This window comes from Sus scrofa, chromosome 1 (assembly GCF_000003025.6).
Source record: "Sus scrofa isolate TJ Tabasco breed Duroc chromosome 1, Sscrofa11.1, whole genome shotgun sequence".
NCBI lineage: Eukaryota > Metazoa > Chordata > Mammalia > Artiodactyla > Suidae > Sus > Sus scrofa.
Window position 1 is genome coordinate 136,115,298 of NC_010443.5, and position 144,179 is coordinate 136,259,476.

The 144,179-nt window shown below is 37.7% G+C and overlaps 2 protein-coding genes across 7 annotated transcripts; both read left to right on the forward strand.

Moving 5' to 3' along the window:
• ZNF770 (zinc finger protein 770) lies at nt 5,808–14,541 on the forward strand. Of its 5 annotated transcripts, none has more exons than XM_021098156.1 (4): nt 5,818–5,913; nt 7,482–7,658; nt 8,420–8,645; nt 10,300–14,541. In XM_021098156.1, the coding sequence occupies exon 4, from the start codon at nt 10,356–10,358 to the stop codon at nt 12,435–12,437; it is 2,082 nt and encodes a 693-aa protein (XP_020953815.1). In that variant the 5' UTR covers nt 5,818–5,913; nt 7,482–7,658; nt 8,420–8,645; nt 10,300–10,355; the 3' UTR covers nt 12,438–14,541. The 5 variants fall into 5 exon arrangements, with proteins under 5 accessions (XP_013848660.1, XP_020953815.1, XP_003121680.3 ...); XM_003121632.5 differs by having other exon boundaries at nt 8,420–8,532; XM_021098147.1 differs by lacking the exon at nt 7,482–7,658.
• On the forward strand, nt 20,557–120,241 carry AQR (aquarius intron-binding spliceosomal factor). Of its 2 annotated transcripts, XM_021098271.1 has the most exons (35): nt 20,557–20,864; nt 23,438–23,494; nt 25,944–25,984; nt 28,785–28,820; nt 33,712–33,832; nt 35,555–35,695; nt 36,496–36,564; nt 37,895–37,995; nt 41,815–41,891; nt 43,551–43,615; nt 44,701–44,817; nt 46,214–46,327; nt 48,928–49,031; nt 54,065–54,167; nt 56,912–57,032; nt 60,305–60,446; nt 64,186–64,364; nt 68,066–68,233; nt 69,588–69,757; nt 72,619–72,860; nt 75,169–75,315; nt 76,079–76,148; nt 80,193–80,303; nt 83,931–84,040; nt 88,527–88,662; nt 90,507–90,716; nt 92,448–92,585; nt 96,914–96,985; nt 98,403–98,590; nt 99,508–99,679; nt 101,651–101,821; nt 105,621–105,706; nt 110,874–111,048; nt 114,241–114,354; nt 117,906–120,241. In XM_021098271.1, the coding sequence occupies exons 1-35, from the start codon at nt 20,790–20,792 to the stop codon at nt 118,239–118,241; spliced, it is 4,479 nt and encodes a 1,492-aa protein (XP_020953930.1). In that variant the 5' UTR covers nt 20,557–20,789; the 3' UTR covers nt 118,242–120,241. The 2 variants fall into 2 exon arrangements, with proteins under 2 accessions (XP_020953930.1, XP_020953932.1); XM_021098273.1 differs by lacking the exons at nt 20,557–20,864; nt 23,438–23,494; nt 25,944–25,984; ... (2 more) ...; nt 35,555–35,695; nt 41,815–41,891 and having other exon boundaries at nt 36,492–36,564; nt 117,906–118,538.

Below are 144,179 nucleotides of genomic sequence, written 5' to 3' on the forward strand. Positions count from 1 at the left end.
ACTTCAAGAAATACTACAAAGCCACAGTCATCAAAACAGTGTGGTACTGGTATCAAAACAGACAGACAGACCAATGGAACAGAATAGAGAATCTGGAAATTAACCCTGACACCTATGGTCAATTAATCTTTGACAAGGGAGGCAAGAACATCAAATGGGAAAAGGAAAGTCTATTCAGCAAGTATTGCTGGGAAACCTGGACAGCTGTATGCAAAGCAATGAAACTAGAACACACCCTCACACCATGCACAAAAATAAACTCCAAATGGCTGAAAGACTTAAATATACGACAGGACACCATCAAACTCCTAGAAGAAAACATAGGCAAAACACTCTCTGACATCAACATCATGAATATTTTCTCAGGTCAGTCTCCCAAAGCAATAGAAATTAGAGCAAAAATAAACCCATGGGACCTCATCAAACTGAAAAGCTTTTGCACAGCAAAGGAAACCCAAAAGAAAACAAAAAGACAACTTACAGAATGGGAGAAAATAGTTTCAAATGATGCAACTGACAAGGGCTTAATCTCTAGAATATACAAGCAACTTATACAACTCAACAGCAAAAAAACCAATCAATCAATGGAAAAATGGGCAAAAGACCTGAATAGACATTTCTCCAAGGAAGATATACAGATGGCCAACAAACACATGAAAAAATGCTCAACATCGCTGATTATAAGAGAAATGCAAATCAAAACTACCATGAGATACCACCTCACACCAGTCAGAATGGCCATCATTAATAAATCCACAAATAACAAGTGCTGGAGGGGCTGTGGAGAAAAGGGAACCCTCCTGCACTGCTGGTGGGAATGTAAACTGGTACAGCCACTATGGAGAACAGTTTGGAGATACCTTAGAAATCTATACATAGAACTTCCATATGACCCTGCAATCCCACTCTTGGGCATCTATCCGGACAAAGCTCTACTTAAAAGAGACACATGCACCCGCATGTTCATTGCAGCACTATTCACAATAGCCAGGACATGGAAACAATCCAAATGTCCATCGACAGAGGATTGGATTCGGAAGATGTGGTATATATACACGATGGAATACTACTCAGCCATAAAAAAGGATGACATCATGCCATTTGCAGCAACATGGATGGAACTAGAGAATCTCATACTGAGTGAAATGAGCCAGAAAGACAAAGACAAATACCATATGACATCACTTATAACTGGAATCTAATATCCAGCACAAATGAACATCTCCTCAGAAAAGAAAATCAATCATGGACTTGGAGAAGAGACTTGTGGTTGCCTGATGGGAGGGGAGGGAGTGGGAGGGATCGGGAGCTTGGGCTTATCAGACACAACTTAGAATAGATTTACAAGGAGATCCCGCTGAATAGCATTGAGAACTATGTCTAGATACTCATGTTGCAACAGAAGAAATGGTGGGGAAAAACTGTAATTGTAATGTATACATGTAAGGATAACCTGACCCCCTTGCTGTACAGTGGGAAAATAAAATTAAAAAAAAAAAAAAAAAAAAAAAAAAAAAAAAAAAAAAAAAAAAAAAAAAAAAAAACTTCTGAGCGAGCTTTCTAAGACACAGACAGATCTAAGGATGCCATACCTGTGATCAAGATTCTTCAATAATTTCCCATTGCTTACTAGATTAAAAAGGAGAGGGAAAGAAAATCTTTGCAAGTCATTTAAGGCCTTTCCCAGCTTCCCAAAGTACCTGGTAAGCAATGAGTGCTTTAAACATGGGGCATGAATGAACAGGATGGGCTCCCTCTTTTCTATCAGGCCTCCACGCAAAAATCACAGAACTTCTCAGAAAAGTCACCCCTGGCCATCTACTAGAACTCCAACAAGGTCTTTCCCCCAAATTTTCATAGCCTCCTTTATGCTTATCTTCCCTCCTCAGTTCTTATCAATATCTAACATATTATATATTTTACTTATTTAACTTACTGTCTTTCTCCCTCAGTAGGCATACATATTTATATATAATATCAACTATAATCTCTACATATTTATATATAATGTCAATTAGAATCTTTAAGTACGTGGAGATTTTTGATTTTTTAATGTGTCCACTACTTTGTCTCTAGTATTTAGAACAAGGCTTGGCACATAGCAAGCACTTAATAAAATACATATAGGGTGGATGGGTGGGTGAATCATTAAAACCTCAGCACAGAGACCATTTCCACCTGAAGCCTTCAGGAAGATTTAGATAATCCTACCTCCCACTCTTTCCCTGTGCATGTCTTCTCTTACCATATTGTACTTCTTTGTATGTTGAGTTGGAAGTCAAGGACCTCACTGTTTCATTTCCATATACTTAGAAGTGAGTCCTTTGTGCTTGGTACATGACGCGTCATTGAATAAATGAATGATTGATTATATCCCTATTTTACTTTATTTATTTATCTATCACTTGTTAGGGCTGCACCCACAGCATATGGAAATTCCCAGGCTAGGGGTCAAATTGGAGCTGCCAGCCTATGCCACAGCCAGAGCAACTCAGGATCCGAGCCCTGTTTCCAACATACACCACAGCTCATGGCAATGCCAGATCCTTAACCCACTGAATAAGACCAGGGAAGGAACCCGCATCCTCATGGATACTAGTAGGATTCATTTCCACTGCACCACAACAAGAACTCCTATACTCTTATTTTATTTTTTAATTTTTTACTTTTTTTTTTTTTTTTTTTTGCTTTTTAGGGCCAGACCCACAGCATATGGAGGTTCCCAGGCTAGGGGTTGAATCGGAGCTACAGCTGCCAGACTGTGCCACTGCCACAGCAACGTGGGATCTGAGCTGTGTTTGTGACCTACATCACAGCTCACAGCAACACGGGATCCTTAACCCACTGAGCGAGGCCAGGGATCGAACCTGCAACCTCATGGTTCCTACTCATTTCATTTCCATTGAGCCACGACAGGAACTCCGTATTTTCTTATTTTATTTTATTTATTTTTTATTACTCAATGAATTTATTACTTTTGTAGTTGTACAATGATCATCACAATCCAATTTTATAGTATTTCCATCCCACAACCCCAGTGCATCCCCCCACCCCCAAACCGTATTTTCTTATTCTAAAGATGAGGAAACTAGGACTTAGAATGGTTAAATAACTTTTAAGGACACTGGTAAACTGCAGAGCTAAGATACTAACTCAAACATGTCAAGCCATTCCTTTCTTTTTTCTTGTCACCACTACCATCTCTCCCTATAGTGGTCTATCTTGTCCCACACTTTTCTTTTTTGTTTTTATTTTCCTTTTTTGTCTTTTTAGGGCTGCACCCGTGGCATATGGAGGTTCCCAGGTTGGGGATCGAATTGGAGCTGTAGCCGCTGGCCTACACAAAAGCAACACCAGATTCAAGCCAAGTCTTCGACGTACAACACAACTCATGGCAATGCCGGATCCTTAACCACTGAGGGAGGCCAGGGATCAAACTTGCATCCTCATGGATGCTAGTCAGGTTCGTTTCCACTGAGCCACAGTGGGAACCCCCCTGTTCCATGTTTTTCTATTATTCTTATTGAACCCATTACTAAGTCCCTGTTCAAATCCCACTTATTTAGTGAAATCTTCCAGACGATTCACAGTAATTTCTACCCCACCTCCCCCTCACTTTTTTTAATGGAACATTCCTGAGATAGCCCTCAGGGTAAACGGGGGAGGTTATGAGATTGGGTATGTGGCCTTGAAGAAAGGCTTATCCATATCCCATTTCCACACTTCATAGTCAGGCCCTTGGTGGAAAGGGCTATTCATTTTGCAGGTAATGCACCTCAACCTCGGGTAATAGTCTATCATGATCTACAAATCTCTCCTAAGATTTATGTAGCTGGTAAGGGATGCAATTGTTTGCATGGTTTGACTGAGCTAAGCTTCCAAGAGGAGCCACAGAATGAAGCAAATCTAAGCAAACAGCATCCCCATCCTGGGATTAACACTCAGGATCCCCAAAGCTTTCCCCCTCCCCCTCTGTCTCTGCTTCATTGGAAGTAGGGGCTTCAGAAACCTTCCCCAAATGTGCCTCCTCCCTCATTGCTTCATGAGAAGCAAAATCTTGTTTCCTATTAGCCATTTCTTCATGTTACCGCATCAAAAATAGAGACTTTTCATTGGCCCAACTTCTCCCTTTTTAAATAGAGGTGCTTATACCAATTAGAAATAACAATTTTTGTTGTCAACAGTCCTTGAAAAGTAATGTAAAAAGATACTTACAGGTGTAAAAAATGTGCTTGTTACTTGTTCTCAGGTCCTCATCTCTTAAGCTGAAACAGCTACAATCAGAACCTGCAAAAATCCACAATAAATTCTTCTCTGATAACTTGGGGGTATACTTAAAACCTTCAGTACCCAAACATCTTATTCAGTAATAACGTGCCATCCTAGTTTGTAACTGTATTACAACATTTAACCCTTAATTGTGTTTACATACAATGTTGAGATAACTACAACTGAGGAAGTAGTAAGAATTAAAAGAGCAGGACTACCTGTGGTCATACCCCACCTCCATCAGCTGGATGACATTAAGCTTCTTACCATCTCAATCTCGTTTTTCCTCATTTTAAAATGTGGGCTTATCACTTCATAAGGTTGTTATATTTACTATAAAACAGTAATTAATAAATGATAATAGCTCTTTGTGGGCTTAATACGCACAGGGCATTATGCTGAGCACTTTACATCTATTTCATCTGTTAGAGCTAACTGAAGCAACCAGGAAGCACAGGGCTTTGTGTTTTGTAGGTGAGAAATAAAATATTGCCTCCTATATCAGTAAACAAAAAATTGCCCAAACATCCCTGTAGGTAGCCACCTCCAAGGCTGAGCTGGTGATCCCCAAGGGAACTCAGGAAGGAAACAAAGGAACCTGCCATCTAGCAGCCATCAAAATGCAACTACTCCTAAGAGTGAGCCCTGAGGAAACTCAGGATGTGAAAACATAGGATCCTGGCCCCAAGGAGCTGAGCCACATATCAAAAAAATGATTTCAGCAAGCCCAGACCTTGCATCTTCCCAAAGAAAAGCGCTAAATTTCTTAACTTGAGATATTTGGCTTTCTGTTACTAGCACCAATCTTTTGTTCTTACAACCTGCCCTTTGTTGCAAAACTTCTATATGCCCTGGCTCCCCCCTCGCATCCTTGGAAAGGTTTTTTTCAGGGTTGCTTCTGATGCTGCCTCCCTGGCTTAACTTCTTAGTTTTGTCCACCGTTTAAAACTTAATTCTCAGCTTTTAGGTTATGCATATTTTTTTTAGTTAACATAGACAACCAAGATAACCAAGATAAATCAAATGAACGCAACTCAGAAAAGAAGCTAAGAAAGTCTGCTGCTTTCTTAGGATATTGATAGAGCAGGGAGTGGAGCTCAGGTACATGACGGAAAAGCCCAGATCCCTGACCCCTGTCCTGTGTTCAGGAGAGTGTTGACACTGAAAGGCCCTGATACATGACTGATACATGATATTCTGTTTATCACAGGTCCTCTGAGTTAGAAATGAACAGAAGAGTGGACTTTAAACAGCGGCTCACCAATTTTCAGCAGAGCTTTGAGGCCCACTGGTCAAGGCAAGGTGGTTTCCCTAGCTGAGGTTTAAGGTTAAATGGAAAATGCAACCTTCTTCACCCCTCCACTCTCTTCCTCCCTCAAGTGCTGAGAGGGGTAACCGACGCTGGACTATGGGACGCACCTCTGGAACCTCTTTTCTCCCTGAATTTCACAGGCCAAGCAGAAGCGACTGCGGCCCTAGGAGGCGGAGGAGGCTGTTTCCAGCCGGACCGCATCCCCGAGCGGCTCCCGGACGCTGCGCCTGCGCACTCAGCCCGTCGCCGCGCCGGCCTGAGGACGTGCGCACGTTTCCTTCGCGGCTCCCGGGCACTGAGATGCGCGGCACCAGGGCCCGTGCCAGCTCCAGGTGCGTGAGGAGGAGTTCAGGAACCCGGGTGTGAGAAGGAGCGACCCCTGGAAAGGGTCGGCCCTGCCTCGGTCCTTCCCAGGTGCCCGGGGCCCCAGAAAGGGGGCCCCACGACCTCAGCTCCTTTGCCTTTCCCTCTTCTCGGCCTCCAGACTGGGGAGCAGGAATCTCTGAGAAGAAGGCACAGAAATTATACTTTCCCTGCAGTGGATCGTATCACATGTGGCATTTTCCCTCTCGCTGTAGCCAAAGCAGTTTTCACCCTTGCCTTTCCTTTCCTGGTGTGGAATTTTCCAGTCTCTGGATTCTGGCTCGATTCCTAGGTGCTTACCAGTTGTGGAAGATTGGGGCGACGACCAGTTGTCAGGGTCCCGTGTCTTTTGCAGACGCCCATGGGAACAAAAGGTCAGGGTTCAGGGCCAAGAGAGTGGGCCGACTGGGGAAAGTGGGGCAGAAGAAGCTACGGAGAGGGAAAGGCTGTGATAAATGTCGCCAGAGATCATTCTCTATCTGAAAGTTACCTAAGTTTCTCTCAGTTCTTGCGTTTCTTGCTCATTTATTTTTGTGCCATCCTCACTTCATTTTAATGATGTTCGTTAGGAGCGGTAAACCAACAGGCTTTCAGACCTGACGGATCCTTGGAATTTTTTGAGCTCAGTTTTTACAGTCTTACAACAGTGTATCTTGCTGTTAGGGTAATCTTGGGATTGAACCGTTGAGATTTACTATTTTTCGTTTTCACTTTAACATAGGAAAAAATGACAATTTTTTTAATACTACCGACAAAAAAAAAAAGTCATTTGAGAACACAGAATCAGTTGAAGTGGCATTTGGTGCTCTATCAAATTAACATGCATGTGTTTAAGTACATGTGGGACCACACTTGGAGCTTGGGAATCCCTGAGCTGTCACTTATAAATAGCTGGTGAGATCACTGCTTATCACCAATTGTTCTAACAATATAGGGCTTCTAGTAGGTGCTTTCCCACATGGTGTGGACCCAAGTGACAATAGTAGCCAGTCTTAGTGCTGGTATTAGGTGATAAGCCCTAGTCTCATTTTGGCACAGTAACTGTAGGTAGTAGTTACCTGTTAAAATCAGAGACGGTTGTCATGTGTGCTGTTCTAGTGCAGGATTTTTTTTTTTTTTTCAAGAGTGTTCCGTAGAAACTTTAAAGAGAAGAAGAAATACACAATAGGACTTGAGAAGCTTTGCTCCAGGCCAAAATCCTGTGTGTGATCTTTCAGGCCTGACCATAGACAATTACATGGCTTTGCCTGGCTGGCCTCATAGGGGGAAGCTGTTCTGCCCACACCAGACTGGTACATGGCCAGTGCATGGCAGTTTTCTGGAGGGAGTCAAAGTCAAGGACTCACCCCTTCCCTCCCACTAGCTGTGCTCATACTGTATTGCATTTCTGGCTCAGACACTTGTCTTGCAAGGGCCTTGGCCAAGGTACTTCCCAGGTGCCTCTACCAATACCTCCTATTGCAAGGAGAGGCAAGGGGGAGGGGGCATCCTTGACTATACTTTTCTCCATGTTGACTCACATTCTTTCCACTCACAGCCCTTCCTTCCTGCTCCCCTGGCCCACAGATCCATAAAGCAGCAGAAGCCTTTTGTTCCAGCCTCCTCTGCAGGGAGATGATTGTGTGCATTGAATCCACCTAACTCTCACCTAGTGTTCTGATTAATGGACCACTGGGGAACCAATACTTTTTTGCCTCTTACTTGCACTGTGGCAGTAAGTGAATAGAGCCTTAATTATTACTTTCAGTTTGACTCATTGTCCTAATTGATCACCTCAGCACCTGACCTCCTGACAGGAATTAACTAAATTGCCAAGTTCTTAGTAATTCACTTAATTTTAATCCTCATAGCTATGTTAGCATTTTCAGGATCTGGAGACTCTTCACCTGTAACTTCTCTAACTCAGTGTTGTGAAAATGCGTATTAATAGCATCAATAGCTGATTGTTGCTAACATGGACATCTGGACTTACAGTATATTTTATAAATTAATATAGTGGCTTGTAGTCAGATTATTTCTGAGGCATATTACCTTTGGCCTGTAATTAGATCGTTTTGATAAATATTTTGGGCTTATATAGGCCAATTGAGAAAAATTAGTAATCCTTAGTAATCCGGTTTCATCCTGTGGGCCCCAATCTTACCTAATAGATTACTTGGCCACTTTGAATAAAGTGATTGATTTGTTGTGGGTTCCTGTCTTAGTGTTGTGTGAAGAGATATGTGAAGAACAGGTTTCACAAATTTTTTAGTTCTTCCTACAGAAGTTTCCCAAAACAGTATTTATCCTTATTGTATAGGTTATGCAATCTGATATGTTATACTCTGTTAAACAAAAATGCTGATCATGACCGCTAAATTGATGCTACAATCCATTAGTAGGTAGTGGCATACAGTTTGAAAAACACTGTGATAAAACAACTAGTAGAAGATAATGTGCTCAATAAATGATTTTTTTTTTCTGTTTTTCAATCAGATTGCTGAAGAGAACCACAATGGGTGTATTTGTGATTTTTGTGTTTATAGTGTCTTCTAGGAGAAAACAGTAAATAACAAACAGCGCATATTGGATATTCATCAAATCAGCTGGTAAAAGAACACTGTTTCTGGTAGAGTTATCAACTTTGATCTCAATTAGGAGATACAGCATTAGAATGAGAGAGCTAAACAGCTCTGTTAAATCTCTGCCTCCATTATTTAAGGTAATGCAGTGATAGAAGGATGAGAAAAAAATTGGCTTCTCTGCTAGGAGAATATGTGGTATAAAATGGGTGTGAAATTTCCTGGTAAATTTTGCTTGTGTCCTACAGAAGTGTATGAGGGAAAGTATCCTTATATTAACTCTGAGACCAAAATGACCTTTTTTTTATATTGCCTAAAAAGTAAACCACACTCAACTTTCAATTACTTAGCCATAGATAAGTATATAAGTAGCCAACCTGTCAACCTCATTGCCTCTGTACTTGGCTTTTGGAATTTTACAACAAATTGGAAAAGAGAACTAGAACTGTAAATTTAGTTAGTTTGTTTATCTCTTAGTTAGAAACCCTAAAATGATATTAAGTAGATAAGGATAAAGTTTTAAATTTTAATTAGTATTTAGCTAAGCATTATCTTACATTTATATAACACTTCCAACTTCCAACACGTTCAGATGGTTTATCTCCATTGATCTCACCCCTTGATATAGTTGGTGGGCCAGGAAGCACTTTCCCCAATTTAGAAATGAGGGATCTGTAGTTCCTTCTTGCCACCAAGATCACTTTGTGGCAAATCCAGGACTAGAATTTCTGAGACATTTTCTCCCACTTGTCCATATTATCTTTGTTGGTCCAAAGAAACAGTAAACTGAGAGTAAACAGTGTAAATGATGTGACTAAGAACTTTGATAACCTAAACATTCCATTCTCAAATCATGTCCATGGTATGCTTTAATTGAACACAAATATATCTTATTTTTAGTATTATATTTTATTTCTTATTCTCTTAACCTTTCTGGCCCAATTTTTGAAAAATGACAAAAATAAATAGGAGTTCCCGTCATGGCGCAGTGGTTAACGAATCCGACTAGGAACCATGAGGTTGTGGGTTCGGTCCCTGCCCTTGCTCAGTGAGTTAACAATCCAGCGTTGCTGTGAGCTGTGGTGTATGTTGCAGACACGGCTCGGATCCCTCGTTTCTGTGGCTCTGGCGTAGGCCGGTGGCTACAGCTCCTATTAGACCCCTAGCCTGGGAACCTCCATATGCCGCGGGAGCGGCCCAAAGAAATAGCAAAAAAAAAAGACAAATAAATAAATAAATAAATACGACAAATCTACTTAAGAGCAAACTAGGAAAGTTGGAATTAAAAAGTCTACTTAATTTTAAGAAATTCAACTCAGTCCTCCCGCTTTTGTTTGTTTGGTTTTTTTTTTTTTTTTTTTTTTTTTTTGATTGTACACGCAGTATATTGAAGTCCCCAGGTCAGGGATCAAATCCAAGCTGCAAATTATATAGATTTTTAAGTATTTCTTTTAAAGATTCATCATTTCTCTGTATTTATGAAATTAGTTTAATGATTCTATGGTGTTTAAAACAGTCATTAACTTACTTTACTTTTTTTGGCTCTATCCATGGCATGTGAAAATTCCCAGGCCAGGAATTGAAACTGCATCACAGCAGTGACCCAAGCTACAGCAGTGACAACACCAGGTCCTTAACCCTCTAGTCCACCAGGGAACTCCTTAACTTTTTAAAAAGGAAAAGTCCAGGTTTCCTATTACCCTTGCTATCTTTGGCCAAAAGACAATTTATATTATTTCTTTTTATACGAATAAGTAATTTTTAAATTAATACATTTTTATCTTTAATTTTTAGACATCTGTGGAGTTTAAGAACACTATGGAGCTCATCAGAGTATATCACTGAAGAATATGATGGCTGAAAACAATTTTAAAATGCTAAAAATTCAACAGTGTGTAGTAGCCAACAAACTACCTAGAAACAGGCCTTATATTTGCAATATTTGCTTCAAGCATTTTGAAACACCATCAAAATTAGCCAGGCATTATCTCATTCACACTGGCCAGAAGCCATTTGAATGTGATGTGTGTCATAAAACCTTTAGGCAACTAGTTCATCTGGAGAGACATCAACTAACTCATAATCTGCCTTTTAAATGTAGTATTTGTCAACACCACTTTAAGAATCTGAAGACATTTGTGAAGCACCAACAGCTTCACAATGAAACTTACCAGAATGATGTTAAACAGGTCAGAAGATTGTTGGATGCCAAGCAAGAAAAACCAGTATATGGAATGTATCATAGTTTTACCACAGAAGAGAGATGGGCATTGCACCCACACTCCAAGTCCGATCCCACATACAGCCCTACAAAGAAAAAAAAGAATATTCACGCATGTACAATCTGTGGCAAGATGTTTCCGTCACAGTCAAAACTTGATAGGCATGCACTTATTCATACTGGTCAGAGGCCTTTTAAATGTGTCCTGTGCAATAAATCTTTTCGACAGTCAACTCACTTAAAAATCCACCAACTCACACATTCAGAAGACAGACCTTTCCAATGTTGTTTTTGTCAAAAAGGATTTAAGATTCAGAGTAAACTTCTGAAGCATAAACAAATCCATACCAGGAATAAAAGTTTTCCAACTCTGTCATTAAACGTGAAGAGTGCAGAATCATGCCCCCTACCTAATAAATTAAATGCAAAGCAGGATGGTTCTGAAAATGGTGATATAGGTGAAACTGAGGAGAATAACCAACTCGATGTCCACTCTATTTATATTGTCCCTTTTCAATGTCCAGAGTGTGAAGAGTGTTTTGAATCAGAGCAAATTCTCAAGGGACACAAGTGTTTTCCTGCCAGAAGTGGCAAAATTCCAAGCAGGCTCAAAAGGAGCTACAACTATAAAACCATTGTTAAAAAAATCTTGGCTAAATTTAAACATGCTGGAGGTAAGAAATTTGATAATTTTCGATCTGAGAAAAAAATATTTAAGAATAGTTTCTTGAAAAAGTGTGATCTTATTTCTGATGAGCAGAGCTCTGAACAAACCCAGAAAACATTTATGGGTTCTCTTGGCAAACGTGGGACATACAAGACAGCTGTCAATAAAAGGAAGAAAACCTTGGCTTTGCCATTTTCTTGGCAAAAGCACTTCCAGAGCCAAAATATGGGGAAAAATTTTAAAGGTATCCTTACACCAGAAAATGTGTTAACTATGGATAATTCTGTGATTAATAAAGACATATCTACCTATGGGTCATCAGGTGAGGAATTCTTTGATAACTGTGAAGTGCTTCAGTGTGGTTTTTCGGTTCCAAGTGAAAACATACATACTGGACATAAGATATGTCCTTGTGACAAATGTGAGAAAGTGTTTCCTTCTGTATCTAAACTACAAAGACACTATCTAATTCATACTGGACAGAGGCCTTTTGACTGTAATGTGTGTGGGAAATCTTTTAGACAGTCAGCTCACTTGAAAAGGCATAAATTAACTCATATTGATAAGATTCCATATAGAAAATCTCTTTGCCAAGTAGAATTTGTTCAAGAAAACTTGAACAAACTTTTTGTTCATCAGGGTGATAATGTTAACTATAATGCTTCCCAGCAATGTCAGACTCTTGGTTTTCAAAAATATGAGGTCTCAGAGTCAGATCAAATATCAGAAGTTAAGGCAGAATCAGAGGATTTCATTGTTGGTCCCCCCTATAGGAACAGGCAACCCTATCTCTCCAGTGTGCTTCTGGAATCAGAGCAGAGTTGTCATAATCATTGTTGTAGTTATTCAGGGCGTACTGAGAGGAATGATGGCCTTCTTTACCAATGCAGTGTTTGTTCTAAAAGTTTTAGGTCCCCATCTAAACTGGAAAGACACTATCTAATTCATGCAGGGCAGAAGCCATTTGAATGTTCAGTTTGTGGCAAAACTTTCAGACAGGCTCCTCACTGGAAGAGACATCAACTTACTCACTTTAAGGAATGATCACAGGAGAAAATGGTTGACCTTGTTCTTTAGCCTGTTAATCGTTTAAAATACATATTTTTATCAGCAGGCCTGCATTAGATTGAACGATTTCATAGGCAGTTGTTTGTCCTGCATGGTAAGAGGTAAGATACAGAAATTTAATGCAATGTTTTAGAAACAACCAGATTAATTATTAGAGGGAAGAGCATGATTTGATGCCATAAAGCAAGCATTTATTTTATTTTAATATATACTTTGGCTCTATTAAAAATGTTGAAGTCCATGATATGGTACAAACAATTCAGCCTCATTTTTAAAGGAATTATTACTTAAGATCTGCCATCTCCTTTTATATTATACTCAGAAGACTGAGAGGCAAAAATTGGTTTTGGGCCACAGCCCCACTGTATTTCGTGTATTTTATACCTATGGCTCAAATTCCATTGCAAGATTTTTTTTTATAAGTTTAAAAAACAAAGACAATAAAAATGAAAATGGATGAGAAAACTGTAGCATTATTTTCATTGGTCTTTTCTAAGCTATTTATTCTTAGGACTCTAGTAGCTTCACCTCCTGTTCTACAAGTGATTCAAATTGGTTTTTTTTTTTTTTGCCCAGCTTGCTGTTGTATTTCCCCCAAAGGTTAAAAGTAGGAGAGAGGGTAGGCGTTTACCATGTTTACTTATCAAGAATATTGTCCAAGTGCCATCATCTTTTTGATGATATGTGTGCAGTGTTATCTTTTCCAAGGAATAAATGCAATTCATCTACTTGCTTATCAGTGACTGATAGCAGTAACTGAAGATTTAAGACTCACCTGTTCCTCTGAATCTCCGTAAAGACTTTTACATTGACCTTAGTAAAACTTTCTTTTAATAAACCTTTAACTGAGTTGTCCTATGACTTAACTAAATCTAAGTTTGATCAAATAGCAGTGACTAGATCCACTTCTAGTTTTTATTCCTCTGTTTTTTGCGAGACTCTGATGCTGCAGTGAGTTACTTGGACTGTTAGTAAATTGTTATTTTAATTCATAAAGTAATCCTATATAGGAATAAGATACTTATAGAATTGGGGGAGTCATTCTAAACAATATTGTCATGATTTGGGAGATATTTAATCTTAAACTGCAAAAGATTTATAATCACAAATTGTCCTTCATACTTGCCTTTTTAAATAAAATTCTTAAGAATGATAGTTCCTAATGATAAGGGAAAATGTTATCTTTCTAAGGTAAAAAGAACAGCGGATAGTTGTACTAGCACACTTAGATATACATAGTGACAAGCCCCCTATTGAGAATGAATAAATAAACAATTTTAAGTTTTACGTCATACGTTAAAAACTGTCTTTCTGTGGAGAAAGAGGGAAGGAGAAGTTGGTCTGCTTATTTTACAAGTGAATTTTGAAAAACTTGGGTTGAATTTCTAGAGATTAAACATAAAAGTACAGATAAAATCCCAATGAAGTACAATGTGCAGGAGAGTCATGTTTTAAAGAATAATTTCTCTTAGGTTTCCTTGAGGTATGTTCCTCCAGGGCAAACAAGGTGACGGTTTACAGAATTTTCTTTACACAAAACATTTCAAGAACATACCCATTACATAAAAGCAAGGAATAACTAGTTCATGTTTTCCAAGAGTAAAGGTTCAAGGTTTTTTCCTTTAATAGCTCTGTAATTATGTATTTGGGGATTTTCCTAAGCTATTTATGTAATTTTATTTGAAGTAAATGTCTCAAATACTCCTTTCCCAACCCAAACAGGGAGAATTCTGTTGATGTTGTGCTTGTATGATTATTAAACTTTATTTGCCTGATACTACTGCATTTTTTTGGCCCATGCCTTTTTAAGCTGTTTCATATTGAAAGTTGGAATATTGTAAAAATTTTGTCAAAGATGTACCATAGTGCTATTTGAAGTACCCGTAACAAAGTACTTATTTACTTTTACTATCACTGCAAGCTTCTTGTGGACACTTTATAGGAATGAAAATAAACTATACATACATCCATGATAAGATTAAACATTAGATGTTAAATGATGATTTGCTGCATGCTAGAACTGTTGTTATTGTTGAATCAATTACTTTGGTTTTCTCAAGAAAATAAACTTTTAAATATCTTTCAAGAGAATTAGAAGAATTTTTCATCTGGGGAATTCCAGGCTATAGCATGATTATTTAGTAACAGAGTTTAATTAAGTTAGTGGGATTATTGTTTCTGTTTTGTACAGCAATAGGGCCTATAATTTTAGTACAAAATAATGTGTTGAAGGAAAGTAGATGGTAGTAAAGATTCTTGAAAAATTCAAATTTCAGAATATTTTTAAAATAAAGTTTCAAATTACACAGTTTGGACTTGTTTTAAAGGGAAAATCACATAATACTGGAACGAGGTACTGATTGCCAAATGCTTTCCTGAGCCTACTCCAATCTACCATCTACAATGAATTTTCTAACATGGATCATTTATTTCCTTGTTCATACTGTTTGTTCCATAGCTCCTTATCACCTACAAAAGGATATGTCAACTTCCTTGCATGTCACATGATCTATCTGCTTATCCACTTATCATCCTCTTGGTTTTCCTCTCTAGAATTGTATTAAACATACAGTCAGTACCTCTAGTGCATAGTCCTATTATAGTTTCCTCCATCCTGTCCACCTAGTATTTAAATTAGATACAGACTCATACCCTATTCGAAGAAGAGATTTGGTCGAAACAGGTTTTATTTGTTTTTCTTCCAGGACTTTTGGTCGAAACAGGTTTTATTTGTTTTTCTTCCAGGACTATGAAAGAAAACTGAAGTGTTTTAACTTGTGGAAAACAAATTTAAACTTATATTATGTAAGATGAGCAATCAGAAGTATAGACATTTTTCAAGGATAGCAAGTCTTTGAAGTCTGTTTATAAGAATCCTTTGTTAGAAGTAACAGTGGCAGGACTGTTTCATGATGCAAAATATCTGCTCCTTAGAAAGAGTGAAAGGAAGCATTGGTTTCCTTTCTTGTTGAGAATTTTCCTATTGCCAGGTAGAAGGGCTTGGAATTTCAGAGTTAATTGTTGGAATTCTATTAGCACTGTTCTTTTAGAGAATAGAGTTCTATTAGAGAAAAGAGAGGGAACAGAACGGTAGGACAATAGTATTATTAATCAGAATATGGAACATGTCATATTTTGCATCTATATCAGCTAACTTCTGTTCATTCTCTGAAGTTTGAACTTAAACAGTACTTCCTCTGGAAGCCTTTTTTATTTATCCAAGCACTCCAGCCCCTGTGTTCCCAGTGCTTTTTGTTCATAACCTCTGTTACTCATTAGTGTTGGTTAGTGGTTTTCAAACTTTAGTGTGCAGTGGAATCATCTAGAGGTCTTATTAAAAGCATAGATTGCTGAGCTGCACCCTCAAGTTTCTGATTCAGTATCTGGGGCTGGGCTTGAAAATTGCATTTATACAAATTAGCTGTTGCTCAATTGACACTACACTTTGAGAACCATTGAGCTAAACCACATACTTCTGGAAAGCAAGGAATGCATCTTTTTATATTTCATAGTACAGTATAAAATAATGTTTTTACATCCTCGAAATATTCTGAATATATGAAGGAAGAAGTGAATGGAGTCATTATTACAAATGTAACATTCCCTGTTAATCTGTCACTTCACTTAGAGCCTTTCATTTACTCTTGAAATGAGTTTGCCTTCTAATGTGAGATCAAAGCCAATCCAGTAGTCTCTAAACTTCCCTCCTCCTTCCTCAAAAACATCTATCTTTACTTCTGTTTCTCATCATAGATCTCTTAACGATGTTCCTCCACCTTTCTGATGTTAGTTTTCCTTGTTCTCTTGCCTCTTCTGGAAATTTCATCAATAGTCCCTCATTCTTTTTCTGACATTTTTAGTTTTTCCCTCTCATTAGTTCCTTCCCCTCTGCCTAAAAAAGTAAAATTTCATGTGTTCCCTATTCAGTTATGGTTTTGGCTGAAAGTGGAAGAATGCCTGACTCAAACTGCTTTTTGCATTAGTGACCTTTATTGGCTCACATGACTTGAAGTCCAGCAACTAAACTCCAGGGTTTTTTTGTTTGTTTGTTATTTGTCTTTTAGGGCTGCACCTGTGGCATATGGAGGTTCCCAGGCTAGAGATCTAATCGGAACTGTTGCTGCCGGCCTACACCAGAGCCATAGCAATGCTGGATCTGAGCCGCATCTGTGACCTACACCACAGCTCACAGCAACACCAGATCCTTACCCCACTGAGCAAGGCCAGGGATCGAACCTTCGACCTCATGGTTCCTAGTCAGATTCATTTCCGCTGCGACACGTCAGGGACTCCTCCAGGGTTTTTAAATCATAGTTGAACTGACTTGTTCCTTCCATCTGCTCTGCCTTTCACAGTGACAAGGCTATTTCCCTTGTGGGTTTAGGATGCTTTGCAATTGGGGCTGTATGATTCCTTCATGGGGGGCGGAGGTGGGGCAGGGAGTGAGTGAGAGATCCAGAAACTCCCCCAAAAGCAAGGAATGACTTTCCTAGAAGTCGAAGTGAAACATACCTCTTCTCACCTGTCAGAATTACTTCACAGGGATATTCTTGAACCAACAACTGACAAGGGAGATCTGGAGCTGAACCTGGGGCTTAGCCTCCTTCTTTGAAGCACAAGTTTGCCTGAGGATAGTACAGAAAATTGTCAAATTTGAAGCCATGTTTGGAAAGAAGGGAGGAGTGGATAGGCAACAATTTCCACTGCACTTGGCTTAAAAAGAGAGGACAGTTGAGAGAAACAATTTTAGTTTTGCCTATCATTTTTATTTCACCTATTATCATTTCAGTTTGTGCCTTTTATGTTCAGAATTGAAAACCCATTTTACACCTACTTCCTCCACTGCCTCTTCGTTCACTAGCTCTTAGCCCTTTGTACCTAGTGTTTCCTCACCACCTCTTGGGAGTTGTTCTACACATGACCATTGTAGAGGGCATTATTAGTTTCAACCACAACATCCCCTCTCACGTATATCAGTCAGGTGGTCTGGGTAAGATTGACTTTAACTGCAGCTCCAGCTATGGTTATGATTGTCCTATCAGAATATTCATATCTCTCTTTCCACCATGACTGTAAAGGGGTGAATAACCCAAGTCTAAGCCAGTGAATGCATTAACAAGCACTACCTTGGCCAGAGTAATTGGTTTGGAAGCAAGTACTGACCTAAGTTGATCTGATCAGATTGAAGCCTTATTTCAGAGATGGAGGAAGGAGGAGTGTGGAGAAGCTTTCTACATTTTGGTACCTTGAAGAATGACTGTTTAGTGATGAAGTCAGAACACAGAGCAGGGCAGGGTGAGAGGGGTAGGTGGAGCAGTGCCAAAAGAACGGAACTAGAAGCCTGATCAAACTGTCTGAAGCCTAATTTATTTCTAGTCTTAATTTTTTATACCTATAGATTTCCTTTACTTTAAAATAAATTTGAGTTAAATTTTTCTTCTTCATATAATAACAAAAAAATCCCAACTATAATGGTCACCAGTGGTCTCCTAATTGCCAAACCCATGGACTTGTTGAAGTTCCATTCCTTTTAGATTTCTTTGAAACACTTGACACTATTGACAATCTTAGCTTTTGAAAGTCCTTCTTAATTGCCTGGTTTGTTTTCTTCCTTCCTTATTTACAAAGTATTATAGAAAGCTTTTGAAAGAAAAGGAAAATTATAAAATGAATACATTATAACTTTAGAAGGTCTAATACCATCATTCAAAAACTTGGCTAAGAGAAGTGATATGAAAAGAGAGAGAGGGAATAAGAGAGGGAGAGTTAGAGGAAAAGATTATGAGATTGCATTTTGTCATAAACCTACTTGGCATTACAAATCAGAATTTTCACATAGATCACTAGAAAGCTACATATGAGCTGGAGCTTATTAGCTTAATATCCTCTTGGCCACAAAATCATAAGTTATAAATTTAAATATATAAATTGGCAGAAGTTCCTGTTATAGCTCAGTGGGTTAAGGACACAAAATTGTCTCTGTGAGCATGTGGGTTTGATCCCTGCCCTCACTCAGTGGGTTAAGGATCTGGCATTGCCACAATCGCAGTGTAGGTAACAGGTGAGGCTCAGATTTGGGGTTGCTGAAGCTATGGCACAGGCCAGCAGTTGTGGCTCCAGTACAACCCTTAGCCCAGGAACTTTCATATGCTACAGATATATATTTTCTTAAAAAGGCAAATAAATTGCTCATCACCACCTGGAACTTCTTCTCCTGCCACTTCAGGCTGTCTATCTAATGGAATCCTCTTTTAAAACCTACTCCATCTCCTGTCTGCTCTATTGTTGCAGAGTCCCACTATCCTTTTATTTACTTAGGATGAATTTCTCTTTACTTTTTCAGTGTCCTCCATGTCTATTCCTTCCTCTTCGATTTTACTGCCAGATCCCAAATTTAGGCATTGCTTTTGCCTTAGATTTGCAATAGTCCTCCAAGTGGCCTTCCCATCCCTGTGTTACCTACTCCAATCCATCTAATAAACTACTGAAAAGTCATCTCCCAAAAGTAGACTTCCAATCAGTGGTTTCCCATTGCCTTCTACAATAAACAGTCTCCTTTCCCTAGCTTGTAAGGTTTTGACATGTTAAGCTTTATAACTAACTCCCAACATTCTCCCAACATGACCTGCTTTCATGGCTTTCTCTGTGCTGACTATATTAGAAATATTGTCCTTGGTTTTGCTTGTCAAAAATTTATATACTAGTCAAGATTTGACATAAAACTATTCGGAAAATCTTATTTTAACCTCTTGTTTTATAGACCATATAACCCAGATATTCCACTCCTAGGTTTTTACTTAAGAGAAAGAGAGCAAGTTCCTACTAGGGCTCAGTGGGTAAAGAACCCAACATAGTGTCTGTGAGGATGGAGGTTCTATCCCTGGCCTCGCTCAGTGGGTTAAGGATCCATCATTGCCACAAGCTGCAGCATAGGTCACAGATGTGGCTCAGATCTCGTGTTGCTGTGGCCGTGGCATAGACTGGCAGCTGCAGCTCTGATTCGGAACTTCCATACGCCACAGGTGCAGCTGTAAAAAGAAAAAAAGGGGGATTACATATCTGCATTAAGACACATATACATGAAAGCTCATAGCAGCATTATTTATAATAGTCAAAAACTGAAACAATTCAAATGTTCATCTATAGATGAGTAGATGAACAAACTTGGGTATGGCCATAAGATGGAATACTACTCAGCAAAAAAGGAATGAACTACAAGTACGTGCATCAACATGAATGGATCTCAAAATCATTATGTTGAGTGCAAAATGAAAGAAAAAGTGTTCATACTGTATGTATTATTTCATTTTTATAAAATTCTGTAAAAGTATACTAGGCTGTACATATATAGCGAAAGAAAACAGATCAATGATTGCATGAGAATGAGGGTAGAAGTGGGATAGGGATGGATTGCAAAAGGGAACAAGGAAACTTTTAGTGGCATTGAATATACTTATGACTTTGGTGATGTTTTCACAGGTGTATGACTATGAAAAAAATCAAATTTTACAATAGAAATATGTGCAGTTCATTGTATGTCAATCTGTGTCTCCATGATTCTGCTAAAAACAGTTAAAACCAAACCTCAAATTCCCTGTTTGTTTTTCTTCACTACTGCTTTTTTTAATGTATTTTAAATTTTTTAAAAATTTTTTATTATTTTTTTTTTTTGCTTTTTAGGGTCGCTCCCGCAGCATATGGAGGTTCCCAGGCTAGGGGTCTAATCAAAGCTACAGCTGCTGGCCTACACCACAGTCACAGCAACGTAGGATCCAAGACCCGTGGGCGACCCACACCACGGCCCAAGGCAACACAGAATCCCTAAGCCCTACTGAGCAAGGCCAGGGATTGAACCTGCAACCTCATGGTTCCTAGTCATATTCGTTTCTGCCGCACCGCGACTGGAACTTCTGCTGCTTTTTAAAATTTATTTTATTTTATTTTTTAGACTGGAAAGGAACTTCACGTCTCCGCTTTGCCGCCAACCCTACCATCTGGTCGCTGAGACATCAATTCTGTCTCGCAGGGTGTTTTCTCTCAGCTTCCCGTTAGAGGGCAGAAGCGGAGGAGGTCAAAGCCCTTACCTCTCTAGCTCAGAGCCAACGCCTGCACGCATTTCCGGCCCTGTGCTGTTCCGCTTCCCGAAGTCTGTACGACCTGCTGTGTGCATTCTTTGTGGAACTGTAAGGTTTGAGGATAGTCTGGTCTGCGGGTTGTTACATCTCAGAGTTAGCAGCCACAGCCGCCTTTTAGGGGAAGTGCGTCGGGTTCACCGCTGCTCGGGGCGGTCTTTTTTTTACCCCACTGGAGCGGAGGGACAGTGCTGCCATGACGGCCCCTGCCCAGCCCAAGAAAATCGTGGCCCCCACGGTTTCCCAGATAAACGCGGAGTTCGTGACGCAGGTGAGCCCTGGTGGATCTGGTGGGGGATGAGGATGTTGAGGCTTCAAGACCAGGGGGATGAGATTTTCCTTGGGAACGGGAGCATCCAGGAGGCATTCGTTCAAGTCATTCACTCAAGTCTTTTTATTAAAGACTGTCAACTGTGCCCCGGCCACTGTGCTGGGTGGTAGGGACACCTTGGTGGAAGAGGCTTTACCCTGAGGAGTTCACGTACCAAGGAGAACAGACACATAAAAAGAAAGCTATTTTAAGAGCTTTGCTGTATTAGTTTGTCACAGGAGCGATGGGTTCACAGAAGGAACACCCCTTCTACCCCGGTCTACCTGAGGCTGGCAAGATTTCGTAGCGGAAGTCATGTTGAACTAGGGTTGAGGGAGGGAAAGGCTTATTCTTAGCTTTAGGGTAACTTAGGTCTTTGAGCAGAGTGACAAGAATCTGACAGAACATTTTCTCCAAATAAATGCATCTGCGAAGAAAGCAATCCTGTTGTCGGAGAGGATTCCTTTAGCACCCGTTAACTGTGTTGGATTGTGAACCTTGGTTGAATACGGAAACCCGACCCTGTAGCTCTCAGCAACGTTCCTGATCCTTGTTTTTTTGTTGCTTTGGATGTTGGATAAGAGTGCAGAACTTGTTATTCACCTGTGTTTTCTCTCAGCAGATTTGGCAAGGCAGAAGCCTAGGAGTCATTTTGAGTCCTTCTTTTTCTAACTTCCACATTTCTGCATTCTAAGTAGCTCTTAAATCTGCCTGCTTCTCTGTGCCCTAAGCCAGGTTGCCCTTGTTTTCTTCCTGGACCTAGACATCCTAACCTGTGTTCTTGTCTTTCCTTTTTGCTCTCCTCAAACTCATTCTTCACATTGTTGTCAGAGGGATTTTACATAAGCGCAAATCTGATCATGTCACTTATCTTTTAAAAGTCTTCTAATAGTTCTAATTGCCGTTAGGATAATGACCAGAATCCTTCAAAGTGTCTTGTGATCTGGTCTGTGCTTATATCGAGTTTCCTCTTTTTTCTCTACTTTTCTAACTGTGCTTTAGCCATACTGAACTGAAGTATTTGTGCCTTGCTGTCTTTCATCTCCCGGCCCTTCAGCATTGTTCCCACTACTTAGAATACTCATCCCCCCCCCCACCTGTCTTTATAAACTCCAATTCCTTGTCATCCGTCTATATTAATTTAAAGAGGTTTTTCCAGACAACTTAAACTGGATTAGAATTTCCTTTTCCCATACACTTAAATTTGTTGATAAAAGTCATGTGTTAGTTTCCCCTCCCCTCAGGGAGCTTGCGTTTTTAGAGGGGTTAGTCAGGCAATGACCAGTATAGTTTCAGACAGTGATTATTGTTGTCAGGAAAATGAAACAAGGCGTTGTGGTAGACTAGGTGAGGTGTATGAAAAGCAGTCAGGAAAGCCCTCTCTAAGGTGATATTTAAGCTAAGACCTGAATGCAAAAAAGGAGACAGTTTGGGGAAGAGCGGAGAAACAGTCCAGGGATTAGCAGGTGCACATAGCTTACAGTGTAAATGTACAGAAGCCAGGATAGTGACCTTAAGAAGTGAGAGGTGGTGGAATCAAAGGAGATGAGGATAAAGTATGTGGGGCGCCTACCATTTCCCTGCCCCTCCTCCTTCCCTTCCTTCATTATTTCTGAACACCTGGCACACCTGACCAGAGAAAGTGCTTTTTAATTATTATTGAATGAATGAGATTAAAATTTACTTTTAAGACGATCAGATATCTGAACTTTGTGGTCTCACTTTTTTTATGATGATTAACATTTTTTACCAATCATGTGTTCATTTAAGTGTGTACATTGGTTTTTTTTTAGATGTAATGTTATTGCACACTTAATAGACTGCAGTATAATGTATATATATATGTTATGTGCACTGGGAAACCAAAAAATTCATGTGGCTTGCTTTATTGAGATAGTTACTTTATTGTGGTGGTCTGGTACCAAACCTGCAATGTCTATGTATTTAAAATTCACAGTTTTCAGGTTAAAACCTGATGCTGAAATATGACAAACTATTTTATTCTCTGTAATAATCCACTGGGAAACTACTTTTTTTTTTTAGGATTTATTTAGGTGTGCCTGAATGTGTAGTAATCGCTTAAATATCTTTTGTTTCACAAATCAACATTCCTGAAGATTTTGAATCTGATTTTTAGCACTGGCTTACCTGTTAACTAATGGTAGTCTTGAATAGCTCACTTAATCTTTCTGGATTTAGGTTTCCTTATCTCTGCTGAAAATATTTGACTGTAAATGTTAACTTCACTCTATTGTTTCCCTAGGGATAGTTAGAAAAGTGTGTTTTGTTTTTTTAAAATAGCAGTGGCAAGGTGCCATGCAGGGCATTACTGGCATTCAGGTGGTCAGGGACAAGGATGCTCACTAGTCTGCAAGCCTGTATAGTCCCCTTAATTGAATGAATTACTCTTATCTCCCCACCCCCCTACCAGTAGTGCCTTGTTAAGAAACAACTTGTCACTGAATGATCTTAGTCTTTTAGCTCTGCAATGGTACGAATGTGTGACTTACTATTGATACTATTTACTTTTGCAGTTAGCTTGTAAATACTGGGCTCCGCATATCAAGAAAAAATCACCTTTTGATATAAAGGTAAGTATCTTTGGTTTGCAGAATACTTTTTGAATAGGTATGCTCTTGTTATCTCTTTTTCAAGAGCTAATTTAACAAAAGTTTTCAGTATTTTTTCAAATTCAAAATCGTTTTCTAATTATCAAAATAATTACTCATAATAGAAAATTTGAGAACTCCAGAAGCTGAATAGGAGAAAATAAAAATCCCTAGCCAGAGAAAACCTTTATTATCATTTGCTCTATTTCCTTTAAGTGTTTTAAAAAATGTGTGTGGATTTTCCTGTTTCTTAGATTGTTTATTAGATTCTTAGATTGTTTTTGATTTATCATTATTATGGATGACCATGTAATTACTATCTTTGTAAATATAGAGAAAATTTCCTACAGTTTTTTGACAGTTCATTTAGGATAGAATCTGTTATTTTCTCTTCTATTTTTAGGTTGATGAACTGAGATAAAAATCCATAATAATGGTGGAAGAGGCAGAAGTTGTTGAGTGTAGAGGATTAGATGATTAAGGACCAGTCATATTCAGTTAGGGAATGGGCTTATGATTCAGGTGACACAGTTTAGAATAAATGAAAGGAAAATTCTTAAATGTTGGATTAATTCTCATTAAAATAGATTCTTAAAAAGAGGTCTTTAAAGGAATAGAGCTGACATATTGCATGCCATTTAACAAGTATTGAAGACTCATTTTCAACCCTGCCATTATAAATTGAATTGTGATACTTTAGGCACTCTTAGTAAACCTGAACTTAATCCCAAATTTCTTAAATTATTTGAGCTTAAATGTTTTATTTAAAGTATATTTTTGTTTTGCTGAAAGTTCCATTTTGTTTATCGGTAGGTTATTCACAGACTTGGTATACATTAGTTATTCCTAATTATTAACAGGATTGCTTTATCTTACTATATGCTGTTTGTATATATTTATGCTTGTGTATGTTGAGTCTGGGGGTTCCTTGGGTCATTTTTCATTAATAGCAAAAATACCATGATGACACTACTATATTGAGTCGAACCTAATTAATTAGAGTAATGGGTCTTTTAAGAGATAAAATTTATATCCACATCATTCTGGTTAACACTAGCAATAATTCCACACGAAGTTTAGAAAAATTTTATTTTAGGTTGGTATTTAAAGATGGTTATGCCCTTCATTTTATTATTTAATTTGGATTTTGATAAAAATAAATACAATAACAATTTTACTTAATTCTCAGCAAGACTTGCTTGCCTCATTGTCTTCCTCCCTTTTCCACCCACGAATATTTATTTGACAAATATATTTTTAATGTTAAAAAAGATTATAGTTGCCTTAAAATAAAATTATATTATACCAGCAAGAAATGTTTGTCAAATGAAAAAAAAAAATAATGTTATACCATGTTAAAGCACTTTATAGTTTTACAGTAATTTTTTTTTTTTTTTTTTTTAAGGCCGAACCTGTGGCATATGGAAGTTCCCAGGCTAGGGGTTGAATCAGAGCTGCATCTGCTGGCCTGTGCCACAACCACAGCAATGCAGAATCCAAGATGCATCTGGGACCTACTCCACAGCTCACGGCAACACCAGATCCTTAACCCACTGAGCGAAGCCAGGGATACCCACATCCTCATGGATACTAGTTGAGTTCATTACCACTGAGCTACAATGGGAACTCCTACAGTAATTTTTTTAACTGCTCTAATTACTAATGCTGCTATTACTTCTGCTACTGATAACTCCTGTTAAAGGCTTACCATGTGCCAGGAATTGTTCTGAATTCTTTATGTATTGTCTTAAAGCAACCCCTGGGGTACTTTTATTATTAGATCCTTTTTGTTGATTGGGAAACTGAACCTTAAAACAGTCAGGCACTTGTAAGAGTTGAAGCCATCAGCAGTGAAGGTGGATGGTGCGAACCTGGATTCCAACTCCAGAACCTGAATTAGTACATATTTATACTATCTTACCCACCCTAATCCAGATAAATAGGAATTCTGAGGCTTTGTCATATGCATTTGGAAAACAGGATGTAGTGATTAGCATTTGCTTCTATTATGTCTTTGCACTTCTAGTTTACTTTCTGGCTTTTGAAAGTATATTGTTAAAACTCTTAGATGGTGTCTGATAACATTGTATACCTTATTAAAATTAAGCTTTAAAAAAATGCTGATATTGTGAATTTTTATTTTCCCTAAAAATAAAATGAATATATCATTTTAACAATTCTTTCTAGATTATTTTACGTAGGTATATCTTATTACTTATTTTTTCCTACTACTTTGCTTTCTGTTATTTCACATTTTGAGGAATGTAATGGGATTATAAAAAAATCTCAAGTATTATTTCAGTAGCAGTAGTATGGGATGGCTTTCCTAAACCAGATTATTTTGTTTAATCACAGTAAGTGAAAACTCTCACTTTAGAGTCTGAAAAAAAGCTGTTTAATATACTAAATATTTTTATATTTTTAATAACAGGTGATTGAAGATATATATGAGAAAGAGATTGTCAAATCAAGGTAGGAATTAATTTTCATACATAGGAATTAGATGGGACTGACTTGGATCTCATCTGAACTTATAAACTAAATGTAATCATAGACTTAGAATTTTCTTTTCTTTTTTTGATTTGATCATTGAGGCCAGGTGGCTAGAAAAACTATTATCTAACTTTATACTAAAGAGTCATAAGATATTTCTTTGCCTTCTGATTTCTTTCGCAGATTAGAGGGATTAAATTCCTTAGGGTTTATTTTGTTTTTGAAGGAATGTGAGGAAGAGTCAATACAGAGATTTCAAAATTTCAATTCAACAATTACTACTTCTCATTATTTTCTGATAAATCTTTTTTTGTATGATTTTTATTTTTTCCATTATAGCTGGTTTACAGTGTTCTGTCAATTTTCTACTATACAGCAAGGTAACCCAGTCACACATACACATACACATTCTTTATTTTCTTTCTTTTCTTTTTTTTTTTTTTTGTATTTTTGCTATTTTCTTGGGTCGCTCCAGTGGCATATGGGGGTCAAATCGGAGCTGTAGCCGCCAGCCTATGTCAGAGCCACAGCAACTCGGGATCCGAGCCGCATCTGCATCCTACACCACAGCTCACAGCAACACCAGATCGTTAACCCTCTGAGCAAGGCCAGGGATTGAACCCGCAACCTCATGGTTCCTAGTCGGATTCGTTAACCACTGAGTCACGACAGGAACTCCACATTCTTTATTTTGATAAATCTTTTAAAAAATATTTTAAAATTATAAAAGTAAAACATGTAGTAATAATGAAATACAAAATAATAAAAGGGGAGTTCCCATCATGGCGCAGCGGAAATGAATCCCACTAGGAACCTTGAGCTTGTGGATTCAAACCCTGGCCTCGCTCAGTGGGTTAAGGATCTGGCGTTGCCATGAGCTGTGGTGTAAGTTGCAGATGCAGCTTGGATCTGGCATTGCTGTGGCTGTGGCGTAGGTCAGCAACTATAGCCTTGATTAGACCCCTAGCCTGGGAACTTCCATATGCTACAGGTGCAGCCCTAAAAAGACAAAAAAAATTAAAAAAAAAAATTACTGGCTCTCTCTGTATGGTTGCAGAAGAGCTGCTATAGCTCTAGACCTCATGTTTCACACAAACGCATTCCAAGACAGGAAGCAAAAGGCAATTATAGCAGCAAAGAAACTCCCTTTTGCATACTTCTCCCCACTTTTTTCAAAAAATCAAATTTAATGACCTAGTTAACAATACAATTAATAAACCCAATTTATTGTGCATAAATTATCCAGCTTTGGGAAGATTTAATGAAAAGCCTGATAAACCCTTTATACAGGGTCAGGCTTTACAAAGCCCACTCTCAGTAAATACTGGTAACTTAATAAAATAACCATTTCCAAATCCTTGGTTTATATTTGTTATTTTTACTTGCAACTTTTCATCCTTATCTTTAAAGGTTTTCTGCATGATGTCTAGTCCCTAGACTCATTTGTATATCTTATATATATACTTTGTTAAGCTCTTCATAGTTTCTCTGCTTTATGTTGACCTATCAAAACTGATTTTTCACTTATCTAGTTATCCCAAAAAGGGGTGGGGGGGATACTCCACCTCTTTTCTGCCTGAGGAAACTGAGTCCCAAAATGTTTTAAGATGTTGCCAAGGTAACGATGAATCATGGCTACAGTACTGATCTATCTTGTGAGTCCAGATTTTCTTTCTTTTCATCAATGAAGTCCTATTTGTGGCTGGAGAAATTGAGTGTGAAAGTATTTGCATAGTGGGCTCTGAGTTCTGTTGTCCAACATGCATTTAAAGTGAAATGCCAAAAAAAAGTAATTAAAAAAATAAAATTTAAAAAAAATGCAAAAAAATAAAAATAAACTGAAATGCCCGCAGCTGGAGATCTGGGGTCTGCCACACCAGCTGTTGTGTCCTCTCAGTGGCCTGGTTGGCTGTAGAAGCCAGTACCTTGGCAATGTTCTGTCTCTGTGGTATTGCACAGTTAAAACTTTCATTTCTTTCTCATCAAAGTTCTATGACATTGCTTGCTCAGTAAAACTATTTAAGAAATCAGAAATCAGTGAAATTGAATTTTCACAGGATAATGGTCTCTTCAGCATTATAAATTCATAATGCATATGCATTTAATTTTCAAGGCTGAAGGCTAATATCCGGTGGCATGGTTCTGGTCTGGCTACTTTATTTCCAATATACAAAATGACAAAACTAAATCAGTGGACACTTGAACCTACCTTTTAAAAGTAGATATAAAGGGATATCTGATATTCCTTCCACAATTTTCTCATATTTTAGACTTAATGACAAGACCACAAAATGTGAAAAGTCTGATTTCCATGTTTGCAGTATAGATACATGTGTCCCTGGTGCTTTTGGGAGGTCATGACTTCAGCAGACTGTTTCCATTTGATTGCTAAATGAAAAAATGTTAGGGCTTAAGAAATTGAGACGGGCTAGTTTTTGGCAGTTATGTTCCAATGTTATGAATATCTTGAACATTTGTCTCTTGATTAAAACTATTGGGCTTATTGATCTGTTTTTTTATATCCTTGTATATCATAGTACTGATTGCGTTTGTTATATGGGTAAGGTATAACTAACTGTTCATAGACAATTTTAAAAAATAAACTATCCTAGAACAAAATACAAACAAAAATATAAAAGCAATATTCACTTCCTTTAATGCATAAATACAGTTACTCTGACATATCAATATTAAAACATGATTCCAAAATGTATCTGCATTAGTATCTCGGAAATGTTTATATTCTCTATTTAAATATTTTTACTATTTATTTTTTTAGGTTTGCCATCAGAAAGATAATGCTCTTGGAATTTAGGTGAGTTAAAAGACTACTTTGATGAAATTCAGGACGACAAGGTGGCTTGACTTTTAGCTAAGTTTTCTGTACATTTCTGTGAGTGGATAAGGAAATCATTATAAATTTTTGAAGATTGATATTTTGACAATTACCTTATTTTGGAATACATGTATGATACCCTTTGTTTTCAGAGATTGTCAGTGTAACTTCTATTTTGAGTCATTTCTCACTAATTAAGATAGTGTGTGCTGAGGAGTTCCTATCGTGGCTTAGCAGAAACGAATCTGAATAGCATCCATAAGGACACAGGTTCAATCCCTGGCCTCACTCAGTGGGTTAAGGATCCAGTGTTGCTGTGAGCTGTGGTGGAGGCTACAGACTCGGCTCGGATCTGTCGTTGCTGTGGCTGTAGTGTAGACTGGCAGCTACAGCTCCAATTTAACCCCTATCCTGGGAACTTCCATATACTATAGGTATGGCCCTAAAAAGACCCCCCAAAAAAAAAAAAAAAAGATAGTGTGTGCCAAGCAATTTTTTAACTCTCATATGGTTTCCTCTAGTGATCAGTGACAGTAAATTGCAGTTCATTCTGTAGCCATTTTTTTGCCTTCCGGTTAACGTTTTATTACCAAGACAGCTTTGTTCTAACCTAAGCCATTTATAAATATTTCTGATAGAAGAGAATTATAATTTTTAGATTTTAGGACAAACAGGTGTGGCCAGTAGGCTGGAACTAAAAGCCAAGGTTGTTGTTGATAATAGTAATATGCGCCATGTATTGAACCTTGTGCTGGGCACATTGTTAAGCATTTTACATACAGATCACTTAAAGCAACCCTACAAGTCAATATTATATTCTCTTTTTAGCAAAGAAAGAAACTGAGATCAGGGCAGTTAAGTAATTTGTTCATGTAATGCATTTAAGTAATTGGCAGAGCTGGGATGCCAATGTTTGATGCCAAAGCTCGTGGTTTTTTTGCTTCTCCACAATCTCTAGTGGTCTCGTCTGCATCAGAAGTCATTCTCTGTATTAACAGCTGTTTACTCCCTACATACACTGATTTGATCCTCACCAAAAAAAATAGCATAAAGTAGGTGTTCTTATTTTTATTTATTTATTTGCTTTTTTTAAGGGCCACACCTGCGGCATACGGCATACGGAGGTCCCCAGGCTAGGGGTTGAATCGGAGCTGCAGCCGCTAGCATGCACCACAGCCACAGCAATGCGGGATCCGAGCCGAATCTGACCTACACCACAACACAGCAATGTTGGATTCTTTAACCCATGAGCAAGGCTAGGTGTCGAACCCACAACCTCATGGTTACTAGTTGGATTTGTTTCTGCTGCGCCACATGGGGAATTCCTTTATCATTTTTAAAGGAAGAAACTGAAATTTATAGTTATAAATTAATTTGTAAGTGGAGTGCCTACTTTATCCTAAGAACTGTATTATTATTGAATACTTAATCGAATTTAACCCTTACAATAATCCAAGTAAGATCATCTTTTTTTTTTTTTTTTTTTTTGTCTTTTGTCTTTTTGTTGTTGTTGTTGTTGCTATTTCTTGGGCCGCTCCCGCGGCATATGGAGGTTCCCAGGCCAGGGGTTGAATCAGAGCTGTAGCCACCGGCCTACACCAGAGCCACAGCAACGCGGGATCCAAGCTGCGTCTGCAACCTACACCACAGCTCACGGCAACGCCGGATCGTTAACCCACTGAGCAAGGGCAGGGACCGAACCCGCAACCTCATGGTTCCTAGTCGGATTCGTTAACCACTGCACCACGACGGGAACTCCCATCTTTATTTTATAAAGAACACTGAGGCTTGAAATTGGATCTGTCTGGCCCTTAGATTAATATGCTGTTTTCATCATATCATGCCATCCTTCAAGAAGATAAATAAAAATCAAGAGGATGCTGGTATACAATTAGGATAAAACCAGAATTCCACGATCCTGGCAAATATCAGATACCAAGAAAATTATAGGAATTGAAGGAGAAATCAACAGAACAGACCGAAGGCACAAGTGACAGTGAAAGAGTTTTAGTAACTAAAAAAGTGGGTTGTTACCTTCCAGGAACTCTTAGGTCATTTCTGTTTGGAAATGCCATTTTCTCTTTGCCAGCCTCCAGACATAAATGAGTCTAAAGTTGTAGTAGAGGTATGCCTGCTGTGGTACAGTGGATTAATGATCTAGCTTGTCTCTGTGGAGGCACCAGTTTGATCTGCAGCCAAGAACAGTTGGTTAAGGCACCAGCGTTGCTGCAGCTGTGGCGTAGATGACTGCAGCTTAGGCTTCTTGGCCTGGGAACTTCCATATGCCATGGGTGGCCAGCAAAGAAAATAAATAAGTGAATAAAGTTTGTGGTAGAGATAATTGATGGTCTTGCTGGAATGGAAAGTAAGGTGACATGGAGGAAGGGGCTAGATGCAGGAGAGTGAACTGAGTCTTTGATGAAACTCATCAGAGGGACATATTATCATACAGATTATATTTGCTGCAACTACCAGGATAGGATCAGAGAATTATTGATCAAACCTAAAGTTTGGATTAAGAGAGGTAGTTTAGAATGAGTTCTGTATCATCTGTGTGTCATGTTGATAACTGCATCATCCTGGGCAAGTCATTGACTCTCATAGTCTCAGATTCCTCTTCTGAAAAATGTAAAGATAGGTTTGGAATTTGCTGCATTGTCAGGTAATGGCCAAGACATTACTGGTAAAGACTGTTACAAGCCAGTGATATCCCTGGAGTATCTTGGTGAAACAAATTATGAAGATACTCTGAAAGGATAATGTATTCTAACCATACCAAAAAAAATTTCTATAGATAAAACTCTGATAAAGGTGAATTCAAACTTCCAAATTGCAAAGCACATTAAAGTAAGATTCAGTTGAAACAACATAGAATTAGAACCCCCCTCCCAGAAAACCCCAGGTAATTAAATAATTGATATGCACTGTCAAATCATTTTGTTTAAAGTTATTATGGATAGATAAGATCAAATATCATATGTGAACAAGGAACAAGACAACAAAAATGGGAAGGTTTGGAGGAAAGTGGAAATAAAGGTCACTGAAGTTAAAAAAACTCAATGGATGAATTATATAGCAGATTAGACACAACTAAAGAGGGAGTGGGGATTTAGAGCTGAGGAAATTAACAAATAATAGCAAGACAAAATAGAGGTGGAAAATATACAGGACATTTAAGAGATATGGAGGCTAAAATGAGGTCCATTAGGAGCTTCAGAAGAGATTTAGAGAAAATGAGGGAAGAGCAGTTTTGAAGAGATGATAAAGAATTTTCTGCAGTTGAAACGTATAACTCTTAGATTCAGGAAGTGTATATAGCAAGTGGTGAATAGAGCAACAGAGAGAGTGAAGATCTTAAAATCTGTTAGAGAAAAGAAGATTACTCAGAGGAGAGAGAACAAATAGAATGATTGTAGACTTGTCAAGTGTAATAAGACGATAGTACAATGAGACTAATACATAGGAAAATATAACTATCAACCTAGGAAGAAATCTATCACCAGCTAAACTGTCATGAAATAAAGAGATTTCAGATAGATTCATACCAACAAACTTGCTAACAGAAGTTCTAAAGGGCATGATTCAGGGAAAAGGAATTTAAACTTGTAAGAAATGAATGCTATAAAGTTTACTGCATCTTATTTATGAAAGTATAGTTTCTAACTTGGAGCCTGTGGGCCATTATTTTGGATAAAATACTCTTTACTAATTTTCAGGTTCTTGCTAATTAAGCAGGATGGAGTGCTAAAGATAGACCTGTGGAAATACCAACATGATCTGACCTTTGAAGCATAAGAGGAAGTAGAAAAATTATATGCTAGAGCAGAATCTAAAATGCCTAACTGTGTGTGTGCACGTGTGTGCATGCATGCATATATAAGTGATCGAAAGGTTATGCATGTGGAGTGATGTAAGATAGGTACAAAAAGTCTTTTTTTTTTTTTTTTTTTTTTGCATTAGTGCTTGAGAGTATTTTACAGCCCAGTACAATAACTGGTTTATAACTACCCTGAATAAGGAATAGTTAAGCTTTGTTTTAGAAATCAGAAATATTTTGTTTAGGAGTATTCAAGAATTTTGGTATTTTGACAGGAAAATGTTAGTTACCCTGAAAACTGACTTATGTTAAATACCTTGTAAATTAAGAAACAAAGCCTCTTTTTAAGTCTTTGTCTTAGTTTCTGGAAATCATTTGGTCCAGATACAAGTGTGTGAATTTCTCAGATAAATTTATCTGTGAAGCTGCCCATCATATTATTTTGTTTTAGAGCTGATATTTATCAGATATTTTTGCTTTTTACTCTACAAAGAGCCTTAGATAAGGGAATATCCAGTGTCTTAGTGGTGATAATTATGTATATCAGTAACATTTTGTGTCTTCCTACTTGAAAGTATGAGCCTCTCACTCTTTTTTTTTTTTTTTTTTTTTTGTCTTTTTGCTATTTCTTTGGGCCGCTCCCGCAGCATATGGAGGTTCCCAGGCTAGGGGTCGAATCGGAGCTGTAGCCACTGGCCTACGCCAGAGCCACAGCAACTCGGGATCCGAGCAGCGTCTGCAACCTACACCACAGCTCATGGCAATGCCGGACCTTAACCCACTGAGCCAGGCCAGGGACCGAACCCGCAACCTCATGGTTCCTAGTCAGATTCCACGATGGGAACTCTGAGCCTCTCACTCTTAAAGCTACATTTGCTATGTATGTTTGTGGTAGGTAGCACTAATCTACATTATAGGTAAATTTGTGAAGAATTCTCTAACTATAAATATAGATTTTCAAAATGTTTTCAGAAAGTTGTAAATGATTAGCCATTTTCAGAGGAATGAAATATTCATGAAATATTCTGTGTTTTTTTTTTTCACTTTTCTCAGCCAGTATCTTGAAAATTACCTGTGGATGAATTATTCTCCAGAAGTGTCCAGCAAAGCTTATTTAATGTCAATCTGCTGTATGGTGAATGAGAAGTTCAGAGAAAATGTCCCTGCATGGGAGGTAACAGATTTAAATTACTTCAAGCTTTCTTACTGTGCTCACTTAAGCCATTACAAAGTAGCAAATTTTTTACTGATAATAAATAATGTTTTTAGAACAGAACTTTATTCAGTAATAAAGTAAATGTTGAGGAAAAAAGTGAATGTATGAAAAGCACTATTAGATTTCTTTCAGTATCAGTGCTTTCTTTATTAGGAATTGGAAAATTATGAACATGGAGTTACGGAGTTATTTTTCTGCTTCATGCTTGAAACAAAGAACGACATAGTTTTGTGGATTATAAAGACTTTTACATCAGATAGAGTAAAATTTATATTAAGAGGCACATATAGATAATGCCCAAATGAGGTAGTATTTTTCAGTGCCTTGTTTCACAACAGGAGTATATATTTGTAAGTTTCACATGCATAAAGTAGTATTTCCAAAATTAAGAGCGAAGTTCATATTGTAATTTCAGTTTTCTCTTTGATCTGAAATCTGTTTTCCCTTTTTGAAATTTCTAATTGACTGACATTTTCTCTTTGTGCTAGTGTAATAGAGGCTTGATCAGCTAATAGAGGTCCAAAATCTAGGTTTTCTTTAGCCACCACAAAATGTTCAGCTCATCAAGAGTTTCTTTCCCTCCCTTTTTTAAGTGAAGGAAATGCATGGATACATGTCATCTCTTTTGAGGGGATGGTCTCCAAAATGAAAAAGTGTTAAACACTCTTTAAGGTAAAACCGTGGACACTTGGCTCAGATAATCATTAAGTAACTACCATCTTATGGCAGATTAGAGCCCAAAGAAAACTAAGGTTCTTCTGTTTCATTGAGAGATCTTAGGGATTTCTTAAAGTTGATTTAAACTACCATAGGAAGCACGAGGGAAGCTAGAGAATGACTTGATCAGTTTGCATGTTTTAAGGACCACTTTAGTGATTAGAGCTTGAAAGAGAGACATGACAGATCAGATTAAAACAAGAGGTTACACAGATTTGGAAAGTAGAATTGATTGGATTTGTTAATTGAAGTAGCTTTAGGGAAGGGTATTATTTTCAAGAAGGAAGCTAGAACCTTTGAACATTGTGGGGTAAAATAACAAAGGAAGAGGAGCCTTCAGCACACTGTAAAGGAGTTGAGGGTTAGTAATGGTCCTTTTGACTTGACAACTGTAACAGCTTCCAGGTAGTGCTATGGGTAGAAGCTTGTTTTAGAGAAGTGAAAACAACTAGTGCAGACCATACATTTGGACCACTTGCCTATGAAAGAAGAGAATGGTAACAGAAACTAGGTGGGGAGGTAGATATTTACTTTTTTTTTTTTTTTTTTTACATTATTTACATGTTAAGAGTAAAAGGATAATATAAAGAAAAGGCTGTTCTTGAGATTAATTAGACTGGGAAGACTAGTTTTTGAAGATGTTTCTTTTAAGTTGGAAGAGTTTAAACACTTCGGATCTTTAGTAAGAAAACAAAGCCTGGGCTAATTACTGGCATAATCCTTGAAGAAATAATAAAGGAATTGAAGCCATTATTTTATTAGCTGATGGTTTCTGCAACTCTCACATAGTCCTGCAGAAACCTATATTTGCCTTGCTACCGTTAATTATAAGTAAGCAGATAATCTTTTGGTGATTATTAGGTTTTGTTAATAGACTCCTAAAAAGTCTTCATTGTTTGCTTAAAGAAGAAAAAGAGGTGAGCAAGCCATTTCAAAATGAATTTTTATTCTTTCTGTTTTCAGACTTTTAAGAAGAAGCCAGATCACTTCCCATTCTTCTTCAAGTGTATCTTGAAAGCGGCATTAGCTGAAACCGATGGTGAATTTTCACTCCATGAACAGACAGTCTTACTGCTCTTTCTTGATCATTGCTTCAATAGTTTGGTAATTCCACTTCATCTTTCAGGGGAATGTTCAAGTCCTCTTGTTCTTTTAAGTTGAATGTAGATGAGATTACCTCTGTAGCCAACTTCTTCATCCACAGTAGTTGGGAATGAAGGATAATGCACACAGCTTGATTTTAGCCCCTTCTCGGTGAAATCATTTTATAAGATCTGTTTACTTTTTAATAGATTTGTTCTTGATCTCTCCTTTTTTCTATCTAGCCTCTAAGTGAACTGATAATAAGAACTGAAATTCTCCAAATGTAGAGCAGCAAAGAGTCTATTAGTATGTACATTGAGTAATGAGATCTGTGTTGTAAACTCTACACAAAGACATAGTTTTATTACTTTTCAGTCATACTTCATGCATAAGCTGGCAGGTCAGCTGGAGAGTTATGTTTTGAGTTGACTGTTTTGGGGTGGTTGTGAATGATCTTTGAAAATCTCTTGGCTATGTATGATAAATTTTTCATTCTTCATAAGATTATCTCCAAGAAATAAATATTTAAATATTTGTAGTAATTAACATTTCATTTGTGCTTCTCTACTGTGGTTATCTGAAAGGAGAGTGGAGTTTGGGGTTACGAAAACATTTCTGCAAGTGGATGGAGTCTGTAAATCGTGAGGCTTGACTATATCTTTTTTAAAAAGTATTGAACATCTTAATAATAAAATATTAATTTAAAAGTATTGATAGCATGTTTTCCCCCCAGGACTTAAAAAGGCAGATGCTCCTTATATAAAGATTTAGGTTAAAATGATGGTGTGTTTATAAACTTTGTTTCTTCATGCTTTAAACAGGAAGTAGACTTGATACGGAGTCAAGTACAGCAGCTTATCTCGCTCCCAATGTGGATGGGCTTACAGCCTGTAAGTATCTAATCTCAGAAACTTATGTCTATTTATAAGGGAAATGTGGTTTTAGACTGTAGCTTTCATATGGATATAAAATGGTAACTAAAAATCCCCACTTTTGCTCACAAAATTTATCTAATTTACTATGCATTAACTTATCAGAGATGTAGTTTTTTTCAGTTTTAAGGTTTTTATGTGTAAGCTAATATGTGTTTCACCTAACTTCATTATTGTAAAATAAAATAAGGTAATGTCTGTTGAACTTATAGAGAAGAGGACTTAATGTAGTAAAATATTATTCATATGTATGTCATTGGGTGAAACTAAATACAGACTTGAATTTTTAATTTCCCTTGATTAGAATGTACATACAGCTATAGGAGAAGATCTGAATGATGTTTAATATTAACAGCTTCATTTTTTTATCAAATTCTTATTGAATAATATGTGCCAATATCAAAGTCAGATTAACAGATCTTAGTAAAGTTAAAACTGTCAAATTTCAGTATAATAGTATATTTAGAATTCCATTTCCTGCATATGGGTGGTTTTACAGACATTTAGATATGCAAGCTCATTCATAGTTACCAGTTGTTAGGGATAAAAACAGGAACATATAAAAATAATTAATACTAAGTTAAAAATGGATAAGTGCCTTAAGAAAGAATGGTGGTGGTATGGACATTTCCTTGTTCACTTGTGATAGCTGTTTTACGTTGTTTCAGACTGATTTTTTGAATTTTTGGGAGGGAGGGGTCTTTTTAGGGCTGCACCCACAGCATGTGGAAGTTACCAGGCTAGGTGTTGAATTGGAGTTATAGCTGCTGGCCTATGACACAGCTACAGCAATGCGGAATCTGAGCCACGTCTGTGACCTATACCACAGCTCATGGCAACAACTCTGGCTCCATAACCCACTGAGCAAGGCCAGGGATTGAATCTGCATCCTCATGGATATTAGTAGGGTTCGTTACTGCTGAGCCACAATGGGAACTCCCTAATTTCTTGAACTTTAACGATTATGTTCACAAATGTTAATACTTATGTTTTTCAAACTGAAGTGCTTAGTTTTAGAAATAAGAAACTTATTATTAAGCTTAAAATCTTGACTAGAAAAGGCAGTTTCTTTTGTCTTTTTTTTTTCTAGTAAGTGTCAGAATTGAATAGTTTTTAAAAATACATCTCTTTGTTTCTTAATTTTCAGTTTTAGTTATGCTGCTTTCTGGTTTTATCCCATTGCTCTCTATTATATCCATACATTAGAAAACTAGCTAATAGTTGATCTAGTTTTTATCCTTGTAAGCTTTAGAGTTACTGGTGATTTAATGTCACATCACTTTTTCAGGCACGTTTGGAGTTAGAATTAAAAAAGACACCTAAACTAAGAAAATTCTGGAACTTGATTAAAAAGAATGATGAAAAGATGGATCCAGAAGCAAGAGAACAGTATGTTGCAAAAGTTTTGTTCCATGCTGATTCATTATGCTGGGTTGTGGGTCTTAGATGATGTTGACTGATTTGTTATTTCCTTTACATAGGGCTGAACCAAATAAAAGATTAAGTGCTTTTACTTGAACTGTCATAGGAATATTTTTCACAAAGGCCTAAAGGGGAAGCCAGAATATCACCATGTTTTTCTCCTTTCCTTTATCTCTGCTTCAGTAATAAGTGTATCACTGCTCTTCTCCCTGCCTATTGTCCATCATAGTCTGTCTGTCCTAGATGGTTCTCAATTTTCTCTAGTCTTGAAGCTATCAATCCAACTTTCCTTTCTTTTTTAACTCTCTCTCTTAACAGTGACTTTTTTTTAATTACTTAATGAATTTTATTATATTTATAGATGTACAACAATTATCACAACCAAATTTTTACAGTATTTCCATTCCAAACCCTCAGTGCCTCCCCCTCCCCGCCCCCCCGCCAAACCTGTCTCCTTTGGACACTGTAAGTTTTTCAAAGTCTGTGTCAGTTTCTGTTCTGCAAAGAAGTTCATTGTGTCCTTTTATTAGATTCCACATGTAAGTGATAGCATTTGATGCTGGTGTCTCATTGACTGACTTCACTTAGCATAATAATTTCTAGGTCCATCCATGTTACTGCAAATGCCATATTTCTTTCAATAGCTGAGTAATATTCCATTGTGTATATGTACCACATCTTCTTTATCCACTCCTCTGTTGATGGACATTTAGGTTGTTTCCATGTCTTGGCTATTGCAAATAGTGCTGCAATGAACATTGGAGTACATGTGTCTTGTTGAGTCATGGTTTTCTCTGGATAGATGCCCAGGAGTGGGATTGCTGGATCAAATGATAATTCTATTTTTAGTTTTCTGAGGAATCTCCATCCTGTTTTCCACAGTGGTTGCACTAATTTACATTCCCACCAATAGTGTAACGGGGTTCCTTTTTCTCCGCAACTTCTCCAGCACTTATTGTTTGTACTTTTTGATGAAAGCCATTCTGGCCGGGGTAAGGTGGCGCCTCATAGTGATTTCGATTTGCATTTCTCTAGTGATGAGTGATGTTGAACATCTTTTCATGTGTTTTTTGGCCATCTGTATGTCTTTGGAGAATTGCCTGTTTAGATCTTCTGCCCATTTTTTGATGGGGTTGTTTGTTTTTTTGGTATTGAGCTGTAGGAAGTGTTTATAAATTTTGGAGCTTAATCCCTTGTCGGTCGGTTCATTTGCAAATATTTTCTCCCATTCTTTGGGTTGTCTTTTTGTTTTTTAATGGTGACTTTTATACAGTCCTTTCATTCAACAAGTATTCAGTGTTTATTATTTTGCTGGGTACTGTTGTAGGTACAGGGGATATATCATAGAACAACACAGAAAATAAGTCCTGTTCTGTGGAGCTTACATTCTAGTTGAGGAAGACAGCAATAAAGAGATGAATTATATGGTATCTTAAATGGTGGTCCATGCTAAGGAGAAAAATAAATCAAGTATAAGGATTAAAGAAGCAGATGAGGGTTTTGGATTATTATCATTTGGATAAATGTCTGGTAGCAAGCATTTATTTCATCAAAGTGCTGTTGGTGGAACGCAGGACAGGAGTCTGTATGCCCTAAGAGGTTCCTTCTCTGTCTGAGGCTGACTGGACTTCCTGTGTCCTCTTGCTTTGTTTACTCCATGACTATTTTAGCAGTGATCCTTTTTCCTGCTCCATCTTTTAAGTGTTCTTTTCTACTCACTTTTTTTTCCCTCTGCTTACATATATGTGCCTCAGACTCACTTCCCTTGGGCCTATGATAACTTCTTTTGACTATCTTATTTTTTCATCCACTTAGGAGAGTTCTCTATACTCATCTACAGATAGTAATTGAAGACATGAGTATTAGTGAGATTATTTAGTAAGGTATGTAAACCATGAAAAGAGGGTGGAGGACAAAAATAAGTGAACCTTGGAGTTAGTCTGGTGGTTACTGAAAATGAGAAGAACTGAAAAAAGCTGGATGTTAGAGGAATGAGTTTGGGAATAAGTGTGAGCCCTAAGGACAGGATATTAGGGTCAGAGTAGGACTATCCTTTCTTTGAACTCCAGTTTGTCTCTTTCATGATATCTTTCTATCTAGTAGCCTCTTGATTGGACTAATTACTAGTTATCTTTTCATTATTTGGCTATGTTTTAAAATTTTTTTTTGTTTGTTTTAAAATTTTAAACACTGTCTTCCCATTACCTCGATATGACTTAATTCCATATCAATCAAGTATTCCTTGTTTCTTTAACATTTCTCTCCTAACTACCCTTTTCACTCCACTCCACTTAATGAAGGTTAACCTTCTAAACATTCTTCTAGACCAATTACTTTAGGCCACAGTGCTTTCTTCTCCTGAACTCCTTAAACACATTGTGTGTTTTTATTGAAACACTGACTCTTTTTGTAATTATTAGACTGCTTATAATTGCTTAGAGTACAGGTTCTACAATTAGAGTTAACTAGGCTTCACACTCATCCATCGTGCAACTTGGGGCAAGTTAACTCACCTCTTCGAGCCCCAGTGTGAAATCAGGACAGTAGCACCTGTTTCATAGAACAACAGTCAATATTCAGTGAGATTACTTTTTTTTCTTTTGTCTTTTGTCTTTTTTTTTTTTTTTTTTTTAGGGCCACACGTACGGCATATGGAGGCTCCCGGGCTAGGGGTCTAACTGGAGCTAAAGCTGCCGGCCTGCAGCACAGCCACAGCAACGCCAGATCCGAGCCGTGTCTGCGTCCTACACCACAGCTCACGGCAACACCGGATTCTTAACCCACTAAGCAAGGCCAGGGATCCAACCTGCAACCTCATGGTTCCTAGTCAGATTCGTTGCTGCTGCGCCACAACGGGGAACTCCTTGCTGATTTTCAAAGCCAGGTTCCCAGGCTAGAGGTCTAATCGGAGCTGTAGCTGCCAGCCTAAGCCAGAGCCACAGTAACGCGGGATCTGAGCCTTGTCTGCGACCTACACCACAGATCATGGCAATGTCGGATCGTTAATCCTCTGAGCAAGGGCAGGGATCGAACCCGCAACCTCATGGTTCCTAGTTGGTTTCATTAACCACTGCGCCACGACAGGAACTCCTCAGTGAGATTACTTATATGAAGTACTCAACAACTCAGATCCTGAGTAAGTGCTCAATTAATGTCAGCCAGTTTTATTAATGAATACTGGTTTGAGTTACTAATTATATGATTTGGCATTTCAAGTGTATTTTAGTCCCTCCCCTCCCCATCGTTTGTATTTCCAGTGGGACGAAATAATTAATTTGTAGCTGTTTAATAACTAATGATTCTTTTTTGATTAGTGGTAACTAATGCACCTTAAATTAGTAATGGGTAAAAAAAATTGTTTTTTAACTAACATTTAATTTTTAGACATTGTAATACTCTATTATAGGTAATAGTTTAAACATATTACAGTACGAAATTGCTTATCTCGTTCTAAGTAACATTAGACTTTTAATGTTAAGGGAAGACTATAAGTGAAATTTTGAAAACTCATTTCTAGTCCTGACTTTGAAAACACAAGTAAGAACTTCTAAGTAAGAAGAGGTGCTTTCTTAGCAGGTTTATTAGGCCAGTAATGCAGCTCTTCATGTAGCACTGTACTTATAGACAAAGAAGAATCTATTTGTTCAAATTGTAATACTGATTTCAGAAAGAAATGAAACATTTTGAAAAATGTAAGACAGGCTGTTTCTTTACACATTTAAATTTTACATTTCAAATAATTATTTCTCAAAAATAATTTGCCTACTGTTATCTTTATGTTTTTAGAGCCTATCAAGAAAGAAAATTTCTTTCACAACTAATCCAGAAGTTTATCTCTGTGCTGAAATCAGTCCCACTTTCTGGTAACTATCTTCCCTTTTCCAGCTTATTTGTGAAATTACCATTTAGATGCCTGTATAGTATTTACTAATCCTTAGTCTAAAAACTGCTCTTAGAAGGATTTTAAATTATATTGACAAAAGGTATATATCCTTCCCTTTTCAGATGTGTTACCAGTCTGAGTATTGTGACTACCTTAGAAATTCACACAATTTAAAGGCACCAGTATGGTTATTAAAAAATTCCTTTATTTAGCAAATATTTTTTGAGCTTGCTTGTAAGACACAGGTCCTGAACAAGGGTCTGGGACATGGTGAACAAAACAGTTACAGACGCTGTCCACATGCAGCACCATTCTTTCTCAAGATTGCCTTGGCTATTTGGAAGTCTTTTGTGTTTCCATACAAATTAAAAAACTTTTGTTCTAGTTCTGTGAAAAATGCCAATGGTAATTTGAAAGAGGTTGCATTGAATCTATAGATTTGCCTTGGGTAGTACGGTCATTTTAACCACACTGGTTCTTCCAGTCCTTTCTCCACATAAAGCCTTCTATTTTCCTGTAAACTACAAATAAATAAGTGGATTTATTTAAGCATTTGTAGGGTGCGTTCTCTAGGTCTGGCACTGAGTTACTCACTGCTGGGAGTCCTTAGACTAGGAACCCTGAAATTATCTCCTTTTCAATTGCAGCAGCCTTGGCAGGGTGGTTTCAGCTGAGAAAATAGTAGAACATCTTCTGGCATGAAAAAAAAGAGATTTGTACTCTAAAAGTATGTTATGTCACAAGGTTGTAATTATTTTAAAAACAAAAGTAAATGTTTTTAAAAATAGTATATTACTCATGAATAATATAAGATAGTGATATAAAGAATATTTTATTGCTTTATTTGTCATTGGCATTTTAATGTCAGAGTTAATACAAAGTGAGGAGTTCCTACTGTGGCGCAGTGGGTTAAGAATCCAACTGCAGCAACTTGGGTCCCTGCAGAGGCACAGGTTTGATTCCTGGCCCAGCGCAGTGGATTAAAGGATCTGGCATTACTGCAGCTGCGGCATAGGTCACAGCTGTGATTTGGACTCAATCCCTGGCCCAGGAACTTTCAAATGCTGTGGTGAGGCCATTTAAAAAAAAAGTTAATACAAAGTGAAAAAAAGTCACAAAATTGTCCCTTTAATTAATTTGTTGTATGTCTTTCCCACACATTTTTTGTGCATTCTAAAGATACATATGTATCTTTGTATGAGTGTAGGTACGCGTACGTGTATATATTTTTGCACATGAAAGAAGTTCTAGATGTTTAGTCTGAAGAAAATAAGTAAGAACTGAGATACAATTGCCTTTCTGATTTTTCTGTCTCCAAGTTTTTTTTTGAAATCTAACCATTCAGTACAGATTTTTTAAAATTAACATGTTAAAAATATTTTTGGAGATAATGATTTTTAAAATATGTTTCTGATCCAAGCTAGGTTTTTCATTTCCTAATATTTAAAGAGCTTAATATGAGGTTAAGGCCTGCCTTTTTCAAAATATATGTGAGTTCTGTACTCTGAATCACAGTCCAGTCCTGATGAATAAGACAAATAACCTTGTTTAAGTAACTAAATAACTGCTAATTTTAAGATATAGTACCATAGAATGACTTAGTGAGAAAATTCTAACATATATTCTCTGTTATGTGTAGATCCTGTCACTATGGACAAAGTTCATTACTGTGAAAGATTCATTGAACTTATGATTGATCTAGAGGTAAGAGGTATACAGTGACTTTTCAGTTGTATAATCATTAAGGAGGCTAAGATAAGCATATGACGTTACATGAAATGTTTATTGCCTCAAGGTTACTCACAGAGAAGAAAGTCAAAAGCAGTTGACCCTTGAAGTTTCAGATGACTGTCAAATAGCTGCTGTTTATATACAAAAAATTATTTAGTGAAGTTACTAAACAAGAGTCCGCCAATGACAATTTATTTTCTGTCACATTTTATTGTCCCTTTAGAGTTTTAAGTAGGGGCTGAAGTTGCAGGTTTATGGCCATTACTTTAATAATCTAGTGTTTCTAAGTGTACCTGATATTGTTGATGAGGAAAGATATAGCCGCTTGCTTTAAAATTAAGATTCTTAAAAACGATTTCATACTATTAGATGCAAAATTTTGATGCAGAAGTTCAGATGCAGAGTTGGAGCAGTTCAGACTGAATTCATTTCCTTTGCTGTCCTCTCCCTCTTATAATGCAGGAAATTGAAAGAAAATGCAGTCTATTGGTCCCTTATCAGGAGAGTGGGGTTTGTTTCCAGACATGAGGGTTAGAAACTGGAACTAGCAGTCCTTCATGAGCTCTTCACTCAGATTCCAACTCTGCCAATAACTAACCTCTGAGGACCTCAGTAGCCTCCTCTTTAAAATGAGGTTATTTGACTAGATTACTGGTTTCCAAGCTGTGATTGTCACAGTTTCTCAGCATCATCTTACTGGCTATCACAGGGTGGGTGTGGGAAGAGGAAACAGAAAAAGGAATCTCCACTTAGGGGTTTCCTCTCCCCTTTCTCCATTTTAAACCTCCACACAGTACATACCGGGATTTCATACAGGATTTTGTTTGAAAACTACTGGCCAAGATATCTGAGATTTCTTCCACTTCCAATGCTGGAGTTTATTTAGAAGCATACTGGAGTTCTTTATAACATAGACCAGACCCCTTGCTTTATGCCCAGAGTCTCTGCAGGGCTGAGGGTACTTTGTAGGTGACTAACTTCTGAGCTAAGTATCAGTAGACTTCCCCTCTAGCTGGAAGAACAGGCAGACTTATTTCTATGGTGTTTATTTTCTCTAGGCCCTACTCCCTACAAGACGCTGGTTTAATACCATCCTGGATGACTCCCACCTTTTGGTTCACTGTTACCTTTCCAATCTTGTTCACAGAGAAGAGGATGGCCACCTTTTTTCCCAGGTGAGCACTGATATATCTGAACATACTTAATTGTTTTCATTTCTAAATTGATCTCGTCTTTCTTTGCCATGCAACTGGGAATATGGGGCATGGCATAAAGTAAATTTTGCTTAATATTTAATTAAATGATGTAAATTAGTCATTTTAAAGTTAAACCAAGTCTTAATATACAAAAAGAATGCATTCTTGTGTAAATGGCCTCTAGTAATTTTAACCTTTATTATATTATATATAATATAATAATTATATATAATTATATAATAAATAATTATAACTAGTATTATAACCTTTTGTTAATCATATGTTATTTTGTTATTGGACTAAATTATGTGCAGTGTAGTCTCACATACTCATATTTTGATTTTATGTCAGTAACTACTGTGCAGTATAATGGATGATGAACATTAATTGTGAGCAAACTGTGCCCTAATACCATGGCTGTATTTCCATAATTTGATGGTGACAGAGGCAGTTGATAGTGTGGAAGTACGTGTATGCACTTGGTCTGCTGCCTTCAGTCAGAACGCAAATGCACTTTGTTTATTGCCTTGGGTAGGAAGACAAAGTATTAGGATTTCCCATAACCTGTAGTGCCATCCAGAGGAAAAGTCTTTAACAGACTTCTTACACTTGCCTTTCAATGAGGGCGTAGTTGGAGATACAATTTGTGTGTGGGTTTGCATACTCTTAAGTTCTTTTATCTTGTACCTTTGAGCATTCATTTTTCCCCCATTCTCTTATTAAATCTCTATCCAGTGATTTTTCACATGTATTCAGATCCTAGTATCTGATCTGCCATAGATTAGAATGAAGAGTAATAAAAATATGGGGTGAATGTAGTTCCAAGTTCTGTTGATGCTGCCACCACAGTAGGAAGGCAGGTCTTCATTAGCAGCAGGAACTAAGCCAAAGAAAGGACTTGATGGCCATGGAGACTGAAGAGAGGAATGAATAACCTATCCTTTCCCACCTTGCTGTTTTTCCTAATAGAAACACAGAGCGAACTGTGAAACCCTCATTCAGAAAATCTAACTGGCCTAAGTAAAACACCTTAGGAGTTCCCTCTAGTGGTATCATTCTGTAAATTGCAGTGATACAATTTTTTTTCCCATTAAAATGATGGACTTCCTTTGATTAGATCCATAATACCTCTTTAGTATTGAAATATGTAGTTTTCTATAAATAGACTTAATTTATTCACAAGGCACATATTTTATTATCACACAAATAAAACGTGTTTGTGTATGTTCTGAAATGTTTGTCAATTTTTACATTCCAAAGCTTTTCAGTGCCTCTGAGAAGGTATATGAACTTGCTTATTATTTTTAATAGTGTTTGTTCATGCTTTCTTGCTCTTGTGTTTACACAGTTTATTAATTTAAATGTATCCTTTCAGCTTTTGGACATGCTTAAGTTCTATACTGGTTTTGAGATTAATGACCAGACTGGAAATGCTCTGACAGAGAATGAGATGACTACAATTCACTATGATAGAATTACTTCTCTACAGGTAATTGAAATGTTATTATAGCTTTTGCTTCTGCTTCATGAAGATGGATTGTAAATAATTTAGGGTTTGTGTAATACAAGTAGGAAAAGATACTAATTTAATGGTGTGTTCTTCTTGAATTTTTAAAATATTGCTAATTCTGATGAATTCATGAAAAAGAAGGCTTTCTGTTATAGTCCTCCATCTTGAGAATCAATATACTGATACTCAGAAGTATTAGTTACTGGGCCAGTTTGCTTCGTTTAACCATGGGCATTTGTTTGTTTTAATGGCTGTGCCTGAAGCATATGGAAGTTCCTGGGCCACAGATTGAATCCAAGCTGCAGCAGTGGCAGTGCTGGATCCTCCAACCTACTGTGCTAGACCAAGGATCAAACAGCTGTCTCCCTCAGGGACCTGAGCCAGTGCAGTCAGATTCTTAACCCTCTGTGGGAATTCTTAAATATGTTTTATTTTATGAAAGAATATTTCAGCTTGACAAAGTACGGTTCAGTATTTTGTACATTTTATAGATAAACATGTACAATAGGACTGAAATTTACCAGTCTGGCTTAGGTTACCCCCAAAGTACCTTTATTTGTTTTTATCACTCATCTTATTTTGTTCTTAACCTCAGTTTTGTCTGGTGGCAGAAAGAAGCTGTGTTTTTGTTTTTGTTTTTGTTTTTGTCTTTTGTCTTTTTAGGGCCGCACCTGTGCATATAGAGGTTCTAATCTAATCTGGCTAGGGGGTCTAATCTGAGCTGTAGCCGCCGGCCTGCACCACAGCCACAGCAACAGCAACGCCAGATCCGAGCTGCATCTGTGACCTACACCACAGCTCACGGCAACGCTGGATCTTCAACCCACTGAGTGAGGCCAGGGATCGAACCTGCAATATCATGGTTCCTAGTCGGATTTGTTTCCGCTGTGCCACAACAGGAACTCTGAAGTTTTTATTAAACCTTAATTTTAAATGATTTTAAAGAGTCTTTTTTTGACTAATGACCCAGTTAAACTTAAGTTCAAATTGTCTTTCATAATCAGTTCCACTATCTCTCAAGGGGTCTCTGCTTTACCTCTTCTTTCTCAAAATGGCATCTGGGGAGGTGGAGACACTGAGATAGCCTCCTTGTTTGGAAGAGGAGTGATTTACATACTGTCCCAGCTCAGACATCTTCCTGCTTTTTGCAGGGTATCAGCATTTTTGTGCTTCCGCCTCTGCCGTTGAAGTGACCATGGCTGGTGTAGTGTGTCATTCTCTTGGCACCAGTAAGACATGATGACCTACTGATGAGGCCCAGCCTTGTTCTTTTTTTTTTTTTTTTTTTTGTCTTTTTTGTTGTTGTTGTTGTTGCTATTTCTTGGGCCGCTCCCGCGGCATATGGAGGTTCCCAGGCTAGGGGTCCAATCGGAGCTGTAGCCACCAGCCTACGCCAGAGCCACAGCAACGCGGGATCCGAGCCGCGTCTGCAACCTACACCACAGCTCACGGCAACGCCGGATCGTTAACCCACTGAGCAAGATCAGGGACCGAACCCGCAACCTCATGGTTCCTAGTCGGATTCGTTAACCACTGTGCCATGACGGGAACTCCCAGCCTTGTTCTTGATGGTGCTGGAGTCCTCTTGAGAGCTGACTTGGCTTCATTTCCAAACTTAGGTCACTTTCAGGCTTGGACTGCAGTGTTGCTTTGCCATTGCCTGTACTAATTTCATGGCAGACTCATCCATCACCTTGGCAACCTTTTGTGTCATCCACTATGGAGCACTTGAAAATTTTGGTTCATCTTTTGTACCACATTGGCATTAAGGAAGTCTAGGATGTTATCTCACACACACTTAACCAAATCAGCACCATGCTTCTTTTCGTGTTTTATAGCAGCTCACCCCATGTTGGTTGGAGGTGTTACTTACCCTTTGAGGTTCTCTCTTCCCAGAGTTCCACAGTAAAGCACACTATGTTGTTGGCCTCTCCCTCAAGATACCTCTTGGGTAAGAATTGCCCTTGGGACTTTCTTTTAGTTTTGTTAGGCCAATTGTTTTTTTTTTAGGGCTACAGGTACAGCAAATGGAAGTTCCTAGGTTAGGGGTCAAGTCACATCTACAGCTGCTGGCCTATGCCACAGCCGCAGCAACGTAGGATCCGAGCTACATCTGCGACCTGCACCACAGCTCACAGCAACACCAGATCCTTAACCCACTGGGTGGGGCCAGGTTCAAACCCACATCTTCATGGATACTTGTCCTGTTCATTTCCACTGAGCCACAATGCGAACTCCAGGCCAATTCTTGGTAATAAAGTGCTTTGTTTGGTTTTTCTCTTCTACTGTCAGTGAAGCTGGCCTTTATGGCTACTTTCATGTATGTTCAAAATACAATTTTAGAAAGCAAAAACTAAATGTTGAACTCTTTGTTTTTATACTCCTACTAGAACAGTTCTGTTTTTTTTCCCATTGTATCTGTTGCTTTTGGATAAGGCATAGTTCACATATGAAAAGCATATAAGAAACAGAAGTGCCTGTGTTTTTTAAAAAATATTTTCCATTATACAGTATATAGGTTGCAATTTACTATATTAATATGTAGACATTAATTTTTTTTTTTGGCTGTTCTTTTCTAGAGAGCTGCTTTTGCGCATTTCCCTGAACTCTATGATTTCGCCCTCTCAAATGTGGCAGAAGTAGATACCCGGGAATCGTTGGTCAAATTTTTTGGACCTCTTAGGTAAGGCAATATGAAGGGACAGCCAAATTTTAATGTTCTTTTTTGCTCTTAGTTATTTTTGCAGTGCTTAAGTGATGTTACTTGTTGCATGAGTGTTATTGACAGCTAGAACTAGTGCTTCTCTCTAGCATTTGTTATCGTTGATTCATTTAAATATAATTATGCATCTCTTTTTTTGGTAAAAAGTTTTTTTTGGGGAACTTACACATTTTTCTTAGTTAAATTTTTTAGAGTAGAAAATAAAGTTGGTATCCGTCATTCATAAACAATATACAGCAGAAACTGGTAAATTTCATCATATGTGATATCAGAGGCAAGACATAGGAAAGTTTTTACATGTTTAAAATTTATTAACTTGGGAGTTCCCGTCGTGGCGCAGTGGTTAACGAATCCGACTAGGAACCATGAGGTTGCGGGTTCGATCCCTGCCCTTGCTCAGTGGGTTAACGATCCGGCATTGCTGTGAGCTGTGGTGTAGGTTGCAGACGCGGCTCGGATCCCGCGTTGCTGTGGCTCTGGCGTAGGCTGGTGGCTACAGCTCCGATTGGACCCCTAGCCTGGGAACCTCCATATGCCGCAGGAGCGGCCCAAGAAATAGCAACAACAACAACAAAAAAAGACAAAAGACAAAATTTATTAACTTGTTAATATTCTCTGACATCTCTGTCTACTAATAAACTTTTTTGAAAATAGCAGTGATAGCATATATTTATTTATTTTGTGGTAGGTACTCTACTGGTATGTAAATAATACTCTGAACATTCATGTGGGAGGAGTAGGTACCATTTTACATATGAAGTAACTGAGGTACAGAATAGTTAAGTACTTTGCCTGAGTCACACAGCAACAGCAATAAGTGGCAGAGATAGGATTTGAACCGAAGTAGTCTAATTTCTGAGCCCTAATACTTTATATATATAGTTACAAGGTATAGTTGACATAAAACATTCTATTAGTTTCAGGTGTACAGCATAATGATTTAATACTTGTATTTATTTTGTGAAATTGGTCACCACGAGTCCAGGTAACGTTCATCTCCATAAATATGGAACTTTCTTGGTCTTATGGTGAGAATTTATAAGATATACTTTCTAAGCAACTTCCAGATAGGCAATACAGTATTACTGATTACAGTCACTGTGCTGTACATTACATCATTTATTTTATTTTATAATTGGAATTTTGTGCCTTTTGATCTCCTTCATTATTTTGCCTACCCTCCACCTTGGGCAAGCACCAGTCTGTTCTCTGTTTCCGTGAACTTGGTTTTAGGGCTTTTTTTTTTGTTGTTGTTTTGTTTTGTTTTGTTTTTATTAAATTTTGGTTATAATTGAGATTATGCAATATTTCTCTTTCTCTTTCTGACTTTATTTCACTTAACATATTGGTCCCAGGATCCATCGATGTTGTTGCAAATGGCAAAATGCATTCTTTTTTATTCAGAGCCCTAACTTTTGACCACTGTGTTCTGTTATCTCCCTGTTTTCCTTAACTCTAGGGAGAATTTATGTTTAGTTAATTGGCTGTTTATTTGAACTGAACTGAAATTGGTTTGGTTGTTGATTTTCATATGAGGGTATAATAACTTATAATATAAAGGCATTGAGTTCCATTGAACAGGCCCACAATGCTATTTTTTTAGTCACTCTCTTTTGATGATCTTTAATTTTTTTTTTTTTTTTTTTTTTTTTTTTGGTCTTTTTGTCGTTGTTGTTGTTGCTATTTCTTGGGCCGCTCCCGCGGCATATGGAGGTTCCCAGGCTAGGGGTTGAATTGGAGCTGTAGCCACCGGCCTACGCCAGAGCCACAGCAACGCAGGATCCGAGCCGCGTCTGCAACCTACACCACAGCTCACGGCAACGCCGGATCGTTAACCCACTGAGCAAGAGCAGGGACCGAACCCGCAACCTCATGGTTCCTAGTCGGATTCGTTAACCACTGCGCCACGACGGGAACTCCCGATCTTTAATTCTTAATTTTTTTTTTTTTTTTTTTTTTTGTCTTTTGTCTTGTCTGTGACATGTGGAGGTTCCCAGGCTAGGGGTCTAATCAGAGTTGTAGCCACTGGCCTACGCCACAGCCACAGCAATGACAGATCCAAGCTGCATCTGCGACCTACACTACAGCTCACAACAATGGCAGATCCTTAACCCACTGAGCGAGGCCGCAACCTCATGGTTCCTAATCTGATGCGTTTCCACTGAGCCATGACAGGAACTCCTAATTCTTAGTTTTGGCTATAATCAATAATGAACATTCTTTTTACTTATATTTAAAAACTTTTAATACTGATTCTTGGAAGCAGATGACCGACTCAGAAGGGCTATGTGTTTAAAATTTGTTATATATCACACAATTATCTTTCAAAAATTGCCACTTACAGACTTAAATCAACAGTGTATGAGGATTTATTTCTCTCCCTACCAACACTAGGTAAACTAGTCTTTCATTTTTGCCAATCCAAGGATAGAAAAATTCTCATTGTTTTACTTTGCATTCTTTGATTATATGTAGTTTTTTGGTTGTTAGCCTTTTCTATTTTATATTCCATTGTTTGTCATTTTATTGTTTGTTTGTTTTTAAAATAAGGAACCTTTATGGATTCTGGATACTAATGTTTTGTTTCATTTGTGTTGCAGTTATTTTCTCTTAGTTCTCATTTAACTTTTAAACTTTGTTTATGGTATATTTTGTCATTACACATATCTTACTTTTCAGTCACATCTTGGAATCGTCTTTTCTTTCTTTCTTTTTTTTTTTTCTTTTTCTGCTGCACCCACAGCATATGGATGTTTCCAGGTCAGGGACTGAATACAGGCCCAAGCTGCAACCTATGCCTCAGCTGCAGCAATGTGAGATTCTTAACCCACTTTATAGGGCTAGGGATCAAACCAGCGCCTCCACAGAGTAAGCTGTGTTGTTAATCCACTGTGCCCCAGCAGGAACTTCTCAATCTTCTTTTTAATAACAATAACAAATACTTTATTTAGAAGACCTTCTTCACCAAAAGATTACAATAATAGTATATTTTTAAAGCATTTTTGTAGGGTTTTTTTAACATTTAATTTAGCTGTATAATCTATCTGAGGAATTCAGAGAGCTCCTTTACATGCTTACAAATTACTGGGTATCTCAACTTTTTTTAATGTGGATTATAGCCATTATATTTACTGTACTAGAAATTAAAACTGAAGAAACTTTAAATAGTTATTTAAAAAATCAATTAAAATCCATTTTATATTAGCATACCTATTGTTAATGAAAAATATATTCTCCAAAATGAAGAAAGTACATAATAAGAGTAGCAGTGTTTTACATTTTTGCAAATCTCTTTATTGTCTGCATTAATTAAAGACACTTGGATTTGCAGGTCTGCTGCTGGATTCAGTGTTGTAAGGTGTTATTTTGACTAAAATAAATGAAGAAAATCCAGTCTTACACAGAGGGAAGTGTATTTTAATAGCTTTTACAAGTCATTAGGAATATTACTCTTTGATAAATATCAAAACTTAACAGTTGTAGTTTCTTAAAAGTTAGTTTCATTGTGGTATCTGAAACCATATCAAGGAAGAGTCATTGCAATGAAAGTTAATTGATTTTAAAAATGGGGAGATATAAGATATATATTTCGTGGATGAGAAGACTCAGTGAAGGTGTGAATTCTGCCCGATTGATCTATAGATATAGTTCAGTTTTAGTCAGAATCTCAGCAGGATATTTTATAGGAACTGACAGGCTTATTCTTAAACTACTATGAAAAGTTAAAGGAATTAGAATAGTCAAAACCATTTTGGAAAAGAGCAGCGTTGGAAGTTTCCACTACCTAATTTCAAGACTTACTGTAAAGTTACAGTAATCAAGACATTGTGGTTTTTAAAACAGGGTAGACATATAGATCACTGAGACAGGGTCAAGTTCAGAAATAGACCACATATGTATGTTAGTTGGTTTTTTGACTAAGCTGCGAAGGCAACTCAATGGAAAAAGGATAATTTCAACAGTGGTGCCAGAACAATCGGACATCTATATGCAAAGTATGAAACAACCCATTCCTCACATCATATACACACATTAACTCAAAGTGAATCATGGACCTAAATATCAAAATTAAAGCTTATATTTAGAAAATGTAGGGGAAAATCTTGTGATTGCACTTTGCAGAAAGATTTCTTTAGACACCAAGGCATAGTCCATTAAAGGAAAAAAAAAACTGGTAAATTGGACTTCATTAAAATTTGAAATTTCTGTTTATAAGACATTGTTAAGAGAATGAAGAAAAATCCCAAACTCGGAGAAAATATTACGTACGTATTTGATAATGCACTGGTATCCAGAAGTCTGGGATCTCAGTAATAAGAAAACAATTTAATTAAAAAATGACTGTAGATTTGAATAGATACTTCACCAAAGATGATATATAGATTTCAGTAAGCCTATAGAAAGATACCTAGCTAGCATCATTAGGCATCATTTGTAATTAGGGAAAAGCAAGTTTAAATGATAATGACATCCCTTACATTTTGCACTATCACTGTTCATGTTAAAACAGTGAAAATAAAAAACCTAAATAATGTCTTGAGATTAGTAGGAAAAAGTGCTGTCTTTGCAGACTCCCCGAAACCATCTTGGGGACCACAAGAGGTTTACAGAAGATACTTTGAGAATGCTGTACTACGGGTTTAACTTTCACTGCTGATTTCATGTATTTGTTGTTCATGTCACAGGCTTATATTTTCTAGGCAAAACTTTTTAAACAACCTATAAAACTATGTTTCAAAAATGAAGTATGTTGAGAGTTCCCACTCTGGCACAGTGGGTTCAGAAGCTGACTGCAGCAGTTTGGGTCATGGGTTCCATCCCTGGCCCTGTGCAGTGGGTGAAGGGATCCATTGTTGCCACAGTTTTGTTTTAAGTTGGAGTTGCGGTTCAGATTCAATCCCTGGCCTGAGAATTTTCCTATGTTGCGGATGTAGCCATTAAAAAAAAAAAATCAAGAACAAAATATTCTGATCTGAATATTCTTTATTCTGCAGTTCAAATACACTGCACCAGGTGGCATCATACCTCTGCTTGTTACCAACGCTTCCTAAAGCTGAAGACACAACTTTTGATAAAGAATTTCTTCTAGAATTGTTGGTAAATATTAATGCTCTTTGCATTTTACATGTGGTGTTTCCTCCTTTATGAATCATTCTTAAGGAGGTAGGTTGTACAGATAGATTTTGGGAGATGCTGAAAATTAGTAGGTAATTCCTTCTCGTTTTGTATTTATATCATCATTTGATTTTTATCACTTTTTTTCATCTCTTAGATTTCTTTTTTCAGGTCTCTTACCTCTTAAAACTGCTTTATGGCATGGATTCATTCTATGCAAATATTTATGAGCAATGTCTGCGCCAGAAACTGGATTCAGGCACAGAGATAACTGGTACCATTCCTGCCTTTCAGAGATCGCAGTTATACCTACACACACACACACACACAAGATAATACATATGTATTTGTGTCTATTTATTTTTACAGTTATTATTTAAATATAGTACCTTGAATATTAAACCATACTTGTATCACTAAAGAACTCAGGAATGTTTAGAAATAGTAAAAGTTTTCACTAAGTGGCTTAGGAATTCTAAGGAATTTCCCAATCATTTTGAGAAATGAGTATTAGTCTGAGCATTAACTCTCAAACTAAAACATTTTTGGTTTTTGGGGGGTTTTTGTTGTTGTTTGTTTTTTAGGGCTGCAGGTGTAGTGTATGGAAGTTTTCAGGCTAGGGGTTGAATCAGAGCTACAGCTGCTGGCCTACGCCACAGCCATAGCAGCATGGGATCAGAGCCTCATCTACAGCCTACACCATAGCTCATGGCAAAGCTGGATCCCTGACCCACTGAGCGAGGCCAGGGGTCGAACCCACATCCTCATGAATACTAGTAGGATTCGTTTCCACTGTGCCACAATAGGAACTCCAAGTTTTTGTTTTTGTTTTTGTTTTTGTTTTTAGTGCAGTTTTAGGTTCACAGCAAAATTGAGGGGAAGGAATATACCTTATTTTTTTAAACTTCCATAAAATATTTTACAAAGTGAATGAGTGTTTAACCATACCCCACTGTAAATATCTAAGTTGTTTGCAATTGTCACTATTACAAATAATGATACAACCTTTATACATGCCTCTTTGAGCCCGTGTGTGGACATTTAGAAGAAGTACCTAGAAGTGAAATTATTTGATTAAAGCATTTATAAAAAGATAAAAGATACAGCCTAACTATCCTGCAAAAGCTCTATATTCCCATCAACAGTGTATTAAAGTATGTCTCCTAAGCTTTTATCAGCCTTGGATGCTATGAGTTGTCCCAATCTTGTCAGTCTCATGGGTTTAAAAAAGTAACTTGTTTTAATTTTTGGTTACCTGACTGCTATAAGGTTGACTTGTCTTTTAGGTGTTTCAAACTATTTTTATACCTATACAAGCATACACTGCATAGTTGTGTATATACATTTTTTTTTTACACATACAATAATGGACATATGGTTTTGTGATATTTCAAGCTAGTACTTCTAATATAGGGTGTAAAATACAGTTCCTTGCTGTAGAGAGGAAGATGATATGCTTGTTTTGGAGTAGTAACAGGAGCAATTTGTAGCAGGTGTTTTAAGCCTGGGGACAGATGTTTAAGTACCATTTGGAGAGAAATCTTTGGGAAGGGTTTTAAATTAACTCAAGTATGGAAAATACTTTTTTACTGATATATTTACTTGCATGAAATGTATGTCTTGCCTCTCTTCTTACAAATCACTTTTCATTGTCTCTGACTGCAAGTGCTTTCTAAAAATTCCTTGTCCTATTTTCTGACAATGTAAAATCTTCTCTGGTAGGTCAGCTTTTGGAGATTAATAATAAATCCTTACTATAGAAAGAAATGAGGGTTTTTTTTTTAGGAACCTTTCTAATGGAAAATGGGTTTGAGTATAAAGTTGATCCTACCTATGCTTTTTAGGGTCTAATAGTTAAGATTTCATCCTTAAAATTTATATAATTATGTCCAAAGAAAACAGTTTTAAAAATTTATAGCACCTACAGCATTATCTTTCCTCCCCTCTCTTAAAGGATTTTCTCAGGCTTTAGAGTCTTATAATATCCAACCAAATTTTGATTAAAGAGTTGAAATATGCATGTTGTTTAGATGATACCACACAATCTTCTTTGCTAAAACAGTGCTATCTCTACTGAAAAGAATGTGACATGTTTCTCAAATATATCATTATTTTAGCACCTCTTAATTAGGTAACAAACATTTCTGTGTCCCTATGAAATTAACAATGGAGGGGGTACATAGAGATCATCAAGTCCAACTCTCAGTGTTCAAAGAAAACTGTAACAAGTTCTTAATTAAACTTACCTGGATCTTATATAGTTTTAATAAAAACCGTAATCTAGGACCTAGGGCTCCTATTTTTCCTTTACATTGGTGAATGCTCTGTGCTGTGGTTTCTAAGGTGCCCGGCACTTTGACACCATTTTACAGTGTTCCATTTCATTTTCATAAGAAACCTAGGAAGAGGATGGCATTCTAATCTGTTCTACTGAAGGGGAAACACAGACTGGGGAGGTTGAAGTAACTTGTCCAGCTTTCACATAGCTCCTAAGTAGAGGTGCTGGGAGTTGAATTCAGATCTGTCTGATTTCCAAATCTGTCACAATCAGTACTTTCGTCTTTGATTTATGGAGAAAATAGAAAGGGAGGGGGAGAATCTCTTGTTAAGTGCAACAGTAACTGAAAGACACGAAACTTCTCATTCTATGCTTATGGTGAATGTCTCCATAAATTATTTTGATTAAGAAAAAGATGCTTCTAACTCTCTAAATCTGTTTCTTTTAGGTATCTCGTCATGAACGTCGAATTTCCCAGATTCAGCAGTTGAACCAGATGCCTTTGTATCCAACTGAGAAAATCATATGGGATGAGAATATTGTTCCGACTGAGTATTATTCTGGGGAAGGTATGATAAAGAAGTACAGTATTCAGATGTGATAGGAAACTTAGTTTAGAATTCAGCATATGTAGCAGAACATACTCCTATTTGCTATATACAATAAGGTGATTTTCTGGTACCCTCAAGTTCAGTTTTGGAAGCTAGAAACTATTCAGTATTTAAAATGCTTAGGATTAACATTTTTATTAAATTTAACCATCCCCTAATAATTGTGTGTGTGTGTATTATCCTGTATAAAATATTATACATTTTAAAAGACCTAATAATACAAAAAGTATAGCCTTCATTATGTTACTGTAATAGGTTTTGTTTGGTAGTGTTTTATTTTTCAAAGCCTTTTTAGAGGCTCTTGAATTTCTTGTAGAGTCAGCTAATGACCACCAAAATAAACACATTGTCATTACTTAATATAAACCCTTAGTTTTGATCCAAAATGATGTTACCTAGTATATTCACCTACCTCTTTCAACAGATATGTTTCAAAATGTTTTCACTAATTCTCTGATGGTGATGATTTGCCACAATTTAGTATGTGCCAAAGTGCATTCTGACACATTTTGAAGGTGTATTTCAAAAAATTTTCAGGCAGTTTTCTTAACGACAGTATTGTTATTAGAAGAGATAGGGCCGTTTTAAAAACATCACCAGTATAAGTATTGGTATATTTATTTAAAAGAAAATTGTTAACTTCAGAATCATGTGCTGGAGCAATAATTCCTATAAACCCCATGCATGAAAATTGTCCTGGATTTCAGAAGTCAATCTTCGTATCTTTTCATGTTCTGACAGTGGTGAATGTATTGTTTTCTCACTTTTTTAATTTGTTCATACTAAAAGCATTTATGACCATATATGTATGAATCTAATCCTTTGACTAATCAGTCCCTAAAAGGCGAATAACACTTAAGGATATTTTGCTTTTTAATAAAAAGTTTGTGTCCTTAAAAATATAAACAGTCTCATATCTAGCTTTTGGTACTATTCAATGATGCTGGCCTGCATTTAAAACGTATTTTGCTTAGTATAAAGTGTTCCTTTTCTTTTCTTTCATCTTTTTAGGACCACACATGCGGCACATGGAGGTTCCCAGGCTAGGGGTCTCATGGGAGCTGTTGATGCCGGCCTACGCCAGAGCCACAGCAACACCAGCTCCGAGCTACATCTGCAACCTACACCACAGCTCATGGCAATGCTGGATCCTTAACCCACTGATCGAGGCCTCATGGTTCCTAGTCAGATTCACTTCCACTGCGCCACGACAGGAACTCCTGACTTGGCTAAGTCTTGAATATTTGGCCCACAAACTCAAGTTTCCGTTGACCAGGAAACTGTATTTTTGGTCCCAGTGTTCTGTGCTATGAAACAGGCAAGATCAAAGCTAATACTGCAGACTCCCTCCAACTCCAAAGCAGAGAATGTTAGTGTAAAATTGGGATAGATTTAAAAAAAAAAAAAACAAAGCAGAAGACATGTAAAGAAAGTCTTTGCAAAGTGTTGCCTTAAAAAAAAAAACAAAAAACCTTTTATTATAAAATAAACACAAGTATGGGAAGCCCCACAAAATATAGATAGCGTAACATAACACAAATTATGTTAAGGGAAATCCCATAAAGCCTTTGTAATTACCTTGTCAGCTATTCCAGAACCCTCCCATGTGCCCCTTCCTTGTTATTGCTTCCTCCCTCCACTTGAAAGCAACTATTTATTGACTGTTACAGCAATTACTGTCTCACATTTCTTCATAGTTTCATCACCCATGTGTTCATCCCTAGACATTGTAGTCAGTCTTGTACATTTTTAAATGTCTTTTACTTACAGGTACCCCTTCTATCCCTTTCTTTTCTTTCTGTTCAAGTATCTGACTTGTTTGATCTCTGTAGTTTTCCACGGTCTGTATTTTCTCTGACTCCTCACAGTACTGTTCAGCATGTCTCCTTTTCTCCTTACTTTTCCTGCATATTGCCTTGATCAGGCTAGTCGCTGTATGGCAAGATCCCTGGTGGTGGTGTATTCTTTCATCAGGAGGCCCATAATGTCTGGTTGTCTCTCTTTTTGTGATATTAGTAGCCGTCAGTGATTAATGCCTAGATTGTTGATTCATTGAAGGTTACAAAAGAGTGATGTTTTAATTTTTTTAATGAAAGTATGTCATCAAAAGAGACCCATGAACTTTTCCTCAGCTCTGGCTTGAAAGAAATTGAATTAGATTATAAGTCGGAGTTTACTAACATTAATGATATGGAATTTTTGTGCATTCATGTTTCTTGCTTTTAGGTGCATTATTTCTTTGGTAAATATGGGTAGGTATGATGAAAATAATACAATTTGCTAATAAAATGTGTTTTGGGGTTCTTCTTTTTTCAAATTTTTGGTATTTCTGCTGAGAGCATGGTTACTTACTATCCAAGGGAAATAATGTTAGTGAAGATAATGGAAAGAATATTGTTTGTTAATGTTGTCAGAGAAGGGAAGTAACTCGAGCCAACATTTTATCCTTAAAGTCTAGCAAAAAGGCAAAGGTTCAGAGCATTGAAAATCATTAAAGATGGTGTTGTGTAATGTAATATACTAATTCAGTTTCCACAGTAAATTTGATCATGGGCTATGTTTATGGTAGCATTATTTACTTTGAGATTTGTTGGATTTAAATTAAGCGGTAAAGTAAGAATTTGAAACTGTTAGGTTGTTTTTTTTTTAATGATTTTTATTTTTTTCTGTTATAGCTGGTTTGCAGTGTTCTGTCAATTTTCTACTGTACAGCAAAGTGACCCAGTCACACATACATTTATACATTCTTTTTCTCACATTATCCTCCACCTGAAACTGTTAGTTTTAAGTATCTTTAAATACTTTTAGAAGCACTGTTTGCCTATGAATCATTAGTATGCAGGTTACATGTATTAATTAAATGCATTCTTTATTCCTAACCTTTTTTTTTTTTTTTTTTTTTTGCAACACCTGTGGCATGTGGAAGTTCATGGGCCACAGATTGAATACGCGTCACAGAAGCAACCTGAGCTGCTACAGTGGCAACACCAGATCCTTAACCCACTGTACCACTAGGGAACTCCTATTCCCAATCTTAATAGATGGCATATATTAAGTTGGTTTCAGTTTCTACGTGGAAATAAAAAGACCTTATCAAATATGCTATATTTTAGACACCATTAAATTCGATTCTTACCAATCTGTGGTGCTTTTTAATATATGCGTATATATATGAAATCAGATGTTTGATTAAACAAATAAATCAAATTTGAATTTTTTTTCCTTTTCAGGTTGTCTTGCTCTTCCCAAATTGAATTTGCAGTTTTTGACTCTTCATGATTACCTCCTAAGGAACTTTAATCTCTTCCGCTTAGAATCAACTTACGAAATTAGGCAAGACATCGAGGATAGTGTCAGCAGAATGAAGCCATGGTTAGTAAATTGGTTCCACTTGCAATGAATAGATGCAAATAGGATTGACATACTTCTGTCAGAAACTTCACGGGTGTATCTAGAAATAATATATGTGGTATAAAGAGGCCCTTTAAGAGATAAGATATTTACTCTTTGAAAAATTCTTTAATATGAGTTAGATATATGCAGAGTGTTAAAATAGAAAATATGTATCTGGGTACTAGAAAGTGGGGCTGAGGGTAAGGGAAGAGGGGTCGTTGTTCTGTGGGGTGGGGTGGGAGGGAGAAATGTAGCAGGGAGTAGGTTGGGCATTAGTAGAAGGGTAAAGAGGGAAGAGTGTGGCTGTCCAGTAGACCTGTGTGAGGGCAAGGCAGTTTCAGTCCTGGGAGCAGCTTATGATAAAGGGGTACTCTTTTACCCCAACTGCCCTTGTGGCTGTCACCACCAGTCTCAGTCAGCCTCTCTAAAGGACCTGGCAGGAGATGAGGGGCATAGTTGAACATCGCACAGAGAGGAACATTAGAAGAACTGGCCGTCCATCTGTAGATTGCCTAGATTGCCTCGAAGAGACTAAATCATGAGCATTTACTTTTAAGGCTTGTTGAGTAGGTTTTGTTATTTGGGGAACTTTTAAACTCTCTGCCTGCCAATTTATGTTTGGAACTCCTTCGGCTAAGAAAAGACTCTCACGTTGTTGTAGGCAGCTCTGCATCATAAGATTTGTGAAGGTTTGGGAGTTCCCATCGTGGCGCAGTGGTTAACAAATCTGACTAGGAACCATGAGATTGCGGGTTCGATCCCTCAGTGGGTTAAAGGATCCGGCGTTGCCGTGAGCTGCGGTGTGGGTCTCAGACGCGGCTCTGATCCCTCGTTGCTGTGGCTCTGGCGTAGGCTGGTGGCTACAGCTCCGATTAGACCCCTAGCCTGGGAACCTCCATATGCCTCAGGAGCAGCTCAAGAAAAGGCAAAAAGACAAAAAAAAAGATCTGTGAAGGTTTATGCTTTTTAGATATGACTGACTTTGGGTAAATGCCCATCATTCACTCTTTCATTCTAAGTATGAAATTAGTAGACATAAGTTATATGTGACAAGTGACTATAAATGAGTAAAATAATTCTGTAAAATTATTTTACATTATTGTCACACCATACATACATATGTACTTGTACTGCATTCTGTGTGAAAAGCTTAATGTATTTTGAGTGTGAACAGATTCAGGTGCCTTCCAGGCTTCTCTCCTTACTAATTACAGAGAGCTACATGGACATTGTGATTATGATCTGTTTTTTTCACTTCCATATTTTATTTCATACAGAGTTCTATTTTTTTAATTAATTATTATGTGAAAAGTTATTCTGGGTGAGACTGTAAAACACAACATAAAGTATTTTTGACTTAATAATCAGTTGAGTCAGTAGGCAGGCCAGCCCTGTGGAATTTGTATACCCACTGGCTGATCATCCCTGCCCACAGCTTTGCTAAAATTATTGCCCATTGTTTGGGCCCCGGGGGAGTGCTTGATCAGAAAGCTGCCTTACAATTTATGGTTACCTTGCATTTATATGCTCCGATTCTGGACCTAATTTTGGTCATTTTGCAAAGTAGGGACTTAGTAACTAGGAATTCATCAAATAGGATTCACTTATATTATAGTTAAATGCCAGATGAAGCAATAATAATTAGAGTTCTATGGTTTATTAATAAAGTAAATTTTTTTAACTTATATTATTTTCTGATAGGGGAAGAAAATACTACTTTTTGGAGATAATAAATTTTTTCTTACTTTTCAGAGTTTCCTTGGTGTCTGAGCAGGTTAAGGATTTAACGTTGTCATGGCTGTGGCTTACGTTGCAGCTGTGGCAGGGGTTCCATCCCTGGCCTGGAACTTCTTCATGTTGTGGGCGTAGCCAAAAAAAAAAAAGCCTAACTTTTCATTCCTAATTGCCTGTCATTGAAAACTATTAAAAGTAATGAGATCTAAAAGGAGTGTGGCTTTGATTCACATCTTGAAGCTGGAAAAGTAGCAGAGGCATTTTTACCCATTGCATAGTTCTAATGTTTTCAGGCTGCTGAAACTGCTGAGCAGTATAAGAGAGGATGTGCGTATGAGGGTCAGAAATCTAACGGTACAGAGTATTAGTGGGCCTATATATATACTTATAGAATTTAATATGAATAACAGATTTTTTAATCATTTGAAACACAAAACAAAAAGGAAACAGAATTATCTTATGATCTTAAGATAAAAATTATGTTATTGATGTTCAGAATGATATGCTCGCCAATTTCCTCCTCCTTTTCCTCCCCTCTGCCGACCCTTAGCAGACCTAAAATTTACATGTAAATACAAAGAGATGAGGATGGCCAAAATAATGTTGAAAATGAAGAACAAAATTGGAGGACTTATATTCCCAGATTTTAAAACTTAACTTTAAAGCTGCAGTAATCAAAGGAGTGTTTTATTAGCTTGTGAACGGAAATATAGATCAACGCAATAGAGAGAAAGTCCAGAAATAACCCCTGATATTTATGATCAGTTGGCTTTTGACAGAGGTTCCACAGCACTTCAATGGGGAAAATAATGAAAATGATGTTCTTAACACTTGGTATCAAGATAATTGGATATCCGTATGCAAATAATAAACTTTGACCTTTACCTCACACCGTACACTAAAATTAACTCAAAATGGATCATTGACCTTAAAAAAAAAAAGAAAGAAATCTAGACTTAGTAAGGCCTCATGTTGCAGATAGATTTTATAAACAGGGAAAAGAGTAGATTGGTTGCTTGAGAATAGGAACAGGGGTTGACTGCAAGTGGATGAGAGGGATCTTTTCAAACTATGATGAAAATGTTTGAAATTGGATTGTGGTGATGGATGCACAACTTAAAGTTTTTGAACGGTATATTTACAATGAATGAATTTAATGGTCTGTCAACTGTATTGTAGTAAAGTTGTAAAAATGGGAGAGGTGATAGAAAGTTATTACAAAAGCTTTTTTAGACATAGGGTAATGCCTTTTAAAAATTGTTTTAGCACTTAACCAAGTCATCTGATTGCAGAACTTTTAAATTAGTTTTACTCTTAGATGTTATAAAGTGTTACAATTTTTTGTTATTTACAAAAGCCTTTGCTTAGAATATAGTTTATCTATGTGAGCATGTCATTTTTGACAGTACTTTACAATTTTGAAGTATTGTTGTAGTTGTTATGTTACAGACTTCCCAAATATGCTATTTAATACAAAAGCTAAACCACCAATATAAGAAGGAAGAATGCCCCTAATCATGGCAGCATATTTTTGGAGATTTAAATATTATGCCCTAAAGAAAGCATTTGCATTGATACTATCATTTGCTTTTTTAAAAATTTTTTAAATTCTAGCTTATTCCAAAATATTTTTACAACAGCTTACATAAATACTTATAATACATAGGGTAAAATTAAACAGTTGAGACTGTCTTGATAAAGAGGGGGAAGTTAAGAATATAAAATAAAACTGTGCTGGATTATTTCATTCTTTGACAAAATGGCTCAGCTCTTACATACATGGAGTTATCTATTTTTCTGGGAATGTATGAGGGATATTTCTCTACTTCCCTTTCTTTTCTGGACCATGTTGTCCTGTTTCATCCTCTTATTAGGGCTTAAGTACTAGCTAAACATGTATTCTTAGTTACTACTGTAACTTGTCCAAAAGTTGGGGAAAAGTTATTTTTTTGTTTGAGTAATCATCCATTTTTTTGATTTCCAGGCAGTCTGAATATGGTGGTGTAGTATTTGGTGGTTGGGCACGAATGGCCCAGCCCATTGTGGCTTTTACTGTGGTTGAGGTTGCAAAACCCAACATAGGTGAAAACTGGCCAACCCGAGTTCGTGCAGATGTTACCATCAACCTGAATGTCAGAGATCACATCAAAGATGAATGGGAAGGTAATTTTAAATTTCAAGAAGTGGTTACCTTTTGCCTTTTTAATTTATAGACTTGCACTTAGAGCATTAGCAAAGCAGTCTTCCTAAGTACTATCCCTTTGAACTTATTAAATGTTATGTTTAAAATCTGGCTTAAAAAATGACAATTGAAGTTCCCATCGTGGCTCAGTGGTTAAAGAACCCAACTAGTAACCATGAGGTTGCAGGTTCGATCCCTGGCCTCGTTCAACGGGTTAAGGATCCGGCATTGCCGTGAGCTGTGGTATAGGTCACAGATGTGGCTCAGATCTTGCATTTCCGTGGCTCTCGCATAGGCTGGCGGCTACAGCTCCGATTCGACCCCTAGCCTGGGAACCTCCATATGCCTCTGGTGCAGCCCTCAAAAGACTAAAAATAAAAGTAAAGAATACTCTGTCTCCTAATTTAGGAAAAAAAAAAAAAAAAAAAGACATTTGATTTATAATTATTACTAGTAAAAAATACCAGGAATCATACAAGAATAATCAAATACCTTAGTACTTTTATTAAAAGCATGAAGAGTTCCCGTCATGACGCAGTGGTTAATGAATCCAACTAGGAACCACGAGGTTGCAGGTTCGATCCCTGGCCTTGCTCAGTGGCTTAAGGATCTGGCATTGCCATGAGCTGTGGTGTAGGTCACAGACGCGGCTCGGATCTGGCGTTGCTGTGGCTGTGGCGTAGGCTGACGGCTATAGCTCCAATTAGACCCCTAGCCTGGGAATCTCCATGTGCCGTGGGAAGTGGCCCTAGAAAAGGCAAAAAGACAAAAATAAAATAAAATAAAAACATGAAAAAGCATTCCTATCAAAGTGTTTTGAAAGTTGCAGTTGGAGGACATTTTAAATCTTAAAACTCAGGAAGAAAGTGTTTATGCATTTATAGGATCAATATAAAAAGAATAAAGTACTTGTGTTCACTAAAAAAGGGGACAGACCTACATATAACTTGCACACTTGCAAAGCAAGTGAGGAAAATTGGTATCTTTTAAAGATAAAAGCAACCAAAGTAGAATAGGGATGCATACAGTTTGTGGAAAATAAAGATACAAAATCAAAATTAGACAAACTCAGAAGGACATTAGAGGTAGTTAATACAGCACCCCAGAAAGAAATAATAGTTTATTTGTACCAAAAAGAGGAAGTTTATTTGTACCAAAGAGAGAAAGTCAGATGAAAATATCAGTGAAATCAAATGTAGTCAAGAATAAATAATAAATACAGGGAAATTAAATGAGCTTATTTTCTCTGTTCTTACTTAAACAAGAGTTTAGGGATGGGAGTTCAGTGTCACAATTAATTTTACTTAGAAGCGTGCATGTTCAAAGTTACTAAGCCAAATGAAGTTAAAATGTCTATAACACCTGTGCTAGAAATAGCATGTAGAACTGATTTTGAGTTGGCACAGTTATATTTTTCTCCCAGCTGTTTATGAGAATACTTGCTGCCCTGTTGTGAGAAACAGGAGCTGGTAGATTTTATCTCCTTCTGTTTTCTTGGCATGCCAGAAGGAAAAGGATAGTCCCTTAATGGATCAATTTTCAGAAATTATTGCTCTCAATATAGCTGTTATAACCATAGTAGCTATGTGATATATTTATCAAAAATTCTGAAGGAATCCAGCAACAAAGCTGGCTACATGTTTAACAAATGGCCACCATAGCGGGTATAGCTTTTGACAGATTGTTTTTGTGACTCCTGTGTCCTTCAAAATTGTTCCAATCAGGTGGAATAATATGTAACTTTATTATTGTTAAATCTTAAAAAAGACATTAAGTTGCTGAAGAAGGTCTTATATGTATTGCCCCTTGGAGTTTAAGGAGGTATTAAACTTTATTTTACATGATGGGTCATAACCTGGAGTAACTTATTGGCTGGCCCTAGAAGTAGTGATGACTAGAAATAAAACTTGAAAAAATAAAAAAAAAAAAAACTTTTATGGAAATGTATAAATGACAGATGACAAACCTCCATTATGGAAAAGAAAGTTGCATTACCCAGAGTTGCTTACCTCCATTACTTTGGAGACTGCTAATCAGAAAACCATCAAGTAGTCTTTTTTTTTTTTTTTTCCTTAAACATGGTAGATGAGAAATAGAATGGGTAAATTTTGATGGACAGGGATAGAGAACAGTAGGATATTGTGTGACAAGTAATCCATTGGGGCATGATGGGAAGAAAAGTGTGTTCTGGGAGGCCAGAGCCAAAATTCAGCCCCCCTTTTGGATCCCAGATAGAGTAACCAAATAAAAAATGAGAGGGAGGTTCTGTAAACAGTAGCAAATATTGTCCTATAAAAATAGAAGAGTTTTGAAGAGTTTAAGATGAGTACTTTCTTGTCCCTTTAAGAACGTGTGAAACTCAGGTGCTTATCTCCTCCATTACCCTATTTAAAATAAAAGAAGCAGCATTAATGAAACAAATGTTAGCTCCTGCTCTCGAGGCACAGCCAGAATGGAGTAAATATGGATGGTTGAAAGGACAATTGAGCTTAGGGTAATATAGGTATTTTTAATGTGGATCCAAGACATCCCACAGTATCCCTCTGTGATACCAAAAAGTGACATGGGTAGGGACTAAATTACTTTTCAGGGCCATTCCTTTGGCTCTAAGACTTAGAAATTTTAATGCATTATACAGATCAGAAGTCATAAAGGAAGTTCAGCTCACAAAGTAGATCATTTACCCTTAGTTTTCATTCCTCTCTTGCTTATTAGCATAGAATTTGTTGGGAAACAAACAATCAATTCATTATTTTTTATTACTTTTAGCGACTTGAACCCCATTCCATATTGAAACAAACCAGAATGGTGCTAATACCATTAGCCCCACACTCACACGGCTAATTTCATTTAGTTATGTCTCTTGTTACCAAGGTTATCAGCAAGCAAATTGTTTAAACTTGCATTTATACTATACAATTACTAACAAAAATGAGTTGGGGAAAAATGAACATTAAGTGGGATAACATTACATGCTGTATGGTCTCATTTTATGTCCCTTACCTTCCAGTGTGTCTACTTTTAAGAGAGCTGGGAATCCATTTCAACCCATTATTTGACCTAATGACTGAAAATTGTGAATTTTGGCATAAATTTCCTATCCCTTGACATTCACTTTTTAAAATGTCAGTATTTGCCAACTGCAACTATATGTATTCAGCTGTCTTCTTAAGATGCTATCTGTAAATAATGTTTTTATGCCTTGATGAATTATTCTAGAGTTGACCTCTTCTGATGAAATACAGTTAGACTGTTTTGAAATGACACTGATGGACAGTTTTTAAACTGATGTTAGAAATTTGCTAAATAGGATATAGATGGATTATATGCCAAGCATATTTTTGGTTACTTATTAAGAATGTTAAAAATAAGAGTGATGATGAGCATCCAGTTTTGGAGCTGTAGCATGATCTGGAGGATTTAGTAAGTATTCATGGCATAAAAGTTTCTAATTTTAATGTAAAGAGAAATTTTCATTGAATTATTGCTATCAAACTTTGACTAATAAAGATTATAGGAAAACCTGTAGTTGTATTATAAAGCAAGTATAATCATTGATAACATCTGATATTTTAAATGTTTTTAATATCTCATTTCCGAAGATAGGAGGATGAGAATTTGCCAACAGAAGACTGAAAGCAACCTCATTCTAAGAAGTGAAAATGTCTTTGTGTTTTACTAGGACTCCGGAAGCATGATGTATGCTTTTTAATTACTGTGCGCCCCACAAAACCTTATGGTACCAAGTTTGACCGGAGGAGACCTTTTATTGAGCAGGTTGGCCTGGTTTATGTCAGAGGCTGTGAAATCCAGGGCATGCTGGATGATAAAGGGCGTGTCATTGAAGACGGTATGGTGATCTATATTTTTGAAAGTGTGTGTACATAATGATAAATTTCCTTGCCTTTTTTCCTTTTTGTGCCCTGGGTAAATTTTTTTAGTTTTATATACTGCATTGACAGAAAGGTTTACATATAAAAGTGTGTAGGGTACCTACTACCTAGTTTCAAAAATAAATAACATGGTTTCTAAACTTCCGTATTAGATATTGGACAGGCTCTAGTGAAACTGCCTATGTTTAAAACTTTTCCATTCATACTTTACAGTACTGCTTTTAAAAATCTTGAAATATCTCTTACTGTTGTTCAAGGATATATATTCTCAACTTTTCCTTTTTAAGTTTTATTGATTTGATTCATGATATTGATTTCAGTGATTCTCAATTGAAAACAACCCTACCCTCTGTTTTAAAATACATGGTGATATTTATGCTGTCATATGACTGGGGTAGAGGAAGGGGATGGTGAGCTCTTGGTGTTTGATGGATGTGGGCCAAGGATGCTAAGCACCTAAGCAGAACTCTCTCCTAGAAGGAATTGTCCTGTCCACAGTGCCAGCATTATTCCATTTAGAAACACTTTCTAACAAAGTTGGTTAGCAGTTTGATTTCTTAGGCTTAACTGTTTTTGGAAATTCTTTTTTCGTCCTTTATTGGTAATACTTACTATTAAATTATAACTGCATCTATGTCCAGTTCTTATTTTACACTTCGTGAGAATTCTCTCAGAACTTAAATCAGCTTCTATCTGTGATTTTACAAATCAAATCATTGATAAGGTGTTAAAATTAGGCTACACTTATCACTAGAATAAAAAAAATAGGAAAAGAGAATGGAGAACAGGTAGAATAACCATAAGACCACATAATGGGACTAGAGTTGAAGGTTTGAGACCCAAAAAATGAGGGTACAGGAGCAAGAAAAAGCCTCTAAGCTTTCAGCCACTAGTATATGCAGTTTCCTGTTATCCTCACCATATTAAGTATGGAATATGGAAGGACAAAAAGAATGGCTGAGTCCTTACTCTTTGTAAAGCAGTAGTAGGAGCTATGAGTAACTGACACAAGTAAAATTCTTTGACTTCTAAGGCTCCTGTTCCAGTTGAGGGGATCCACAAATCATTGCACTTCATGGCATTGCATCATAAACATCTCGTATCTGTTCTAGGAAGAAGTGATAAGTATTTAGAGGAGAAAATATTTTCAGCTAAGAATTCACAGTGGATGACAGGAAGACATTCTAGTGGGTGGAATGGCTAGAGTTAAGTCTGGACACTCTATCATTTCTAGAAAAGGAATACTACTAACTTACTTTGATATTTAAAAATTAATGTATTTCATTTAACATACTTAAAACATATTTCTAGGACCTGAGCCCAGACCCAATCTTAGAGGAGAATCAAGGACATTTAGAGTGTTTTTGGATCCAAACCAGTATCAACAAGATATGACCAATACTATACAAAATGGAGCAGAAGATGTGTATGAAACTTTCAATATAATAATGAGGAGGAAACCAAAGGAAAATAACTTTAAGGTAATTTTGTGTTTATACTTATTAGTGGAAAAAAGGAAGACTAGAGGGTTTTACTTTTATAATAACTTTATGGAGAGTAGTTTTAGTCAAGGAAGAATTTGAAATTATTGTTTGAAACTATATTGTAAAACTTAAACATGGAGCAATTCAACCATTTGATAACACTAGCTTTTGCACAAGTGCCTTTCTCTTCTTTGTCCTCCTCTAAGCAGTGCTTCTTATATATTATCAATTTATTACCTTTTTTAACCCATTTTTGTGATTTAAAAAAAAAAGACTCACACATAAAGGCTTTTATTATTCATCTCACCCTGTTGCTAGAGACGGAACGGTAGAAGTTTTCTTCATTTCTCTGTCTCACCTTTCACATCCAATCCATCAGTCTGATTAGCTCACCACCTGTATTGATGCCATGCTCAGGACACCTTCATCTCTCACATCTCTGCTTTCACTTTCACTGTTGTCCACATAGTGCTGAATGTGAATTGTACCTTGATATCCCTGCTCACGCTCTGTAACAGTCTCCTATCACAGTAGAAAGTTGTGACCATAATCCAAAAATCCCTTTATCATCTGTCCTCTGGCTGCCTCTCCAACATCATTTGTCATCTGTCCTCTGGCTGCCTCTCCAACATCATTTCCTAACACTTTTTCCTTTTTCCTCCATACCAGTCATACTGACCTTTTTGCTTCTGTTTAATAACCCAAGCGTGTGTACATGGTGTTTCTGCTACCTACTCAGTTAGGTATCTAGATGGTTTGTTCTCACTTTACGTGGGCAACTCTGTTTAAATGTCACTTCCCATGAGAAGTCCTGTCTGACAACCTTATCTGAAGTAGCATCTCCCTTTCTCATCATTCTTTATCTAGTTACCTTTCTTTTTCCTCACAGCTTTTATTATACCTGATGATTATTTGTTATTTATCTGACTTTAAAAGGACTTTATATTTGTTATTTCTCTGGCATTAGAATTAAATTTGTGAAGGTGGGGCCTCTGTTTTGTCTGTCTCTCTTTTTTCTCAGTAATGAATAAATTTCACTTAGTTCACTAAAAAAAATAGTTCCTTTCTTAAATTCATTTCTCTTGCCTTTTTATTCAATGCCCCTTGTGTGTCTGGTATTGTGCTAAGTTAATATAGAGCTAGTAAAGGTGAGTAAGACACCGCTTACACCTTTAGGGAGCTTAGACTACTAAGAAGCAAAGTTGGAAATATAAACAAGTAACAACTGTGAAAGATTAGAAGGTACCAAAAGCCATAAGAAAGATACATGGAAGTTCAAAAGAGGCTTTGGGGTTCTGACTCGAGAAAGAGGGGGAATGATGAACTTGCCTGTGTTTGGAAAAGGAAGAACACTCTTTAAGTATCTTTGGTATTTTACTATTTAGTTGGGCAGCATCCCTCATCTGCTTCCTTTTCTTTTTCTGTTAGTGCAACTTGTCTTCATCTGGATACTTTACCTCTTGCCTAAGTAATTGCATTAAATAGCAACTGTCTCTACCCCTGTTTCCCTCATAGTTAGTCACCTATTTTATATACACTTCCACGAATCATTTCGTTCTGCTTATCAAAACATTTCTGTGACTTTACATTAATGATGAAATAAAGCTTTCTCACACATGTTTTACTCAAGCTAAACTGAAATGCCACTTTTTCCTTGAAACCCTTCCTAATGTCAAAAGCCTCCCCTACATCCATTTCTCACTCACCTTGAGCTGTTTTCCAGTTGTACTTGTAATATTCTTTACTATTTGCCATATTCTGCTCTTCGTATCTTTGTTAAGGACATGGTTTATCTCCCTACCAGAGTCGTAGTTACCTTAGGAAGTAGAGCCCTCATCTTATCCACGATTACATGAACATACTTATCTGTCCATCTATCCATTTTCCTGTCCCATTGCTAAGCTGTTGTAGATCCCTGCTCTCATTGGAAATTGTATTCTGATGGGGATTAGACAAATGCTAAGCAAGTAACCAAGTATGCAGTTAGGAGAATGATAGGTAGAAGTAAGCCCAAGAAAATAAAACAAGTCAATACAAGTGTGATTAACATACATTATCCTGTTATTTTGTTATCCTGTTAAATGTTTAGCATTTATGATATAAATATGGTTGGTTTGGTTATTTTATTCTTTAAAATTAATAGCATAGTCTTCTCATTTCCAGATGTGGGATAGATCACTTCATCAAAATAATTATTGGAAAGTCTAAAATTTGCCTTGGTTCTTAGTAATAACTTTTCACAATGTATATATTAACTACTATAATGACTTTTTGTTGTAGTCCTAATTCTTTTGTTCTGAAATTTTGACATTTCATTTTTATCATTATTCACTTTATTTTTTATTTCTTATTTCTAACAATGCTAATTATAGTATTCTAAATTTTGGTGTGTTTTACCATCGAGGCATACATTAATGTGCTTATGGTTGTGTGTGATCTTAGCATTGAGGAACTATGGATTGTAAAGAGGAGGAAACTCCAGTAGTTTATAAGAGGCAGCATTTTTTTTAAAAGGTTTGTTCTGTAATGTTTTCTTACTCTTGTGTAGACCTGATCAGATTTCCATCCTATTCAACAGAAGTTAAGTGGTAAACTCACTTATGACATTCTGTCTAAATGAACTCCTAATGGATAAACTGTTCTTGCTAAGTTTGGTCTTTTGTTTAACTCAGTGTATGGTATCAGCTGAAAATATAGCTGTTGATTCAGTCTAGCCAAGCACCTGTCAGCGGAAAATAGCTTCTTACCCTGAAACACTTGGGAATTCTGGATTAGCTCAGCCAGCTCTGCATAGCATGGAAGTGCAAATGCTTGAGATGTCTTCTTAACAAAATCTGTTTTTGTCCTCTTACTGACAGGCGGTGCTAGAGACTATTCGGAACCTGATGAATACCGATTGTGTGGTACCTGACTGGCTGCATGACATCATTTTAGGCTATGGGGATCCAAGCAGTGCACATTATTCCAAAATGCCCAATCAGATCGCCACCCTTGATTTCAATGATACATTTCTCTCCATTGAGCATTTAAAAGCCAGCTTTCCTGGTCATAATGTTAAAGTAACTGTGGATGACCCAGCTCTGCAGATACCCCCTTTCAGGTAACGTCACAACTGGATATATTCCTTTTCATGCTTTCTGTAGTCATTCTGAGGCCATCAGGATTGTAACTAATACTGTGTCATATCTGGGTATTGTTTGACAGTCTGTACCTTCACCATAAAATCATCTGGATGAATTTGACTCTATTTCCAATTCTTTGTATAGTACCTATTTTAAAATCACAGTAAAAGTAGCCTCTTCTCTTACAGTAATTGCTTTTTGTCTGAAGAGTACTATCTAAATATATTTGCAGCATTTGACTGAAGAAATAATGTCTTGGCCAATTATACACAGTCTGGTGTATTCCCTAATTAATACACATAGCCAGGTGATTTTGAACTTTCTTTGGTTTTTAGGAAAAAAATTCTCTTCTTTTAACTCTGCTAGGTTTCACAGATTTTAAGTATTTGTATTATAGTTACACTCAAAGGAGCTTTGGTTTTGAGTAGGAAAAAAACCACAAAGTACCTTAAGCACTGATTGCTTCGTGAATTCCATCCTCTGGATTGATGGCAAAGCACTAAGTGTACCTACAATGGTGGCAAAGGACTTACTTTCTCAGTTGCAAATTAGAACAGACAGCTTTTAATGGGCTATTAAATATAATTAAATATAAATATAATAATTCTACATATAAAAAACATGTATCCTTTATAACTCCCAAACCCAGTCTTCCTTCATACTTTCCTAATCTTATTAATGGTGAAAGCTTCTTGAAATCTCAGCATTATTTTTAATCTTTTTATTCTCATAACTCCTGCTGTCTTACAGATTCTGCCTTAAAGGATGCATTTTTTTCCCCTTACATCAGTCCTGACTGCTGTCTTCCTAGGCCCTCAACACCTTCAGTCTTTGTAATGACAGTGTCCTTCCTCCCTCTCTCCCTGCTTAAACCTATTACATGCCTTACTGCTAGAGTCATTCCATTGTCTAACTGAAAATTTTTATTTCTCCTGTTGCTCTTCAAAATAAGGACTGACCTCCTAGCTTTTTTGGTTCTTAGCTTTTTTTTTTTCTTTCCTTTTTTTGGTATTACCTGTTTTTCAGAGTGTGAACAAAGACTGGACAAAGTGCAGATAGAGAATTAATTTTTTAGCTTAATTTTAGGATGTTTGTTGACTTCCTCCGGTACCAATGGGAGTTGCCTTCTGAGGTATCCCTGACCCCAGACTGAGAACTTCTGCCTTAAAAGCTTGATCCCAAAGGTGTTATAACAAGGCTCCAGCCTTTATCTCTTTCCGTATTTTCTCTTTTGTATTCTGCACTCCAGCAAAATGGGCTACTTGTACTTGAGTCCCTGCTATTAATTCTTTCTTTCTGAAATGTCTTCCCTCCCATGTTTGTATGTCTAAATCCATTGAAATTTATTTTATTTGCCATCTTTTCCATAGTGTTTTCTGATTACAAGGACAATGTGTATAGCACTTTACAGTGCATGTGCCATAAGAATATAATTTTTTTTTTATAAACATTATGCTAAGGAAAGATAGGAGACAGAAGAGAATAAATGCTGTATGATTCCATTTACTTGAAATATCCAGACTAGGCCAATATAAAGACAGAAGATAGATTATTGGTTGCTAGAGGATGGATTTAGGTTGGAATAATGGAGTAATTGCTTAATTGGCATGGGGTTTCCTTGTGATAATGAAAATATTCTGGCATTAGAGAGTAGTGATGACTATATAATTTGTGAATCTACTAAACTTTAAAATGGTGAAATCTATGTTATGTGAATATTACTCTGATTAAAATAGAGTAGTTAGGAGTTCTTGTCTTGGCTCAGTGGAAATGAATCTGACTAGCATCCATGAGGACACAGGTTTGATTCCTGGCCTAGCTCAGTGGGTTAAGGATCTGGTGTTGCCGTGAGCTGTGGTGTAGGTCGCAGACACATCTTGAATCCTGCATTGCTGTGGCTATGGTGCAGGCCGGCAAATGTAACTCCAATTCAACCCCTAGCCTGGGAATCTCCATATGCCTTGAGTGTGGCCCTGAAAAGACTAAATAAATAAATAAATAAATAAATTGAAATAAAATCATTAATTATTTCCCCTAAAAAACTAATTAAATGTTTCTTCTTTGATTCACCCTTAGTCAGATGACTTTCTGGATCTCAACACCTTTAACATACATTTTAGTGCTTTTAAATTTACTTTTGTCCAAAATTTGTATACAGATATTAAGTTCCTTTAAACCTTAAATGTTTATTACTCATCTGAGTATCCTCTCTATGATGTCATGCATAGGATTGGTGCTTAGTAAATTGTTGTTTACTAAAAATGAACAAAGACTTTGGTCTTGTAGGATAACTTTTCCAGTAAGAAGTGGAAAAGGGAAGAAAAGGAAAGATGCAGATGGGGAAGATGAAGACACTGAAGAAGCAAAAACCTTAATTGTTGAACCTCATGTTATTCCTAATAGAGGTCCTTATCCTTACAACCAACCCAAACGGTACTTTCACTATCTCTGCTAATTGTAATAATGAATAATAATAGTTTGATATTTCAAATGAATTAGAAGTATTCAAAAATTTTTTCTGATTCTTTAAAAATTTTAGGAAATATATTTCTGGATCCTCTTCTATTCTGTCAGTTGACTAAATAGTTCATACATTTTTGGCCATTCTGTAATAATAATTCAAAAAGAAAGATTTCAGGTACAATGATAAATAAATATTAGAGGGCTATCTTAATATAATTACGGGGTTCTTACTTCATGACCATTTGTTACATTTAGCAGCTACCCTTGTGCATATGTGCCATGACTGAAAAGTGGTATTATATTTGATATTAGACTGGAAACTAGAACTTTGACACTTCACACGAGGTCTGGGCCTGGCTAAATATATTGAGAAATAACGGTAGTCTTTTCTTTCCACAATATCCATTCAGTCTTAATTCGTCTGTGTTGGGTCAGAGGTGAGGAGAGTCATTAGAAGACTTTGGGTCAGTCACTAGAAATCTGCCATTCAACATTGTGCTTATAGTTAACAATGTGCTGTAATGTACATTTAAAATTTGTTGAGAGGGTAGATCTTGTTTTATGTACTTTTTATTGTACACAAAGCCACAGAAAGGGCTGCATGGGAGGAAGTAGAGATTGGGAGACCAGGGGCAAATAATAGAGTAGACATTTAGCCCTCTTGTCATTGTTGTCTAAATTTTTACTAATGTCATTCATCTTTATTTTTAACCAACTTGATTTTTATTTGCAGTAATACAATTCAGTTCACTCATACACAGATAGAGGCCATCCGTGCTGGAATGCAGCCTGGGCTGACTATGGTAAGAGAATTATTGTTCTACACATTCTTAAATGGATTTAGACTAGACGTAAGCATCAGATTATCAGAGTATGTTCTATTTTAAGCACAAAACCCCCACTGAATTAAGTGTTTATAAGTATTTGTGGCATCTTATATGTGTCGACCCTACTCATACCAGTACTCATAAGTTTTATTAGAACTAGTTAGGCCATTTGTTTATATATTGCCTCTAGCCATTTTTGTGCTGCGGTAGCATAGCAGAGATTGTATGGGCCACAAAGCCTAAAATGTTTACCTGCTGGCTTTTTACAGAAAAAGTCTGTTGACACGCATATGGAAGTATCTTTAATTTCCAAGTATTTGGAGATTTTCCTGTTATCTTGCAGATCCTGATTTCTGGTCTAAGTCCATTATGGTCACAGAACATGCTTTCTATGACATCAGTTTTCTTAAATTTGTTAAGGTTCATTTTGTGGCCTAGGACACCAGTGAATATTCCATGTGCACTTGAAAAGAATGTGGTGTTCTATTGTTTTCAGGTGGAGTGTCCTATTTATGTCAGTGAGATCCATTATGTTGAAGTATTGATCAGTACTTCTCTGTCCTTGGTATTCTACCTACTATTCCTGTTGATAACGAGAGAGGAATATTAATGTCTCCAACTATAATTGTGAATGTGTTTGTCCTTCCAGTTCTTTCAATTTTTGCTTCTTGTATTTTAAAACTTTATAAAGAATGTATATATCTTATACATTCACTTTTAGCATTGCTATGTCTTCTTGGTGAACTGATGCTTTCATCATATGTAATGTCTGACATCATCACTGGTAATTTTCTTTGCTCTAAAGTCTACTTGGATATTAATATAGCCACTGCAGCTTTCTGTTATATCTTTTCCCATCATTTTACTTCTAACCTACCTATATTTGAAGTTTCTTATAGACAGCATATAGTTGGGGCATTTTTTTAAATCTATTCTGACAGTTCCTGCTTTTAATTGGTGTGTTTAGTTCATTTACATTTAATGTACTTATTAATGTGTTTGGATTTAGGCCTACCATTTTATTATTTGTTTTATGTTTGTTCCCTTTTTTTGTGTGTTCTTGTTTCCCTTTTCCTCTTGCTTTCTGAGTTATTTGAACAGTTTTTAGTGTTTCTTTTTTTTTTCCCCCGCTCTACAGCATGGGGACCAAGTTACTCTTACATGTTTACATTTTCCCCCGCTTTGTTCTGTTGCAATATAAGTATCTAGACATAGTTCTTGATGCTACACAGCAGGATCTCCATGTAAATCCATTCCAAGTTGTATCTGATAACCCCAAGCTCCCGATCCCTCCCACTCCCTCCCTCTCCCGTTGGGCAGCCACAGGTCTATTCTCCAAGTCCATGATTTTCTTTTCTGTGGAAAGGTTCATTTGTGCTATATATTAGATTCCAGTTATAAGTGATATCATATTTGTCTTTGTCCTTCTGACTCATTTCACTCAGTACGAGAGTCTCTAGTTCCATCCATGTTGCTGCAAATGGCATTATGTCATTCTTTTTTTATGGCTGAGTAGTGTTCCATTGTATATATATACCACATCTTCCGAATCCAATCATCTGTTGATGGACATTTGGATTGTTTCCATGTCTTGGCTATTGTGAATAGTGCTGCAGTGAACATGAGGGTACATGTGTCTCTTTTAAGTAGAGTTTTGTCCAGATATATGCCAAAGAGTGGGATTGCGGGGTCATATGGAAGTTCTGTGTATAGATTTCTAAGGTATCTCCAAACTGTTCTCCATAGTGGCTATACCAGTTTACATTCCCACCAGCAGTGTAGGAGAGTTCCCTCTTCTCCACACCCCCTCCAGCACTTGTTATTTGTGGACTTATTAATGATGGCCATTCTGACTGAGGTGAGGTGGTATCTCATGGTAGTTTTGATTTGCATTTCTCTAATAATCAGTGATGTTGAGCATTTTTTCATGTGTTTGTTGGCCATCTGTATATCTTCCTTGGAAAACAGTCTATACAGGTCTTTTGCCCATTTTTCCATTGATTGATTGGCTTTTTTGCTCTTGAGTTGTGTAAGTTGCTTATATATTCTAGAGATTAAGCCCTTGTCCGTTGCATCATTTGAAACTATTTTCTCCCATTCTGTAAGTTGTCTTTATGTTTTCTTTTGGGTTTTCTTTGCTGTGCAAAAAATTTTCAGTTTGATTAGGTCCCATGGGTTTATTTTTGCTCTAATTTCTATTGCTTTGGGAGACTGACCTGAGAAAATATTCATGATGTTGATGTCAGAGAGTGTTTTGCCTATGTTCTCTTCTAGGAGTTTGATGGTGTCTTGTCTTATATTTAAGTCTTTCAGCCATTTTGAGTTTATATTTGTGCATGGTGTGAGGGTGTGTTCTAATTTTTTTTTTTTTTTGCTATTTCTTGGGCCGCTCCTGTGGCACATGGAGGTTCCCAGGCTAGGGGTTGAATCGGAGCTGCAGCCACCAGCCTACACCAGAGCCACAGCAACGCTGGATCTGAGCCACGTCTGCAACCTACACCACAGCTCACGGCAACACCGGATTGTTAACCCACTGAGCCAAGGGCAGGGACCGAACCCGCAACCTCATGGTTCCTAGTCGGATTCGTCAACCACTGTGCCACGGTGGGAACTCTGGTGTGTTCTAATTTCATTACTTTGCATGCGTCTGTCCAGGTTTCCCAGCAATGCTTGCTGAATAGACTTTCTTTTCCCCATTTTATGTTCTTGCCTCCCTTGTCAAAGATTAATTGACCATAGGTGTCAGGGTTTATTTCTGGGTTCTCTATTCTGTTCCATTGGTCGGTCTGTCTGTTTTGATACCAGTACCGCACTGTTTTGATGACTGTGGCTTTGTAGTATTTCTTGAAATCTGGGAGAGTTATGCCCCTTGCTTGGTTTTTGTTTCTCAGGATTGCTTTGGCAATTCTGGGTCTTTTGTTGTTCCATATAAATTTTTGGATTGTTTGTTCTAGTTCTGTGAAAAATGTCATGGGTAATTTGATAGGGATTGCATTGAATCTATAGATTGCTTTGGGTAGTATGGCCCTTTTTACAATATTGATTTTTCCAATCCATGAACATGGAATATCTTTACATTTCTTTACGTCTTCTTTAATTTCTTTGATTAAAGTTTTATAGTTCTCGGCATATAACTCCTTGGTCAGGTGTATTCCGAGGTATTTGATTTTTTTTGAGGTGTAATTTTAAAAGGTATTATATTTTTGTATTCCTTTTCTAATATTTCATTGCTGGTATACAGAAATGCGACTGACTTCTGAATGTTAATGTTATAGCCTGCTACTTTGCTGAACATATTAATCAGTTCAAGTAGTTTTTGGGTTGAGTCCTTACAGTTTTCTATGTATAATATCATGTCATCTGCATACAGCGACAGTTTTAGCTCTTCTCTTCCTATTTGTATGCCTTTTATTTCTTAGTGTTTCATTTTTATTTATTCGTTTTGTTGTTTTACTATATCTCTTGTACAGTTTTCTTCCTAATGGCTGCTCTAGAGAATTACAATATACATACTTTTCACAGTCTACTTAGAATCAGTATTTTGTCTCTTAAGTTGAATGGAGTATCCTTGCTTTCATGTAGGTCCATTAATCTTCCCCTTTTGTGTTGTTGTTTTCTTACTATTATGTATAAATACCTTGAAAATACCATCAGGCAGTACTAGAACTTCTTGCAAACATCAAATATATTTTAAAGAATTCTAGGGAAAAATAGTCTATTATATTTAATATTTATCCTTTATTCCTGGTATCTGTCTATCCAGAACTTCAGTGATATGTTAAGTCTTTTAATATTGCCCCATGGAGTCACAAGGCTGTGTTTATTATTCTTTTAAATTTTTTTTTTTCCTATTTGTTGTTTGGATTGGGTGATGTGTATTGATTTGTCATCAAGCTCACGACTCTGTCTTGTCCATTCTGCAGTGAACTCATCCAGCAAATTTTTTAATTTATTTGATCTTTCAGTTTTAAAATTTCAGTTTTAACTTAGTACTGTGCTATGTGTTCATTGCCTTTTTAGGTTGTGGGACCACCAGGTACAGGAAAAACAGATGTGGCAGTCCAAATCATATCCAATATCTATCACAATTTCCCAGAGCAGAGGACTCTGATTGTTACTCATTCCAATCAGGTGAGAGAGAGAAAGAGAGTGAGTGTGTGGGTGTGGGTGTGGGTGTAAGAAGTAGACATGTAAGAAGTATCTGTATGTAAGGAATGGACATGCATGTATGGAGCAGGAGATGCTTAAAAGCACAATGGAGATTTCTTCTTATATGATAACCTGATTATGGGCACACAAAATACCAGGAAAGGCTAATGAGCATAGTGTTTATTATTGATTTAATCTTGGATTATCACTGGTCATGACCAGACCATATTGAGAAAAATATAAAAACAATCTTTTATTTCAAATGGAGGCAGTCCAAATGTGGAAAACCTAAGTATATTTGGATAGTTGGTAATTGCCCTTTTCCCCCTTTCCCCATCTTCCATGCTAAGCTAGACCTTTTACTTTGAGATCAAAAGCATTACCCCTTACTAGTAGTATTTCTCTACTAGTAGAATAGATATTCCTCAAAGACTAAACGTAGATCATATTAAGACTGGATTGAATTTTAAATCCTTATAAAATATACATATAAATATGTATATTACACAGAAGGACTATTGTTATGTTGCAGATCCAATACATAAGGTTTTTATAAATAGCTAAAACAAAGAAAAACAAGCTCCTTTCTTGTAAATACTGGCTGAAAAAATGATCTTTATATATGTATGTGTTCTGAGGAATTCCGAAGCTGTCACTGTCATAGAAATGAGGAAGAACAAGTAATATTTACTAACTCTCATGTGAAATGTGACAGGCAGCGCTCAGAATATTTTGAAACATGTTATGAAACTTGCACGGTAATCTAAACCTCCAAAGGTACTTAATTTCTCTGATTGCGTATTAACAATAGTGTCTGCAACCTAGAATAGATTTACAAGGAGATCCTGCTGAATAGCATTGAGAACTATGTCTAGATACTCATGTTGCAACAGAAGAAAGGGTGGGGGAAAAATGTAATTGTAATGTATACATGTAAGGATAACCTGACCCCCTTGCTGTACAGTGGGAAAATAAAAAAAAAAAAAAAAGAATAAAAAAAATTAAAAAAATAAAAAGACATATGAAGAAAATTAAAAAAAAAAAAATAGTGTCTGTGGTTAACCAGTCCTTTAAAAAAGTTAGTCTACAAAGAAACACTGGGTTTTTAGAATGCTAAATGTCATTTACTCTGTTATTCGTCAAATTTTAATCTCACGATTTTAAAAGTAATACTGGAGTTCCCGTCGTGGCGCAGTGGTTAACGAATCCGACTAGGAACCATGAGGTTGCGGGTTCGGTCCCTGCCCTTGCTCAGTGGGTTAACGATCCGGCGTTGCCGTGAGCTGTGGTGTAGGTTGCAGACGCGGCTCGGATCCCGCGTTGCTGTGGCTCTGGCGTAGGCCGGTGGCTACAGCTCTGATTAGACCCCTAGCCTGGGAACCTCCATATGCCGTGGGAGCGGCCCAAAGAAATAGCAAAAAAGCAAAAAAAAAAAAAAAAAAGTAATACTATCCAATTCATGCATTTATGTTTTTATATCTTTAAAGTTTATAACAGGGTTAGAGTTCCCGTCATGGCACAGAGGAAACAAATCCAACTGGGAGCCATGAGGTTGTGGGTTCGATCCCTGGCCTTGCTCAGTGGGTTAAGGATCTGGCGTTGCCGTGCTCTGGGGTGTAGGTTGCAGACACAGCTCGGATCTGGCGTTGCTGTGGCTGTGGCATAGGCCGGCAGCTACAACTCTGATTAGATTCCTAGCCTGGGAACCTCCATATGCTACGGGTGCAGCCCTAAAAAGACTAAATAAATAAATAAATAAAGTTTATAAGGAAAAATGGCCTGGTGTATTAAAATCGTACAGGGGAAAAAGTTGAGACTTTATTTTTTTAAGGGCTGCCATGTGGCTCAGTAGGGGTCAGTAGGGGTCAAGTAGCAGCTGCAGCTGCCAGCCTACACCACAGCCACAACAATGCCAGATCTGAGCCACGTCTGTGACCTACACCACAGCTGAACCACAACAGGAACTCTGAGATTTTATCTTGTTAAAAGGAGCAAACTATGTAAAGACTTTTTTTTCCTATTTAATAAATTTAGTCTCTAATAATTTTATCAATATATATTGAAGATTCTTAGAATGATTAAAGAGTTATTCATGTATTGTTTTAACATAATATTTTTTAGTAAAATTTGTCAAAGTTTAATAATGACTTTCTGTAGTATCCCCTGCTTATGGCTGACTTGTGTAGCACAATTGTAGAGAAGGTTATTTTGCAAAAACAGCCAAAGAGTTAATTGTTTGCTAATGGCCTTTCTTGTTCCTTTGACAATCAAATCATCCTCTTCAATGCAAACTGTTTCTTTTCCTTTTTCCTTTTTCTTTCTTTTTTTTTTTTTTTTTTTTTTTTTTTTCTTTTGGTCCACACTCAACAGTATATGGAAGTTCCCAGGCCAGGGATTGAACCCATGCCACCACAAGTGTGGCAAGACCAGATCCTTAGTCCACTGTGCCATAAGGGAACTTTCTAATGCAAATTGTTGGTTTTTCACAACTGTTTTGTTTGCCAGGTCTTGGCTCACATATATAATTTAAACAGTTCTCCAATATCACTTTAATTCAGAATGAAGTTTTGCAGTTTTTTCTGAGATTGTAATATGTGAGTATTTTTTGCCCCTTAAATCTATGTGGTTCATGAATTTGGACAGGGAAGGTTTGGATAGTGAGTAATGCCATAGAGTCTGATTTAATGGGTCTCAAGTTTGGGATGTAGATTATCAAGAATTGGGATAGTGTGAATTTTTTTTTCTGAAAATTTGTTTATCTCTTCAGTTTTTGAGATCTAATTGCTAGAATTTTGATAACAAAAGATATTTGTATACTCTATATAGCCTGGATGTTTACAAGTCTCGATATTGGCTTCATGGGCAGGTTTAGACTAATGGTAAATTAGGAGAAATGCTTGAGTGGGAGCTAATTTTTAAATGTCATCTTTTCTTGTGTATCTTTCCATGCAGTGAAACTTTTGCCTTTCTGCAAACCCTTGTAACTGCATATTCTCAGATAATAAATACTAGGATATCAGGGAGCCCTAAATAGGAACACTTTGTGGGCAAATGGCTTTCATCAGGATAGTCTGCGATGAGTACCTTGCTCATGGTTGTATACAGAACTAATTTGGATTTTTAGCTTAAGATTGGAATGATGCAGTTTACCATTCCTCTCTGTAGTCCTCTTGATGTATTCTACCCAGACACCTCCTAAGAGGCCTTACACAACTAGAGAAACTCAGTTTTTTGCAACTCATGGAAATTGTTGAATAAAATGAAACTTGATGTGGTTATTATTTAAATAATTATTACCACTTGAGGGAAGTAGAAACTGAGCCAAAGCCTTCTCTTTTCATAAATAAGCAGAAATGTAATTGCTGGTTTTTATGATTTCCAGTTATTAATTTGACAAAGTATACACATGTAGCAATATCAGAAATCAATAGAAATACTATTTTGTTTAAACGGCCTAATGTAAGATGTTTCTTCTGTGTTTTGACTTTGATTATCTGACTAGGCAATGCTCATTCTTTTCTGTCCATCTGATTTTTAGTTGTTGCAACTTTTAAAAGGAGCCTCCTGATTCTTTAAAACTTACTATCATCCTTTTTTTTATTCTTCCAGGCCCTGAACCAGTTGTTTGAGAAAATCATGGCTTTAGACATTGATGAGCGCCACCTCCTGCGTCTTGGTCATGGAGAAGAAGAGCTGGAGACAGAGAAAGATTTCAGTAGGTGAGCAAATGGGGATGAGTTTTGAAACAGTATATGAGTTTGTAAAGAGTTTTTAACCTTCTCTTATTGATTCCTTTTTTTTTTTTTTTTTTTTTTTTTTTTGTCTTTTTGCCTTTTTAGGGCCACACCTGAGGCATGTGGAGGTTCCAAGTCTAGGGGTCCAATCCGAGCTACAACTGCTGGTTGATCTACACCAGAGCCACAGCAGTGCAGGATCTGAGCCTCGTCTATGACTTGTACACAGCTTATGGCAACACTGGATCCTTAACCCACTGAGCGAGGCCAGAGATCGAACCCATGTACTTATGGATGCTAGTCAGGTTTGTTAACCACTGAGCCATGACAGGAACTTCCTCTTATTGTTTCTTGAATGAAGAAACATTAGAAGAGAGCAGTGAATAATCTAACTGAATTCTGAAGGGTTCTACCATAACCTTCATAGTCTATACTCAGTTGACCCCAAGCCTGGTCATGATCTCCTTCAGCTTCAGTTCTACGTGTTTATGCCATTTTACCTCAAATGTACAGTTACTTCGGTGAAGAGAGTTACCTTGTTCATTCTTTTTTAAATTGAAGATTTCCATTTGCTTTCTATTTATCAAAATAATTAATGTTGCCAAACCAAAACTGCACAGCCTAATGCAATTCCTTTTCATGTTTCATCCTTTTAATTTGTATATGTTTTAGATACCAATTAAGTGGTTCATTTAACAAAATGCAATTGGAGATTAATGATAGTATAAGCTTTGAAGTTATAAGTATTATTTCAGTATGCCAGTTTAGCTGGACTTTATATTTAGTATTATATAAAGTGATTAAAGTTTTTACAAATCAGATTTCTTCTGCTGTTAGTATTTTGGTGTTTTCCTTCAAAATTGCTTTATAATAGTTCATTACATTTATACTTAAATTCATTTTTCAGCACAGTTTCAAACAATAGGCATAATTAACAAGCTGTACATATTTAATATAGTTTTTGACTATTGAACATTACTTGTAACTAATGATAGACATCAAAAGACTAAAAGAGTATTAAATTATTGTGTTGCATTTATTTTGGGGTTATTGTATTAAAGAGCTCACCAAACATTTTTAAGCTTCTAAAAAAAAAGTCAGGGGGCAGGATCAACTCTGATTAAGTTATTGGGGCTCTAGGTTTTTCATTTTGGATCGGCCAGTAATGCTGTCCATGTGTACTTTTTTTTTTTTTTTTCCTTTTTAGGGCCACACCCATGGCATATGGAAGTTCCCAGGCTAGGGGTCCAATCAGAACTGCAGCTGCTGGCTTATGCCACAGCCATAGAAATGCCAGATCCGAGCTACATCTGCAACCTATACGGTTAACCTACACAGTTATCCAGCAATGCCGGATCCTTAACTCATGGAGAAGGCCAGGGATTGAACCTGCATCCTCATGGATACTAGTCAGGTTCATAACCCACTGAACCACAACAGGAACTCCCATGTGTACTTCTTATTAATCCTGACTTACACAAGTGGGCTGAACTTTAAAATCTAATAATGCAAAATTCAGTCAATGTATAGGTGCTGATGGAATGCTTTAAATTTTGTAATTATAGTCGTATTATAGTAAAGTTTATAGTTTTTAAATATAGTAGAATTTTTTAAAGTGATTTCAGGTACTACCAACTTTCTCAAGAAAAAAATACTTTTTGCTTTCAGATACAGAAGTCAAGCCCCAGGTCTTAGTAATGTGTGTTTGTGCATATTATTTCATTTCTCTCTGTTTGTTATAGTTAAAAAGAAAAATAGTGACTTTCGTTTCACAATAAAAGTACTATCACTTTTCCTAAAGGAAAATTTGTATATCTAGTAAGATAGTAAAGAGGAAGTGATCATTCATAATCCTGCCTCTCCAAAATAATTTTTTGTTAGTCTCTTCCAATAATCTGCTGTAATTACGCCATCATTTATAATTGTGTACAGGCATACCTCAGAAATACTGCAGATTCAGTTTCAGACCACCATAGTCAAATGAATATCACATTCCCATAGTTTAACTAAAAAATACTTGATTGCTAGAGTTCCTCTTGTGGCTTAGCAGGTTAAGGACCCAGCATTTGCTCCTGGCCTCACTCACTGGGTTAAGGATCCAGCATTGCTACAAGCTTCAGTGTAGGTCATGGATGCAAGCTCAAATCCAGTGGCTGTGGCACAGGCTTCAGCTGCAGCTCTGATTCAACCCTTAGCCTGGGAACTTCCATATGCTTCAGGTGCAGCCGTAAAAAGAGGGAAAAATAACTTTTTGCTAAAACATGTTAACCACATCTAAGCCTTAAGTAAGTTATAATCTTTTTGTTGGTGGAGGGCCTACCTTGATGTTGATGGCTGCTGACTGATAAGGGTAGTGGTTGCTAAAGGTTGGGTGGTTATGGCAACTTATTAAAATGAGACAACACTGATGTTTGCCAAATGAATTGAATCTTCCTTTCATGAAGGATTTCTCTATAGCAGGCAATGGTGCTTGGTAGTATTTTACCCACAGTAGAACTTCTTTCAAAATTAGAGTCACTTCTTTCAAACCCTGCCATTGCTTTATCAACTAAGTTTATGTAAGAATCTGAATACTTTGTTGTCATTTCAACAGTCTTCATAGCATCTTCACCAGGAATAGATTCCATCTGAAGAAACTACCTTCTTTGCTCCTCCATAAGAAACAACTCCTCACCTGTTAAACTTTTATCATGAGATTGCAACAATTCAGTCGCATCTTTTTTTTTTTTTTTTTCAGGAAGGCAGGGGACCCGTGTGAAGAGAACTACAAAACCACAGGCCCCTCCTTCCTTTTTTTTTTTTTTTTTTTTTTTTTTGGTCTTTTTTGTCTTTGTTGTTGTTGCTATTTCTTGGGCCGCTTCCGCGGCATATGGAGGTTCCCAGGCTAGGGGTCGAATCGGAGCTGTAGCCACCGGCCTATGCCAGAGCCACAGCAACGCGGGATCCAACCCGCATCTGCAACCTACACCACAGCTCACGGCAACGCCGGATCGTTAACCCACTGAGCCAGGGCAGGGACCGAACCCGCAACCTCATGGTTCCTAGTCGGATTCGTTAACCACTGCGCCACAACAGGAACTCCTCAGTCGCATCTTTAGGGCCTAGTTTCCTTGCTACTTCTATGACAACTACAGTTTGTTTTCCTTTACTGAAGTCTTAAAACCCCTCAAAGTCACCCAGGAAGGTTAGGATTGACTTCTTCCAAACTCCTGTTAATTTTGATACTTTGACCTTTTCTAGTGATTCACGAATGTTCTTTCTTTCCTTTTTCTTTTTTTCTCTTGATGGCTGTACTCATGGCAAATGGAAGTTCCCACGCCAGAGATTGAATCTGAGCTGCAGATATGATCTACACCACAGCTGTAGCAATGCTGCATCCTTTAACCCACTGTGCCAGGGCCAGGGATTGAACCCTCACCGCTTCAGTGACCTGAGCCACTGCAGTCTTAACCTACTGTGCCAAAGCAGTAGCTCCAAATCATGAGTGTTCTTAATGGCCTCTAAAATGGTGAATCCTTTCCAGAAGATTGTCAGTTTACTTTTGTCCAGAACCATCAGAGGAATCACTGTCTGTGGCAGCTATAGCCTTTCAAAATGTATTTCTTAAAGGATAAGACTTGAAAGTCAAAATGACTCCTTGATCCATGGGCTACAGAATGGATATTGTGTTAGCAGGCATGAAAGCAACATGAATATTGTTGTACATCCCCGTCAGAGCTCTTGGGTGTGTTGTCAGTGAGCAATGATATTTTAAAAGGAATCTTCTTTTCTGAGCAGTAGGTCCAAACTGTAGGCTTAAAATATTTAGTAAGCCATCTTGTAAATAGCCAGGCTTTGTTCCATTAACAGAGCACAAGTAGATTCAGCATAATTCTTAAAGAATTTCCTAGGATTTCTGGAATGGTGAATGAGCATTGTCTTCAACTTATAGTCACCAGCCTCATTAACCCCTATCAAGAGAGTCATCCTGTCCTTTGAGGTGAGGTATTGACTTCTCTCTAGTTATGGAAGTCCAGGATGGCATCTTCTACCAATAGAAAACAGTTGGTTTTTTTTTTTTTCTACATTGAAAGTCTATTCTTTAGTGTAGCCACCTTCATTATCTTAGTAAGATCTTTTTAGGGCCACACCCACGGTATATGGAGTTCCAAGGCTAGGGGTCAAATCCGAGCTATAACTGCCGGCCTACACCACAGCCACAGCAATGCCAGATCCGAGCTGCGTCTGCAGCCTACACTACAGCTCACGGTAACACTGGGTCCTTAAACCACTGAGTGAAGCCAAGGGAGCAAACCCCCAACCTCATGGTTCCTAGTTGGATTTGTTTCTGCTGTGCCTCAACGGGAACTCCCAGCAAGATCTTTTGTATAACTTAGTTTCTGTTAAGATTTTCTTAAATATTTTACAGACAGTTTCTTTGAAAGTCTCTTCATTATGTAATTTTGCCTTTTTACTTAATTGAAATTTTTAGATATGGAAGAGTTAATTATGTCCTAGCTCGAAGAATAGAACTTTTAGAAGAAGTCAAAAGATTACAGAAGAGTCTGGGGGTTCCAGGAGATGCTTCATATACTTGTGAAACTGCAGGCTATTTCTTCTTATATCAGGTAAGAGATTAAGGGTTTTTTTAAATAATGCTTTATTATAGTATGGTCTCATCTGGGAACTGGTATGGGCTCTTAGTTCCTTCTTGAAAGCTTATTTTTCTTTGAGTAGACTAAAATGTTTGCTATTGCCAGCGCTATATTTGTGAATGTTAAGCGTTTGTGTTTCCTGTTACCTTCAATTTTCTTTACTAAATAACTTTGCTTGATGACTCATTCAGTGAAAGGCCAGTGCTACTACTTTTAATTTTTTTCCCTCTTTTTCTAATCTCTTTTTTTTCATTACGGTAGAAATATAACTAAATAGCCTAGGTACCCAACAATAAGAAATGCAGTTCTCTAACTTACCTTTAATATGCATATTAATCAACTAATGAGGGAAAACATGTTCTTTTTAAATTTCCAGAAATACATTTTTTTTTTTAAGAATTCATTTCAAAGTAGGACTTTAAGTTAAAACATTGTTTGACTTCAGTTTATAGAGATATGTTTTTGCTTTTGTTAGGGTTAATATTTGGGATATGAAAATCAATGAGAAATAGAAAGCCAAGTAAAATGAATAAAAATAAATTTTAATAGTCGGTTTACAGATAATTTTTAAATGGATTAAACATAAATAATGAAGTTTTTTATAACTATATTCTCTTTGTACTATTTGTATATTTTAGGTATAAATTATAACATTGAAATTTTAAAATGTTTATTAAAAAAAGAGTTTATGCTTGTTATAGGCAGATAGACAAACCACTTGAGTCCATTCAAAATGAGCAGGTTTCATAGGTTCTTGTAAAAACACAGAGCATATGCTAGGTCTTACAAAGTTGTATACATTAGACCCAGACTGTTTAGAAGTTTGAATAATGGAGTAAAGATCATGCTTAAGTGCATATTTGTCACAAAATAAGTCTCTAGGCTCTTAATGAAAACTGCTTTTTAAAAGTAGTAGAAGTAATATATAAATCGCAAAGGCTTAGGTAATTTGGGAAATATGAACTTGAGGCCTTATGGTGTGGATCAACATGCAGTAATCACATTGGGGAAGTTGTTTAAAAAGGAAATTCTCAATCTCAATCCCCAGCGACTTTCTCTCCATAAGGGATGGCATCTAGGAATCTTCATTTTTATTTAGCTTCTCAGATATTCTGCCTGAGGACCACACTTTGAGAAACACTGCAGTTATAACAAATTTTGAGAGAATTACAGAAATTGAGATTAAATACGAACTGAGCAGAGGTGTAGTTAATATTTATACCAAGATGTAATTAAACTAGCTATCTTAGAGAAGTTATAAAAGGAGCTTTCAAATATATGCTTAACTTAACCAGAAGTTCTTTGTAAATGTATTAAAGTGAATTGGAAGAATTATGAAGGTCCAGAAGAAGGGTTGACAAGTGTTAAATTGACTAAAAACTGCTAGAGCTGGACCTAACCATATATGGAGAAATACCAAGATAGTGAAAAAATAAGGAATTTCTTTGACCAAAGAGGGTTTTGTTTTTTTTTTTTTTTTTTTGATCATCAATAATAAACTGTTTTAATATATGTGGAAAATCTAAGTATTTGAATCAAAGTCCTATGAGATGATCCTTAGTTTTTTCTCCATCTGTACATTTTTGATTAAAGACTTTTTTTTTTCTTAGACTCTTAAAAATTACTTTTATAAAAGAAAGGCAGTCTTTCAGTAACTTGGATAAGAAATAGTTCCTATTGAGTAAAAGATTGCTTTTCTTTTCCTTTTCCTTTACCTACCAAATCTTATTTTTACTTGATGTCTTTTTAATTTTTTTTATTTTATTATTTAGACATAATAGCTGATAAATTTAACCTAAAGTCGCTTTTTCTTACAGGTAATGTCTCGTTGGGAAGAGTATATAAGCAAAGTGAAAAATAAAGGTAACACATTGCCAAATGTTACCGAAGTTTCCACTTTCTTCCCTTTTCATGAGTACTTTGCAAATGCCCCTCAACCCATTTTTAAAGGCCGATCTTATGAGGAAGACATGGAAATTGCTGAAGGATGTTTCAGGCATATCAAGAAAATCTTTACTCAGCTCGAGGTAAGGATTCTCAAGTTCGTTTAACTTTGCTTTAAAGGTTTTAAGCTTAATTGGTTTTCTTTTATTAAATGTGGTAAATAGAATATTCACACCTAACAAACCAATGTAATACTTTTAAGTGAGATTATTGGAAACATTTATTGTTGTAGTTGAAGAAATAAGTGAAAATTAAGATACATATTGAATCCCCATTATCCTGGCTTTTCTGGTGTGAAAGTCTTAGTATTTACAAAAGAAATGCTTCCATTAGTAGATTTAATAATGGTTCTTTGATTTGGAATTTGGCCATTCTAGGTTCTTTATGCCTTAGACCAGCGGGCAAAAAATGAGATTTCTGTTTTAACCAGGATGATTGTTCCTGCTTATTAAGGTGAAATAAGAATCACCACTATACAAAGGGGACAGAGAATAATATGTTTGGAACCCAGGGGCCCACTGGGATGCTTCCCTAGTTTTCTCATTCCTTATGGGAAACATCACTGGAATACTACAGCCATCCCGGAAAAGGATCACAGTCAGGCTCAGATTCCTCAGTAAGAAGGTTTAGGATTACTTCCAGTAAGAAGGACAAAGACTGTGTCTTTGTACCTTTTAGATATGATTATATCCCTACTTCCTACAACAATGTCTAGAACATAGTAGATGTTCAGTAAACAATGATACATGGTGTGGGTAAGTGGATAGAAATGGATGGATGGCAGGTATAGAAAAATAAATACACATATACATATTAGTATATGTATAATAATGATAAATTTAAAAACCTGCAAAACAGTATTATATTTATGATTATGTAAATAGAATATAAAAGGATTAAAACATAGGATTTATAATAATAGCTGCTTGGCCTGGGAGATAGGGGGGGAGATATATACACAAGATAGCTCTGCCTGTACCTGTAGTGCTTTAATTACTTAAAAAAACAAAACAAAAAATGTTTAAAAGTCAGAAGCGAGTATGATACAATGATCAGATTTGGTAAAACTTGACATTAGATATTGTTTGGGCTGGCTCGCCCCTCATATCCATCTATTGTCTACTCTCCTACTTCACTCTGTGGAGGATCCTCTGCTGCAGCAGGGCTAAGGCTGGTCCTTGGAGGATTAATTTCCCAGCCTCTTATGCAGCTGACTTCTGGCAGGGTTTAGCCAATGAGAAATTTGGCAGAAATAGAAGAAAGGGAGAAGCCAGGATATGTCCTCACCAGCTCCCTCTACCTCCATCTCTTCCGTAGGTCCAGTTTCTGCTGGCCTGGCCATTGTGGTTCCAACTTATTCTGGTACCCCAGTTTCTGGGCTCTGATAACACTTCCTCCCCTTTTTATACTTCTTAGCCTAGGAATGGCCATAATTTCCTACTGTTGCCAGTCTCTGTGTTAACTTCGCCTTTCCCTGGTTGGCTTTTCTGCTCCTCCAGCCTGTATAACCAGTTCCCTGCAATAAATTCCCTTTGGTCAGAATGCATGTGGTAGTGTCCATTTTCCTGGATTGCCCTTGAGTAATATAGGTACCATGGTAATTAATATTCAATATTCTCATTGATATTATCTTGGATATCAGCTATTATATGAACTCAATTAGTACCTTAATAGTGGACAGAATTATGATTCTTTAGGCTTATTTTGAGATCTTTATATTAATTTCTCACATTGTCTCATGAACTGGATTGTATGAATGCATGAACTTTTTAAAATTCCTAAAATAGTTTCTCATTATTCTCTTACTCTCATAGGAATTCAGAGCCTCTGAACTACTTCGAAGTGGGCTTGACAGATCTAAATACCTTTTGGTGAAAGAAGCCAAAATCATTGCTATGACCTGTACTCATGCAGCCCTAAAACGACATGATTTAGTAAAGTTAGGTTTCAAGGTAAAGGCTTAGATTTTAATTCCTTAATTCATCATCTATGCAGCTATTTGTTCTGTTCTGTTCCCTTCTCATCTTTTCTCATACTAGGTCATTTCCTTTGGATATAGCTACTTACTAAAGTTTACATTTATACTTACTTTAAGTGTCTTTTTTTTTTTTTTTTGGTCTTTTTGCCATTTCTTGGGCCACTCCCATGGCATATGGAGGTTCCCAGGCTAGGGGTCGAATCGCAGCTGTAGCCACCGGCCTACGCCAGAGCCACAGCAATGTGGGATCCAAGCCGCGTCTGCGACCTACACCACAGCTCACGGCAACGCCGGATCGTTAACCCACTGAGCAAGGGCAGGGACCGAACCTGCAACCTCATGGTTCCTAGTCGGATTTATTAACCACTGCACCACAACGGGAACTCCTAAGTGTCTCTTTTAAAAGTGATGATAACCTCCCATGTTTATAGGATTAGTAAGCTCAAAATCTTATTTTTCTAAATTTAGTTATCAGACTTACGTCTTTTAAAGTAATATTATAATCATATAATTATCTAACCAGTTTCTCATACTTGCTTGGTAAGGTAGGATTAATTTATTTTTTCCACGTTAAAAAAAATCTCCAGAACTAACAACTTTATAAAAACAACATTTGACAGTGGTTTTTTGCCTGTTAGACATCTATAAGCTTGCATTGTTTACCTTTTAAGCACAAATCCACTTCCAGTCATCTGTTCATTCATTAAATGAAAAGCCTTCTATGTGAGGATATGGAGTCTGCTTATTTATTTAAACTGTCAAAGGAGATATTTAAATGACTTCATCCTTTGATAAGGACTAGAGAGCTAAAGGGCAAGACAACCTGTTACTTGTGACTCAGTTGAAATGGAATCTAATAATTGAGCAGTAAATTTGAATTTACAGGCTCTTTGACTTTGCTAGTGCTACTGACCTAAACTCAGATTGTAGTGCAAATCATTTAACTTACCTGCCACTGGGTTTATCTGTTATTTATAATAATGTTTGTGTACTTGTTTGAATTCAGAGTTTACCAAAGCTTTTGTTAATGAAAATAACTGACAATTTTAAATGTTATGAGCTAACTGAAAGATAAGTGCTAAATAAATTCAAGGTGATAGAATTGTTGTTATCTTGGATTAAAGTTTCCTCAGCTGCAAGGTAGGAGAAATACAACAATTTATTAAAAGATAGTGTGAACTTACCCTAGTGGTGAGAACTTACCTTTTGCAAATTATTAGTGCGAATTTTTCACCTAAATATTTTGTTCTTAGGGCTGACTTTGATATTAAATCATATATGCATAATAACAAGGGGAAATGATGCAGCCTAAATTGAGTATTTATGCTTTCATGCAGCTGTTCACTTGCATACTCTAAAAAACAGTACTTGTAAAAAAAAAAAAAACAAAACAGTACTTATAGCTTATCACATTTTCATTAATCATTTTCTTACACTGTGCTATACATCTAAAGATAGTTAATGGACTTCCCGTCATCGCACAGTGGAGACAAATCCTACTGAGAACCATGAGGTTGTGGGTTTGACCCCTGGCCTTGCTCAGTGGGTTAAGGATCCGGCATTGCCGTGAGCTATGATGTAGGTCGCAGACGCAGCTTGGATCTAGTGTTGCTGTGGCTGTGGCATAGGCCTGCGGCTACAGCTCTGATTAGACCCCTAGCCTGGGAACCTACATATGCTGTGGGTGTGGCTCTGAAAAGACAAAAGACAAAGATAAATAAATAAAGATAGTTAAGATGAGTGCTGATGGTATCCCTCATATATTTTTATATTTTTAATTTTGAAGTTTTATTTTTATCAAACTTATACATGTATCTGATTTAGAGCTTTGTCCTTCTCACTTATATCAATAAAGAATATTACATTTCCATTTTATTTTATTTTTATTGTTTTCATTTTTTTGGCCATGCTTGTGGCATGTGGAAGTTCCCAGGCCGGGGATCAAACCTGAGCCACAGCAGTAACAACACCAGATCCTTAACCCAGTGGAACTCTTAAGGGAACTCCTTAGGCATTGTCTTTTGATTCTGTGTTGTCCCGGAAGAGACATGCAAGCACATTCATGTACATTTTTTCCTTTCTTAATACTTTCTTGATATAGTTATGTCATAATTTTGCTTTGTGACTAAAATCTCATTTTTAACAATCTATAGATATATTTTTATAGGTTAAATTGCATTAGATTTTCAGTTATTTCTCAGAAAGCAGGTTCTTTAAGCTGTTTTCTTTGAGCCGCTCCGCTCTGTTTTGCACATCTATCCTGCTGTTATCTTGAGAGTCCACAGGGGAACTTCTGAGAAAATATGGCTCCTTGAACCCTCTTTCTCTTAGGTTCCCACCAAGATGACCTAATTAACCATTGTAATAGGGAAATTTAGCATCACGTAGAGCTAAAGAAGACACCCCTCCATATGCCTAAAATTTCAGGTAGTTTCAATAAGAAACAGTGCAGAATTGAACCTTAACTTTCATCATGTCTAGTGGAAATCCAGCCTGGCTACCAATCTTGGACAAATGTAGATAGAAGCAAAAACATATTTTGGTAAAAATGAGTAGCATAGAAATTATAGGATGTATGAGCAATTAGTTTAAAAGAAAAGAGTTAATTAAGCATTAAGAGTAAATATGCTCCTCCTACTTTCCACTTTCCTGGAAAATAAAATAATCAGAGAAAACTTTAAAAATAGAAAACAGAGGAACTCTAATTTATGCTTAGTGGCATTCTCAAATAAGGTATTTTACCAGTAAAACAAGGAATAGGATATCATACTAAGTACCAATCCAAAATGGAAGGGAAAGGTAAAGCATGTTGAGAATAAATCTAGAGGAAAGGCAGATAAAAGAGAAGATACTACATGAAAGAAAGAATGAAGTTTCCTTAGGTTGGAGAAATACTTAATTTTTCATTATTTTTCAAACATGCAGTCCCTACCATTCCTGGAAACTGGGCTAGCAGGAAGGTACAGGCATTAAACAAGTATGTGACTATACAGATAGAATTGTAGATTGTAATGTGCTATGAGACAGAAGAAGAGAGTACTGTGCAAGCTGTCTTAGATTGAGAGGTCAGAGAAGGCCTGGGTAAAGTGGGCTTTAAGCTGATATTTCAAGAATGAGAAAGAGCCACTCAGACAAAAAAAGTGAAGAGAGAATAGCAGGTGCTGAGGGCCTGAGGCAGAAATGGTTTTATTTACCATTTCTGAGAAAATGAAATAGGTCAACATATTTGAAGCTTTAGAAAGTAAGGAGAAAGGTGACATATAAAGCAGAAGAGGAAGGCAGGGGCCAAATTGAATATAGGTCCCAATTAATACCTCTTTTGCGGTCCACACTAAGGGTCCTTTTTTCCTAAGACTATTGGAGGCCAATGAAGGGTTAGAAACCAGGTGATGTGATGTGATGACTATCATGTGAGTGGTTTAGAGGAGGCAAGACAGGAAGGGGTGGGACGAGTAAAGAGGTTGCTGGCAGTAGTCAGATCCTGGATTAGAGTGGTGGTGGTAGTAGAAATGGAGAAAAATGAATGGATTTTGAAATTTTGATGGTAAAATTGACGTGTTTTGGTGATGCACTGAATGCTGATGGCAGGGAAACAAAAGGGGATTGTTGAGTGCCAAGTAGTATTCATAACAATTACTGCAAAATACTACCCAGGGTAAGGGTACCAATGGAAATGACCACATATATAGGTGGATTTTTACTTATATGGAACTTAAAGAATTCGATTGAAAATAGCTAAGTTGGAGTTCCCATCGTGGCTCAGCGGTTAACGAATCTGACTAGGAACCATGAGGTTGCGGGTTCCATCCCTGGCCTTGCTCATCGGGTTAAGAATCTGGCGTTGCCGTGAGCTATGATGTAGGTGAGCTATGATGTAGGTCGCAGATGCGGCTCGGATCTAGCGTTGCTGTGGCTGTGGTGCAGGCCAGCAAGCTACAGCTCCAATTTGACCCCTAGCCTGGGAACCTCCATATGCTATAGGTGAAGTTCTAAAAAGACAAAAGACAAAAAAAAGAAAGAAAGAAAATAGCTAAGTTGATATTGCATTCCAAGAAATGATAAGCAAGATCTCCTCAATGCAGAGAGTTCCATAGTTAGAGGGCTTCTCTGAAGTTAAAGACTTGAATTGGAGAAGCAGCAGAATAATGGTAAATGAGATCATGAATTTTCCGTTTGAATAATTTGTGTGTTATTTTTGCCTGAAATTATTTGGGGTTATTTTGGACGGTTGTTACCGTTGTGATAGTTGTGTGGCTCTTAAGCAGTCTTTTTGACAAGGTTTCCCTTTTCTCCCTTTCTCAGTATGACAACATTTTAATGGAAGAGGCTGCTCAAATCCTAGAGATAGAAACTTTTATACCTCTTCTTCTACAGGTAAGATATTGAGTCTGAAGCAAAGAAAATAGAGTTTTAAGAATTAGGGTGGGGGCAGCATCAGAAAATTACATAGTTTTGGGGTGCTAATTGCCATAATTATATATTCTTCTTAACTTCATTACGTTTGATATTCTATTTTAAGATTGTAAACTTCCTTTAATCTATTCACTGGTTATTTAGTGTTTTGTATTGTATCAGGGGTACTATTTAAAAATTCATACTTTATCTCAACAAAAAGAGTAATTTTAATCAAGAAAATTAAATTGTTATTAAGTTCGGAGAGAAGACGGGTTATTTTTTGCATTTCTTTTGTTAGAGCTGTTTCTAGAATTGCTTATGATCTTGGTTACATTGCTTTTCTTTATTTTATGCCTGAATTTTTGAGTTAAATGTTGATGTTTAAAAATATTTTCTTACTGTACAGTAGCCTTTACTATTTATGGAAACATAAACAAAGTATGGAATTTTCAATTGCATAGAAGCTACTCTAACTTATAGGTAAATTGGGTTGCAAAGTTGTTTTATAAGCCAAATTATTTGGACCTTGGAATGTATTTTATCAGGATGTTTTTCAAGGAACAGGGAGACATGTAGAGTAGGAAACTGAAGTAGAATATAGGAAATTGAAGAAGGTACAATTATTACTTCTTTGAGGGTTCCAGACAGGCTCTTGGAGTAATTGTGATACAAGTACTTGAACATCTTTCCAGTTCCCTGCTTGGGTATCTGGTTTTTTTTGTGCACTCTTTGGCTGATTCTTTTTTTTTTTTTTTTTTTTTAAGGGAAAAAAATTGTATTACTAGAGTTGATTTACAATATTGTGCCAATTTCTGCTGTACAGCAAAGTGACATTCTCTTTCTTATATTATCTTCCATCATGGCCTATCTTAAGAGACTGTATTTAGTTTCCTGGGCTATACAGTAGGACCTCATTGCTCATCCATTCTAAATGTAATAGTTTTCATGTACTAACCCCAAACATCCATTCCACTCCCTCCCACCCCCCTCAGCAACCACAAGTCTCTTCTCTTTGTCCACGAGTCTGTTTCTATTTTGTAGATAGGTTCGTTTGTGCCATATTTTAGAGTCCACACATCCCTTTGCCTAATTCTAACCTAAGTGTCCCAGACCTCTTTGGGTTACCCTACCTGTTAAAGTGGGATAATTCTGTGCTTGTCTTCTCAATCCCTTGATCCTTTCCCAAACACTGGCAGTCAAGAGCAATTGTACCCATACAGGTGACTATAAATTTTCCAGATTCCTCTCTGTGGAGCTGGTGAGTAACAAGAATTAGTAAACTAATATAGCTGTTTTGTGAATAGCAAGAATCTTGTGTAGTCAATTGGAAATCAACAAGCCAATTTGTTAATTGGGGTATTTTGCCATTTCCACATTTTCTTTTGTTTGTTTCTAGAACCCTCAGGATGGTTTTAGCCGACTAAAACGATGGATTATGATTGGTGATCATCACCAGTTACCTCCAGTCATTAAGAACATGGCCTTTCAGAAGTATTCAAACATGGAACAATCTCTGTTCACTCGCTTTGTCCGTGTTGGAGTTCCCACTGTGGACCTTGATGCCCAGGGGAGGGCCAGAGCAAGGTAAAGAAGACAGGGGTAGGCCGGGGCTTGGTAGTAGGGATAGAATTCCTGTTAAGGACATCAGTTCCATGATCCAAGTATTTGATAGCATTTTTTTTTTTTTTTTTTTTTTTTGGCTGCACTCACAGCATATGGAATTTCCCAGCCCAGAAACAGAATCTGAGCTGTAGCTGCAACTACACAACTGTGGCAACACCAGATCCTTAACCCATTTTGCCAGGCCAGGGATCAAACCCACACGGACTCAGAGACAGTGCTGGATCCTTAACCCCCTGTGCCACAGCAGAAACTCTGACAGCATTTTTTTCATGTAGATGTTTAGCATTCCCTGCTATCCAGGAGTTTGGCTGGTGACAAAACTACAGGTTGGAAATTATCTTTATTGTCTTCATCATGGTGTATGAATTGACCAAATTATTTCCTTCATTTTACTCGTTGAGATTAATTTAAGTGAATTACAACTAAGGGGCTTCTTTTCACTGTCACTTCCCTTCATGCCCCCCAAAGATGTATGATTAATATCATTTTGAAATCTAAAGCTAAAAATGAACAAGAGGAGGACACATCAGTTCTTACTCACTTTGTAAAATGTATCCATTTCATAGTTACCTCAAAAATTTTCTTACGTTACAGACTCCTCCCAGATTTTTTTTAATTTAGGGAGTAAAGATAGCATCTACCTCAGAGAACACTGTGGATCTGTCATTTCTGTAACATTATCAATCTTTTATGATTTGGTTACCTGTTGGGGGGCGAAGTTTGAAAAAGCATTGTTGATAAAAAATGAGCATAAAATGAGTAATATGAAAATTAAAAGGACGAGCACAGTTCTTTAGAAACCCAAACCCCCTTATGTGTAGTAAAATGGATTTTGCCTTGCTAATATTTCCTGCTTGGGGGGAATTTGTCTTTGAAAGCTTATGCAACCTCTACAACTGGCGATACAAGAATCTAGGAAACTTACCCCATGTGCAGCTTTTGCCAGAGTTTAGTACAGCAAATGCTGGCTTGCTCTATGACTTCCAGCTTATTAATGTTGAAGATTTTCAGGGAGTTGGAGAATCTGAGCCTAATCCTTACTTTTATCAGGTAAGAAAAACATGAAACTTTTATTTTGCATTTGCCTGATTGAGTTACTTCATAACTCAGTGTTACTAAACCATTTGGCAAGCCATTGAATAAAGGAAAGTTAGATCTCCACTGCACACACAACACACAGATTTCTATTTCAGATGGGTTAAAGATACATACATCAAAGAAAAGAAACTATAACCATACTAGAAAGAATAAAATATTGAGGAATATACAATGTCAGGGTGAGAAAGGTCTTTTTAAGCTTGTTATCAAAATGAAAAACGATAAAGAAAAATATCGAATGACTTGAGCAAAATTTATTTTAAGCATTTAACAAACAATGGGTTGAAATCTGACTGAATCTGAATGTACATAGAACTCTTATAAATTGCTAAAAATATGTATAACAAACATCAACAGAAAAATCTGATAAGAAGAAGAGTATGCAGTTCACCAAAAAAAGATAGATTTATAGCAAATATAAAAAACTGGATGTATTTTTACCTCTGATAATACTCCTTTGGGGTAGGTTTGGGGAAATTCTATACTCATACAGTACGAATAGGAAAGTAATTTGGTGCACAAGTAAATTGTTAGTATGTATTAAAAGCAGGGTTCTCACTTCAAGGAATTTATCCTTAAAAAGAATGGGTAAATTTGCAAAAATTTATGTGGTAAAATGTTTACCACATCTTTTTCTTTTACTGGAGATTATTTTGAAAAGAAGAAACAACCTGAATGTCTTATCAATAGGAATTAATTACATGATTATTCCCTAAAATGAAACACTGAATAGCTACTAAGAGTGCTAATCCCATCATAACTTGGTTTACTTTCAGGAAAAATGTTTATGCTATGTTAAATGGAAAAAAAAAAAATCCAGTTACAGAATATATCTATAGTGTTCCACTTTATTTTTAGAAAGGAACAGCAAAACATATATATAGAAATATGTACAAATTATAGCAAAAAATCTGACAGCACGTCCCCCAAAATTGTTCTTTTATCTGTATTAGAGTTGATGCTTAGATAAATGTAGTTTGCTTTCAGTTTAGAAAATAGATTTACACTGGCATAAGGTTCCTGTCTTCTGAAGAACTAGAAAATTTAAATGAAGAGATAACTCAAGCTGTGTGTCACTGTGTCACCAGAATATAAATGATTTTTCTGAAGGTCCTTCTGTAATTTTCCTATTGCCTTTACGTGAAATCCCACTTTTTGTCTCTTTTTTGATTTTCATATTAAGTTTACTTTCTCAATTTGCTTTCTTCTCTCATCTGTTACTTCAGTTTAATCTCTACGAACTGGACAAAACAGTCTTGTATATGCTTCCTCACTTTCAAGTTAAGCCTTGGTTTTAAACCCCTCTCCGTCAGTCTTTAACTAGAGTCTCTACATTTCCAGTAAGCCAGGATGATTTATTTGAGGCCACATCCTCTTCACACCTAAAGTGGTCTGGTAGAGATGGCAACTATCAGTAAGAGAACAAGCACAAAACATACAAAAAGTACTAAGATGTATGAGGAAGAAGGAAAGACATTGTGTAAAAGTAGAGGAGTACAGTACTGCTCGATGTATATGCTATTAGACTTGATTTTCTACTGGCTTCTAAGATAGTTACATTGCTTCTTGGTGTTAATTTTTTTTCCCGTAACTGTAGTTGCAGTATGCTGTAGCAGAGCACTCTTGATCTGCATTATAGCTGTTGTGCTCTCAGAAATATTAAGCCTTTAAGTGGGTAACTTTTATTTTATGATTGTTCCATATATAGCAGATATCAAAGGGAAGTAATTACCACATACTGTTTTTTTATTTATCAGTGTTAACCTAGGGTAAGTTACTTCTCAGTTTTATGAAAGGTGTTCACTTGTCCAAGTTATTAACTTTTTACTTCTTGAGATGTGATAAATGAACAAATTGTGCTAGTTAACTATTTTCTCTATAAATGGAAATAAATACACAATCTGGTTAATGTTTGCATTACAGAATCTTGGAGAGGCAGAATATGTAGTGGCACTTTTTATGTACATGTGTTTACTTGGTTACCCTGCTGACAAAATCAGTATTCTAACCACATATAATGGGCAAAAGCATCTTATTCGGGACATCATCAACAGACGATGTGGGAGCAATCCATTGATTGGAAGACCAAATAAGGTAATTTTATAAGTATAGTATGTTCTTTTCTTCATTTTGTTGACAAGATGGAAAGATTTATATGTCTGTTCTACTTGGTTTCTTTGCTATCTCCTTTTAAGATATGTGAGAAAATCAAATAATAGAAACTCTATAAATTACAAATTCTCTGGGAATTAAGTCTGACAGTCATTGGTTTGCCATGAATGTCTATCTCAACTATCACACTGAAGATTTTTGTTGATGGGAATCAGAATAAATGTTTCCAAAACTTTTTGTTGGTGAAGTGTCTAATGAAACTGTTTATATACTGTTATAGTAGAAACAGTATTATAGCATTTTTTATTTTCTTTTTTTTACAAAGGTATAATTTTTACTGCTTCTTATTGTATATAGGAAAGTGTTTTTTCTTGGGGATAAAGAAAAATCATAAAGGAAGGTCCCGTGTGGCACAGCCAGTTAAGGATCCAACATTGCCATGGCTGTGGCACAGGTCGCAACTGCAGCGCAGGTTCAGTGCCTGGCCAGGGAACTTCCACATGCCGCAGGTGCAGCCAAAACAAAGGGGGGGGGGGTAATAATAAAGTACATTCATACTTTAGGAACTTTTTTCATACTTTTAAAATTTTTTATGTGATAAGATAGATTAATATGAATAAAAATGAGAATGCTGGATTTATCAATAAAGGTTTGAAAAATGAGAAAGAATAACAAAATATAAGTATTAGTAATGATGAAATTAGGACTTTGGTTGTGAACATGGCTGTATAAAAGCTCTTTCAGGGAGTTCCCTTTGCGACACAGCAGAAACAAATCTGACTAGTATCCATGACGATGCAGGTTCAATCCCTGGCCTCGCGCAGTGGGTTAAGGATCAGGCGTTGCCATGAGTGTGGTGTAAGTCACAGATGTGACTCGGATCTGGAGTGGCTGTGGCTGTGGCGTAGGCTAGCAGCTGTAGTTCTGATTCAACCCCTAGCCTGGGAACCTCCATATGCTGTGGGTGTGGCCCTAAAAAGCAAAAAATAAAAATAAAAAATAAAAGCTCTTTCACCTTTTCCTTTTTTTTTGGTCTTTTCTAGGGCTGCTCCCGAGGCATGTGGAGGTTCCCAGGCTAGGGGTCCAATTGGAGCTGTAGCTGCCGGCCTACACCACAGCCACAGCAACACGGGATCCGAGCCTCATCTGTGACCTACACCACAGCTCATGGCAATGCCAGATCCTTAACCCGCTGAGCAAGGCCAGGGATCGAACCCACAACGTCATGGTTCCTAGTCAGACTCGTTAACCACTGCACCACGACGGGAACTCCTCTTTCACCTTTTCTTGGAAATCATCCACAAGTAAGAGGAAAATGAGAGGAGGAGAAAACAAATCCCATTTTTAGTGAAATGATGCAGGTCAGGTGACTAAGATCAGGAAGAAAATGTGGGAAGAAGAAAATGTAGGGGACCAGTCTTCAAAGTGCCAGCAACAAAAACATACTTCCTTAAAGTGAGGGCATACTTTGAAATATAAGAGCCACATCCCTTTTATGCAACAACAGATGCAGGAATTGGGGTGAGCAGAAGCCTTCCTGGTCCCAGATTGGTTCTGAGAAGACTACAAATGAGCTCTATTTGAAAAAAAATAGACTGTCTCTATAGTAGCAGTGGAAAGGAGAACCATCTGTTGTGAAAATCACCAAGTCTTTAAAAAATAGTCCTCTTCACCCCAGCTTAACCTTTTGCATGTTGCTAACCTAAGAAACCCAGGTATGCAGTAGTGAAATAGAGGGGAAAAGGAAATTAGCACAAACTCAATTTATAAATGAGTGACAGAGCATCAGCATATATTATTTGATGAGATAATATGCTTCAGAAAACATGTCAGCCTAGAACAGATGGAAATTTTGAAGGCACATTTGGTATGAATTTTAAAATAATGAAGTACCCATTTCTGTGAGGGAAGGCTGCAAAGCAGAGAAAGCGAAGAACCCAAGAGAGGCAAAATGTGAGCAGGAAGAAAATAAAACAAAATTAAAGAAATGAAGACAAAACTAAAAGGAATATGGGGAGGAACAGACACTGTAGAACTATCATAAAGGATAGTGAAGATGAGAAACCAATAGCCTTGAAATTTTGAAAGTTTAGGTAGAAGAACCTAAGTGTCTGAGTCCTTTTATTTATAAGTAACAGAAAAACAAAACTCAAACAATAAGAAAAGTTACTCTCTCTCATAACAAGAAGATGAAAGTACCGTTCGTGGCTCCAGGGTTGGGTTACAAAGCAACTCAATGATGTCATCAAAGACCAAGGTTCATTTCATCCTTCTGCTCTGACATTCTCAGTGTATGAGCCCAGCCCTCAGACAAGCTCTCCACCTGGTCAGGATGGTAGCAGGACTTCCAGGTTATAATATCAACACATATGAACAAAAGGACTTATACCCAGAATATATCAACTCCTATAAAAGTCATTGTAAAACATGGGTATCCCAGTACAAAATTGGCAAGTGAATTGGACAGATACTTCATACAAGAAGACATATAGACTATTTATTGCCTTTGGAATGGATTAGCAATGAGATCCTGCTGTGTAGCACTGGGAACTATGTTTGGTCACTTACAATGGAACATGATAATGTGAGAAAAAAGAATGCATACATGTATGTGTAACTGGGTCACCATGCTGTACAGTGAAAATTGACAGAACACTGTAAACCAGCTATCATGGAAAAAAATTAAAATCATTATATATAAAAACGACGTACAAATGGGCAATAAGCACATGAAAAAATGCTTACTGTCACTAGTTGTCAAGGAAATGTAAATTAAACTTACAGTGAGGTTCTGCCACATACCGATAGAATGGCTAAAATTATAAAGACTGATAGTATACCAAGTGTTGGCAAGGATGTGGAGCAGCTAGAACTCTGAAACTGGAACATTGCTGGTAAATGTGTAAAGTGGTACAGCAACTTTGGAGAACAGTTCGACAGTTTTCTTATAAAGCTAAACACTTACCACATAGTTCAGCAGTTTTATCCCCAGGTATTTATCCAAGAACAGTAAAAACATGTATTAAAAAAATTTATACATGAATGTACATTGCAGCTTTATTCACAATAGCCCCAAACTAGAGACAACCCAAATGCCATAAGCAGATGAGTGAATATATTCATTCAGTGGAATACTATTCAACAGTGAGAAGGTATGAACTTTTAATGTGTGTAACCCATGGATGACTCTCAGAAGCATTAATGTTGAGTGAAAGAAGCCAGACAAGAAAGAGCACATACTTTATGATTCCATTTTTATAGAATCCTAGAGTTGGCAAAAAAACTATCTGTTGTGACAGAAAGCACATCAGTGGTTATATGGGGCCAGAGGATACAGATTTGATGACAAAAGGGACTAAGGTGATGGAAATTTTGATTGTGATGGCAGTTATGTGGTTGTATATATTGTCATATTTTATCAAATTGTGCACTTAAAATGCTGCTGGGCATCAAATTGGGATCCTAGGTATACAATTAGCTAAACACAGTTCCTGCTTTCATGGAGCTGAGTAATCTAATAGGGAGAAGACTGTTAACTCCACGAATAGGTGTTTAGTTATCCAGAGGAGTGCTGTAAGTATGAATAACATAGGAACATAGGCTAATCTGGTTATCATGGTTTATTTCATAATGTTCATTAACTTGTTCTTTCAATTCCAAGTATATGATAGTTGTGTTCTTTTGGGAGAGTAAGATTTTTATTTCTAGAACATTATTTAAATCATCCCTCTAGAGCTTTTACTTTTAAAAATACACCGTATTTTCCCTTTTATCCCCCCAGGTGACAACTGTTGACAGATTTCAAGGTCAACAGAATGATTATATTCTTCTCTCTCTAGTACGAACCAGGGCAGTGGGCCATCTGAGGTATGTAAGGAAAAATTTTCATAGTGGTGTTGAACTTTGCTATCTGCTTCAGTTTTGAGCTTCTGTGGCTAAGTAGTTTTAAATTTTAAGTTTAAAATACGGTTAATTCTTATGGCAACTTTTGGTGCTTTTTCTTGGAATATAAATAGTATGAAGTTCTTCGTGTAGTTAGTTAATCATTGCCATTGCTTCCAAATTTTTTGAATCTTAAATGTTTTGGTAATTTTAACTTTTTTACTCTTCAGGAACATTCAGAGATAGCATTTAATCATAAAGTCTTAATATATATATAAATATATGTATTTATCGCATAGTTGTTGGAATGCCAGAAATTAATGGAGGTGAAGTTATAAAAAGTCTTGAGACTTTTAAGAGTCATCAGTTTGTCATTGCACAAGATTTCTGACTTTCCCCCATACAGTCTTTTAGCTTCAGTGTTAGAGGATAAAGGAACCATTTGTTCTCCCAGGATTAAGGATTGTCAAAACAAACAGTAATCTATTTTTATCATTTATTGTGATGTATTTATGTGCTAGAGATTTATGGAAATAATATCTTCTTATTACAGAGCAGCCATTTAGTTTTATACAAAACTTTGTCTCACATATCTTACTAGAAAACTCTTAAGAGTTCATTTTATTTTATTTGGTGGATATAAAAAGAAAATTCTGTAAGCCCTCATAATGTTGTCATTAAGTCAAGATCTATTGGGTGCTTAACCCAGAGTGATTAGGTTCCGTTAGACTGATAACTTTTATGTAAAAGTAAACAAAGTTGTAATGTTTCAAGAAATTGTTTCAAGACTACAGCATTCTGGAATATAGTATATTTTTGCTTAAGTGTCAGATGTGTTTTTGGGAGACTTTTCTAAAAAGCAGTTCCATTTCTGCATTGAAATTTATAGCTGCTGTCTGAAGAGGGCATCATTATGATTTACATAATTAAAATCTCTCAACCAGACTTGGTGTGAATATGTGAATACTGCTTCCTCTCCTCTTTTTTTCTTACTCTGTAATGCTTGTGTCTTTTTCACATTCCCATGACTTTATTCCCATGCTGTTCTTTGACTAACTTCTCTGGAAACTTAGATGACAATGATAAAATGCTTATAAATGAAGGCTTAAAAAAGAACCTGACTTCATTGTTGACTTACATATGCAAATTTTCTTTATGCAGATAAATTAATCTGCTTTGTATTGGCAAGCATTTGTTTTGGAAGTCTAGCTGCTTCTTTGAAGGATGCTGGATAGTGTAATATTCTTAAAGTATAAAGGGGAAATGTCAGTTTACCCATTATTTATGATTCAGCTATCCAGATAGCTTAGGTATCTTAGCTAGAATTTTATCAACTTCTTCATAGAATTTTTTTGCTTTGTAGATAGCATCATCTTTCGTATCTTTCTTTTTCCAAGAAGTAGTAAAATATTTTGTTTTTCAAGTTTCAAGAGACCAAGGGAATCAATTTTCTTCCGTCTCTCTCTCTTAATAACAGCTTTATTGAGATATAATTCACATACCACATAATTCCCCTATTTTAAGTGTACAGTTTAGTGATTTGTAATATTCATAGAATTATGCAGCTATTATCACAATTTTAGAACATTTTCATCACCCTAACAAGAAACTACTTATCACCTTTCCCTCAAGCCCTTGGCAAGCACTGTTCTGCTCTATGCCTATAGATCTGCCTATTCTGGACACTTCATATAAAAAAAATAAAATCACTTAGCATGATATGTTCAAGATTTATCCATGTTGTAGCATGTGTCAGTATTTCATTCCTTTTAATTTCCAGATAGTATTTCATCGTGTGAATACATTACTTTTTATTCATTCATTCATTAGTTAATGGATACTTGGGTTGGGCTTCCACGTTTCGGCTATTAGGACATGAACATTCATGAACAAGTTTTTCTGTAGAACTATGTTTTCCTTTCTCCTGGGCATGGACCTAGGAGTTGAACTGCTGGGTCACATGGTAACTCTTAAGTTTAACCCTTTAAGAAGTTGCTAAGCTGTTTTTCAAGTGCCTACCATATTTATTTTACCCAAATCTTTCTTTCAACCAGGGTAGACTAATCAGGCTATTGTTTAGGAGCCAGGCTATTCAGCCTCAGTTCCAGAGACCTGTTTTAGGATACTGTGGAGCTGTTTAGATGCTAGAACAGTGAGACATTTCTAGTCTCTTTTCCAGCATTCATTGTTCTTGTCCCTGCTGACTTGAATAGCCCAGCTACAAATAGAAAGGCTTGTGGCTGCTTCAGAGCTAAGTGGTAAAACTGTAACTTTGCTGTGTTGTCTTTTCATAGGGTTCTATCAGAGTGGTGGCTTATTGTTTAACAGTGCTGTTTCTATCCAACCACCTTCTGGGGGCTGTGAAAGAAGCTGGTAGTTCTCATTGCCCTGGTTTCAAGACAGAGCTCTAAGGAACCTTAGAGCTGTCATACTTTACTGTTTTGCCTGGTAGTTTATGATGTGTGTAGTGTTTGGACATTCATTTAAGCAATTTTCTCAGATCCATCTCTTTGGTGAAACTAGCAATGTGCAGGATTCTTTATAAATAGTAGTAAATCATTATCTCTGCCCCATGGAGCTTAGAAACCAGTGGGGGAGACATTAAACCTATCCTTGGAAAATACCTACATTTGAATCCGCAGAAGATTTTAGTCTAATTCGCCTCATGTACGGTGGAGATCAAGCTTACTAGAGCTGTTTCACTGCATTGCAGCACTGAGGACTAGAGGGAAAATTTTCCTCAGAGGAGCAGGTTCATTGTCACTGCAGCAACACTGTGTCTGTGTTCCGCCTAGGGATAGAGCCTTCTGGATGAAAAGGGGAGAACTGAATATCATTATATAGGGGTTACCATGAAAACAACAGTTTGGGTCACCTCCTTCCACCACACCCCCGCCCCTGACAACATGGTTTTAACCATGATTTCCTTTATAATTGTGTGAGAACTCATGCTAAGTATTTCTAGCATTGTACATCCAGTTACTCATTTTGGAACCACCCACCTATAGCAGGACCCCTTGGGTTTCTAAGGGATGTAGAGGAAATAAAAAATGACTTGCAGTAACCTAGAAGATAACATTTTCTTTGTGAATCCTCTGTGTGACAAATGTAGAAATTCTTCAAAGCTTCTGCAGAAGGGTATGTTTTCTCCTTTTTAACTAAGTGAACATCTCTTAGTTTGGGTTGGTGGGGGGTAGGGATATCCCCCCAACAAAGCTGCGATCACGTACTGATGTTGCACAGTCCCTCCTGATAAGGGACAATAGATCCTTATCAAGGCCATAAAACACAATAGAAAATGAGGCTGAATTAGAGATATTCCCCAGATATCTCACAATATGCAGAGACAAAGAAAAGTGATTTGATAAATATTCCAATTCCCAGTTCTCTGTCAGGTTATTTTATGATCTCTGTAACATTTGATCTAACACTCTTTAACACTTTCTTTTAGGAATTAGGAATGATTGTACCAGATTTTATTATTACTCATGAAAGTCTTCTCTTTAGTAGAATAATTACAAATTTAAATAGCCATCTAAGGAGTTCCCGTTGTGGCTTAGTGGTTGGCGAATCCAACTAGGAACCATAAGGTTGCAAGTTCGATCCCTGGCCTCACTCAGTGGGTTAAGGATCTGGCGTTGCCGTGAGCTGTAGTGTGGGTCACAGACGCGGCTTGGATCCTGCATTGCTATGGCTGCGGCGTAGGCCGGCGGCTACAGCTCTGATTAGACCCCTGGCCTGGGAACTTCCATAGCCTCAGGAGTGGCCCTAGAAGAGGCAAAAAGACCAAAAAAAACAGAACAAAGGGTGGGGGAAAAAATGTAATTGTAATGTATACATGTAAGGATAACCTGACCCCCTTGCTGTACAGTGGGAAAATAATAATAATAAAAAAAAAAAGCAATCTAAGAGCATTTAGAAAAAACAACTTGCCCTCTGTATTTGAAACCGAAACTAGCTTTTCCACAGAAACACGGTCTAAGTAATAGTGAGGTGAAATTAGACTAACATAGTCACTCTTGTATAAATCTATTTGATTCAAATACATTCAGATAAAGGGTTTTTGTGGATTTTTTGTTGTTGTTGTTTTGCCTTCCCGCGGCACATAGAGTTCCCAGGCCAGGGATTAGATCAAGCCATAGTTGCAACCTACGCCGCAGTTGTAGCAACACTGGATCCTTCAACCCACTGTGCTGGGCTAGGGATTGAACCTGTACCCTGGCATTGCAGAGATGCCACTGATCCATTGTAGGATCCCACTGATCCCATAGCAGCAACTCCAGATAAAGTTTTAAGAACATATTCTTTTTAAAAGATAAAGAAAACTGCCATCATTCATCATATAGCCAGCTACATGTATAGTTGGATCATTCATTTTGGCATTTTTATATGTGAACCTTGAATCTTATGGGCCAGACATTGGGTCTAGGTACTAGAGTAAATGCATGAATAAAACATGGTATTATTATGTTACATCATGTCATCATTACTATATTTCTGTTTGTATTTGTAATTATTACTATAAATAGTATAGTATGGTAAAAAAGCTATCTAGGAAGTAAAATTTGACCTTTTAAACTTGACATGGCCTGGGAATTTGGAAAGGACTGGTTCAGATAGCCTCAGTGGTAGTGATTTAGTAAGTTGGTAATTGACAGATGAACTATACCATAATACTTAATATAGCTACTTAAACATTTTTAATCATTGCATTGTTTTTTGTGTGTGTGATATTCTCCTCCCCTCTCCCTGTTTAAAAAAAAAAAACCAATATAGAGTTTAGCAATAAAGCAATAACTTATTGATTTACTAGAAACATTGTGTTGATTAACTTAACTGTTTATTCCGTTAAGTTTTTTGGTTTTTGTTGTTGTTCTTGTTTTGGTGTGTGTGTGTGTGTTTGGCCACACTTGGAACATGTGAAAGTTCCTAGGCCAGGGATCAAACCCATGCTATAGTTACAGCCTGCACCACAGCCATAGCAACACCAGATCCTTAACCAGCTGTGTCACAAGGGAACTCCTGTTCTGTTAAGTTTTTATCAGACTTAACTTTTTATTGCCACAGCTCAACAGGAATATTTAGTGGAATTATTTTTAAGGCTGCATAAATATTAATCTTGAAATATGTTAATTTTGTTTGTTTCTCAAAGGGATGTTCGTCGCTTAGTAGTGGCCATGTCTAGAGCCAGACTTGGACTTTATATCTTCGCCAGAGTATCCCTCTTCCAAAATTGTTTTGAACTAACTCCAGCCTTCAGCCAGCTTACAGCCCGCCCACTTCATTTGCATATCATTCCAACAGAACCTTTCCCAACCAGTAGAAAGGTAAGACTTCTTTGTTCATTGTAGAGGGCAGCATTTCTCAGAGGAGACCATGGTTAGCAAGAAACATCATCACGTAGATCATCCAGTCCCTGGTTTAGAATGCTCCTTACACTAAGGAACTAAATTAGATCGTCTATGTAGAAATAGTAACACCAGCTAACATTTGTTGAGTACCCACCACTGCATATCAGACAACTTGTCTGATCTATCCTGCTGTACATAGCACAGGGAACTATATCTAGTCACTTATGATGAAACATGATGGAGGGTAAGGTGAGAAAAAGAATGTGTACATATGTGTGACTGGGTCACTTTGCTGTACATTAGAAATTGACAGAACACTGTAAACCAACTATAATGGAAAAAATAAAAATCAATTTAAAAAAAATTCTCTGATCCTGTTTCAAACATATGGAAAATGGGGTTAATAAGAAAACCTATTGAATAAGTTACTGTGATGAAACAAGGTAGTGTATGTAAAAACTACTCAATAAATGTTGTATTACATAGGTTTTCTTTTTTCATCTCAGTAACAGCCCTTTTCAGTAGGTTTTCTTATTAACTTCACTCTCCACACGTTGTAAACTTGGATCAGAGAAGTAAAGTAGTTTGGCTATACCACTAGTAGGTGTAGAAATCAAGATTTAAAAACCTAGGCAGGGGTTTCCAATGTGGCACAGCAGGTAAAGGATGCAGTGTTGTTGCAGCTGTGGCATTAGGTCCATAGGTTGAAGCTACAGCTTGAATTTGAGCCCTAGCCAGGAAACTTCACTATGTTCCCTATGCTCGGGGTGTAGCCAAAAAAAAAAGAGCCCATGCAGTCTGACTCCAGAGTCCATGTGCTGTAATCATTGTACTATATTGCCTCTCTTCAGCTTTGTGAGAAGAACTTAATTGACTACTTGATAACAGAATATAAATTAATTAGCTTTTAGAGAACCCATAAGAAGCTTACATTGTGGGAAAGGGTGGGAGGGGGACAGCACATAAACTTAACAAAAAAACTTACTCAGAGAAGTTCCATGCTCTCCTCATTCCTGCTGCCCTTTCCTATCCCCTCCTACTCTCCCCTTTCCCACCACCACTTCCCAACTCCAGTAACTTATCTCTTGAGTTTTTGCCTCATCTTTGTTTTCCTTTTGCACAAAGGAGCAGATGCCTCTTTATTTCCTTATATTGTTTTCTTTCCTACATAAAGGTCAGCATACTATAGACTTTTGAGTTTTGTGTTTTTCATTTAATGAAATGTCTTGAAGGTCCGTTGAGTATTAAACAAAACTGTCTTAAATGTTCACAGTATACGTCTTTTCCTTACCCTTCTTTAAACAGACAAACAAAAAAAGGTAAAATTCTTTGTTTTATAATGCTATGGACTTTTAAAAATTTTTTATTATTTTTTCAAGAAATGCTGCTGCAGAGAAATTCACGTATAGCCTCACGTGTCAGGCTGGCGTTCTCAGTCTTCCATGGACTGACTGTTAAACAGGCACAGTCCTGGTGAGAGGTCTGAGGCAGAGCTTCAGGGTCTTCAGGTTTAACACACTCTCCAGGTGCTTCCTAGCCAAGGGTTGTAGATATACCTAGAGTCACCAAGGAACAGAAGGCTTGGAAACTGGTGCTCCAGACAGTACTATAGACTCAAGTCCTGTGGGACTGAGAGCTAAGAGCATCTTATGGTCCTCTGCTCCAGAGAGTGTGAGTGGGAGGAGAGCTGAGCAGCACTGCATCTCGGCAGAGTCGGCTCTCAGCAAAGCCACCAGAAAATAAGCAAACAAATAAAAACAAAAAGCCTTCCATACTTTGAAGACAGTATTTCATCATTGCAACAGTGTGGCAGTCTTTACACACAGAAGTTGTGACCATTGCAGAAAGTGACCATTATCAAGAGAACACCTGATCACATGCAGTATTGCCATCCTGCTTAATTCTGAGAAATGCTGTTTAGTGAACTAAATATTTCTGATTTTATGTACTTTAAATAACTTGTCACTTTAAGGTAAAATCTTTTTTCTTGATACAGTTTTTTACCTTTCTGGTTTTCTGAATTGTTCCTACATTAAGAAAGGGTGAGACTTTGTAAAAAATTTTATAATCGACTTTAAAAGTTCTTAATCATTATTCTAGGGTGGTTTCAGAAGTGCAAATTTTGTGTTTTCTTCATTTTCTTTACCACTTTACCTACACCAGTAGAGTGGTGTTTTTCAGATTGTTACCAGAAACTTCTCCTTCAGAATCACCTCATTTTTGTTTCAGATCTACTAAATCCTAACCTCTGGGTCTTAGAGTCCAAACCTCTGTGATTTAACATTCTCCTCACATGGTTGTGATGGATATCACAAACTTTACACCTTGAACTACTATTTGCCAACATTTTTGACTATAGACATTATTAGTAAAAAACAAACCAAAAAAACCTTGGCAAATATTCACCTTTGTTACTGATATTCTACATATTAAATAATAATAGGAGTTCCCATCGTGGCTCAGTGGAAACAAATCTGACGAGCAGCCATGAGGATGCAGGTTCGATCCCTGACCTCGTTCAGTGGGTTAAGGATCCGGCATTGCCTTGAGCTGTGGTGTAGGTCGCAGATGTGGTTCAGATCTGGCATTGCTGTGGCTGTGGCATGGGCCAGCGGCTGTAGCTCTGATTCGACCCCTCGCCTGGGAACCTCCATATGCTGCGGGTTCGGCCCTAAAAGGACAGATAAATAAATAAATAAATAACAAATGTTAGCTTCTTAATTTTTAGAAAACCATAAATGAGAAGAAGAATTTTAACATTTTATTTCTGGATAACCTTGAGAATTTCCTTTGGAGCATATATGGTATTGGACCACTACTTTAGACCATGTTGGTTTTTCTTTCTATTCAAATAATTGCCTGTTTCTTATTAATTCTTCCACATGAGTTAGTAGACCAAAACTGATGTTTTACTTACCAGCCTTAAATTATTTTAAAAGCTGGCGACTCTTAGCTCTCTCCTAATCTTTGCTAGGTTTAAGTTGAATCATTCCTCTTCATGAAATCCTTATTGGACTCTATCATTTACATCTCAATGTCCTCTGACTATTTTCTGTCCTTTGAGCCCTGATAGTGTTCATACATAAGATGGAGACATAAGCTTCTGTTGAAATGTTAGCTTTCAGCATTTTTCACTCTATACTTAACTTTCTTTTTGCCTTCTTCTAGAATGGAGAAAGACCATCTCACGAAGTACAGATAATAAAGAATATGCCTCAGATGGCAAATTTTGTATACAACATGTATATGCATTTGATACAGACCACACATCATTATCATCAGGTGAGTTTTCTCAAAATTGACTCATGTTTTTCTTGCTGAAGAATGTTCTCTGTTGCAGAATACATCTTTAAAGTATTTGATTCCTTGTGGGAAACCAACAAAACCAAAGTAAATTGTTACTGTTCATGTGACAGTCTCCTTTTTTTGGCTGTGGCATGCAATGGCTTGATGTGAAATCTCAGTTCCCAGACCAGGGATTGAACCCGGGCTGCAGTGGTAAAAGCCCGGAATCCTAACTACTAGACCACCAGGAAACTCCGCCACATCCCTATTTTAAAAACAGCTTTTTTAGATATAATTTGACATACAATAAATTCTACGAATTTAAAGTATACAATTTAATAATTCTGATTTTGTCTATATCCATGAACCCATCCCCACAATCAAGGTAATGAACATGGAGTTCCTATTGTGGCTCAGCAGGTTAAGAACCCAGTGTAGTCTCTATGAGGACACAGGTTTGATCCCTGGCCTTGCTCAATGGTTTGGAAATCTGATGTTGCTGCAAGCCGTGGCATAGGTTGCAGATTGGGCTCAGATCTGGCATGGCTGTGGCTGTGGCGTAGGCCTGCGGCTACAACTCCAATTCACTCCTAGCTCAGGAACTTCCATATGCCACAGGTGCAGCAATTAAAAAAAAAAAAAAAACCAAGAAAATGAACGTATCTGTTATCGCCAAAAGTTTTCCTCACGCACCTTGATAATCCCTCTTGTCCTCACCAATTCCTTTTCCACCTTCTCCAGGAAACCAAGGATCTACTTTCTGTCATGATAGATTAGCCTTCATTTTTAAGACATTTATATACATAGACTCATTTAGTATGAACCCTTTTTATTCCCCGCTACCTACAGTTACTCAGCATAATTATTTTGAGATTCATTTATGTTTTGGAATGTATGGGTATTCCTTTCCTTTCTATTGCTGAGTGAGTAGTCTATTATATGGATGGGCTAAGTTTACCCATTCTTCTGTTGCTGGACATTTGGGTTGCTTCCAGTTTTAGCTATTACAAATAGAGTTGCCGTGGACAATCTCGTACACGTTTTTGTACTTAGGTAAATTTCTAGGAGTGGAGTGGTTGGATAGTATGGTAAATACGTATTCAGTTCTTTAAGAAACTGCCCACTTGTCTTACAAAATGGTTGTACCATTTTGTATTCCCACCAGTAGTGTATGAGAGCCCACACACTCTAATTATGGTTGGGTTTCTTTTAATTTACATTTCTCTAATAGCTTTTGATGTTGAGCATCTTTTCATATGGTTATTTGCCGTCTGTATCTTTGAGGATGTGTCTGTTCAGGCCTCTCGCTCATTTCAGGAGGCTGTTTTATTGTTACTGAGTTTTGTGAGTTTTAAAATTTATTCTGACTACAGTTTCCTTTTCAGATGTTTGTTTTATGAATATTTTATCTTAGTCTATGACTTGTGTTTTCATTTGTTAAGTGTCTTTCAAAGAACCGGAGTTTTAAATTTTGACAGTCCCAGTATATCAAGCTGTTCTTTTGTGATTCATGCTTTTTATGTCCTAAAAGAACTTACCCTGACCCTAAGTTACAGAGGTTTTTTTTTTAATGTTTTCTTCTAGAAGTTTTATAGTTTTGACATTTAGGGATATGATATGTTGTGAGATGGATGGTATAAAGTAGGGTTGAATTTTACTCATTTCCATTTGGATATTCAGTTGTTTCAGCACTGTTTCCTTAAATAGGGTGTTTTCCCCCTCTGTTGAATTGCCTTGTCTTTTTTTTGGAGATTAAAAAGCAGTTTTAAAAACTGAGATAAAATTGACATAAAACTTTTTATTAGTTTCACATATATAAAATAATGACAATGAAGTTCCTGTCGTGGCTCAGTGGTTAACGAATCCGACTAGGAACCATGAGGTTGCGGGTTCGATCCCTGCGCTTGCTCAATGGGTTAATGATCCGGCATTGCCGTGAGCTGTGGTGTAGGTTGCAGACGCGGCTCGGATCCTGCGTTGCTGTGGCTCTGGTGTAGGCCGGTGGCTACAGCTCTGATTCGACCCCGAGCCTGGGAACCTCCATATGCCGCGGAAGCGGCCCAAGAAATAGCAAAAAGACCAAAAAAATTAAAAAAAAAATAAAATAAGATAAAATAATGACAATATCTCTATATATTGCAGAATGATCACCACCATAAATCTGATTAACATCCATCACCACACATAGTTACATTTTTTTTTTTATCTTGAGTACTTTTAAGATCTTACTTGTTGTCTTAGTTAAAAAAAGAAAAATTAATTGGCTGTGGATGTGAGAGTCTATTTCTGGACTTTCTATTCTATTCTATTGATCTCTGGTATCTCCTTTTGCCATTACCTCACTACCATTATTAGAGTTTCTTTATAGTAAATCTTCAAATTAGATAATGTGAATCCTTCAGTTTTATTCTTTTTCAAAATGTTTTTGGCTATTCTAGTTCCTTTGCTTTTCTTTATACATTTTAGAACCAACTTGCCTGTTTCAACCCCCGAGAAAAGCTTGTTGAGGTTTTGATTAGGATCTTTGAGTATTATTGTTTAGGATCAGTTTGGGAAGATTAACATCTTAACAATATTGAGGCTTGCTTTCCATGAATATGATCTCTCTCTCCACTTACTGAGGTCTTTGAATTCTCTCCTCAGTGTTTGTTAGTTTTCAGAATTTAAGGTTTATACATTTGTTACTAGTTTTTGCTTGTTTGTTTTTGCTTTTTAGGGTCCCATCCACAGCATATGGAAGTTCCCAGCCTAGGCGTTGAATCAGAGCTGCAGCTGTCGGCCTACACCACAGCAACTCAGGATCTGAGCTGCCTCTGTGACCTATACCACAGCTCACGGCAATGCTGGATCCCCAACCCACTGAGCGAGGTCGGGGATCAAACCTGCATCCTCATGGATACCAGTTGAATTCGTTTCCACTGCGCCACAACGGGAACTCCCCATTTGTTATTAGTTTTATTGCTAAGTATTTCATACTTTGTACAGTTGTTGTGAATACTGCTTTTAAAATTTTTTGTTTACAACAAGAGAAGTAATTCCTGAGGAGAAAAGCCATGCCTTGGCTGCAGACTACCATCAGTAACAGGGAAGCCAGACATGAGAGGTCTCCAGTGTTCTTGCTGAGTGTGCTCTGCTGCTCCTTCCATGCCATGGCCTTGTCTCAAGGCTTGTTTCCTCCTCACGCCTCTCAGGGCCCCTTGATTGAGCTGGGGTGGCAGTCAGTCCTAACCGGCCACTGTTTTCCCAGAACATTACAATAAATTTCTTTGCTAAAAAATTTAATAGCTTTTTCTATTTTTCTCCCTGAAGATTTAATATGTACTCTGGTCTTATTATCTGATTCCTACATGGACATATTCCATAGAGTCAGCAAAACCTAGGCCATTGTCATCAGAATTATTTCATCTGTAATATAAAATGCCCAGCAGCATCTTGGAGAATTCTAAAGTTGACAGTATCTTTTAGGAAGATAATGTTAATGAGACAGCTTAGCTTTGTAAACCATTGTTTTTGCACTGGTGTTCATTGGTGTTTTTTGTTTTCATTAGACTTTATTACAGCTACCACCTGCTATGGTAGAAGAAGGTGAGGAAGTTCAAAGTCAGGATACAGAATTGGAAACAGAAGAAGAGGCCATGCCTGCTCCAGCTGACATCATGCCTACTCTAATGGATGCCAGCTCCAGTCAAGAAGCCTCAGCCTCTCAGACTGAACCCACCTCCAATGAGACTGAGACCACCTCCAGTCAGACAGGAGCTGATTCCAATCCAGAAGCCACCCCTGCCGAATCTAAGATCACTGCTACTGCGGCAGGACCTGTAGCTACACCAGCAGAGAATAACACCCCTCCTGATGCCACATCTGCCCCTGGAGAAACCAAGTAGCCAAACTGTAGCCCTTCTTAGGGAGGACATTTCATTTATAAAGTCTAGGTAAAGTTACTTTTTGCTTTTTTGTATATGCGTCTGCCATTTTAATGGTACTAATTAATACTAAGTTGTTTTTGGTAGCTGATCTCAATGTTTATCTTCTTGGATATATTTTTTAAAATGTGTTTGTATGAACAACTCCAATTTTATTTGTTCAGCCAGAAAGTAAATAACCATCTCTTTTATATTTTGATCATTGAGTGACTATATCTGTAAGCATACCTGCATTAAAAGAGTTTTCTGGAGTTCCCATTGTGGCTCAGTGGTTAACGAATCTGACTAGGAACCATGAGTTTGCGGGTTCAATCCCTAGCCCCGCTCAGTGGGTTAAGGATCCAGCGTTGCCATGAGCTGTGGTGTAGGTTGCATACTAAGCTGTGGTGTAGGTCACAGATGTGGCTCGGATCCTGAGTTGCTGTGGCTCTGACATAGGCCGGCAACTACAGCTCCAATTAGATCCCTAGCCTGGGAACCTCCATATGCTGCAGGTGCAGCCCTAGATAAGACAAAAAAAAAAAAGAAAGAAAGAAAAAAGAGTTTTCTATAGAATAATTGTTCACATTTTTAGTAAACTTCTCTAAAGAAAAGGACAAAATATACTGGAATTAACTATAAATGACCTTAAGCAAATGTCCGTATTGGGGAGGAAATCATTTCTTCTAGCATAGTATAAGGTGCTCAAGTAATTTTTTTTTTTTTTTTAGGGCCACACCCGCAGCATATGGAGGTTCCCATGCTAGGGGTCAAATCGGACCTGTAGCTGCTGGCCTATGCCACAGCCACAGCAATGCAGGATTCGAGCTGTGTCTGCAACCTACTCCATAGCTCATGGCAATACTGGGTCCTTAACCCACTGAGCAAGGCCAGGGATCAAATCCGCAACCTCATGGTTCCTAGTCAGATTTGATTCCTCTGTGCCATGATGGAAACTCCCAGTAATTTTTTTAATTCCTCCTTTCTTTGCTGTCTTCCTTGATGGAAAGGCGTTAACACCATTGGAAATACATGTTCCAGTCCATCAAAAATGTTACATGTATTTCCCTCCCCCAAATCTCAGAATGGGTTAGAATGATCTAGAATAACTATTTATTCTTGGGGCCGGTCCAGACCTAATGAATCAGAACCCAGGAACTTGCATTTTTGCAGGTGCTACACCAGTGTTTGAGTTACTGGCCAAGTGGAATCAGATAAGGCTGCCAAGTGAGGCTGAGCCAAGATATGTCATTCAGCTACGCAAGAAGAATCTGGCAGATCCATCTAGGCAGGAACAAAGATCCAGATTTTGGGCAGTGAGAATCTGTGAGCTTAATTAACTCCAGTGTACATGATGGATCTCTCCCTGTGCAGAGGTTCTGAGTTTTCTGCCCTGTTTAGTTCTCTTCTCTCCCTGTCCTAGTTCTCAGCTGCAAGGAGACCTGAAGGTAAAATGTGTTCCAGGTTTGGGAAGGTGATGGTACTAGGACCTTGCTACTCAAGTGTGGTTTGCAAATCAGCAGCAACATCACAGCTTTGAAACTTGTTAGAAATGCAGAAGTTTGGGCTCTACCCCTGACCTGTTAAATCTGAATCTATTTCATCAAAGTCTTCAGGTGATTCATATTACTTTGTAGTTTGAGAAGCATTGTACCGAGATGACCATGCTGTCCTCATGTCAGTGAGAAGTAGAATGATGATTCTGTGATCGTAGAATTGACAGTGAGTGTGACTGATGTTTTCTGACAAGGGATCTCTGCTTATAAGTCCCAGAGCGTGGTGACCAGAGAAGAGGTAGATATGTCTATGTGGGGAGGGTGAAATTGCCCAGTAGTTGTCTCTTCACCATTCTCACATCTGCTAGAGTGGCTAAGAAGGGAGCATTTCCCCAAATTGTCTCCTCTACTGCATCTACCTCTAGGCTTGACCATGTCCAATGAAGCTTTGAAGAATTAAATGAGAATTGCACACTGCCAGTGAAACACTTCTGGTCTTGACATTTTGAAGGAATGATGAATTCATGAGGAAATTAAACCCAGGATGTCAAGTCAATGATATTTTTGAGTGACCAGTATTTGCTTAACTTTTACCAGACTGTGGTGGGTATGATTCTGACTCTTAGCTTACAGTGCATCTTGCTGCATCAGAACACTTGAGTATAGGAGTTCCCATCGCGGCACAGAGAAAACGAACCCAACTAAGAACCATGAGGTTGTGGGTGCGTTCGATCCCTGGCCTCACTCAGTGGGTTAAGGATCAGGTGTTGCCGTGAGCTATGGTGTAAGTCAGACGTGGCTCGGATCTGGCGTTGTTGTGGCAGTGGTGTAGGCTGGCAGCAACAGCTCCGATTCAACCCCCAGCCTGGGAACCTCCATGTGCCTCGGGTGTGGCCCGAAAAAGCCCAAAAAAAAAAGAACACTTGGGTATAAATGTTGGGTGGGGACAGAGAAAATGAAAGTGATGGGTTAACAAGCTGAGTAAAATGCCAAGGAAGCTAACCTGTTTGTTATCAGAGTCACAATGGAGCCAAATAGTCAGTTACATAATGTCTCTGATTATAAGAATTTGAAAGCAGGTGTTGTGGCATCTGTATGAGGACTAGCACTCACAGAATTATTTTCATTTGTGGATATGTAGTATCAGGCTAAGCAAGAGGGAAAGAAGCTTTACGGTTTTACTGTCTTTCCTGGAAAAGATTGATTTTTTTCTCTCTACCCTTTAGAGGATATGAATCATGATACCTGCCACCAAAATAAGCAAACTGTTGGTGCTGCTTTCTCCTTAAATAAACCATTTTCCTAACACCATGTATCATTTTGTCTGGTTGGGTAACTGAACTTTTATCTTTGCTGCTTGATTTTCTTTCACACTAAAAAGAAAATTTAACCTGAAGATGAGTAAGTCTTTTGCCTTTGTCAGATTTAAAAAGGGGTAATGAAAATGGGACTTGAATTATTTTAAATTGTGTATTCACTGAAAAGGCCAGTAGAACTGCAGTTGACTATAGAGTTGTGGAATTTTTAAAGCAATTTAAGAGCTCTCTTCTTATTTTGAATAATGAGGAAAGTGAATCTGAGAGTCTTAACCGGGACGGTAACTGTAGGAGAGTGGGGTAGAAACCAACCTGTAGTATTAGGGCAGTTTTTTTGCTTATTTTTTCTTTTAATCAACTGCACATGGGTGATTTCTTCATAAATTCAAGAGTTTTCTGTTTAATTTGGGATTATGACAGAGACAGGTACTCTAGCCATTTCAGATTAGTGTTCCCATTGCTCTCATCCTGTTTTTCATATCTGAATATGTCATGATTTTGGAGTTTATTTTTAAAAGCAAACCAAAAAGATGCATACCAAGAGAAAGAGCATGAAATGAAGCAATTGAAGTATTTTGACTTTTTTTTTCCCTGCAAAATGCTGAGTTAAGAAAGTTCATTACCAGCAGTTGAGAATAAATAGCGCCATTGATTTCGGCAAATGAATGAGAAGATCTAAATATTATCAGGTCTCTTGAAGTTAGTGTGATGATACAAGTTGAGATGTTTCTCTAGATACTGAGAGAAATGGTATAAATAGACCATCTATGCTTCTATAAAAAATGTTTTTTTATGATCAATAGACAGCATGATATTATTGTAAAACAGACTTTGGACTCATCCATATCTGACTTGGATTTTACCTAGTTTGTTCATCAGCATTACGTTTGACATTGGACAAGTGTTATAACTTCTCAAAGTCACACTTTTATCTTCAAAATGGGAGGAAGATCTGTTTGTTTGCTAATGGGGTAATGTTTATGAAAATATCTGGCACCTGGGTGCTCGGTAAATACCAGTCCCCCTCTTTCTTTCTCCCCAAATCTTTGAGACAGTGTAGGATACTGCCAGCCAGTCTTCTGACTTAGACACTTAGCTATGCCCCTATCCCGGGAGCCTGGAGGATGATGAAGAAGGTGACACATGGTGACAGTTGACCTTCGAGGATGAAGGATCAAACCTGTGGATTGGGAACCTTTACATCAGTCCATGGCAACACTAAGGATGGTCTCTGATGAAATTAAAATTTTAGCAGAACGGCATAACCAGATGAAGACATTAGGTACCGTTTTGCTTGTCATCTATCGATAACATCAATTTTGTGTCCTATACTCCCCACCCCAAGATCATCTATATTATCGCACTCATCTAGCTTTGTGGCTTGCATGTGCTTTCTCCTTTTTAACTTGCAGTCACTCATTTGGTATTTTTAGAGATGTTTCTTCAATTAAAATAAGATTAAAAAAAGATTTTAAAAATGCTGACCCTTTTGCATGCACCAGAAGAGCAGTTAAAAACAAGCAGTGCCTTGCTTCCTGTGAAAAATGCTTGGCAGTTAGCCTTTGTAATTATGAAGCAATCATGTTAATAGATGTTTAAGAATAATGCAACTAGAGCTGTACTGAGCCAAGGATAGAAATGAACACATGAGACCATTTTTTCTCTATCCATTGGTACTATTCAGTGCCCAAGAAGGGGTTTAAATTCGGTAGTATCCAGAAGCTCTGAACGCTCATTTTTCTTCGCAGGGACAAACCTGCACTCAGTCTCCTTGAGCGTGGCTCAGAATGCAGCACAGTTACTGCTGACTGACACTGTGCCAGCTTTCTTGCTAGCTCTCTACCTTTTTGCTTATACTTATTTCATTGGCTACTTAAACTTGTGCACTTATATATAAAGACAGCTAATCCCAGTATTTCACAACATATATTACAGAAACCACTAGACTTGAAAAGTACTTTGAAAAATATGTTCTATGATCAAATAAACTTGAGGAACACGATTATTTATTATTCCCCATTTTCAGAGTGACAATGCATTGTTAGCTAATTAAGGGTTCTTTTCTGCTAGAAAACATCGTGTCAACTTTGGCCATGGGATGCTTTCTTTCTTTCTTTCTTTTTTAAAAAAAAAAAAATAAGACGTCTTAGGGAACTGGCTCCTCATAACAGTTTGGGAACCAGTATCTTTACATTTAGCAACTGAACTTTAATTCCCTCTTAGAAAAAACAAGGGGATCAGAATATACTAGCCCCAAATATGCTCCTTTGGCATAAGGATTATTTTGAGCTGAAGGCAATTTAGAAGCAACACATAAAGGAATACTCTGTCTTGCTTCTGCCTGAAGGCAGGGCATAAATTTCCTTTGTAAAGGTGTCCCCTTTCTCCTGTACCAGGAAGAAGACAATCCTTATCACTGACACAGGTGGCACTGAAACGAGTCTGCATAAACAAACCTTATTAAAATAACCCTTATCGTCAATTAATTTCCCCATATATTTACTTTCCTGCAATTTACCACCCTTAAGAGCCCAAACTACATTTTTCTTTGCCAAATGTATTACCCTTTGTTAAAATGGTATATAAGTTTCCAAGCCTACTTGCTTTGGGGGGAATTTTCTTTTTTCTGTATAGCCTCCTTAGAAGTAAAAGTTTAAAACATCAGTTAAGTATATATGCTTTTTCTCTTTTTAATCTGTCTTTTTTCAGTTTAATTCACAGGGCTTAGGTACAGAACCTAAGAAGGTAGCGGAAAATTTTTCCTGACTCTACAAAAATAAGGCTGTAATACAATGTTTTTCTGTAAGTAACCAGAGGCTAGAGTAACACAGCTGAAGAAGAATCTAGAGGTGAAGTGATTCATATAAAGTGTAATTTGTTGAGTGTTGTGAGGTATTAATAACAGCATCCTAAAATGCAAGTGAATAAAAATTTGATCAGTGTACCATGACGTTCCTTCATGTGAGCCTTCTAAGAAAAGGCCACTGAGCATTCTGTTTACATTTTAATTTTAGACTCCAGCATTTCACACTAGCCTTTTCTCATTTCTTACTATGCAGTAAAAGAACAGTCCACATTTCCAATATGTCTCGTTTTCTCAGTTCTTTAAATGTTTGTTTTTATTTTAAAGTTTTAAGTTTCAAAAAGAGGAAGAGATTTAGCATGTTCAATAGAGGTGGACCAGAAATAATAGAAGAAAACTTAGGCAAATTAAAAAAATGAAGAAAATTTCCCTTCAGAAGAATGTTTAAGATAGAGGACCCTATAAGTTATCTTGTCAGACATGTTGAATTCTCTCTTGGTTGACCTCCAGAGAAGACTGCCCCCACCACCCCCTTTCTCTCCATCTTTGACTTAGATTGTATGTTCCCCGACACTTACCTCTTCTTGCAGTAAATTTAGGTGCAAGAACCTCAGTGATAGCTGCTTCTCCTTGGAAGATGCCTGGTTTAATATAAATAGCTCTTTTGAGAAACTGATTCTCTTGACATTTTTCAAAAAGTTGGGAGTTGTTGATAGGAAGTGGTCTTATAAAATACATCTTTCTACTCTAGTTCATTGGTTCATTGTGAAAGGTTTCTTTCTTCTGGATTTTAGTTCAGCTGTTTACAGTAAATGTGGTTACAGTATAACCATGCTTTCATTACCCCTTTGCTTCTAGTAGACCTTCCAGTGCTGATTTCTTCTAATTTCAGACTTCATCAAGAATAGTAGTGTAACAAGAATAGACCTAGTTACTTTGCGTTTATTTTGCTGACTGACTGCTTTTCACAGAAGTAAGTTGAATGAGATATGGTAAAAATTTGGAATGTATCTCTGAAATTATCAAATTCTTGTGCATTCATTGAGTTCCTCCTATGTGACAGGCAGTAATGCCATAAATAACCCCATTAGTTCATAGATAAGAACACGGAGGTATTCGGTGATTTGCCTAGGACAACACAGTTGAACTGGAACCAGAACCACCATCTGACATTCAGGAAACATCTCTTACCTTGCCATCCTTTTTTGGGGGCCACATTTGCGGCCACATCTGCAACCTACACCACAGCTCATGGCAACATCTGGATCATAAACCACTGATGGAGGCCAGGGATCAAACCCATGTCCTCATGGATACTAGTCAGATTCGTTTACACTGAGCCACAACAGGAACTCCCTACCTTGTTGTTCTTCAAACTTAATTGCTGAAACAGAGTCTAAGGAGCAACACTTATACTTCACAGATGATTAAGGCCAGCCTACTAAAAAATTCCTCTCAGCCTTTGAATACCAGAGAGGAGACTAGGTTGCCAGAATCAGGACAGGAAATAAAAGGTCTGTAGAAAGTATGCATCAGTATTTACAGTGTTTACACTTATGGGTGGAAGCCAAATTAATACCTGTTTTGGATTGAAAAAGGCATGAGAAACATATGATGGTAAGGGACTCTATTAAGTAGTGTTTAATCTCTGAAATGCTAGTTAATAATCCTAAACCTATTTTTAAGCAAAGTTAGAACAGGTTAAATAACAGTTTTAAAAGAATGTAATATATTGGACTTCCCATTGTGGCTCAGCAGTAATGAACCCAACTAGTGTCCATGAGGACACAGATTTGATCCCCGGCCTTGTTCAGTGGGTTAAGGATCCGGCATTGCTGTGTGCTACAGTGTAGGTTACAGATGCAGCTCAGATCTGGCATTGCTGTGGCTGTGGCATAGGCCGGCAGCTGCAGCTCCAATTCGACCCCTAGCCTGGGAACTTCCATATGCTGCGAGTGTGGCCCTTAAAAAAAAAAAAAAAAAAGAATGTAATATGTGATGAGGGGAAAAATAGAATATACCAAGACCTACACTTTAAGTTACCATTTCAGGCATACCTCAGAGATACTGTGGGTTCATTCCAGACCACCATAATAAATTGAGTATCGGAGTAAGCAATGATTTTTCGGTTTCCCAATGCATAATAAAAGTTATGTTTATACTATACTGTAGTCAATTAAGTATGCTGGATGGCATTATGTCTTTTAAAAAAGTACCTTAATTTAAAAACGCTTTATTGCAAAAAAAAGAAATGCTAACCGTCATCATCAATACATCTTGAGTGTATTGTAATCTTGCAGTAGTAACATCAAAGATCACTAATCACAGATCACCATTGTAAATGTAATAATAATAGAAAAGCTTGAAATATTGTTAAATGTCACCAAAGTGTGATACAGAGACACAAAGTGAGCAAGTGTTGTTAGAAAAATGGCACCAATAGACTTGCTTAACACAAGGTTGCCACAGATCTTCAATTTGTCCAAACAAAAACCATTGAGTATCTGGAAGTTCTCCTGTGGCACAGCGGGTTAAGGATCTGGCATTGCCATAGCTGTGGCATAGGTTGCAACTGCAGCATGACTTTGATCCCTGGCCCAGGAATTTCCACATGCCATGGGTGTGGCCATAAAGCAAAGCGCAATAAAATGAGGTATGCCTGTATATGTGAACTTGGTCAGCCTTCCGGTATAACTGTACCCACCACAAACCCAGCATTATTAGCACATTTGGGAGCTGAAAAGAGCATCTATATGAATTAAAGTTCCTAGGAGTAAAAGTCTATTTTTAAAACAACAAGATGCTCTTATTACTATTAGAGAAATTAATTATGGCAAAAATTTTTAGAGGCTGCCACTGCAACTCTTAGTCTAATTAGACTCATATTAAATGAATAGGCTCACCTGAGCAAGTAGAGAATGTGTTTCCTCTGCAGAAATACAGTGCTAGCTTTGGTGAAGAGAGTCATGAATGTCAGCTGTCACTGATACTTAGAAATTAAATTGGGCAAGTGGTTCTCTTAAACTGATGTAGTACTATTAATATTGCACATGGGTAGTTTTGCCTGTTTTTTGATCTATATATAAATGAATCATACAAATATACTTTTTTGTGTCTGCCTTCTCTCATAGATTTCTCTGTAAGACATGAGGTGTAGGGATCAAGATTAACTGAGTACTGTTTACTAGAAAATCACTCTTTGCCTCAATGCATTGTACTGTAATCTTTGTCATAAATCAAGTAATTGTGTATGTGTGGGTCTGTTTCTGGAGTTGTTTTCATGGGTGTATTTTCCTTGTGCCAGCATTTCACTATTTTAATTACTGTAGCTTTATAGTGAATCTTGACATCTGATTGCTATATTCTTTAGTTATATTCTTTAAGACATTGGCCACTCTTAGTCTTTGTATAAACTGTAGAAACATGTCAATTCCAAAAAAAAAATTTGCTTAGATTTTTATTGGGATTGCCTTGACTCAATAGATCAATTTAGAAGAACATTGACATCTTTACAGTCTAGGAATATGACATCTCTTCCCATTTACTTAAGCCTTCTTTCATTTCAATAATGTTTTCTAATTTTCTGTATAAGGGTTATGACCATCTTTTGTTAAATATATTCCTATTTGATTTTTTATGCTATTGTAAATTGTACTTTCAAAACTATATTTTATTGTTACTATTATTTTTTGTTTGTTTTTTCATCTTTTTAGGGCCGCATCTGTGGCATATGGAGGTTCCCAGGCTAGGGATCTAATTGGAGCTATACTGATGGCCTACACCACAGCCACAGCAACACCAGGTCCGAGCAACATCTGCGACCTACACCACAACTCACAGCAACACTGGCTCCTTGACCCACTGAGCAAGGCCAGGAATCAAACCCACAATTTCATGGTTCCTAGTCAGATTCATTACCGCTGCGCCATGATGGGAACTCCTATTTTATTATGTTTTGTCCTTGTTTGTTACTTGTATATAAAAATACAGCGTATTTCTTATATGTTGACCTGGTACATAGTGATCTTGATGAATTCACTTATTTCTTATAGTTTGACTGTCGATTATTTTGGGTTATCTACATACATAATTATATCATCTGTGAATAATGATAGTTTTATTTCTTCTTCTTCAATCTTTATACTTTCTATTTCCTTTTTAATCTCTTGCCTTTTATTTCCCTTTTTGCCTTATTAACCTCCAGTACAGGCTTGAGTAGAGGCAGTCAAAACAAGATCTTCGTTTCCCTCCCAATCTTAGGGACAAAGCTCTCAGTATTTCACCATTAAATATGGTGTTTGCTATAGGTCTTTGTGACGCTCTTTATCAGATTTTAAGAGTTACCTTCTATTCTAGTTTGCCAAGTATGTTTTTTTTTAAAAAAAGGAATTATTTGAATTCTCACAAATACTTTTTCTGTATCCATCAACATGATTATATACTTTTTCTCCTTTATTCTGTTAATGGAGTGAATTACATTGATTTATTTTTCTATTGATTTTTTTTCTTCTGGTCATGAGCCAAAATTGCTGCTTTACATGCCTAATAATATTTTGTTGAATACTGGAAATCACAAATGCTATCTTGTGGAATGTTTGCATTTTGTTATCTTCCTTTAAAGACTACTGAAGTTGGTTTTGGCAGGCAGTAACTTGTGGATATTTGGTCAGTCTTTTTGATGTTTGCCTTTACACAGGTGTAGAGTAACTTTACCCATTTTTTTAGTTTGGTTTTTTTGGCTGTCCCCATGGCATGTGGAAATTCTTAGGCCAGGAATCTAACCTGAGCTCAGCAGTGACAATGCCAGATCCTTAACCCACTAGGCCACCAGGGAACTCCTAATTAAATGTAGCTTTTAAATTTGTATACACTTTGGACCCACCAAAACCCATATGCTCTGAGCCCAGTGGCCAGCAGGGGTGACCTGAAGCTGTGGATCATGGGGCTAGCTTTGTGTGTCTTACTTCACCTTTCCCAAGATTGGTCAGAGATCAGGAATAAGACTACACCTGAAGGTGGGGTCTAGATATTCCTTGATGAAAAGAAGAGCCAGTGGTATCAGGAATGAGCCTGAGTCTGACCAAGCTGAGAATTAATGGTAATTCTACAGGCTTAGAGATCAGTAAGGGAGATGGGACCTTACAAGACAGGCACAGTGAGGTATTAAATCATCATCTTTCAAATGTAGTCCAGTCCAGCTATGATGGAACAGCCTGATCAATACTCATCAAAAACAACTAAAAATGCTGGATAAAAATAGAAGGAAAAAATCTGTTTGAAAGCAGATTTTTTTCCCTGTTGAGCTAGCCAGGGAAGGGTATTTACAGAGGCGATCCAGTGTTTTTGCACACTACTTTACCCCTGGGGACATGCCGTGGACTGAATGGGTATCCTCCCAAAATTCTTATGTTGAACACAAAATTAGGTGTAAGGTTTTGGAAGGGGCCATTCGAGAGAAGTCTTGAAACGTGACCTTCATTAGCTTCATATTAACTCTGTCTCTGGCTTGGTTTTAAATTTTTGGCCTGAGCTTTGTTTCCTCACCCTGTTTAAACCCCTGTCTAAGGAGCAACAACTCTAGAACAGTTTCTTTTGCACAAGGCTTAGGGTAATGACATGGAGTTGGGTTCTAATTCTATTCCTGGCCTAACTGTATCCCCACAAGTGGCTGATGAGAAGGAATGTCCTAAGATCCTTTGAAAGAAAGTCCACGGAGCCAGGAAAAGGAGGCTTAGAATCAGTGAGAGATACTGAAGACAGACTTTCAGACCAAATATTAAAGATATTTACTGAGTATATACTCTTTGCCCAGTACCATGCTTTCACATGTTTTCTCTCATTTAATCTCAGTAACTCCAAGACTGAGGTATTTACTTTCAAATAGCCACTGTACAGAGGAGAAAACTTCTCTTTTGGCCTGATTTGTCCAAAGTCACAAAATTTATAAGAGAACTGGGATTGGAACTTTGACTCCAAAGTCCATCATTCTCTAAACTGCTTCAAAATATAACTGTTTTGGAGTTCCCGTCGTGGCGCAGTGGTTAACGAATCCGACTAGGAACCATGAGGTTGCGGGTTCGGTCCGCGCCCTTGCTCATTGGGTTAACGATCCAGCGTTGCCATGAGCTGTGGTGTAGGTTGCAGACGCGGCTCGGATCCCGCGTTGCTGTGGCTCTGGTGTAGGCCGGTGGCTACATCTCCGATTGGACCCCTAGCCTGGGAACCTCCATATGCTGCAGGAGTGGCCCAAGAAATAGCAAAAAGACAAAAAAAAAAAAAATATATATATATATATATATATATATATATATATATATATATAACTGTTTTGTTATTTTGACCTCTAGAGGCCTGGCTCAGAGATAGGTTATATTGTCTGTGATGATATTGGAAAAGTTGCTATATGGTGTTTGTAGGTCATAAATCTGCATTTCTCTCTACCAGCTGGAGATGGTAATGTTTTGCTTGTAACAGCCATAGAGTTTGCTTTAGGAAGGTCCTCTTTGGTTCAAGTCACCATGGTTATGAATTTATTCACATCTGTCTTATTCGAGCATTTTTTAGTTACTTTTGAATCCAGTGTCAGAAATCTCTGTTGGGATGTATTCCTAATTTGTACCATAGTGTATTTAATTTGAAATCTTATAGGGCTATAGGCTCATGATCATTTCATTTTTACAAGAAGAATCGGTATTCCTCCAGCACCAGAAGAGAAACCAAACAGACGCTATTTCATCTAAGCAGGATCTGGAGTTGTACTGTTGCCTTTTGTGGAGTTGTACTGTTGCCTTTTGTGGAGTTGTACTGTTGCCTTTTGTCAGCTCTGCTTATGTAATTCAGAAGCAGGGCACTTACCACTGTTTAACAGACTTTTTCTCAGAGAGGGCCTGGCTGTGCAGCACCCTGCCAAGTTTCCCATTAGTTATAGAGAAAAGCCATTTGTATTCTGAAATTGCAAATCAGCCAGGCAATCACCACACAGAAATAGCCCCCATGAAAATAAAGCAGTGCTATATTTGAAACCTTAATCATGTATATTTATAGACCTGAGTTTAGTGCTATTTGGAAATTTTCACATTATACAGTAACATTGTGATTACCAACACGCTCAGAGGGGGAGGGGAGGGGATGTTTGCGCCACTTAAATTTTCTGAGTAATGAGGAGTTTAGTCACAAAGAATTTTTCTGTCTATCCTTTGCTGAATGCCTGTCAAAAAATGGCTCATATGGAGATCAGAAAGCCACATATGAGGTGTGTAGAGATGGGAGGAGTGGGGCAGTGTGTCTTCACCAGATTTGGCACTGAAATATAAAAATCCACCATTAGAGATTCAGTCTTAGGGCGTAGGACCTGTTCCCACATTAAGAAGAAAAGTACTAGGGTTGGCTATTGCATTGCACAAATTAGTGTTTTAGAACTCGCAGGTTTATCAGGACATATCCTGAGAGATTTGAAAAGATGCAGGGAACCTGAGGGCCTTGGGTACCTGGAGTTAGAGAGCAGCTCCCCTGTTTCCAAATGCTGCCCAGGGCCAGGCCTCTTGGCTATAGACTGCCCCTCTTCTGGGAACACTCACCACTGACCTGTATGACTCAGCATTTGTTGGCCCCTCAGACTTGCACACGCAAAGTGACTCAGTAGCTTCTGCACCCTCGCACCTGCTTCTGTGACAGTCACTGTCTCCTTGTCTCCTAGGCACTTGTGCTGGTGAGGGAAGGCCCCATTGAGCAAAGGCTGGAAGGAGGTGAGGCAGAGAGACATTTGATACCTAGAGAGGAGTATTCCAGGCAGAGAGAACAGTAACAGAAGGCACTTGACTCAGGATGTGGCACAGGTGTTTAAGACTATGAGGCTTAGGCTTTTGGAGACGGGTGGACCTAAATTAGAAGTCACTAAAGGAGCTTCACTGCTGCTTGTTCGCTGGGTAACCCTGAACAACAGAGCTTTATTTGCCTCATCTGCATAATTGGGGTAATAATACCTTCCTTGAAGAGTTGTTATATGGATTAAGTATGCTGAAATTTGTGAATTAACTAGTATAATGCTAGACACACAGTAGGAATTCAGTAAATAGTAGCCGTTGTTGACTAAAAAAATATATGCACAACATAAAAGTTGAGAGTTAAGTTTTTTTTGATGGACAAAACTAAGGACTTAAGCCTGGGAGGCAGTATCTCAAGTAACCCTGAGAAAACTGCTCCCAGGAGGCAAGGGGGAGCTAGGATACATAAAAGTTTTGCAATGAAGGGCAGGTTGTAGGAACACAAGGTTACTGTTAACAAGAGAAAACCAGATATCTCAAGTTAAGGAACTTAGCACTTTTCTGGGAAGCGCAGGGGAAGATGCAGGGGTCTGGGCTCACTCATAACGTTCCTTTGATATGCACCTCAGCTGTCTGGGGCTGGGATCCTGTGTTTTCACATCCTGAGTTTACTCAGGGCTCATGGTTAGGAGTGGCTGCAGTCTGATGGCTGCTAGATGGCAGGTATTCTTCGTTTCCTTCTTGAGTTCCTTCAGGGCTCACCAGCTCAGAGGTGGCAACAATCACTGATGACTATGACAGCCTTTGTTTACTGATATGGCAGGCAGTATGTTATTTCTCACTGTCATTACCATTGTTATCTATCTGAATAATGATGCTCCTACATGATGCCACAGTTCCTCGTTTACGAGTCCTCTCTCTCACACTAGATTGGATTCCAGAAGGGCTTTCCTGTTTGAAGCAGGTTAGAAGCCACCTGGTATAAAGAAGGAACATGTGACTTGGTTTGCTAAGGAACATTTATTAGTTTCAGGGGTCATTTCTTTGGCTAAAAATGTTTAGGGCAGCCTTAGAGTGCAGCAGCATCCTTCCATCAAACCAATAGTATAATATGTACATCCAAACCTGCTTTGCATGGTTTAAAATATTTGAAAAGATCTGGTCAAGAATGTTCCTTCTTAGTCCTGGCATTGTTCAAACCCTCTGCTTTCTGCATACCTTGGTTTAGCAGAAAGATGTCAGAGAGCAGCACGTGCGTAACAGGGCTGCTGTTGTCTAGCTCTCTAACACAGAGCAGGCATAACCTGAGTGGGGAAGAGGTCTGAGATGAGGACTGTGACGATGATGGTGTTCATTGAGCATTTGTACATCAGGTAGTCCAATGTGTATTATACACAGGTGATTACATTCGATTCTCACAGTGACCCCAGAGTAATAGGGGTCATTACTCTGTTTTGTAGATGAGGAAATTAAAGCTTAGAGAAATTAAGAAACCTATTCAAGGGGTTCCTTACGGCCTAGTGGTTTAGGATTTGGCTTTATCACTACTGTGGCTCAGGTTCAGTCCCTGGCCTGGGAATTGACACATGCCATGGGTGCAGCAGAAAGAAAGAAAGAAAGGGAGAGAGAGAGAAGGGAGGAAGGAGAGAGAAAGAGAAAGGGAGGGAGGGAGGAAGGAGAAAGAAAGAGAGAAAGGAAAGAAGGAAGAATGAAAGAAAGAAGAGAGGGAGGGAGGGAGGAAACCCATTCAAAGTTTACACAGCCAACAAGTGGTGGAACCAGGATTTGACCCATGCCTATACCTGTGACTGGTTCATTCATGGAGGTGCTACCCAAGGGTGGACCCAGATTTTGGGAAAGGGGAGGAGTTCTCTACCACCAGGAGACAAGGTGGAGGCCTGGGGATTTGGAGAAGGGCCTGCTGAGACCCAGGTGGCACAGTCCATTTTTACCTGTTCATGAAGTATATAGGTAGTAAGTGAGCGGAGCACCACCTGAAATTATTTCCGGTAGGGATAGTGCACTGACAGAACCTCACGTGCTGCCGCTGGACAAACCAAACCTGTCCTTTGGCACCATGGGCAGCATCGCCAACAGACAAAATGTATTCCAGGAGCATTCACTCCTCAACCCCACACTGCTCTTAAGATGTGATTGCTTTTCTTAGTAAAACACATAATGGGTCCACTCACATCCGTTCCAAAGGGGAAAAAAGCCAGCTCCTCCTCAGTCATTTTTCTTTTTTCAGAAATGACTGGAGACTTGGCTTCCAAAAAGGATGAATGACTGCCCGACACTGACTCACCGCTCAGCTGTGGCTGCCCGGCCGAGCTGGAGAGGGAGGCCACAGGCATCCAAGTAGCGGGAGGCAGGTGCTGCTTAAAGCCCTCTCTTCTGCTTCTGGCTCACAGCCCAGGCTCTTGCCTGGGTCCCTTTCTGCTCCTCCTCATCACCATTTGCTGCAACCTCCCAGCATCAGAGGTCTTGAACCCCTCACTGAGCTCCTCAGATCCATATTCGTCACCCGTCCTCACCAGCCCATTTCCCCCCCCACTGAGCCTCCACTCCTGCATGGGGCAGGGAGCCATCACTCACTTCCCTTTTCCTTCCCACTCCCACCTCAGCCCAGCTGCAGTGTTCTCTTCCTCCTTCCTCTGCTGTGGTAGAGAAGGTGTCCAATGGCATTTTAGATGGAGAAGTCCTAAAGCTCAAGTCTAATCCCAGTGGCCGGGCTTTGAGTAGACCTCTAAGGGCCATTCCAGCCCTGAGCTGCTTGACTAAACACTGCCTGGAGCTGCAAAACAAAGAAGACCTTTGCCATTAGGGACTAACTAAAATATCGAGCATTTGAGCCCTGGGAGGAAAGTGGTACACAAATTGACAGAATTGTTCATGAGGGGAAGGGGGCTGTAAGAAAGCACATCGGCTGAGGTCACCTGTTTGGCCTGTGGGCTGAGCTTTGCTAGGATGTAATTGCCTGAATTTCCATGAGCTTCCCAAGCCTGGGAAGCTAGCACAGCCCCATTTAACAACTCATCAAGGACAGTTTACTGATCACGTGCCCATTTGTTTGGTGCATCAGAAGGGTGCCAGCCATCCTGCAGTGTTATAGTTGCCCAGGGTCAGCATCAGTCATGACCTTGTGGGTCCCAGATGCTCACTCTCCTGAAAGCAGTGATGTGCTAACAAAATCTTGAAGTGGTAGAATTTACAGTATCTTAACTTCTCCCCAGTCATCTTAAAAAATTCATTCTGGTGTTTCCTGGTAGCCTAGCACTTAAGGATTCAAAGTTGTCACTGCTGTGACTCTGGTCACTACTGTGGCTCAGGACACTGCTGTGGCTTGGGTTTGATCCCTGGCTGGAGAACTTCCATAGGCTGCGGGTGTGACCAAAAAAAAAAAAAAAAGAAAATCATTCATTCGTTCCCTATCCATTCATTCCCATACCTGGGGAGCCAAAGAAATGCCATAATATTTCTGGGCATCACTAGATTTCACTCTCATCACCACCTTTAGAAAGGATGAAGGGAGACCAGTCAAGGATCCCTCTCATAACCCCTCACTACTCCAGACTGCTTGCACTGTATATAATCTGCACAGTTTTGGTAATGAGTTAAATAGAAGTTCTGTGCTATTGTTGATTGGAGGAAGCCTCACAGTTTTGCACAAAAGCCTCTTCAAATAGAAAGAGACTTGTATAAGGAAACCAGTAGGAAAGTCTTCCCATATCTTTGTCCAGGAAAACAGCTCATCTCCAGCTCCAGAGAAATTGAAGACCCATCATGCCCCTGTTAGAAACGTGAAGCAGCAGGACTTACTCAGGTTAACAGAATGCTAACAACTTACTGCTTGAAGACCGTCTGTAAGTGCATCCTGTGGAGACCAAATTTGGAAACTGATCCTTGAAGAAGAAGAAGAAGTCAGCATTTTCGCACAGTTCCATGTCTACATGACAGAACTTGTAGCATAAAGATGGGATCAATCAGAGGCCTTTCCTTATCCACACTGGTTAAGGGTTACCAAGAGCTTCTTAATGAGGCAGAACATGAGATTAATACCAGGAGCCTTTGTATTCACTTCACAGTACCATAGAATGTGGGTTGAAATTCTCAGAAAATACCCTTTGTCGTTATCATTTTTGTCATTAAATTTCATCAGAGGTAAACAACGTTTTTAGGCACAGTTATTTTTAGATACTTGGATATTTCTACTCCACTGTTGAAAGAAGCCTTACATAAAAGAGTACATACATTATGATTCCATTTATATAAAATTCAAAAGCATAGCAATAGGAATTTACAGTGATAGAAATCAGAACAGTGATCACTTGTGCTTATAGAGATTGACTAAAAGGAGGCCTAAGAAAACTGGGGTGATGGAGACATTCTGTATCTTGGCGTATTAGTTACATGGATGTATACATTTTGTAAACTCATCAAGCTACACACTATAATGTATGCATATCAAATTTGTAATTCTAACATAAAATTTAAGAATTTTAAGTCAACCCAAAAGGAAAAAAAAATGACTCAAGCCCTTTGGTTACTATAATGGATAGATAGCATTTTCTAGAATAGCCCTTTCATCAGAAAAAATTCTTACCTCTCAGGTTTTCATTTCCCTCTTCCTTTCTAGCATCTGGAGATTTTCTTTTTTTACAAAGATCTAACTCTTATTTAAAAAAAAAAAAATGTTCCCATATTTTATCCAGCATTTCTAGTTGTTTGCCATGGGTTAGTTTAAGTTTATCTTAATACACTATCTTCTGGAACCAGAAGTCCTTACGTTCAGTAATGACTTTTTCTCTAGTATCTTTTGCTTTGCATTTGAAATATATAGATATTTTTATGTGTATATGTGTAATGTATTTATATAATATGTATATTGTGTGTGTGCATGTGTAAAAAGTCTCTCTTTAGTAGCTTTGAGAGTCTTATCTTGGATTAAAACATGTGCTTTTAAACCACTGTCCAAAATCTGCTAGTGGACAAGCCAGGCTATATATCAAGGATACCCAGGAGTTCTCTGGTAGCCTAACAGGTTAAGGACCTGGTGTTATCACTGCTGTGGCTCTGGTCGCGGATGTGGCTAGTGCTTGATCCCTTCAATCTCTAGCCCAGGGAACTTCCACATGCCATGGGCGTGGCCAAAAAAATGAATAAAAGGGGAATACCTAAAGGCAGTTACCTATTATCAGTAGTGTTCATCTCTCTCCTATGCCTGAATGTCAATAGCTGAGCAGCATGCTGCTGGATAAAGCATTAAAAAAGAAAACAGAAAACACCCTCATGAAAACCAAAGTCTCCTTTGGGAGCTGACAGATGGCTATGTCATCTTCTATTCTTGTTTATCTTTTCTCCTTTGCCTTATGTTTTTCTCCTGTGGTTAGGAGCCATGTCTAATTCCCCCCACCTACTTTCCCCTGCAAATGTCACATCTAACCTTTTTATTGAGTTTTAGAAAGTGATCTGTCCTAAATAATTAAGATTATATAAATCAGATCACAAATGGATTTGATTTATATGATTTTCCATTTGTGATTTGATTTAAATGCCTCTAAACACAATGAAAATTGCCATTGGGATCACCTTTGCTGTTTATACTTAGCCTTCACGTGCACATGTGATGTTTAGAAGTTCTTCATCTACTTTGGGAATTTCCTGACTGCCGTGAATTTAAACTTGCCATGATATCATCAAACTGAAATTCTCATTTGCACTACAATATCTAAAGAAGGGAGATGGCACCCAAACTGTGAAAATTGCTTCACTTATGTGAGAAGTGTGCTTGTAGTGATGGCATCTGTTAATCAGGATGTGAGATTGAAATATATTTACTGTGATGTTGGAGGTTTTCCCACATAGATAATGATGATGATGGGGTGTGTGTGTTTGAGAAAGAGGGAGAGATATTAAAATATATATAGGTATGCTTATGAGAAAAAGTACATATTAGATATGTATATATATGTATGTTTACAAGAGCATTATGTTACCTGTATTCTAAGATGTACCTTTCTATTTTGGCATTTATAACCATATGTACCTTTTATAGAGTGGCCTCTTTTTTCCAGAGTATCTATTGTTGAAAGGATGGTGCATTTACAATCAGTAGCCTCCTAGTCACGGGAGCACTGTTTGCACAGCTGGAAAATTGAGACTTTTGGTAGAAAAGGTGGCATGCTAGCATGCATTTCATAAACACCCAGATGCTCATACCTACTCAACAAGTGGGAACGTCACATAATCAACAATTTCTGTTTGTCAGGTTGTGCTTTCTGGGGACTACTTTGAACATGCTTTCCAGATCATTCAAGCCCCCCAAAATACCGCACTTAAGAAATATTTAATTTTTAAAAAAGGTGAATTGGTTTGGCTAGCATTTCTTCAAAGTTGTGGCCCCTTACTTCTTCCACTTTAGTTAGAAAGGACTAATAAGCTACCGAAATCATGAGCAATATTGTTTTTCAATACAAACTTCCTAAATTGATTCAGTAAAGTGATAATAGGATGATAGAAAATAACAGTGATTAAAATAAAGTGTGGGCAGTTTGAAAACACTAACTCTCAGTGGGAAATATAACTATAGTAGAGTGTAGGTGCTGGCTTTTTTTATTTCAACTTTTATCCCTAACTGCCCACAATATCTACTGAGATTAGCATATCAGAAATAAGACCCTATGCTAAAATAATGTAATGTAACTTCAGACCTCACTGCTTTATATGTACTCTTAGCTGTAATGCTGAATAGAAGAAAAAAAAATAGGCTGATAAATTTCCAACAGTGAAGCAATTACAAGACTCTTAAAAAACTCGCCCAAGATCCAGCCATCTTTCCTAGTCTGTTGCTTGCAAAACTGTGCATTATCCAGTTCATTCCATTCGGTTCAATTAATTTCATTCCTCCCGTATTTTTGAAACTTTCTAGGGAGATTGTTAGCTTTGGCTTCTCTTCCGATTCCACACAATCTTGTTGGTTTTGTGGTTTTGTTTTATTCCTGAAACATTAACAAGGCAAGTTAGATATGCATCTCATCTGCTATTTTGGAAGGAATTATGTTTCTAGCAGACATTTTATAGTCACCTCTTTTACTCAAATTTATCTTTTTGCCAGTTTTATAATCTATTTCATGACAGTATTACCCTTATCTTTATTCTGTCTTGATTGTCTATAGCATATCCTGCAGAAACAGCAGGCCACTGCTATGGCCTGTTGTTATATCTGTGGTTCAGGTTTGACCTTTGGCCTGGGAACTTCTCCATGCCACAGGTGAGGCCGAATAAATAAATAAAATTTTAAAGTTGCAGTTCTATTCCCCTCAGATTACCTTCAGTGTGTTCTTATTATGAGTTTTATTCCACAAAGTTTGTGATACCTTTGGAGACACATTCCAAGTTTATTTTCCACTTGTGTGGAAATAAAGAACACCCAAATGAGAACAAATGGTGGCTAATTATTCAGAGCTGTCTCTAGCAAGAGATACAGCCATCTTCACTGGTGTTTGGCAGAGAGTCTAAGGCAGATAGGGGAGTGGAAAAGCTTCATAGTGCAAAAAGGAGAAGGCATTAGGTAGCTCTGGTTGGAGGCTGTTGACCTGGGGAAGCTGGGGGCAAGCTGACTAGAAGCAGGGAATCTTATGTTATTAGCTTGGAGAGCATATTTGACTTTCCCTGGTTGGTCCTGCATTGGAAGCAGGGATCAAACACAGGGAAGCTGGCAGTCATTGACCAAGTGCTGATTATCCTGGGCTGAATGCCACAGAGGTTGAGGTTGGGCTTCCCGGATTGGTTGCTGCTGTGGCTCAGAGTTCTATTGTCATGTATATGGCCTTACTTTACCAGCATCTGTGATCTGTGTACCTTTTCAGTCTCAAGTGTCAGTATTCTGGCTTAGTAGCTGTTTGGACCAGACCCAGGAATGGTTGGTACTGTTACCAATCCGGACGCTAAGGTTCCCAGCCAGAACCCAGGCACTATTTATAGAAAAGGCTATGAGGTCCTGCCTGATGCTGAACTACTCTAAATTCCTTGTGATTAGAAACTGCATGGGCCCCCAACCACTTTATGTGAAACGGGCTGCCTGCCCAGCACACACCGTCTCTCCTTGTCTCCTTTCCAGACTCTTCCACCAGATCCCCAGTTCCCCCAAACCTCTTATTCAAATGCCTCATCGCCCCATCTCCTCTCCTTTCTCCCTGAGCTCTTCTGACACTGGCCCATCAGAGGGGCATGTACCCCTCCTCTCACAGTCCACCCACCCCAATCGTCTTTTCCCACTAGTCGCCATTGCTGCCTTTCTCTTGTAACAAGCCTCCTTCTTTGAAACTTTTTTATAGCATCCTCTTCCTTCCTCTAAATCCTTCTGTATCTTCTAATTTCTCTTAAGATAAAGACCAACATCCTTGGAGTTCTTGCCGTGGCACAGAGGGTTAAGAATCTGACTACAGCAGCTTGGTTCACTGCGGAGGCAAGTTCAATCCCTGGCCCAGCACAGTGGATTAAAAGGATCCAGCACTGCCACAGATGCAGTTCGGATTCAGTCCCTGGCCCAAGAACTTCCATATGCTGCAGGTGTGGCCATTAGAAAAAAAAAAAAAAAAAAAGTCCTTAACAAGGCCACCTAAGGCCCTAAGTGAGCTGGCCCCTGCCAGCAGCATTGACTGAGGATGAATAAGTTCCCATGATGCATATGAATTTATGCAGTGAGTTTATCTTTAACCTAAATGAACATGATCCCTATCTCTGGGTATAGAGATCTCCACCTTAAATTCTGGGGCCATACATCCATTCATCCAACAAATCTTTATCAAGTGTTTACCTGACACCACACTGAAGCAGACATTGAGAATATAGTATTTAAAAAAGAAAGAAAGAAAGAAAGGAATTCCCTGATGGTCTAATGGTTAGGATTTGATACCTTCACCACAGCAGCCCAGGTTCCAGGCTAGTCTGGAAGCTGACATACCCAGCAAGCAACTGCACCCCATGTGCAAATAAATAAATTTTTAAAATAAAAATAAACGTTTTATTTAAAAAATAAATAAAGGCAGATGTGATCCTTGCCTCTCAAGGAGTTAAGACTCTAGCCCATTAGCTCTTAAACTTCATTGTGTATCAGAATCACACTGAAGGCTGATTAAAAGCCAAAATGCTGGGCCCCACCCCCAGAGTTTCTGATTCAGTAGGTCTGGAGTGCAGTTGGAAGGATTGATTTCCTAATAAGTTACCAATGATGCAGATGCTATTGGTCCACAGGCAACACTTTGAGAGCTCCTGCTCTACCAAGGCATATAGGCAAAACACAGTTTATTACACAATCCTTTATTTACTGACAATAGATGCTGAGGAGAAGCGTAGAGTACTATAGTCTAGGTTAGCCAAGGCTTCTTTGAGAAATCATTGAGCTGAGCCTTGAGAATGAGCTAGAATGGGATGGATGAAAAAAAGAGAAGGGGTAAGATCATTCCAGGCAGAGGTCTCTGTGAAGGTTTGGTGCATTTGGAGAATTGAAAGAAGGCTTTGGCCGGAGGTCAGAACAAGACTGAGAGAAGGCCCTCTGATGGAGCTGGACTCTTACCTTCCTTTACTAATCTGCTTAACAGGTTGTGTTTACTGTTGGTCAACTAACAGAGCACATCACCCAGGATGCACATTGGAATCACCCGAGGAACTTATAAAACTACTAATGCCCCGAAATTCTGACTGAATTAGTCTAGGATGGGACCTGGATTTCATTTTTAAAATCTCCGCAAGTGGGAGTTCCCATCATGGTGCAGTGGAAATGAATCCGACTAGGAGCCATGAGGTTGCAGGTTTGATCCCTGGCCTCTCGGGGGTTGAGGATCCAGCATTGCTGTGGGCTGTGGTGTAGGTTGCAGACAAGGCTCGGATCCTGTGTTGCTGTGGCTGTGGCTGTGGCATAGGCCGGCAGCTGTAAGTCCAATTCAGCCCCTTGCCTGGGAACCTCCATACGCCACAGGCAGCCCTGAAAAGCAAAAAAAAAAAAAAAAAAATCTCCCCAAGAGATTCTACTTTGCAATTAGGGTTGAGAATTTAAAAAGATTACAGGAGTTCCCTGGTAGCCTACCGGTTAAGGATTTGGCATTGTCACTGCTGTGGCTTGTTGTCACTGCTGTGGTTCAGGTTCAATCCCATTTTCAGGTGTGGCCCCCCAAAAAAAGAAGATTGCAAATTAATTTCCATCTTTTGTATCCCTTCTCTAGAGTACCTCTTATTATTTTTCTTTTTTTCCAGTGAGTTAACATATTCCCACATACTAATTCTTCACCCTTCCCTCTAAAATATATCCTCTGGGATCTATTGTAAGATGAGAGAAAGCAACACAAAATTCACTAGCAGTTTCTCCTGTTAAGCAGTCATCAAAGTAAACATTGAAGCAGGAGAGAAAGAGAAAGACTGATTTTAATCAGCTGGGAATCTTAAGTTGGAGCCGTTGCTGTTTAGGCCATTGAATTTGTTTGAGGTTAAATTTTTCCACAATGTATCTTAAAATAAGATTTTTTTTGAAAAATTCTTTTTTGGTGACATTATAAGCATCTAGAGAGAAGGGCTGTGTCTTATAGAGTCAGATATTTCCCTTAGAGCCTGGTTTCCAGTGACTGCATAAAGAATGAATGTAGAGGTGGTCATTATTTTATATTTTACCCCGTTTGCCTGGAGGCTCATGATTTCCCCCATTATATCCCTTTAAGAGAGACCAAGAATATTATTCCCCTCACATCGTCGCCGGAGTCAGTGGATGCTTACTAAGGGAAAGAAGAGGAGGAAGGAAGCCTAGGAGAATGGGAGCAGGGGGAGGAGGAAAAAAGCACCAAGAGCAAACCTGACCTCAGGAGTCACCCAGATGGCAGGAAACGAGAAGCAAGGGGGGCCTCTGCGGGTGGTGTGTTGAGGTGGCATTCCACACACACTGCTTCATTTTATCCTCACAAATACCTTGTACCGTGGGTGCTATTATTTTTTTGGCCACAAAGAGATAGAGAGGTCACATAACTTCCTTTTTTTAATGGATGAAATACTAATTTATTTTTTTAATTAAAGTATAGTTGATTTACAATGTTGCGTCATTTTCTGCTATACAGCAAAGTAACCTAGTCACACATACATATACATTCCCTTTCTTATATCATCTTCCTTCATGGTCTATCGCAAGAGACTGGCTATAGTTCCCTGTGCGGTACAGCAAGACCTCATTGCTTATCCATTCTAAATATAATAGTTTGTATCCACTAGCCCCAAACTCCCCTGTCCATCCTACTCTCTCCCCACTCCCTCTTGGAAGCATACATAACTTTTCTAAGGTCACAGCTTTTTACTCCATGCCAGATGCTGTGATAAGTATGTTCCATGAATTCTTTTCTCAAACCCTTAACGACTGCTAGAATTTAGCACCGCTATCCTCTTTTTACAGAGAAGCTGTTGGAGACAGGCAAAATCACCTACCTGATCATACATACCTATGAAGAAGTGAAAGTCGGACTTGAGCTCAGGTGGGACCAGCTCACCCCAGTTCTGGGCTCTTCATACTCTGTTACTTTACATGCTGAAGCTGGGTTCTCTACAACGCAAATTCCTTGGCTTTTTCAGTGCTACCCCACTGCAGAGGAAAAATAGGTTTGCAGCATAGAGAAAGGAGGGTCAGGCAAGGAAACTTAGGACCAGGGAAGGTGAGACAGAACTATCAACTGACACTGGTTGACGCTTAATGAATAGTCTCTCTGGGACCACTTATGTGGAGCTCCATACCTGGCTTGGAGCAGAAGTAAAAAGGTAGAAAAGTCCTGCCTTCTGTTCTTGAAGACTCGAAAGAGGATGGAAATGGATATTATGTGCATAAGAATACAAATGGAAAAGTGACATCATATAAATTAAAAAAAAAAGCCAATTAAAAACACATACGTGCTAAGGACACTGCTAAAACTGGACCAAGGATCTGGAGCCAGGGAGTGTTAGCTGGGGAAATGAGTGTGAGCTGGAAAGGAGGTGGGTTGCTGGGAAAGAAGGGGTAGGCAGGAGAAATGCTTTGAATTTGGCTGTGTGAGGAGCAGAGGATGTGGGCTTTGCCAGTAGGGGATACAGCGGAGATGTGAGCCGAGATGTGGCAAAAGTGACCTCACCAGACTTCTTAGAACTGTTGAGTGTCAATGAAGAGCCCCATACAGCAGGCAGAGGGTCAAGATTCTGCATGGGGTGCACAACTAACCAAAGTTGGATAGGATCTTAGAGGTCATCTGGTCTGATGCTACTCAGAGTGTGGTCCTTGGAGCTTGTTAAAATGCAAGTTCTCAGTGTGCTCCCTATTCCTGAATTAGGATCTACATTTTAACAAGATGTCCAGGCAGGAGCTTGTTATGGCTCAGCTGTAACAAACTCAACTAGTACCCATGAGGATAGAGGTTCCATCCCTCGCCTCCCTCAGCGGGTTAAGGATCCGGTGTTGCTGTGACCTGTGGTGTAGGTCGCACATGTGGCTTGGATCTCGTGTTGCTGTGGCTGTGGTGTAGGCTGGCAGATGCAGCTCG

Coding starts and splice junctions, on each gene's coding strand:
- AQR (XM_021098271.1), top strand. CDS start 20,790: ATGACGGCCCCTGCCCAGCCCAAGAAAATCGTGGCCCCCACGGTTTCC. Junction 76,149..80,192: donor TGCAGCCTGGGCTGACTATG/GTAAGAGAATTA, acceptor TTGCCTTTTTAG/GTTGTGGGACCACCAGGTAC. Junction 99,680..101,650: donor CTAATCCTTACTTTTATCAG/GTAAGAAAAACA, acceptor TTTGCATTACAG/AATCTTGGAGAGGCAGAATA.
- ZNF770 (XM_013993206.2), top strand. CDS start 10,356: ATGATGGCTGAAAACAATTTTAAAATGCTAAAAATTCAACAGTGTGTA.